The 141,904-nt window shown below is 46.8% G+C and overlaps 3 protein-coding genes and 1 long non-coding RNA gene across 15 annotated transcripts; 1 reads left to right on the plus strand and 3 right to left on the minus strand.

Annotated features, from left to right (window-relative positions):
* Positions 1-16,817: 16,817 nt before the first annotated feature.
* Positions 16,818-44,158, minus strand: LOC105487147 (proteasome 26S subunit, non-ATPase 5). The gene is made up of 10 exons (XM_071078257.1): positions 43,943-44,158; positions 33,940-34,084; positions 32,481-32,594; positions 31,963-32,091; positions 29,661-29,770; positions 26,974-27,116; positions 24,712-24,903; positions 21,592-21,701; positions 21,062-21,202; positions 16,818-18,971 (listed from the first exon to the last, which is right to left on the minus strand). The coding sequence occupies exons 1-10, from the start codon at positions 44,113-44,115 to the stop codon at positions 18,714-18,716; spliced, it is 1,515 nt and encodes a 504-aa protein (XP_070934358.1). The 5' UTR covers positions 44,116-44,158; the 3' UTR covers positions 16,818-18,713.
* Positions 44,159-44,244: 86 nt separating this feature from the next.
* LOC105487146 (uncharacterized) lies at positions 44,245-57,929 on the plus strand. 2 transcript variants are annotated; one of them, XR_011612827.1, is made up of 3 exons: positions 44,253-46,884; positions 51,541-51,590; positions 54,826-57,929. It is a non-coding gene; the product is annotated as an uncharacterized lncRNA (long non-coding RNA). The 2 variants fall into 2 exon arrangements; XR_011612826.1 differs by having other exon boundaries at positions 44,245-51,590.
* LOC105487144 (PHD finger protein 19) lies at positions 54,267-82,269 on the minus strand. Of its 9 annotated transcripts, XM_011750458.3 has the most exons (15): positions 81,972-82,263; positions 79,444-79,644; positions 78,869-78,950; positions 75,045-75,140; positions 74,446-74,546; positions 73,784-73,932; positions 71,440-71,535; positions 70,605-70,673; positions 70,285-70,405; positions 68,311-68,378; positions 66,874-67,035; positions 66,204-66,291; positions 65,054-65,139; positions 64,019-64,114; positions 54,267-61,790 (listed from the first exon to the last, which is right to left on the minus strand). In XM_011750458.3, exons 2-15 carry the CDS (start codon positions 79,627-79,629, stop codon positions 61,448-61,450), a joined length of 1,743 nt encoding a protein of 580 aa, XP_011748760.1. In that variant the 5' UTR covers positions 79,630-79,644; positions 81,972-82,263; the 3' UTR covers positions 54,267-61,447. The 9 variants fall into 9 exon arrangements, with proteins under 9 accessions (XP_011748760.1, XP_011748762.1, XP_070934355.1 ...); XM_011750460.3 differs by lacking the exon at positions 70,605-70,673 and having other exon boundaries at positions 81,972-82,265; XM_071078254.1 differs by lacking the exon at positions 81,972-82,263 and having other exon boundaries at positions 79,444-81,293.
* A 28,960-nt stretch (positions 82,270-111,229) lies between these two features.
* On the minus strand, positions 111,230-140,711 carry LOC105487148 (TNF receptor associated factor 1). 3 transcript variants are annotated; one of them, XM_071078259.1, is made up of 9 exons: positions 140,696-140,711; positions 133,390-133,528; positions 132,772-133,137; positions 130,536-130,623; positions 120,731-120,796; positions 119,814-120,224; positions 117,814-117,991; positions 115,698-115,846; positions 111,230-112,470 (listed from the first exon to the last, which is right to left on the minus strand). In XM_071078259.1, the coding sequence occupies exons 3-9, from the start codon at positions 132,909-132,911 to the stop codon at positions 112,252-112,254; spliced, it is 1,251 nt and encodes a 416-aa protein (XP_070934360.1). In that variant the 5' UTR covers positions 132,912-133,137; positions 133,390-133,528; positions 140,696-140,711; the 3' UTR covers positions 111,230-112,251. The 3 variants fall into 3 exon arrangements, with proteins under 3 accessions (XP_070934360.1, XP_011748769.2, XP_070934359.1); XM_011750467.2 differs by lacking the exon at positions 140,696-140,711 and adding an exon at positions 136,411-136,548; XM_071078258.1 differs by lacking the exon at positions 140,696-140,711 and adding an exon at positions 136,027-136,143.
* Between the last annotated feature and the right edge of the window lie 1,193 nt (positions 140,712-141,904).

The following is a 141,904-nucleotide window of genomic DNA, read 5'->3' on the forward strand; positions in this document are numbered from 1 at the left end:
TTTTATAAACTGACAAAAATTATGTATATTTACGTTGTACAACAGGTTTTGATATATGTATATGCTATTGAATGGCTAAATCAAGCTATTTAACATATGCATCACTTGACATATTTTTTTTGTAGTGAGAACACTTAAAATCTACTAGCAATTATCAAATATTCATATATTGTTGTTAACTGTCATGACCATGATGTCATGACAGATCTCTTGAACTTACTCCTCATGTCTGACAAAAATATTGGCTCTCTTGGCCATATCTGCCAAGTTTTCCCAACCCCCAGCCTCTGGTAACCTCCATTTTCTCTCTGTTTCTATGAATTTGAGTTTTTTTACACCCCACATATAAGTGAGCTCATGCCCTTATTTGTCCTTCAATGCCTGGTTTATTTCACTTAACATAATGCACTCCAGGGTCATCCATATTGTTGGAAATGACAGGATTTCTTTCATTTATAAGGCTGAATAGCATTTTATTGTGGATATATACCACATTTTCTTGATTTATTCATGCACTGGTGGACACTTAGATAGGTGCCACTAATCTTGTGAATAATGCTGCATTGAATATGGGGAGTGCAGATATCTCTTTGACATACTGATTTAATATCTTTTGGATATACATCCAGTAGCGGAATTGCTAGATTTTATGGTAGTTCTATTTTTATTTTTGTGAGGCACTTCCATAATGGCTGTATTATTGGTTTACCATAATGGCTCATTGTGGTTTTACTTTGCATTTCCCTGATGATTAGTGGTATTGAGCTTTTTTTTTTTTTTTTTTTTTTTTTTTTTTTCCACATACCTGTTGGCCATTTGTACTTCTTCTTTTGAGAAATATCTATTTAGGGCCTTTGGTCATTTCTTTTTTTTTTTTTTTTTTTTTTTTTTGAGACGGAGTCTCACGCTGTTGCCCAGGCTGGAGTGCAGTGGCGCGATCTCGGCTCACTGCAAGCTCCGCCTCCTGGGTTCACGCCATTCTCCTGCCTCAGCCTCCTGAGTAGCTGGGACTACAGGCGCCCGCCACCGCGCCCGGCTAATTTTTTGTATTTTTAGTAGAGACGGGGTTTCACTGTGGTCTCGATATCCTGACCTTGTGATCCGCCCGCCTCGGCCTCCCAAAGTGCTGGGATTACAGGCTTGAGCCACCGCGCCCGGCCTTGGTCATTTCTAAATCGGGTTATTTGGGCAGGGCACGGTGGCTCATGGCTGTTATCCCAGCACTTTGGGAGGCCAAGGCGGGTGGATCACCTGAGATAGTTCAAGACCAGCCTGGCCAACAGGGTGAAACTCCGTCTCTACTAAACATACAAAAAATTAGCTGGACATGGTGGTACGTGCCTGTAATCCCAGCTACTGTGGAGGTTGACACAGGAGAATCGCTTGAAACCAAGAGGTGGAGGTTGCAGTGAGCTGAGATCATGCCACTGCACTCCAGCCTGGGCAACAGTCTGAGACTCCATCTCAAAAAAAAAATAAATAAATAAAATAAATAAATCAAGTGATTTGTTTTCATGCTATTGTGTTGAGTCCCTTATCTGTTTGTTCCCCAGAACAGATATATGGCTTGCAAATATTTTCTCCCATTCCATAGGTTATCTCTTCACTGATTGCTGCTTTTGATATGCACAAGCTTTATAGTTTGATATAATCTCATTTGTCTATTTTAGCTTTTGTTGCCTTTACTTAAGGGGTCATAGCCAAGAAAATCTTCGCTCAGACCAATGTCATGGAGCTTCCTCCACCTATGTTTTCTTCTAGTAGTTGTACAGGTCTTACATTTAAGGTCTTATATTTAAGTCTTTAATCCATTGTGAGTTGATTTTTGTATATAGTGTGAGATGAGGGTATACTTTTATTATTCTGCAAGTAGATATCCAGTTTTCCCAGAACCACTCATTGTAAAGACTGTCTTTTTCCCAGTGAGTGTTCTTGGCATCTTTATCAAAAATCAATTGACTATCAATGCATGAATTTGTTTCTGGGCTCTCTGTTATGTTCCATTGGCCTATGTGTCTATTTTTATAGTGTACAAGCTGTTTAAATTACTGTAGTTTTGTAACAGATGATCAAATCCAGTAGTATGATGCCTTCAGCTTTGCTATTTTTGCTCAAGAGTGTTTTGGCTTTTCAAAGTCTTTTGTATTTTCATATGAATCTTAGGATTGTTTTTTCTATTTCTGTGGAAAGTATCATTGGAGGTTTACTAGGATTTGAATTGAATCTGTATATGGTTTCAGGTAGCAGGGACATTTTAACATTAGTCCTTCCAATCCATGAACGTGGCATATCTTTTCTCTAATTTGTGTCATCTTCAATTTCTTTCATCAACGTTTAATAGTTTTTATTACACAGATTTTTTTACCTCCTTGTTTAAATTTACTCCTAAGTATTTTGGGATTTTTTCTGATGCTATTATAAAAAGGATAGTTTTCTTCTTTTCTTTTTCAGATAGTACATTGTTAGTATATGAAAATGCTACTGATTTTCATAAGTTGATTTTTTTCCCTGCAACTTTACTGAATTTGGTTATCAGTTCTAACAATTTTTGGTTTTTTTTTTTGTTTGTTTTGTTTTTTTTGAGATGGAGTCTCGCTGTGTTGCCCAGGCTGGAGTGCAGTGGCACAATCTCGGCTCACTGCAACCTCCGCCTCCCAGATTCAAGCAATTCTCCTGTTTCAGCCTCCCGAGTAGCTGGGGCTACAGGCACCAGCCACCATGCCTGGCTAATTTTTGTATTTTTAGTAGAGACGGGGTTTCACCACATTGATCAGGCTGATCTCAAACTCCTGACCTCAGGTGATCCACCCACCTCGGCCTCCCAAAGTGCTGGGATTCCAGGCGTAAGCCACCATGCCCAGTGCAGTTCTAACAGTTTTTGATGGAGTCTTTAGGGTTTTCTCTTATAAGGTCATATTGTCAGTAAACAGTGACAGTTTCACTTCTTCCTTTCCTATTTGGAAACATATATTTTTAAAATTTTTATATTTTATATATATACATATATTTGAGACAGGATCTCGCTCTTTGCCCAGGCTGGAGCACAATGGCATGAACACAGCTCACCGCATCCTTGACCTCCCAAGCTCAATAGATCCTCTTGCCTCAGCCCCCCGAGTAGCTGAGAATACAGGTGTGCACCAACTCACCCAGACAACTTTTGTATTTTTTATAGAGATGAGAGCTTGCCATGTTGCCCAGGCTGGTCTCAAACTCCTGGCCTCAAGTGATCCTCCTGCCTCAGCCTCCCAAAGTGTTGGGATTACAGGTGTGAGCTACCACACCTGGCCTATTTGGATAATTTTATTTCTTTTTCTTTTTTTTGAGATGGAGTCTCACTCTGTCACCCAGGCTGGAGTGTAGTGGCATGATCTCAGCTCACCGCAGTCTCCGCCTCCCGGGTTCAAGGGATTCTCCTACCTCAGCCTCCTGAGTAGTTGGGATTACAGGCACCCAGCACCACCCCCGGCTGATTTTTGTATTTTTAGTAGAGACAAGATTTCCCTATGTTGGCCAGGCTGGTCTCGAACTCCTGCCCTCAGGTGATCCACCTGCCTTGGCCTCCCAAAGTGCTGGGATTACAGGCATTGGCCACCGCACCCAGCCAATTTTATTTCTTTTTCTTGTCTATTTGCTCAGGCTAGGACTTCCAATACTATATTGAACAGAAGTGGTGAGAGTGGGCATCCTTGTCTTGTTCCTGATTTTAGAGGAGAAGCTTTTAACTTTCTTTTCTGTTGAGAATGATGTTAGCTATGTGTTTGTCATGTGTGGCCTTTATTGTGTGGAGGTACATTCTTTCAATACTTTAATTTTGAAAGTTTTTATCAGGAAAAAATGTTGAATTTTACCATATGCCTTTTTTGCATCTATTGAGATGCTCATATAATTTTTCCCCTTCATTCCGTTAATGTAGTGCATCATCTTTCTAGATTTGTGTGTGTTGAGCTATCCTTGCATCCCTGGGATAAATCCCACTTGATTATGATGAATAATCCCTTTCATGTGCTGTTAAATTTACTTTGCTAGTATTTTATTGAGGATTTTTGTACCTATGTTTATCAGGGATATTGGCTGGGATCTTGTTTATTTGTGGCTTGTAATTTTCTTTTCATGTAGTCTCTTTGTCTGGCTTTGCTATCAGGGTAATGCTGACCTCACAAAATGAGTTTGAAAGTATTCCCTCTTCTGTTTTCGGGGGAGAGTTTGAGAAGGATTGGTATTAGTTCTTCTTTAAATGTTTGGTAGATGACTTCAGCAGTGAAACCATCCGATTCCGGGCTTTTCGTTGATGGGAGATTTTTTATTGCTGATTCAATCTCTTTACTCTGTGCTGGTTGGTTCAGATTTTCCATTTCCTCATGATTTAGGATTGATAAGTTGTATGTGTCCAGGAATGTATACATTTCTTCTAGGTTATCCGTGTTGTTGTTGTATAATTGTTCATAGTTGTCTCTTAAGATTCTTTTTTTTTTTTTTTTTATTGAGATGGGGTCTCGCTCTTTCGTCCAGGCTGGTGCAATCTTGGCTCACGGCAACCTCCGCCTCCCAGGTTCAAGTGATTCTCCTGCTTCAGCCTCTCTAGTGATGTGGGAATCAGGAGGACCAGACAGACCTTGGGGTATATACAGGAGGGTCTTTATTGAGTGCACTCAGACCCAGCAGACTTAACATCCAAAAACTAGGCCTAGAACAAAGACAGCACTTAACTTTTATATACACTTCAAAAAGAGGGTGGGCTAGCTTGAAGCAGGCTTACAGTGGCGTGAAAGCAAGGATACAGAGGCACAACAAAGACAGTTAATCAAATTGTGACAGGTTCATAACTCAGGATTACACATGACTGTTGCTGTGCAGCCCAGATGTCTGTTATCTAGGTTTTCACTAGTGCCTAGCACGGGCTTATCCATAACCTTCACTATGGTGCCCAGGTGGCTATATCTCAGGCCTGCTCAGACGGTTTATGGCCTTCACTACACTGCTTAGATAAAACAGAATACTGGAAGTTACTAGTTACAGAGAACAGGAATCATAAACTCATACCATAAGAGACAGGAAAATTTCTTTTTCTCGTTATGTTGAGGGAGTGCTGGGAGAGTCTTCAGGGCACGTTAGATAGTATTATCAAGACTTTTCCTGGGTCTGGGCTGTGCCTGTTGCTGCCTCTGGGACAAGTCAGCCTAATACAGGGAAGCTTCTCTCTCTTTTTTTTAAATTTTATTTTTCTTTATTTCTTTAATTTCCCACCTCACTAGTAGCTGGGATTACAGGTGCACATCATCACGCCTGGCTAATTTTTTGTATTTTTAACAGAGACAGGGTTTCACCATGTTGGCCAGGCTAGTTTTGAACTGCTGACCTCAAGTGATCGCCCGCCTCAGCCTCCCAGAGTGCTGGGATTACAGGCGTGAGCCACTGCGCACAACCGATCCTTTGTACTTTTGTGTTATCAGTTGCAATATCTCCTCTTCCATTTCTGATTTTGCTTGAGTCTTATCATATTTTTTTCTTATTTAGTCTACCTAAGGGTTTATCAACTTTATCTTTTGAAAAAACCAACTCTTAGTTTAATTAATCTTTTGTGTCATTTTTCTGGTGTCTATTTTATTTTTATCTGCCCTGATCTTTGTTATTTCCTTCCTTCTGCTAACTTTGTTTCTTCTTCTTCTTCCTCTTCTTCTTCTTCTTCTGCTTCTGCTGCTTCTGCTTCTTCTTCTTCTTCTTCTTCTTCTTCTTCTTCTTCTTCTTCTTCTTCTTCTTCTTCTTCTTCTTCTTCCTCCTCCTCCTCCTCCTCCTCCTCCTCCTCCTCCTCCTCCTCCTCCTCCTCTTCTTCTTCTTCTTCTTCTTCTTCTTCTTCTTCTCCTCCTCCTCCTCCTCCTCCTCCTCCTCCTCCTTCTCCTCCTCCGCCTCCTTCTCCTTCCCCTCTTCCTCCTCCTCCTTTTTCTTCCTCTTCTTTTTTTCTTTTTAGACAGAGTTTCCCTATTGTTGCCCAGGCTAGTGTGCAATGGCACAATCTTGGCTCACTGCAACCTCCACCTCCAAGGTTCAAGCAATTCTCTTGCCGCAGCCTCCCAAGTAGCTGAGATTACAGGTGTGTGTCACCAAGCCCAGCTAATTTTTATATTTTTAGTAGAGACGGGATTTTGCCGTGTTGATCAGGGTGGATAGTCTTGAACTCCTGATCTTAGGTGATCCACCCACCTCGGCCTCCCAAAGTGCTGGTATTACAAGTGTGAACCACCATGCCCGGCTACTTTGTTCTTCTTTTGTAGTTTCCTTGAGGTGTAATATTAGGTTGTTAATTTGTGATATTTCTTTCCTTTTGATGTAGGCATTTAGTACCATGAACTTCCCTTTTAGAACTGCTTTTGGTGTATCTTACAAGTCTTCATTTATCACAAGATATTTTAAAATTTCCCTTTTAGTTTATTTGACCCAATATTTGTTCAGGAGCATATTATTTTATTTCCACATATTTATTCATTTGCCTTGATTCCTCCTGTTACTGATGTCTAGTTTCATACCAATATGGTCACAAAAGATACTTAAATGATTCCAATCTTCTTAAATTTTTAAAGACTTTTCTATGGGCTAACATATGATGTATCCTGGATAATGAGATGTGTGTGCTTGAGAAGAATGTGTACTCTATTGCTTTTGGATATAATGTTCTGTATGTGTCTGTTAGATCCATTTTGTCTAAAGTGTAGCTCAAGTCCAGTGTTTTCTTATTGATTTTCTGTTTGAATGATCTGTCCATTGTTAAAAGTGATATACTGAATCCCTACTATTATTGTGTTGTAGTCTCTCTATTATAGGCTTTGCTGTGTAATTACCCTGAGGCTTACATAAAACACCTTATTACAGGCTATTTTAAGTTGACAACAACTTAATTTTAATTTTAATGTCATGCTCAAACTGTATGCTTTTATTCCCCCTCCTCTCATGTTATATGCTTTTGATGCCACACTTCCTACCTTTTTATAATTTGTATCCCTTAACCAGTTATTGTAGCTTTAGTTGTTTTTAATAGGTTTGCATTTAATCTTTATACTACATACTTTAATCTTTGTACTTTATACCAGATATATAATTCATTGCCCATTGCCATTGCAGAAATAGAGAATTTGGATTTGACAATGTGCGTACTTTTTCCAGTGACTTTTATATTTTCATATGTTTTTATGTTACTGCTTAGCATTCTCTTCCTTCAGCTTGAAGGAAGCATTTTTTGTAAGGCAGGCCTAGTGGTGATAGACTCTCTCAATTTTTGTTTAAGTCTTTACCACCCTATCATTTTTGAAAGACAAGATTATTTGGTATAGTATTCTGGTTGGCAAGATTTTTTTTGTTTTAGGATTTTTAATATACCATTCCATTCCTTTCTGGACTGCAAGGTTTCTGAAGATAAATCTGCTGATAGTCTTATATATGTTCTATTGTATGTGACAATTTGCTTTTTCCTTGATGCTTTCAGCACTTTCACTTTGTCTTTAACTTTTGACAATTTGATTATGATGTGTCTTGGTGTGGGTCTTTTGGATTCATCATTTGCTGTACTTTGGGCTTCTTGGATCTGGCTTTTAATTTCCTTTCCTAAACTTGGAAAGTTTTCTGTCATTGTTTCTTTGAATATATTCTCTATGTTTTTCTTTCTCTCCCTCTCCTTCTCTGGCACACCAATAATGCATAAGTTTTTCAAATTGATGTTGTTCCATAACTCTATTAAATGATCTATACTCTTCTTTATTTTTTCTTTTTGCTCCCAGATTGAATGACTTCCAGTGACGTGTCTTCAAGTTCTTCCATCCTTTCTTCTGCTCGATCTGGTCTGCTGTTGAACCCCTCTATTGAATTTTTCAGTTTAGTTATAGTATTCTTCAGATTTATAATTTGTTTGGTACTTTTTTTTTTTTTTTGAGATGGAGTCTCGCTCTGTTGCCCAGGCTGGAGTGCAATGGCACAATCTCTGCTCACCGCAAGCTCTGCCTCCCCTTTACATGCCATTCTCCTGCCTCAGCCTCCCAAGTAGCTGGGTCTACAGGTGCCCACCACCATGCCTGGCTAATTTTTTGCATTTTTAGTAGAGATGGGGTTTCATTGGGTTAGCCAGGATGGTCTCGATCTCTTGACCTCGTGATCTGCCCACCTTGGCCTCCCAAAGTGCTGGGATTACAGGTGTGAGCCACTGCACCCAGCACTGTTTGGTACTTTTTAATACTTTGTCTCTTTTTGTTGAAATTCTCAGTTTGTTCTTATATTGATCTCTTGACTTCGGTGAGCATCTTTATTACCATTATTATTATTATTATTATTATTATTATTTTTGAGACAGAGTCCACTCTCTTGCCCAGGCTGGAGTGCAGTGGTGTGATCTTGGCTCACTACAGCCTCCACCTCCCAGTTTCAATGATTCTTGTGCCTCGGCCTCCCAAATAGCTGGGACTACAGGTACGTGCCACCACACCTGGCTATTTAAAAAAATTTTTTTTTTATTTTTAGTAGAGATGGGGTTTCACCATGTTGGCCAGGCTGGTCTCAAACTCCTAACCTCTAGTCATCCACTCACCTCAGGTTCCCAAAGTGCTGGGATTACAGGCATGAGCCACTACTCACAGCCTATCACCATTATTTTGAATTGCTATTGGGTCAAACAATATCTCCCATTTGCTTGGGTTAGTTTCTGTAGAATTATCTTGCTTTTCTATTTGTAATGTATTTTCCTGTTTCTTCATTTCCCTTGACTCTCTGTGTTGGTTTCTGTGCATTAGATAAGACAAATAACTCTTCCAGTCTTGTGAGGCTGGCCTTATAGAGGAGAAGAATCTCACCTATCTGTTCAGCCACCCGCCTTGGCCTCCCAAAGTGCTGGGATTACAGGTGTAAGCCACTGTGCCCTGCCTACAGTATAAGTTCTTTCATGTTTTTGAAAGAAACTGGAACAAAATATTTTATCATATTTTTTATATTCATAGGATTTTTCTCAAGTGTGAATCCTTTCATGTTTTTTTAAGGTACTTGATATATCTGAATGCTTTCCTTATTCCTTACAATGAACAGGTTTTCTATGCAGTTTGAGTTATTTCGTGTATCTGACAGTAACTGGAAAGGCCACATTTTTTATGCTTACAGGATCTTTCTCCATTTTGAATCTGTTCACATGTTTGAAAGGAACTGGGATAATTGAATGCTTTCCTACATTCCTTTCCTTCACTGGATGACTTTTTTGTTGTTGTTGTTGTTATTTTTTTGTTTTGAGACAGAGTCTTGCTGTGTCACCCAGGATAGAGTGCAGTGGCACACTACAGCCTTGAGCTCTTGGGCTCAAAAAGTCCTGCCTCTGTCTCTCGATTAGCTGGAACAACAGGTGTGTACCACCATGCCTGGCTGATTTTTCGTTATTTTTTGTACAGATGAGATCTCACTACATTGCCCAGGCTGGTCTCAAACTCCTGGACTTAAGCGATCCTACTGCCTCGGCCTCCCCAAGTGCTGGGATTAGAGGTATGAGCCACTGTACCTGGCATCTATTGCATTTTTCATTGCATTCATTGTATTTTTTCAATTCCAGAATCTTTTTATCCAACTAAATATATTTATTACAAGTGCATTGAGACTATACAGAATCATGGTTAAGAACACAGACTCTGTAGTTGGACTGCTTAGATTCAAAGCCCAGCTCTGCCCAGCCGTATAACCTTGGGCAGTTTTCTTAACTTCTCTGTGCAGTCATTGCCTCAACTGTGAAATGGGATAAAAATATCTAGCTCATAGGGTTCTTAAGGGAGTTCAATGAGTTAAAATATGTTCAGCAGTTAGAACTCATAGTAAGTACCATATATATTTTTGCCATTATTTTCATGTGGATACTTATCTATCATACACAAAAGGTAATTTTCCCCTATTTTTAACTGACATATAATAATTATACATATTTGTGGGATAAAGAATGGTATTTTGATGCATGTATACAATGCATAATGAACAAATGAGATTTGTTTGCATACCTATCACCTCAAAAATTTGTCATTTCTTTGTGTTGGGAACGTTCAAAATTCTCTCTTCTAGATTTTGAACATACACAGTAAATTATTGTCAGTCATATTCACCCTAGAGTGCTGTAGAACACTATAACTTATTCCTCCTATCTAGTTGTAATTTTGTGTCTGTTAACCAACCTCTCTATATTCTTGCTTCTCAGCCTTTAATAACCATAATTCTTTTACAATTCAATTTTTTTTTTTTTTTTTTTTGAGACAGAGTCTTGCTCTGTCGCCCAGGCTGGAATGCAGTGGCATGATCTCGACTCACTGCAACCTCCGCCTCCTGGGTTCAAGCAATTCTTCTGCCCTAAGCCTCCTGAGTAGGTGGGATTACAGGCACCTGCCATCGTGCCTGGCTAATTTTTGTATTTTTATAGAGACGGGGTTTCACCATGTTGCCCAGGCTGGTCTTGAACTCCTGACCTCAGCTGATCCACCTGCCTTGGCCTCCCAAAGTTCTTGGATTACAGGCATGAGCCACTGCACCCAGCTTATAATTCTTATATTTCTATAAGCTCAATTTTGTGCTCCTTCCCACAAATGAATGAGAACATGTGGTTTTTATCTTTCTGTGCCTGAGTTACTTCACTTACCATAATGTCCTCCAGGCTTATCCATGTTGCTGAAAATGACAATGATTTTTATCCTTTTTATGGCTGAATAGTATTTCACTGTGTATATATATCACATTTTCCTTTTCCATTTATCTGTTAATGGACATTTAGGTTTATTCCATATGTTAGCTATTGTGAACAGTGCTGCAGTGTACATGAGGATACTGGTATCCTTTTGATACACTGATTTCTTTTCTTTGGATAAATACCCAACAGCGGGATTGCTGGATCATATGGTAGTTCTGTTTTTAGCTTTTTTCAGAACCTTTCAAACTGTTTTCCATAATGGCTGTACTAATTTCCTTCCTGTGATAGTGCATTCCCTTTTTTTCTGCATCCTTGCTAGCATTTATTATTTTGTGTTTTCGTAATAATACCCATTATAACTGGGGTGAGATGATAGTTCATTGTGGCTTTACTTTGCATTTCCTGGACACTTATTGCAGTTCCCAAATTTCTGGTTTTTAAAAAATAATTTCAGTCTCTGTTAAATTTCTTATTTTGATCACTTCCCCCCTATTTAATGAATTGTTTATCTACATCTTCTTGCAGTTTGCTGAGCTTTCTTAAAAGAAATATTTTGAATTCTTTGTCAGGTAGTTTGTTACCTTTGTTTCTTTGGGATCAGCTACTGGGAGATGATTGTGTTCTTTGGTTGACATATGTCTCCTTGTTTTGTCATGTTTCTTGTTGCTTTTATGGTAATGTCTGCACATGAGATGAAACAGTCACCTCCTCCAGAATTTATAGGCAAGTTTCACTATGGAAAGACCGTCCCCTATGTAGAGGTGGCAAGGGCACTTGCTGAGTGGGGTGCAGTGAGTGATGCCAATCCTCAACTATGCCAATCTTATTAGCAATCCTTCCTATATTCTCTGTATTTTTCGTTTCATTGCATTGCTGATGTTTTGTTGTTGTTTTTTTTTTTTTGAGACAGGGTCTCCCTCTGTCACCCAGGCTGGAGTGCAGTGCATGATCGTGGCTCACTGTAGCTTCAACCTCCAGGGCTCAAGCAATCCTCCTGCCTCAGCCTTCTAAGTAGCTGGGACCATAGGTGTGTGTCACCATGCCAGGCTAATTAACTTTTTTTTTTTTTTTTTGAGACAGAGTCTCACTGTGTCATCCAGGCTGGAGTGCAGTGGTGCAATCTCGGTTCACTGCAAGCTCCATCTCCTGGGTTCACGCCATTCTCCTGCCTCAGCCTCCTGAGTAGCTGGGACTACAGGTGCCCACCACCACACCCGGCTAATTTGTTGTATTTTTTTTTTTAGTAGAGACGGGGTTTCACCATGTTAGCCAGGATGCTCTTGATCTCCTGACCTCGTGATCCACCTGCCTCGGCCTCCCAAAGCACTGGGATTACAGGCGTAGTTTTTTTTTTTTAACTACAGGGTCTTGCTATGTTGCCCAGGTTGGTTTGCTGTAGATTCTTTAATGAACCTTGAGATCTTTCTGGGTTAGTTTGGTTTGTAAATAGCTGTCTATATTTGTTTGTTTTTGTGTTTTGTTTTTTGTAGAAGGCTGAAGGTTGGTAATTCCTATCCTGCTATCTTGGTGATATCCCCTCTCAGGCTCTTTCAAGATATTCTCTTCATGATCTCTCTCTCTTTTTTTTTTTCCTTAGGGCTAGAGAATATGTTTATATGCTTCCACGTTAGGTTCAGATGCCCATGTCACACATGGATGAGGGGGTGTCTCTGATGTTTCAATTTATTTTCAAGCATTTGATTCTAGCACCTTTTCACAAGCCTGTAGAGCACAAACAGGCTTTCCCTATATGTCATTATATTTCGATAATGCTTTATTAAAGGATAAATGAATATGCAGCTTTATTGGGAAATGTTTACAAATATCAGAAAGGACTAATCAAGCATCCTATATAAAACTTTCCAAACCTCTGGGGACGCCTGCGGAGGAAGATAAAGTATACTATACCCAGAAATCTGTAGTACATTCAAGTATCTGATACCTGCTTGGGGATAATCTAATTATTCTACACACATAGACCAAGGTTGGTCATTCTGTCAGAGGATGCTCTCAGGAGGGGCTGAGCAACTTACGGGCAGCAGGCTCTCACTAGTGTATATTCCAACTGAACCTTCAGCTCCAGAACTTGTTCTACATGGGGCCTAGACCTCCTAACATCTGGGTGTCCATGAACATATGGTCACTCTTCCTCCTTTTGTGTCCACCTGGAAGCCATCTACATCCCCAGCTCCAATCTGCCTCGCATGGCTGTGCTTCTTCAATGAATTTGGTGATACACATGCTGCCTGGGGGCTTCCTCTTCAGAAGATTGGTGACTCCTAGCTGGGCCATGGAAGGGACACCACCACTGTCCTCGCTGGGAGCCATCTCTTCTGTTCTCTGAAGTTCAGGGAGGTTGAAGACTAGCAGAACTTGAATGAAAGACACCCTGATAATACAGCTCCTATTTGCTTTTCCCACCTGCCTCCATGAAGAATCAGTCATATATTTCTCTATCCTCTGCCCCTGCCTCCCAGCTCCTCACATCTGTTACCGTCAGATGCCCTTGGTACCTGGTTATGATATAGGTGGGCAGTGGCATCCTAGCCCTCAGCACTCGTGGCACCTACACTACACTGGAGTGACCAGGCAGCAGGATCCCACCCTTCGACCAGAGAAAAAGGCTCCCAACATCCTCCGACTCTGCCAGCCACGGCAAGGCTCTAAAATCCACAGGTGCATCCCAAAGGTCCAAACCACCTTCTGTGCCTAACTTTTTGCCCCGGTGAAGTAGATTCAAGTATTTGATACCTGTTTGAGGATAACCTAATCATTCTACATACATATACCTAGGTTGGTCAGTCTGCCAGGGATACTCCCTGTAGACTTTCTTCCATCAGATTCATATGACAGGGACTGACCAAGGGAAGAAAGGGCCTTATACACAGAGTACATTGTGGAAAAAAAGCATGTGTGTGTGTGTGTGTGATGTTTACATATCTACAACCAAAAAAAATGTAACCAAGTCTTATTTTGGTTTATAATTAGTGGACTGGTGTTTTTTTTGTTTTTTTTTTTTGATACGGAGTCTCGCTCTGTCGCCCAGGCTGGAGTGCAGTGGCCGGATCTCAGCTCACTGCAAGGTCTGGCTCCCGGGTTCACGCCATTCTCCTGCCTCAGCCTCCCAAGTAGCTGGGATTACAGGCGCCCGCCACCTCACCCGGCTAATTTTTTTTGTATTTTTAGTAGAGACAGGGTTTCACCGTGTTAGCCAAGATGGTCTCGATCTCCTGACCTCGTGATCCGCCCGTCTCGGCCTCCCAAAGTGCTGGGATTACAGGCTTGAGCCACCGCGCCCGGCCCTAATTAGTGGACTTTTAAAAATCATTCCATGGTACTGTCATGACTCAGTGATGGTGGCGAATGCTCAGAATTAAAAGGAAAACCTTAAATAGGGGAATTTTTGTAATAAAATGTTATTCTTGGCCGAGTGTGGTAGCTCACTCCTGTAATCCCAGCACTTTGGGAGGCTGAGGCAGGCATATCACCTGAGGTTGGGCGTTTGAGACCAGCCTGGCCAACATGGTGAAACCCCGTCTCTACTAAAAATACAAAAATTAGCCGGGCATGGTGGTGCACGTCTATAATCCCAGTCACGAGGCTGAGACACAAAAATAGGTTGAACCCTGGAGGCAGAGGTTGCAGTGAGCCAAGATCGTACCACTGGACCCCAACCTGGGTGACAGAGCAACACTCTCTCTCAAAAAAAAAAAAAAAAAAAGTTTCTTGTCTGCAAGCAAGAAACATTTTAGTAATCTGGGTGGTAGAACTGCAAGTAACTTAAAACTATTAGCCCCCTAGTTTATATTAGCTTAAAACTTCACTAGTGTAAAGAGCTGGATGTCTAACTTTTGTCAAGTTCTACTTAGGCAGTATTTCACAGATGGGGTGCAACAAATTCACATTTCATGTCATGAAATATACCCTATATTCGTTTCCTAGGGATACTATAATAAAGTATCACAAACTGGGTGACTTAAAACAGCAGAACTTATTCTCTCATGTTTTTGAGGCTAGAAGGCTGAAATCAAGGTGTCAGTGCCCTGTTCTCTCTGAAGCCAGTTGGGGAGAATCCTTGTTTCTCGTAGCTTCTGCTGGTTGCCAGCAATCCTTGACGTTCTGTGGCTTGCAAACGTGTCATTTCAACCTCTACCTTCACCTTTACGTGGACTGCTGTGTGTAACTTCACACCATCTTCCCTCTGTGTGTCTGTGTCCAAATTTCCCTCTTATAAGGACACTAGTCATTGGATTAGGGCCCGCCCTAATGTCATCATCTTAACTTGATTACATCAGCAAAGATGCCCCACCACCTCTCCATTTATTTATTTATTTATTTATTTATTTATTTAGAGACAGAGTCTCGCTCTGTCGCCCAGGCTGGAGTACAGTGGCATGATCTTGGATCACTGCAACCTCCACCTCCCGGGTTCAAGCGATTCTCCTGCCTCAGCCTCCTGAATATCTGGGACTACAGGCATGTGCCACCATGCCCAGCTAATTTTTCTATGTTTAGTAGAGACGGGGTTTCACCATATTGGCCAGGCTGGTCTTGAACTTTCTGTCCTCAGGTGATATACCCACCTCGGCCTCCCAAAGTGCTGGGATTACAGGCATGAGCCACTGTGCCTGGCTTCCTCCCCATTGAGAAATATGATCATGTTCACAGGTTCTGGGGGTACCTGAACTTGAACACGTATTTTTGGGGAACACTATTCAACCCACAACACACACTTTCTGATTTCTCTTGTGTAATGATTAGATCAGTAGTTCCCATCTTGGGGCTCTTGAGATTTTAAGTTTAAGTCCCTGCCATGACCCTTATTAGACCAGATTTTTTGATATGTTACTAAGTCATCCTGAGCCTCTTTATGTACACTCAATCTTTGTGTGGTTGATGGTCTACATATGGCAAGTGTCTGTCAATAGATTTGGTCCATAGTAAATGTTGACTAAGAGGAACAGGCAGTATTCAGGAACATATGTTCTGTATTAAACAGCCTAGGTTGAAATGTTGACTCCTCTTATTTGCTGTGTGATCTCACCCAAGTTCCTGAATTTTGCTGTGCCTTGGTTTTGTTATGTAACTCCTGGAAGTGTGAGGATGGCCACATGAGTTAATACATGAAAACGTCTTAGCAAATGCTTGGGACACATTAAAAACTCAGTAACTGTTAGCTACTATTACCTTCAAATATAACCAGGTGACAAAAGAGGAGTACCATTAACCCTCAGAAAATCAGATTAATATTCTAGCTTTGTGACCTGTACAAAGTACTTAATTTCCCAGTTTTAGTGCCTTTGTCTGTGAAATACTTAACTTTTATGGCTATGATGATAAAGTGAGAAAATGCATGCCAAGTGCCTAACATAAAATCAATGCTAAGAAATGGTAGGTATTATTAGTAATAAAGAATTTTGCAAAAATTTCCCTTTAAATCCTAGGCGTTAGTCATATTGAATTACTTGTAGTTTCTCAAACATGTTCTCATTTTCATGTGTACCTGCTGTCTTGCTTTGCGACTCCACTGTGTTCTTCACTTGACTGGCTCCTACTAGTTCTTCAAGATGCAGGTGTTTCCTTCCCTGGAAAACATATTAAGTCTGGGGACATGTTTTGTGTTTTCCTCTATTATTGTACTTCTTATACTCTTTCTATTGACCTATTTTCTTCCACTATAAGACACTTTCTTCTTGTGTGATTTTCAGATAAGCTACTGAAAGTCTTGGTTTCCTCATCTGTGAAACAGGGTTGTAAAAGTTAAATGGGATGCCCTTGGCACTTAGGCCAATGTCTAGCACTTTCCCCAGTGCCAATAACATAATTGGCAGTCAACAGGTGTTTACTTATGAAATTAAAATGATTTACGTATTTTATTCAATCTAAAAAAAATCAGAATGTGTAGGCCATACATAGGAGGGCATCCCCCCAAACTCTGATGTTAAGTGAATAAAATCAATGTCATAAAGCAGAATGGTGGTTGCCAGAGGTTGTAGAAAAGAGGGAATAGACAGTTATTGTTTAATGAATACAGTTTCAATTGTATAAGATGAAAATAATTCTGAAGATGGATGGTGGTGATGGTTATACAACATTATGAACATATATAATATACTGAACTGTACACTTAAAATAGTTATGACAAATTTTATTGTATATACTGTACCACATTGAAAAAAAAAATCAACATCATGAATGAAATTAAAACAAAGGTCATTTTAAGAGAATATTTCTCAGGCCAGGAAAGACCTGGCTGTAGCCTAATTAGTAGTGATATTAACAGTAGGGGACTGGTCAGCATGGAAACACACACAAAAAAGAGAGTCACGTTGCCAGGGGAGATGATCAATCTGGGGACTAGATAATTCCAGTCACTTTGAAATAATTTTGTTACAAAGCAGGGGTGGTTTATCAACTTCACCATGGCCTAAAAGAAATACGCTCGTGCATAAACCTCGGAACAGGTGATATGGTGTGCAGAGTGCTTTGGCTTTGCTGTTCAGAGAGAACAACACTGGAAAACAGGTGGGTGTAGGTGTTGTCAATGAAAAGAAAGATTATCCTTTGTAAATTAATGAGATGGTATCCTGATTTATGCAAATGTCCCTTCTGTTCTGGCTCTGTGTATTAGGAGTAAGTTTCCTTTTCTCTGATCAACTCAAGATTGACTTTATAGGTATGAAAAATCCAAAGCAAAACCCTCAACAATCATGACCTACCAATAAATGAAATGACAGTTTAGGAATCCTTCTGGTTAGCATGTTATCACTTTTCCTCCCCCAAAACCACAACAGGGTAAAATTCATCGGTAAGCAGCAAAAAAAAATACATAAACACTATAAACATTTTTTAGAGACTTTAAGTCATTTTTTCAAAGGAATAATAGTAACAAAGAGCTCATAAAAAGGATTCTGAGTATAGGGAATATAATTTTAATATTCCATACTACTTATTTTTCAAAGAATATATTCAAGACTTTGAAAGTGGAATCAGAAACGGAAAAAGGACCAAAAAGAAAAAAGAGATAGTGCCAAAAAGAAAAAAGAGACAGTGAAGAGAATCCAGAAATAATTTGGTGGCAGGTTTTTGTTTTATTTACTTATTTTTGAGACAGAGTCTTGCTGTGTTGCCCAGGCTGGTGTGCAGTGGCAAGATCTCACTCACTGCAACCTCTGCCTCCCAGGCTCAAGTGATTCTCATGCCTCAGCCTCCTGAGTAGCTGAGATTATACGTGTGTGCCATCATGCCTGGCTAATTTTTATATTTTTAGTAGAGACGGGGTTTTGCCATATTGGCCAGGCTGGTCTTGAACTCCTAGGCTCAAGTGATTTGCCCACCTTGGCAAAAAAGTGCTGGGATTACAGGCGTGTGCCACTGCGTCCAGCCCTGAAGGAGGCTTTTAAATAAGATTGTATGGGCCGGGCGTGGTGGCTCACGCCTGTAATCCCAGCACTTTGGGAGGCCAAGACAGGCGGATCACGAGGTCAGGAGATGGAGACCATCCTGGCTAACACGGTGAAACCCCGTCTCTACTAAAAATACAAAAAATTAGCCCGGTGCGGTGGCAGGCGCCTGTAGTCCTAGCTATACGGAAGGCTGAGGCACGAGAATGGCGTGAACCCGGGAGGCGGAGCTTGCAGTGAGCCGAGATTGCGCCACTGCACTCCAGCCTGGGCGACACAGTGAGACTCCATCTCAAAAAAAAAAAAAAAAAAAAAGATTGTATGTCGATGAAAATTTCGAGGGAAGAAAAAAACTTCCATCTTGTTGCAAAGATTAAGGCAGTGAAAGGAATCTGAAAAACACTGGATTATAACCAAGCTTGCCTGCTCTTAATGCATTCCAAACTCCTAGTTCCACTTTGCATTTCAATGTAGACACATAACAATGTTGGTGACAAAGTAATACCGGACAATCCATGATAATTCTTGGGGGAAGGAAGTCTCTTTTGTGAAATATAGATGGAGTCAAATGCCTTAGGAGAAGTTTTGGTCAAAGCGTGGTCCTCTACATGAGACTCCAGAAGAAATCATTCGGCTCCTTCTACTGCTGTCGTGGAAACAGGTTTCACATAGTATGGACCTTCACTCAGGTAAGTTCTGAGCCTCAAATAATTTGGGTTCCCAAAGATTTCTGCAATTGTCTTGGAATTGGCAAGTGCTTTCACTAGTTCATATTTGGCATCCTTTGAAGCTTTGTCATGCTCCACAGACCGGTCCACCACATATTCTACAAAACCTGGACTGTTAAACATAAGTTTCTGAGCCCAGGGTTGGTTTGCAATGGCCTGAAATGGAAGGCAGAAAGAATACAATTCCCCTGAGTCAAAGTTAAGTTTGTTAGTGGGATGACACAATATTTACAAAGAAATCTGGCAACATGAACTTTAAAAACGTTACCTTTTGTCTAAGTAAATTCCTTCCTGAGAATCTAACTTAATAATCTTAAATACAAAAAATCTTTGTATACAAAAATGTTCATAATAGTGTGAAAGTTACAATATAAATATCTAATAATGGGAGAATGGTTAAGTAAATTATGGTATATAGTAATAAAAAATAAACATTAACAGTGTTTGCAAAGAATAGGAAATGACATAGGTAAACCTTTTTAAAAATTCTACTTCTAAGTCTTTTTCAAATTTTAAGATTAAGTTTTTCAAAACCTATTACATTTTAATGAAAAAGAAGTAACAATCAAGTTTATGGTCTAGTTTTTTCCTCTCAAAATGCATTCCACAGACAAGTAGCATCACCATCACCTGCGAGCTTGTTAGACATTCAGGATTCCGGGCTCTGCCCCACAACTCCTGAATTAGAACCTACATTTTAATAGGATTCCTAAGACGAATGTTTGAGAAACTTTGGCCTGTCTCACAACCAAGCATGAAGGTAGGCAGAAATAAAAATAGTTATCCCAACCAGAAAATAGAAAATTATTTCTACAATGGAACCAACTAAGCACAGGATAAGGCAGAAGAGCAAAACCAAAATAAACCAATAATGAAAATACTAAGCAGGAGCCAAAATGGCCATCTCATACAAGGACTATTTACAAGGGTGAAGCAGTCTTAAAAAAATGTTTCTGGTCAGGTGCGGTGGCTCACGCCTGTAATCCCAGCACTTTGGGAGGCTGAGGCGGGCGGATCATGAGGTCAGGAGATCAAGACCATCCTGGCTAACACAGTGAAACCCTGTCTCTACTAAAAATACAAAAAGAAATTAGCCGGGCGTAGTGGCGGGTGCCTGTAGTCCCAGCTGCTCGGGAGGCTGAGGCAGAAGAATGGCGTGAACCCGGGAGGTGGAGCTTGCAGTGAGCCAAGATCGTGCCACTATACTCCAGCCTGGGAGACACAGCGAGAGACTCCATCTCAGGAAAAAAAAAAAAATGTTTCTGAAGATTATAGGTATACCTGTATCCTTCAAGACCCAGATCCTGTATCGCATCCTCAGGAAGCCTTCCCTCTTTTGTCCCTGCCATTCTCCTTATTCCCTCCCAGTCTAGGCCATGTATGCTGCCTGAGATCCCATTATTGATAAGATTACTAAAGTGATTACTACCTTTCTATGCTGTGGCTACAAAGATAAATCAGATATGCTTCCTGCTGTCAACCAACTCTACTTAATAGGTGAGACAGGTCAATAAATAAACATTTGCAAAATAATATAACAAATAGAACACAAAGGTATAATCCTTACCACAGCTGTAGTAATGTAAGTAACTGTACAATTATATTTACTGCCTCGCTCCTTCAATAGGCAGGAAACTACATGAAAGGAAGGTCTTTATATATTTTCTTCACTGTTGTATGCCCTTCACTGAGCAAAAACGGAAACTCAACAAATGTTTGCTGAATAAATAAATGCAACATATGAGAGCCAACATTGTTTAACTCAACCTTGTCAATCTGGGCAAAGTGTGCTGAAGACATACCGGAGTTAGTCCCTGACGAATGAGCAAGAGGTTAAGAAGCAAAGTTAAGGAAGAGTGTTAGATACAGAGACCCCAGCAAAGGTTCAGAGACACAAACAGTTTGGTACCACTGGAGCATTAGGTGCCAGAAGTCTTATTTTCTGCAGGGGAAATAAGGATTAGGAAGACCAGGGTTAGGTCAATAGAGGATGGCAGATAAAAAGTCTGGAATTAACTGTGTTATCCCATAGCATCCTGTTCAAACCTTAAACAGCACCTAGTATCTTTTACTGAAACAATATGTTTACACATCTATCTCCCTCCTTAGTCTCTAAGGTAACAGAAGGTAGAAACTATACCATGCACTTGTGAATCCCCAGAGATGGCACAGGCTCTGGCTCACTGTAAGTACTCAAGTGTTGAACTGGCAGGCTCCCAGAAGGACCTATGGAAGTGAATACCTACCGTAAACACTTTTAAGGCAGCACAGTGTAGTTCAGGGAAGGGTTGACTACTAATGCCACGGAAGAGCTCCAGTGGATCCCGAGATAAAGCAGAAAACCAGGATTCTGTCATCCTCAGAAGGTCATCAGTCTGCTGCTCAGGCTACAGGAAAGAAAAGGAAAATCTCATCACAAAGTTAACTGATCTGGAGAAAAGCACTTATTTGGAAGTTAGACACCTGAGTACTAATGGCACTCTGTCATTAATTTGTTGTGTGATATTGGCTAAGTTTGGAGGACTCTTTCTCAAATCCAGCCCAGACCTTTCCCAGTTTTCTCTGAATGTGGTTGATAAAGCAATCTCTAGAGTCCGTTCAGTTCTAACACTCTATGATTCCATTTTAAATTAAAAATGTCACTAGTCATATGAGGGTTATCTCCTTGTATTGAGAAAAATGGCATTTACTTCATCACATTTATCGTGTTGATTCATACAGATTTATTTTCCCAAACATATCCCACTGTCCTTCATTAATTTCCCAATCTACTTACTGGTAAGTACAGAAGAGATGAAATTGCATCCAAACATCTAATTTTTAGCTCCACTGGGGCATTCTTTGATTGATGTCCTATTCTCATAAGCAAGCGTTCAAAGCGAGTTCCTTTGAAGGGTAACAGTGAGATTCTTCTTTATTATGGTAAAATATACACAACATAAAATTTACCATTTTAATCATTTTTAGTGTATAGTTCAGTGCTATTAAGTACATTCACATTGTTGTGCAACCATCATAACCATCCTAGAACTTTTTCGTCAACCCAAACTGAAACTCTGTATCCATTAAACAATAATTTCCTTTCTTCTCTACCCTCATCCCCTGCCAACCCCTATTCTACCTCCTGTGAACTGGACTCTTTTAGGTATCTCATCTAAGTGGAATTGTACAATATCTGTCCTTATGTGTCTGACTTACTTCACTTAGCATAATGTTATCAATGGTGCAGATTCCTCCATGCTGTAGCATGTGCCAGAATCTCATTCTTTTTAAAGGCTGAGTAATATTCCATTGGATGTATATACCACATTTTGTTTATTGATTCATCTATCAATGTTCATTGGGTTGCTTGCACCTTTTTTTGGTTGTTGTGAATCAAATGCTGCTACGAACATGAGTGTACAAACATTTGTTTGAGTCTCTGCTTTTATTTTTTTTGGTATATATCTGAAAGTGGAGCTGTTGGATGAAGGAAATGTAAAATGCACAAAGGTTACAATTTCTCCACATCCTAACACTTACTATTTTATGGTTTTTTTTTTTTTTAAAGTAATAGCCATCCTAATGGATCTGAAGTGAAAAATGAGATTTTTTTTAAAGTATGCTCTCATACACTATGACCTCTACCAACCTAAACCAATACAAAAATAAGCATGTAGTCAGAGAACCAGTGACAGGCCTAGAACACACAATTACACACAACACAGCATATATAAGGCAGAGTTATAAAACTGGAATCAAAGGACCTGGATTTGAGTAGCAGCTGCCCTAATTTGTATGACCTTAGAAATTTTCTTAACTCCTCTAAGTTTCATCTACCTTATCTGGAAAATGAAAATGACAATAGTATGTTCTTTACAGGATTGTAAAAAGATTGTCATAGGTAAAAGCACTTAGAAAACTACATACAACAAAAATATCAGCCGTGATACACAACAGTGTATTTTCTTTTTCTATTCTCTAATTTTTAGTTTTTTGAGATGGAGTCTCGCTGTGTCGCCCAGGCTGGAGTGCAATGGCGCGATCTCGGCTCACTGCCCAGGTTCAAGCGATTCTCCTGCCTCAACCTCCTCAGTAGCTGGGATTACAGGTGCCTGCCACCACACCCAGCTAATTTTTGTATTTTTAGTAGAGACTGTTGGCCAGGCTGGTCTCGAACTCTTGACCTCAGGCGATCCACCCGCCTTGGCCTCCCAAAGTGTTGGGATTACAGGCATGAGCCACCTCGCCCGGCCTCTTTTTAAATTTTTTTTGAGATGGAGTCTTACTCTGTCACCTAGGCTGCAGTGCAATGGAGTGATCAAGGCTCACTGCAGCCTTCATCTCCTGGGCTCAAATGATTCTTCCACCTCAGTCTCCCGAGTGGCTGGGACTATAGGCATGTGCCACCACACCTGGCCAATTTTTTTGTTGTTGTTGCCAAGGCTAGTCTTGAATTCCTGGGCTCAAGCAATCCTCCCCTCTTGGCCTCCCAAAGTGCTGGGATTACAGGTGAGATAATTTTCAACATATGTGTCTCAAGAATTTTAGTAATTGGGCTGCATATTATTTTGTGTGTATAATTTGTTGTGCTGTTGATTCTCATGGATGTTCCATAAAAGTATCTTTTTTTTTTTTTTTTTTTTCTTTTTACAGAGTCTCGCACTGTCACCCAGGCTGGAGTGCAGTGGTATGATCTTGGCTCACTGCAACCTTTGCCTTCTGGGTTCAAGCCATTCTCCTGCCTCAGCCTCCCGAGTAGCTGGGACTGCAGGCATGCGCCACCATGCTCAGCTGATTTTTGTATTTTTAGTAGAGATGGGGTTTCACCATGTTGGCCAGGCTGGTCTCGAACTGCTGACCTTAAGTGATCCACCTGCTCTGGCCTCCCAAAATGCTGGGATTACAGGCATGAGCCACCTTGCCTGGCCTCTTTTTTTTTTTTTTTTTTTGAGATAGAATCTCACTCTGTCACCCAGGCTGGAGTGTAGTGGCATGATCTCAGCTCACTGCAACCTCCATCTGCCAGGTTCAAGCAATTCTCCTGCCTCAGCCTCTCAAGTAGCTGGGACTACAGTTGCACAGTACCATGCCTGACTAATTTTTGTATTCTTGAGTAGAGACAGGATTTTGCCATGTTGCCCAGCCTGGTCTTGAACTCCTGAGCTCAGGCAATCCACCCACCTTGGCCTCCCAAAGTGCTGGATTACAGGCATGAGCTACTGTATCTCGTAACACGCCAAAAGTATCTCTTAACATGAAATCATATAACAAACTTTTATTTTCCTTTCTTGACATTACAAAAAAACCCAAAATTTTGTAAATACTCCCAACAACCCTGAGAAGTAGTTGTTATGCCATTTTTATAAATGAAGAAAATGAGGCCTAGAAAAGCAAAGTGAGTAAATGAAGTTCAAAAAGCAAAGTCAGGGCTGGACACAATAGTGTGGACCTGCAGACCCAGCCAATCAAGAGGATGAGGCAGGAGGATTGCTTGAGCCTGGGAGTTTGAAGCCAGCCTGTATAACAGAGAGACACTCCCAATCTGAAAGAAAGAAAAGAAAGAAAGAAATAGAAAACCCAAGGACATGAATTCAGGCCTTTTTGATTCTAGCCCATCATCTGTACTATGAAATCTAGTCAAAGAAGACACAGAGGGGAAACAGGAAACAATGTTTGGTTGAAATAGATTGGTAGAAACCTAAACAGTGAAAAGTCAAAAAAAAAAAAAAAAAAAAAAAAAAGGTTTTCCATAGTAATTATTAGACTTTCAGATATGAGTCCAAGGTTATGGTTAACAAGACTGCCACCCATAAAATAGTTTCTACAATTTAGTTAACCCACCAGCAAATGAACTTACACATTGAACCCCTGTCAAAAATTAAGATATCCCTGAACAGGGCCAAGTCATACCAACCTGTTTTCTGTAAAACCTGTTTTCCTTCAACATTGGATCCCAAGATTCCAACTGTGTCTACAGCTACACCAGTCATAGTGGGGTCCTGACTTTCTGTCATTTCAAAGACTTTTTCCACAAAGATAGGATAACGCTCACAGATCTGTTGAGGACTATCCATGACAGCCAGGTTTCCAAAAAACTTCACGAATCCTAAAGAGATTTACAAGAATATATTTTAATAGGGGAACAAGACAGCATGAATTGTGGGCCCTATAACTTCACAGGAATAGAAATGAACTGCAGGCCAGAAAGCGTAGAAAGGTTACAGTAGTGTGTTGCTTGGAGATCAGAGAGACCATTAGGAGATTCTGAAGGACCTGTGATGTGTGATCCTGAGAGAGGGTGTCAATGGAGCTGGGACCAGCTATTGAAGTACTGGCATATGCAAGAGGGAGAACAAAGAAAAAGGACCAGTGGATACAAATTATAGGAAGGCAAGTTTAGACTCATTACCAGGAAGAAATTTTTAAGTGGATATGTTCATTAATAAATGAAATAGGTAGCTAGGTAGCTAGGCTACCTAAGGAAGGCATACATCTCCAATTTCTAGAAGTGTTCAAGAAAGACTAATTAACCAAAACCCAGAATAGAATGGCAAGAGTAGATCCTACAATAAAGATTCCCACTCAGAGACTTGATTAGTCTGTGAAACATACTGTAAATGTCATTACTAGTATTTTTATTTTTTTGTTGATATTCAAAAGAAAAATTTCCTTATGTTCTAAATAGCACTGATGTTTCCTGAAAATCAAAGTCAACAGTACATAGCTCCCAGAGCAACAGATTCCACCTCAGTAAGAGGCTACAGGTATCTTTTTAATAAAATTAACTTTTAACTGACAAATTAAAAAATCATATATCTTTATTGTGAACAATGTATTCTGAAATACGCGTATTTTTAATTTTTTTTCTGCTTTCGTGAAAAATGTCATTAAATTTAAGAATTTTGGTGGGGAATGCACTGAATCTATATGGTGCTTTGGCAGCACCAACATTTTAATAATATTAATTCTTCCAATCCATGAACATAGGATACCTTTCCATTTATTTGTGTCTTCTTCAATTTCCTTCATCAGTTTTTATAGTTCTCACCGTATAGATCTTTCACCTCCTTAAATTTATTCATAAATAGTTAATTTTTTTGAATGCTATTGTAAATGGGAATGTATCTTTTATTACTTTTTCAGAGTTCACTGTTAGTGTATAGAAATGCTACTGATTTTTATGCACCGATTTTGTATCCTGCAGTTTTACTGAATTTATTTATTCATTCTAACAGTTTTTTGGTGGAATCTTTATTCTATATATTAATATAACACTACATCATTTACAAATAGGGACATTTTCACTTCTTTCTTTCTGATTTGGATGCCTTTTGTTTTTTTTTTATCTTGCCTAATTGCTCTGGCTATAACTTCTTGTAATTTGTTGAATAGAAGTGGTAATTGTGGACATCCTTGTCTTGTTCCTTCTTTTTTTTTTTTTTTGAGATGGAGTCTCACTCTGTCGCCCAGGCTGGAATGCAGTAGAGCGATCTTGGCTCACTGCAATCTCTACCTCCAATGTTCAAGGGATTCTCCTGCCTCAGCCTCCTGAGTAGCTGGGACTACAGGCGTGTGCCACCATGCCCAGCTAATTTTTTTGTATTTTTAGTAGAGACGGGGTTTCACTGTGTTAGCCAGGATGGTCTCGATCTCCTGACCTTGTGATCCACCTGCCTTGGCCTCCCAGAGTGCTGGGATTACAGGCGTGAGCCACCACGCCCGGCCTTGTTCCTGATCTTAGAGGAACGCTTTCAACTTTTCACTGAGTATGTTAGCTGTGGGTTTGTCATACTTGGCCTTTATTGTGTTGAGATAGATTTCTTCTATACTTAATTTGTTAAGAGTTTTTATTATAAAATAAAGCTAAAATTTGTCAAACGCTTTTCCCCGCATTACTTGGTTTCCATCTTTATTCTGTCAATGTAGTATATCTTATTTATTGATTTGTGTATGCTGAACCCTCCCTGCATCCCTAGGATAAATCCCACTTGATCAGGGTGGATGATCTTTTTAATGTGCTGTTGAATTTGAATTTGGTAGCTCTAGATATCTTCTAAACGAAATCAGCTCTAAGGGAAACAATCCCTGTCCACTCCCAACCCCAACCCTCTGCCGTCAGAGATAACTCAGAAATAAAACATGCACCATCATTTCCATAGGCATCAGTGTTTCTTACCTGGCAAATAGAAGCTAGAGAAAGGGTCTGAATCTGCCCCAACGATTATATTAGAAATTTGGTCAATTACTCCTTCTTGAGCAAGATACTGTCGTCCATGATGAGTATATGCCAGTGATGTCACCATTTCTATACAGGTGGCTCTAAAATGTCAGAAGGACAAAAACAAGATTTTTGCACAGGATTTGCATAGTTTATAGATTGCTCTCATATAGGTTATCTTATTTAATTCTTCCCATCATATTTGAAAGGTCAATAATCTTGGCTCCTCTTTTCTTTTTTTTTTTTTTTTTTTGGCGGAGTCTCGCTCTGTGGCCCAGGCTGGAGTGCAGTGGCCGGATCTCAGCTCACTGCAAGCTCTGCCTCCCGGGTTCACGCCATTCTCCTGCCTCAGCCTCCCGAGTAGCTGGGACTACAGGCGCCCGCTACCTCGCCCGGCTAGATTTTTGTATTTTTTAGTAGAGACGGGGTTTCACTGTGTTAGCCAGGATGGTCTTGATCTCCTGACCTCGTGATCCGCCCGTCTCGGCCTCCCAAAGTGCTGGGATTACAGGCTTGAGCCACCGCGCCTGGCCTTAATCTTGGCTCCTCTTTTCACATGAGGCCCTAAGGCCTAGAAAGTTGCAGTGACTTATCTGTAATCACATTGTTATTACAGACAGAGTTTAGATTTAAATCTAGACCTTCTGATTTGAAGTCCACTATTGTTTCCACTATAACCTAGCTGCTTCCTAAAATATTTTTTTAAATTTTGTTTTATTTTGAAGTATCAAACATACACAAAAGTAATGAGAATACAATAAGCCCCCATATACCCATAACCTGATTTTATGGTTATGAGGATTTTGCTTTACTTATTTCATCTCTTTTCCCTACTTTTTGCTGAACTATTTTAAAGCAAATCCTAGTCACCGTGCCATTTACCCCTGCGTACTTTAGTATGCATCTCTGCAAAACACGTATGTTTCCTCACACAATTATAATGCCACTGCCACATATTATGAAATTAACAATAATTCTTTGGTATCATCTCATATCCAACCCTGATCAAAGAAAATAACTAAAAAATTTATTTTTACAGTTGGTAATTGATCCTAAAGTGTTTTGACTGACCATTTATAGGGTTTTTTCCTATGTCACAAAATTTGATACAATGCTAAAAAATAATTAACAAAATTAATTGTCTCATTAGGTTGAGACACTCAAATGCACTGAAGCAATGTAACTAGTGACTGATTTACTATATGGGTTTAATAAATTCAGCCATGTTTAAAGAACACAGGACAATCAGAAAATCATTTAAGATAAGAAAAATAAAAACCTATATACACAAAAATAACTATAATGCTATCACAACAGCAAAATACTTGAAGCAAATCAACTGTTCAACAGTGAGGAGGTATTAATAAGCTGTGGAATATCAACAAAGGAACATTTGGCAGATATTAAAGGGGATTTAGGGAATAGGGGGAATAAAGGGTGGAAGAGACTGGAATTAACATTTCTTTGAGAACCTCTGTCAGCCATCGTACTGCTTTCTAAGGTCAATTAGCTTAATTCTTACAATATCTTTTTATTTATTTATTTTTTTGAGATGGAGTTTTGCTCTTGTTGCCCAGGCTGGAGTGCAATGGCCCGATCTTGGCTCACTGCAACCTCCACCTCCCGGGTTTAAGCAATTCTCTTGTCTCAGCCTTCCCGGTAGCTGGGATTACGGGCCCCTGCCACCACGCCCGGCTAATTTTTTGTATTTTTTTTAGTAGAGACGGGGTTTCACCATATTGGCCAGGCTGGTCCTGAACTCCTGACCTCAGGTAATCCACCCGCCTCAGCTTCCCAAAGATTACAGGGATCCCTTCCCTGGGATTACAGGCGTAAGCCACTGTGCCCGGCACAATATCTTTTTCAGTTACTGTTCTGAGAGATGAGGAAACTGGGATGTAGAAAGCTTATAATAACCTGTCCAAGGCCAAACAGCTAATAAATAGTAGAGAGGTATGCAAGCCAAGTCTTCCTCATTTTGAAAAGCCCATATTCTTTTTTCTTTTGAGACAGAGTCTTGCTCTGTTGCCCAGGCTGGAGTATAGTGGTACAACCTCTACCTCCCAGGTTCAAGCAATTCTCCTGCCTCAGCCTCCCGAGTAGCTGGGACTACAGATGCATGCCACCATGCCCGGTTAATTTTTGTGTTTTTAGTAGGGACAGGGTTTCACAATGTTGGCCAGGCTGGTCTTGAACTCCTGATCTCGTGATTCGCCCGCCTCGGCCTCCCAACATGCTGGGATTATAGGCATAAGCCACCACACCCGGCCTAGCCCGTATTTTTTCTATCATGCTATACTGTTGCTATTTAACAATGCCAAAATAAATGCATATGACAAACTATTAGTAATTCAAAATGGCAGTTACCATGTGATTGCAACTGTTTAAGAGCACACAGGACTAGGGACAGGGAACACAGTCACTTGAAAGTAGCTGAATTGTCATGTGGGGCTTTGCCAAGTTCCAGTATGTTGTCATGATGTAACTTGAGCAATTTTCTAAAGGTCCCTCCTTCAGGACACACATCAGTCATGAGATTGTGACCTGGGCAAAGTCTCTAATAGAGAAAATCACAGACGTCCCAGGGTTGTTTCCCAGCCCTTCAAAAGAGGACATTTCACTTTAAGAACTCTCAGTCAACACACCTGACCAACACATCCTCACCAGTCAGCTCTCTCAGGAGCTGGGTTACCAATCCACTTGTGGTACAGTAGTTTAAAGATTCTGGTGACACAGAAGAAATCTCTACAATTAGCTGAAATAAAAAAAAAAAAACAGAAAAAGAAAAAGGTCAAAACAGCCCTACGCCTGATAGATCTCATTTTAAGTTAAACATAGGACTAGGTACTTTCTATAAATGAGTTTTTAAAAATCTATTATTTGTCTCTTTAAGTAGAAAAACTTCAGTGAACACATAAGAAATTACTTTGGCACAGATTATTATTATTTTTGAAACAGAGTCTTGCTCTGTCACCTAGGCTGGAGTATAGTGACGTGATCTCAGCTCACTGCAACCTCTGCCTCCCGGGTTCAAGCGATTCTCGTGCCTCAGCCTCCCGAGTAGCTGGGATTACAGGCACATACCACCACACCTGGCTAATTTTTTTGTATTTTTAGTAGCGATGGGGTTTTGCCATGTTGGCCAGGCTGGTCTTGAACTCCTGGCCTCAAGTGATCTGCCCACCGTGGCCTCCTAAAGTGCTGAGATTATAGGCATGAGCCACCATGCCTAGCCACCTTGGCACAGAAATGTTCCATTATATCTGGAACATTTATATACTTTCCTGCCCAAGCAATCATCAATCAAGGTACAAAAGCCTCAATCAGCCACAACAAACGGATTATAAAACCATTCACTCATTCAGGCATTCTGTCAGTCAGTCAGTCACTCAGTCAGTCAATCATTCACTTACTCGTTCAGCAAGTATTTGCTGAGGTCTTACTGAGAGGTATAGGAAGATACTTAAGGGTTTTAAGCAGAGAAATGACACAATCAGATTTGGACTTTTTTCTTTTGAGACAGAGTCTCGCTCTATCGCCCAGGCTGGAGTGCAGTGGCGCGATCTAGATTTGGACTTTTAAAAGACCATTCTGACTGCATGTGAAGATAGACTAGGGATGATAAAAACGGATAAGTGGAGACCAGTTTGGATGCAAATATAGTAGCCCAGGTGAGTGACACCAGTAAGTTAGTCTAGGGTGGTAGAAGCTGTACTAATGAAGAAAAATGCATGGGTTTAAATAAAATCGACACAATGTGATGACCGAATGGATATGTGGCAGGGAAAAACAGGCCTCAGAATGAGCCAAGGTCTAATACCCAACTAAGCAAACTGTGAGACAGGGCCAATTTGTTGCTCTTGTTTTTTATTAGGGGGATAGGGTGGATAAGGAAGATCAGGAATTTGATTTCAGCATGAGTGTGAGGGACCTAGAATATACCCAAGGGGCCAAGAATGAGTAAGCAGTTAAGCATGAAGGTTTGAGCTCAGAAGAAAGGTCTCAGTTGTAAGTTTACATCTGAGAGTCATCATCACAGATGGGAAGTGAAATCATATGATGAGTAAAACTGCCTAGGAATGAGTATAGAGTACAGTGAAAGCAGGGCTTGGAACTCTGTTTTCACGAACTCCAACAATTAAAAATTCAATGGAGGATAATGAGCCAGGAGGCTGAGAAGAAACTGAGAGGCAGAAGGAAAAGCAGCATAATATGGTAGGACATGCAAAGAAAGTGTTCTGAAGAGGGAATTAAGACTGCAGAGGATTCCATTTCAAATATGCACCCTATTAATAGTGTGTGGCCTTGGATCAATTGCTCCATCAATATGAGGTTAATGATAACAATATACAAAGTTTACTGCAAGAATTAAAGATAATATATGTCAGTATTTTAGCATAGGGCTTAGTACAAAACTGGTACAAATAAAGGCCATTTCTTCTTATTACTACTACAAATTTTTTCAAGTCTGGTTTCATTATCTTCTGTATCATAGTAATTATACTGCACTATAAATATATATATATTTAGAAAGGGTCTTGCTCTCTTGCCCAGGCTGGAGTGCAGTGGTGCAACCACGGCTCACTGCTGCTTCAACTTTCTGGGCTCAGTTGATCCTCCCATTTCAACCTCCTGAGTAGCTGGGACAACGTGCACATACCACCATGCACAACTAATTTTTAAAATCTTTGTAGAGATGGGGTCTCGCTATGTTGCCCAGGCTGGTCTGAAACTCCTGGCCTCAAGGGGTCCTCCTGCCCTTGCCTCCCATAGAGCTGGGCTGTATATGCCTGTCTCATATACTAGGCTGGGAATGCATCCTTATATTCCCAGCACCTACTGTAAAGCCAAACACAGATTATATACTCAGTGAGCCATCTTGCTTTCCAGCATAAGCCAAACTGCATTCTGCTTTGTAAGCATGAGAAAGTATGCTTTTTATCTTACCTCATACACCCTGTATCGAACAATGTCATTTGTTTTCATTACACTTTTCAAATCATCCAGCAGATTGCTTTCAAATAAAGCCTCCAGTCCAGCTTGGGTTAGTGATATTCTTGACAGGGATTTGATGGCCTTATAAAGAAAGAAAATATCTCTTATGTCCCCAAAATACAGAATATTATTATCTACTTCATAAGACTGATGTGAAAATAGCGCACGGAATGCACCTTGCCCAATGAGCATTCACTATGTTTCAGCTATTATTTATAATTGGAAAAGACACAAGGTGTCCCCCATAGAATTATGATGGATACTGTAGATATTTATATCCTAGAAAATAAAAGGGATTTACTAGTATTTACTTGACAACCATTTATTTTATACAATTCATATGAGGTTGTAAATTCCATTACACAAATCATCCATTCTAAACCTTCACCTCTCAATTCAGAAGGCCTTTCTTTATCTTTTGGGACACCAATGTCTCTGCACATTTAAGTCAATGATTCTAATAGACTCACCGCTTTTGCTACAGATAGATTCTCTCCACCGATGCAATAAACAATTTGTTTTAGTAATTCAGCATTATTTAGAATCTCAGTAACAGCATCAGAATTTTCAACAATTCTTCCAATCTGAAAGAAAAACAATCAGAAACACTCTTCTAAAGTAGGGCAACATACAGTAAACACACAATGGTCCAATTTCCTTACTGCACAGTTATTTTAGGAGTTAGTGATCACAGCTATATATCAAGTCATTAAAAAATCAAAATGACCTAAATTCATTCAGTCAAACACACATATGGCATAGTCACATCTGTTAAAGGAAAGAAAAGAAAGCGGGTAAAGAGATAAGATAGCTCAGTGAGTGAAAACAATACAAACCCAGCTCTATTTTTAGCTACACTGACCTTGCACAAATTTTAGCCCCGTTTCTTATCCGTAAAATGGGAACACAGTATTTAATTCCAGGATAGTTACGAAGATTAAATGAGACCGAATAGGCAAAGCACCTGCTACAGTGTCCGGCATATAAATGGCCAGTGAATCTGATATCTTCTCCCCTTCCCCAAACTTTTTTTCTTTTTTTTTTTTTTTGAGATGGAGTCTCGCTTTGTTGCCCAGGCTGGAGAGCAGTGGCACGATTTCGGCTCACTACAACCTCTGCCTCCTGGGTTCAAATGATTCTCCCACCTCAGCTTCCCGAGTAGCTGGGATTATAGGCACCTGTCATCATGCCCGGCTAATTTCTGTATTTGTGTAGAGACAGGGTTTCACCATGTTGGCCAGGCTGGTCTTGAATTCCTGACCTCAGGTGATCTGCCCGCCTTGGCCTCCCAAAGTGCTGGGATTACAGGGCTTTTTTTTTTTGCTGAATAAACACAGAAAAGGAAAAACAGTAGTTCAGTATCTATTGGGTAACTGTTTAGCTCCTAACATTTCGACAAGATAATCCTTAGCAGCAGCTCTTCACTCAAATAGTAGGATGCTTTGGTTACCAGGATAATAAGAGTTACTGTCTTAATTGTTGGTTTAGTGACCTTTACTATAGCATTTGATTCATCCAGTGTAACAGAATCTAAAATGGCAGAGAGCTATTTGAACACATAGGAATCTTTTTCTTTACACTAGGAGCTCCTTGAAGGAAAGTAACTGGTTTTGTTAATCTTGGTAACTCTAACAGCATATGGCACCATGCCTGGCATATAAAAGGAACTCAGTCAGTATCTGATTAATGAATGATTTAGATGGTACTTAATGGAACTTCTTTCATTTGCTTGTATCTGCCAGGTTATAGTTAGCTATGCACATTGGAATAGACCACACATTTTCCAGGAGGAGAGAGGGAGCAGGGCAGAGGGAGAGAAGGGAAGAGGGAAGGAGAGAGAGATACTATGCTTTCTTCCATCTTTCTGTCCCAGTACAGAACCTGGTCCAGAGCAGGTGGTCAATGTCGGTTCCTAGTAAAATTTCATACCTGGGAAAGGGTGAGGATTTTTACAGAATCATCAGGGTGAATTAGTCCCCTCTGCAGGTCAACCCTGAGGTTCCGGGCCACGTGAACTGGTTCCATAGCTTGCAGCAGTCTCTCCAGAATGGATACACACAAAGCAGTCTTTTCCCTGAGGAGACATCATAAATCTTATTAGTTCATATCCTGCCCAGGTAGGAAGTAACAACCTAATAATAGCTGAAGCTTGGGTCAGCATCTCCTCCACACAGACTTCTTTTTGAAACAGCAGATTTCACTCACCTATTAAACATTTGCAACAACCTATTATGCGTATTGCCTGTGCTGGGGCTACAAAGAAGAATAAGATATATACTCTAGTCTTTTTTTTTTTGAGATGGAGTCTTGCTCTGTTGCCCAGGCTGGAGTGCAATGGCCTGATCTCGGCTCACTGCAACCTCTGCCTCCCAGGTTCAAGCGATTCTCCTGCCTGAGCCTCCCGAGTAGCTGGGATTACAGGGGCCCGCCACCACGCCTGGCTAATTTTTGTATGTTTAGAGATGGAGTTTCAGCATGTTGGCCAGGCTGGTCTCGAACTCCTGACCTCAGGTGATCCACCCGCCTCGGCCTCCCAAAATGCTCGGATTACAGGCTTGAGCCACTGCCCCTGGCCTTTTTTTTTTTTTTTTTTTTTTTGTGAGACAGAGTCTCGCTCTATTGCCCAGGCTGGAGTGCAGTGGCGCAATCCACTCACTGCAATCTCCACCTCCCGGGTTCAAACGATTCTCCTGCCTCAGCCTCCCCAGTAGCTGGTGCATGCCACCACACCCAGCTAACTTTTCATATTTTTAGTAGAGACGGAGTTTCACTGTGTTAGCCATGATGGTCTCGATCTCCTGACCTTGTGATTCGCCCACCTCAGCCTCCCAAAGTGCTGGGATTACAGGCATGAGACACTGTGCCTGGCCTGATATATTCTCTAGTCTTAAGGAGCTCAATCCAATGAAAGATATAGAAAAAAAGGCAACTGTAATCCAGATAAATGCTATAGGCTAAGACTAGAAACTATAGGAGCTTAAAAAAGAACAGAGGGTACAAGGAAGGCTTCCCAGAAGGGTAACATCTGAACTAAATTTTAAGAAGTAGGAGTTATCCAGAAGAAAGGTGTTCTAGGTAGAGGGAGTAGCAGCACATAAAAAGGCAGAGAGGATAGTGTTACACTTTGAAGGAACAAGTAGCTTGGTATGACTGGGGTCAGAATGGGAGAGAGGTGGTGAGAACGTAAAAGGGCGAGGTGAAGGACAAGCACTGAAACTGAAAAGATGCACAGAAGCCAGATTCTAACAGGTATTTTATGTCATGCTTGGAATTTAGACTTTTTCCAGAAAATCACTGGCAAGCCATAAGTGGTTTTAAACAAAGAGGTAAAATGACAAGATCTGATTTATAGAAATCACTCTGCACCAGTGTCAGGGGAAAAATTTTCAATTACAAGGCAGTAAATGGTAAGAGGTGATGAAGGAGTAAACTAGGGGAGCAGCAGTAAGGATAGAGAGAAGGAGGAAGAACTATCTACCACCTGATGACTACCAGTGGTAGATACAGAAGATGTTTTCAGAACAGTTTTCTTGTCTCTTAATAGACACTACAAATAAATGGGCTAATATATTGTTAGTAGTAGTATACAATTCAACTGGTACAACTTTTCGGGTAGGTAACTACATGATACAAATGAAAAGCCTTAAAAATGAATATACTCTTTTAATTCAGGGATTCCACTTTGCATAACTGAATCTAAAATAGTATTAATAATGTTTTTACACCCAAGATAATAGAAAACATGCTATTTTCACAAAACTTGCACACAAATGTTCACAGCAGTGGAAACAATCCAAATGTCCACCAAGTGATGAATGGATAAATATGTGTTATGTGCATATAATGGAATATTATTCAGCCATAAAAAGCAATGAAGTAATGACACATATTACAACATGAATAAACCTTTAAAATATTATGCTAAGTGAAATAAGCCAGACACAAAAGGCTTCCTTTTGAGAATGATTCTATTTATATGAAATGTCCAGAATAGACAAAATCCATATAGAAAGTAGATTCTGCTAGGCGCGGTGGCTCATGCCTGTAATCCCAGTACTTTGGGAGGCCACAGCAGGTGGGTCACCTGAGGTCAGGAGTTCAAGACCAGCCTGGCCAACATGGTAAAACTCCATCTCAACTAAAAATACAAAAAAAATTAGCTGGGCATGGTAGTGGGTGCCTGTAATCCCACCTACTTTAGGAGGCTGAGGCAGGAGAATCGCTTGAACCCAGGAGGCAGCAGTGGCAGTGAGTCGAGATAGTGCCATCGCACTCCAGCCTAGGCGACAAGAACAAAATACTGTCTCAAAAAAAAAAAAAAGTAGATTCAGGGATTCCACTGGTTGCCAGAGGCTGGAGGAAAGGGGAAAAGGAGGAATGGGGATATTTATAAGCATGGCTTTTCCTTTATTAAAAAAAAGTGATTACAGGTAAAATTTACCATTTTAACCATTCTTAAATGCACAGTTCTGTAGGAATAAGTACATTTACTTTGTTGTCTAGCCATCACCATCGTCCATCTCCAGAATGTTTTAATCTTCCCAACCAGAAACTCTGCATCCATTGAACACTCCCTATTCTCCCCCTCTCCAAGCTCCCGGCAACCACCATTCCACTTTCTGTCTCTCTAGATTTGACTACTCTAGATATGTAAGTAAAAGCATACAACATTTGTCCTTTTGTGTCTGGTTTATTTCATTTAGTACAACATCTTCAAAGTTCATCTGTCAGAACTTCCTTTCTTTTTAAGGCAATATGTACAGTATCCCATCATATTTATATACCCCATTTTGTTTATCCATTCATCCCTTCATCACCACACCCAGCTCAATTTGTTCTTGTATAGATCATGCGTTTGGTGTCATATTAAAGAAGTCTGTTTAACTCAAAGTCATGGTGTGCAAACCAACACTTTGGTTGCACACATGTGTTGCGTTGCTTCTGTGCCTTTTAAAATTTTAGCCAATCTAATAGTGTGCAGTAGAATCTCACTGTAATTTTAATTTGTATCTCCCTAATGTTGAATATCTTTTTGCGTGCATATTTACCGTCTGTACTTTTTTTTTTTTTTTTTGAGACGGCGTCTCGCTCTGTCACCCAGGCTGGAGTGCAATGGCATGATCTCGGCTCACTGCAGTCTCCACCTCCTGCATTCAAGTGATTCTCCTGCCTTAGCCTCCCGAGTAGCTAGGATTACAGGTGTCTGCCATCAAGCCCAGCTAATTTTTGTATTTTTAGTAGAGACAGGGTTTCGCCAGGTTGGCCAGGCTGGTCTCGAACTCCTGACCTCAGGTGATCCACCTGCCTCGGCCTCCCAAAGTGCTGGGATTACAGGTGTGAGCCACTGCGCCTGGCCCCATCTATACTTCTTGTTCAAATCTTTTGCCCATGTTTTAATTGGGTTATTTCTTGCTATTTAGTTTTGAAACCTCCTTACATATTCTGAATACAAGTCCTTTATCAGATATATTCTTCACAAAGATTTTTCTCCATTTGTGCATTTGTGACTTTTCTTTTCTTTTTTTTTTTTGGGGGGGGGACGGAGTCTAGCTCTGTCGCCCAGGCTGGAGTGCAGTGGCGCGATCTCGGCTCACTGCAAACTCCGCCTCCCAGGTTCACGCCATTCTCCTGCCTCAGCCTCCCGAGTAGCTGGGACTACAGGCGCCCGCCACCGTGCCTGGCTAATTTTTTGTATTTTTAGTAGAGACGGGGTTTCACTGTGGTCTCGATCTCCTGACCTCGTGATCCACCCGCCTCAGCCTCCCGAAGTGCTGGGATTACAGGCGTGATCCACCGTGCCTGGCCACTTTTCATTTTCTTAACTGTATGTAAACTTCAAAGAATCTATTTTTTTTTTTTTTTTTTGTGACTGAGTCTCATTCTGTTGCCCAGGCTGGAGTGCAGTGGTGTGACCTCAGCTCACTGCAACCTCCGCCTGCTGGGTTCAAGTGATTCTCCTGCCTCAGCCTCCCGAGTAGCTGGGACTACAGGTGCCTGCCACTATGCCCAGCTAATTTTTTGTATTTTTAGTAGAGACTATGTTTCACTGTGTTAGCCAGGATGGTCTCTATCTCCTGACCTTGTGATCTGCCCGCCTTGGCCTTCCAAAGTGCTGGGATTACAGGCATGAGCCACCGTGCCCGACCAATTTTGTATTTTTAGTACAGACAGGGTTTCACCATGTTGGTCAGGCTGGTCTCGAACTCCTGACCTCGTGATCTGCCCACTTCAGCCTCCCAAAGTGCTGGGATTACAGGTGTGAACCACCACCCAGCCTGAAGAAGAATGTTTTATTTTGATTAATTCTACTTTGTATCACTTTGTTCTTTTTTTTAGACAGGCTCTGTCACCCAGGCTGGAGTGTAGTGGAGCAATCACAGGTCACTGTAGTCTCCACCTCAGCCTCCTGAATAGCTGGGACCACAGGCATGAGCCACCACCCCCAGCTCAATTTGTTCTTGTATAGATCATGCGTTTGGTGTCATATTAAAGAAGTCTGTTTAACTCAAAGTCATACATTTTTTTTTCCTATGTTTTCTTCTAGAAGTTTTATAGTTTTAGGTTTTATATTTAGGTCTATGATCTCTCTCATACACTGCTTGTAGAAATGTAAAATAGTATAACCACTTTGGAAAACAGTTTGCCAGTTGCTTAAAAAGTTAAATATACACCTACCATACCATCTAGCCATTCCACTCCTAGCTATTTACTCAGAGAAAAGAAAGAATATTTTTATGTAAAGACTTGTACATGAATGTTCACAGCACTGTTATTTTTAATATCTCCAAACAGAAAACAATTCAAATCTCTAATGTTCACCAACAGGGGAATGGATAAAAAACAGTAGTACACTCATACAATGGACTATCACTCAACAATAAAAAGGAATGAACTATTTATTCATGTCACATAGATAAATCTCAAAATAACTATGCTATGTGAAGGAAACCAAACAAAAGAATACATAATGTATGACTCCATTTATATGATCCTTTCCCCCTATGTCTGGCTAAAGTAAGGGGCAAGTTCATCTATAGTGAGAGAAAGTAGATCAGTGGTTGACTGGTTGAAACAGGGAGAGATTAGCAAGGAGTGTGAGGGAGCCTCTGGGAGTAAAAGATACATTCGCTATCTTTATTGTGGCGATGGTTTCATGGGTATATACATATGTCAAAACTTGCCAACCTGTACATTTTATTAAGTGGAGTTCATTGTATATAAATTATACCTTTGAAAAGCTGTTAAAAAAAAACAGTGGTATGTTAAACTACACAGTGCAGAAATTTCAGGTCCTATGTGACCCTTGCCAACGAGCCAAAGAGTTAATGCTTAAAATTAGTCTTGTTTGATTTTCATGTTCTAAAGCAGTAATCTTAGGACTTAAACTTCTCCAAAAAAACCTATCAAGATTCTAAATTACACACAAGATCAGATTGTGAACCAATACACGGCAACCTATGTGGCTTAGCCAGGATAACAGCAATGTATCTGAAGACTGCCAGATACTATCCAGAGAATTATTCCCACAATTTGCAGTTGGTATCTACTCTGTATCCAGTTCTGAATTACTGTCTTTAAATTTCCATTAAAATTGTTCCCTAAAGCACTGCTCCTTCATTCAGCAAACTATCTTCCCCATGGATCTGAATCCTCAAATTCTCCCTCACTTCAGTTCCTACTGCACCTCTGCTGTCAACCTGCTGTATGACCTTTGGAAGTCTCTTCATCTCTAATAGGAAAAGGTTGGACAAGGTGGCTACTCTAAACTCTATGAGTCTCATCTTTAATTGGGCGTGTACTGCATTATGTGCTGGACCCTAAGAGGGATGCAGAGATGAACAAAATGCAGTCACTGCCTTCAAAGAATTTACAAACTAGAAATAGACACACAGAGAACTATAACATAGGTAATAGCATCAATTATCATTAACAGAAATAACAATAATGTCCTTTAGCAGATCTGAAGAGCAGTCATTTGCAACTGGAATAATTGAAAAAATATTTTGGAGGGGATGGCTCTTTAGTGGGCCTAAAAGGATGGACAGAATATGGACAGACAGCAAAGTATTTCAGTTAGAAGGGCTGGTATGAGTAAAGTTAAGAAAATGCAAGTCAGGCTTAAGGAAAAATAAGGGTGCCACATGGTAGCTGGAACAGATGAAAAAAAGTGGAGTGGAGGAAAAAGGTGAGGCTGGAAAAGTAGGATGGAAATATACTGTAAAGGGCCCAAATGGCATTCTAAAAGCTCACTATAGAAAATGGGAAACTGTGGGGAAAAGAAAGATCAGACTGTTACTGTGTCTATATAGAAAGAAGTAGACATAAGAGACTCCATTTTGTTCTGTATTTGAGATGCTGTTAATCTGTGACCCTACCCCCAACCTTGTCCTTGCAAGAGACATGTGCTGTGGTGACTCAAGGTTTAAAGGATTCTGGGCTGTACAGGGTGTGCTTTGTTAAACAAGTGCCTGAAGGCAGTATGCTGGTGAAAACTCATCACTATTCTCTTAATCTCAAGTACCCAGGGACCCGTACGGACCTCCGCCTGGGAAAGCTAGGTATTGTCCAAGGTTTCTCCCCATGTGATAGTCTGAAATATGGCCTCGTGGGAAGGGAAAGACCTAATTGTCCCCCAGCCTGACACCCATGAAGGGTCTGTGCTGAGAAGGACTAGTATAAGAGGAAAGAAGGCCTCTTGGCAGTTGAGATAGAGAAAAGCATCTGTCTCCTGCCCGTCCCTAGGCAATGGAACATCTCGGTGTAAAACTGAATTGTATGTTCTGTTTACTGAGAAAGGAGAAAACTGCCTTAGGGTGAAAGGTGGGACTTGCTAGCGCAATGCTGCTCTTTATGCACTAAAAAGGTTTATGGAGATGTTTACATATGCATATAAAGGCACAGCACTTTTCCTTAAACTTATGTCACAGAGATCTTTATTCATGTCTTACTGCAGACCTTCTCCCTATGATGATCCTATTATGCTGCCATTTACCTTTTTCTAAGATGGTAAAGATAATGATCAATAAATACTGAGGAACTCAGAGACCCGTGCAGGTGTGGGTCCTCTGTATGCTGAACGCCGGTCCCCTGGGCCCACTTTTTCTTTCTCTATACTTTGTCTCTGTGTCTCATTTCTTTTCTCAAGTTTCTCGTTCCACCTAATGAGAAACGCCCACCCACAGGTGTGGAGGGGCAGGCCACCCCTTCAGGAAACCATGGAAAGGATTAGCACCAACTGACTTGAGATGTATGCTCACTGGGGTTACAGGGTGGGAAGGACTTGCTAGAACAGGAATTTCAGAGTAATGAGAGGTCAGACTAACACTACAGACCTACCAAGAGGGAAAAAACGAGGGCTTGACTTAAAGAGGAGACAAATAAGAGATATTTCATAGGCCGGCCCAAATAATGTTAACCGATAGACTTCATGAATGGAGAACACTTACAGAAAAGGAAGGAATCTTAGAAGGTCAGAGTGAAGAAAGTGCTCTGAAATCATCCAGTGTTGATTCAGTGGTTCACAATCTTTTCAAGTCACTTTAAAGTCTTTGGATCACAAACATTTCAAAACTCTTTTAAATGATCAAAGCATCAAATACAAAGTGGGTATTTTTTTTTCCTTTTTTTCCCCCAGATCCAGGTAAGAAAGAATTATAAAATTTTTAAAAATCTTATCTTATATATATATTTTTAAAGACAGAGTCTTGGCTGGGTGCCGTGGCTCATGCCTGTAATCCCAGCACTTTGGGAGGCCGAGGCAGACGGATCACTTGAGGTCAGGAGTTCGACACCAGCCTGGTCAACATGGTGAAACTGCATCTCTACTAAAAACACAAAAATTAGCTGGGTGTGGTGGTGGTGGCACGTGCTTCAGACTTTGTCTAAAAAACAAAAAAAAAAAAAGACAGGGCTTCACTCTGTCACCCAGGCTGGAGTGCAGTAGCACAATCTTGGCTCACTGCAACCTCCGCCTCCTGAGCTTCAAGGGATGCTCCCGCCTCAGCCCTCAAGTAGCTGGGACTACAGGCACGCACACCCAGTTAACTCTGTTTTGTTTTGTAGAGATGGGTTTCACCATGTTGCTCAGGCTGGTCTTGAACTCCTGGGCTCAAGTGATCCACCCGCCTCAGCCTCCCAAAGTGTTAGGATTACACAAGTGAGCCACTGCTCCTGGTCTACAAAGTGTTTTTATTTTTTATTATTTTTTTGAGACAGAGTCCCATTCTGTCACCAGGCTGGATGCAGCGGCGTGATCTCGGCTCACTGCAACCTCTGCCTCCCCGGTTCAAGTGATTCTCCTGCCTCAGCCTCCCGACTAGCTGGGATTAGCCATGCCTGGCTAATTTTTGTATTTTTAGTAGAGATGGGGTTTCACTATGTTGGCCAGATTGGTCTCGAACTCCTGACCTTGTGATCCACCCACCTCGGCCTCCCAAAGTGCTGGGATTACAGGCATGAGTCACAGCGCCCAGCCTATTTTTGTATTTTTAGTAGAGACGGGGTTTCACCATGTTGGCCAGGATGGTCTCCATCTCTTGACCTGGTGATCCGTCCGCCTCAGCCTCCCAAAGTGTTGGGATTACAGGCGTGAGCCACCGCGCCCAGCCTACAAAGTGTTTTAAATCAAACACTATGGATGTGAAAAAAATAAAAAGTAAAAGTTGTCCTACTTTTTTCAGACCCACTTCCCTAATAATAGTTTCTGGTGTGCCTTCGCAGATATTTGCAATGTTATACAAGTTATACAAGCCTGTGGGGGTTGGGAGGATTGTAATCCTTTTTAAAAATTACAGGTTAAAATTATAGATTCATAAACTCTGCAATTTTCTTTTTCATTCAACAACACAGAAATCGTTCCATGTCCACATACATATATACATCTACTTCAACGTCTTAAATAACTGCATAGTGTTACAGAGTAGTAGCGCAGAATTTGGAATCCCCTGTTAACGGATATTTAGATTGTTTCTAGTCTTTTGGTGTCACACACGATATGTTACAAATATTCTTGCATATAATACTGTAGGGTCCTCCAGTCGCCCCCTTTCTTTCTGTGTGCTGATGGAAAATCAGAGTGCCTTGATTGCTCTCTGACCTAGCCAGCAGCAGGTTTCCCTAGCAGGCTTGACCATAAACCTGGGGCCTTGAACATTCCCAGGCCTGATAAAGGTACCTAGGTTGTTGCCCAAAACACTGGAAGAAACTGGCCTCAATCCCGAGCCAAATTCCTTTAAACTCTCAACTAAACTCCAAACCCAGGAACACCTCTTTTCTCCCGGTGTCCGTCTTGATAATTTCTGCAGCCCTCCGTAGGTTCCCCCTAAACCCTTTTGGACTGATCGCCTTGGCATTCAGTGCTTCTTTCTCTGGCATCCCAACCAGCCACATCTCGGGAAGGTTTGAAGCACTCCCTTGTGGGAACTCCCTTGCCGCTGTTTTTGGGGCGATTCCAGCCTCGGGTTCGAAAGAACAAAATAACTGCACATTTTGTGCGCGTATACTTGCATTAAATTTTTGTAACAAGAATAACTGGATGAAAAGGCATGTGAATTTAAAATGGTGATGGTTCTTGCCACATTGCCAGGACAGGATCCTTTTAGAAGGGGTAACAAATCAAGAACCTGTACAAAGAGATGTGGAATGCTCCTTGTAAGTGGACAGCTTTGCTTTTCTCCTTTAATTTCTATAGTGCCTCACTGCTCAGAGGCAGCGAGGCCAGGCGACGGGAGAAAACACCCTGGGGCACTCTCAGAGGCTGAACCTGAATCCCGTCTCCTGCCCTCTGAACCTGTGATCCTTCCCTCTTTGCAAATTTCGGCTACTTTCCACCTCCCCTGTGACTGGGAAAAGCGCTGTTCTTGCCCTCAACCACTCTCGTGTCCATATTTAGGGGTGCCCCTCTCCTCGGCTCAAGGTCCCGGGGTCCTCTCACCTATGGTTCTCATTAAGCAGGGAGAAGAGCGGGCCGAGGCGCAGCTCCGCCGCTTGCTCGCGAAGCTCGTTGAGCGGCACTGCCTGCAGCACTGAGTGAAGAGCGCGTAGCTCCTCCAGCGGCGCTTCCAGCCTCGCTACCTCCCTCAGCAACGCCAAGGCCTGGGCCGCCATCTTGCCCCTCCCCACGCAGGGGTTGGCCCAGCGGCCCGGTTCCCGGGGCGCTTCCCTGAACGTCGCGAGATCTGCTGATCACAGCCTCCTTGTCCCTGAGATTGCTATGGGGCTGCCAAGCCTCGCGAGAAGTGTCCGTTAGGGCCTTGTCAACTGTAGCCAGTGGCTGCGGCTCCCTCTGTCTGGCGTCATCTAGGGCGCTGCTCAGGAGATTGCGGAGGCCAGTTTGCCAGTTGGCTTACGTGTTTATCGCGTAGGGCAAGACTTGCCAAATTCCCAGCCAGCGGAGCGGCGAGGATGGGGAGTTACGGGAAGTTAAAGAGCTTCGTGGGCGGCCTCGCGGCTCCAAAACCAGGCTCTAGGCGGCGGCGACCGCAGCCGTTAGGGAGGCCACCGCGGCTACGACCGCAGGTGAGGCCGCCCCAGGCGGAGCGGAGGCCTGGAGGGGAATCTTGATCCTGGGCCAGACACCTGTCAAGAGGAGGCGGAGCGTCGTGCCTCCAGGAAGACTGGATGAGTATTCTCCAGGAGCCGGACAAAGGCGTGAGTAATAGGGACGTGCGCCGCCTTGTTGGTGTTGATCAGTCCACCAAGGAGAAGCAGCTGTGGGCGCGGTGGCCGTGCCTGTAATCCCAGCGCTTTGGGAGGCCGCGGCGGGAGGATCGCTTGAGCCCAGGAGTTCGAAACCAGCCTGGGCAACATAGTGAGAACCCAGTCTTTATCAAAAAGAAAAAAAAAAAAGAAGAAGAAGAAAATTAGTGCGGTGTGGTAGCACGCACCTGTAGTCTCAGCTACTCGGGAGGCTGAAGCGGGAGGCTCACCTAAGCCTGGGAGGTCGAGGCTGCAGTGAGCTGTGATTATGCCACTGCACTCCAGCCTGGGTGACAGCAAGACCCTGCTTCCCCAACACCTTGGCGCCCTCCCCCCACCCCAAAACCAAAAAAAAACCAGTGTGGAGAGTTGGTCGCCCATCTGCTCCAAGCTGCTGTGTATTCCCGGTAATGTAAACATCGTGAAGGTGAAGATCCAGTTAACCTTTTAGGTGGAGGGCCAGATGGTAGAGGGCGACATCTGACCGGGAAGGCCATCTGCAACCAGGCCTAATATATCCACAGGGAACCAGTAGGAAACATCTGGGGAGGACAACCCAAATAAGTATCATGGGAGCAAGGGGTGGTTTGAGAACTTTAAAAATCGCTGCTGTTTTGCAATGTACCAGGTTGATGGGGAGGAAGGACCCTTAAATGCTGAGTGGGCACCGAGTATTCCAAGCAACTGGAGAGAGGCTATGTGCCTCAACAGGTCTTCAACACCAAGGAGACGACCCATCTTTTCTGTGCGTGCCTTCCTACTTTTGGGGCAAAAGACAAAACTCTGGAAAGCTTCGAGGAGGCTAAGGACAGGATTTCCCTCATTTTTTTTGTGGCAGTGCCTCAGGTGACAAAATGATAAAACCACTGCTGCTTTACAAAGACTCTAATCCCCCACTTGTCTTTCAGAAAGAGATAAACGCCTTCCTGTTTTCTTGTGAACACACCCAGAATCACCATTGCCACTTTATGGATTGGTTTTGTTATTTTTTTTATCCATCAAGTCCGAAGTCATTTAACAGAAAAAAAAATCCGGAAATCAGAATGTTGCTAATTGTGGACGGAGGTCCCAAGCACCCAGATTCATTATTCTTTGTTCATTCTAATGTTGATTGTGTTTCTCCCTCAGGAAGGCCCTAGCTTTCTTCAGCCCTTGGGTTAGGGTATAATCGAAGCATTTGGGAGGTATTACACCAAACATATGTTTGACCACTTTGCTGACTGTATTTAAAAAAACCCTCGCCTTACTCTGAAAGAAACATGGCAACAGTACAATATTGCTGATTCTTTGGTAGTGATAAAAAAGGTGATGGGTGATATAAAATCAGCCACTCTTAAGCTTGCTGGAAACTGTGGGAGGATGTGTGAATGATGATGCATTTTCCCTAGAGCTAATGAAGAAGTTAAAAAAACTTAGTGTCTGCAAAACAGGTGGGTTTAAGATTCATTGATATCAGGGAAAGTGAAATTAGTGAGCTACTCAAGTTTCAATCTTTAGTCACAACTGAGAGTCTATGTCCATAGGAAGAAGTCTTTGCAGACAGAGGAAATTGAATGCTGTCTGATGCCAGACCTCAGGCCTCACTGATGCTGCAATTGATATGGATCCTTTCCTGGATTAAAGCTTGGCTTTTAAAAAAGATTTCAATAAATTGCTTATACCTATAAAGAGATGCAGAAGAACCTTCAAAATAAAGCAAAGGACTTGGAAAGAGAAAGAAGACATGAAGAAGAGGATGTCATCTAGGTGAAGGTGATGGATACAGAATCTGAGTCTGAGGGGAAATCTGACTCTGAATCAGGATCCGATAAGGAGCAGGACAAGATGGAGGATAAGAAGCTGCCAGAAGAAAAGCCTGGACCCTCTGGCATGGCACTCAGAGTCTTGATATGTCTGAAGAAACTGTCCAAGCCATTAATGTGAAGTTGAACCTTTGGAATGTAACTTTCGAAGTGAATCTGGAGAGAGTAGAGGTACCTGAGTTGAAGGATGAAGAGATTCCAGAGACCATCCTTCCCTTGTTACGCTAACATCATTTTCATAATTACCATCATCCTTTTCATCACCAGCCACACATCCCTATCATTTTAGTCATGTAACAAACATTGCGCTTAAACTCTGCAGGGTCCTGAGCTAAACTTGGGGACATCGGCTTAGGAAATCATCTCAGGATCTGAGGTAAATGGTCATTAACAGTTCCATTCTTATTAATGTAATAGCTCTAAAAGATCATGGTCTTGATTTTAGTGACTTAAAATATAAAGGTTTCCTTAGGACCACTCAGCCTCATTTTCTCTAACCATATTCTATAGATAGTAAGTTCTTCAATCACAAATGGAGGTTTTCAGAGTTTACATTGGTAGTTGACAAGAGACTACTTGCTCTTGAATGACATGGCCTTACGTTTTATAAGCGGTATCTTTTTTTTTTTTTTGAAATTGAGTCTTGCTCTGTTGCCCAGGTTGGAGTGCAATGGAGCAATCTCAGCTCATTGCAACCTCCACCTCCCAGGTTCAAGTGATTCTCCTGCCTCAGCCTCTTGAATAGCTGGGATTACAGGCGTGTGCGCCGGCTAATTTTTGTCTTTTTAATAGAGATGGAATTTCACCATGTTGGCCGGGCTGGTCTCGAGCTCCTGACCTCAGATGATCTGCCTGCCTCGGCCTCCCAAAGTGTTGGGATTACAGGTGTGAGCCACTGCACCCAGCCACATTTTATAAGCACTCTTAACGTTAATCTTCTCTGTTAATCTTCACTTCAGACCTATGAAGGAGATATTAGACCTTCCTTTATGAGAAAAATCCCCTGAAAGCACACAGAAATTAAGTAACTCGCTTGAGTCTGCACAACTAACAATATAAATGACAGGAGTAGGCCTACAACTGATTAACTGTTGGATTTTGTCAGACACTTTGCTAAGAAGTATATTAGGCCTTTAAGAATTTCTAAGGCCAGGCGCGGTGGCTCAAGCCTGTAATCCCAGCACTTTGGGAGGCCGAGACGGGCGGATCACTAGGTCAGGAGATCGAGACCATCCTGGCTAACATGGTGAAACCCTGTCTCTACTAAAAAATACAAAAAACTAGCTGGGCGAGGTGGCAGGCGCCTGTAGTCCCAGCTACTCAGGAGGCTGAGGCAGGAGAATGGCATAAACCCGGGAGGCAGAGCTTGCAGTGAGCTGAGATCCGGCCACTGCACTCCAGCCTGGGTGACAGAGCGAGACTCCGTCTCAAAAAAAAAAAAAAGAAAAAAAAATTTCTAATCCCAGGGAACGAAACAGATAGGTGAACAGGTAATTACAATAAATGCAGAGACTGTCAGCTGGCAATCTGCAAGTCAGATTTGATTAACAGATGTGTTTTGTTTGGTCAGCCTAGTTGAAAACAATTTTGAATTGGTTTCCAGCATTTTGCCCTCTCTATTTTAAGATACTATTTACATAAAATTTGCCAACTTAAAGTGTGCTGTTTGTTGAATTTTTAAAACACTTGTGTTACTCCTGCCACAACTAAGACATAATTCTCTTAAACAGTTTACTTACACTTTTCTGCTCTGTATCCCTACCCCCAGAATTGTCATTTTTAAAATGAGGATACTTCACATTAAAAAGCTGGATTAAAAATTTGGAAATTCTGATAACAGTGGAGTCCATATTCAGAAGGGCAACAGCCATTAGCTTGTTGCTTTTCTTATTTGTTACTGCTCTCCATAGTTTATGCTACCACAAAAGTGTGTGCAGGCCGGGCACGGTGGCTCACACCTGTAATCCCAGCACTTTGTGAGGCCGAGGTGGGCAGATCACAAGGTCGGGAGTTGGAGACCAGCCTGGCCAATATGGTGAAATCCCATCTACTAAAAACAAAAATTAGCCAGGCGTGGTGGCATGTGCCTGTAGTCCTAGCTACTTGGGAGGCTGAGGCAGGAGAATCGCTTGAACCCAGTAGGCGGAGGTTGCAGTGAGCTGAGATCGCGCCACTGCACTCCAGCCTGGGCGACAGAGCGAGAGTCTGCCTCAAAAAAAAAAAGTGTGTGCAAAGTGCCTTATGGGCAGAGAACTATGGGAGTATCTTTTGGATGGCCTGGAAAGAGTTCATTAAGGACAGAAGTAGGGATTAAGAGTGTTCTAAGCCAAGGAGAATTAGAAGGGAGATTCTGGGAGGAAGGGGCCAGAGAGGCAGCCATGTGCGTGCTTCTCTTGTTTGTTGGTGGGTTGGACCTCTTTAAAGTGGAAGAATTTTGTGTACGTGTGTGTGTATGCTGTGGATTCTGAAGGTTTTGTGTTCTTAACAAAAGTTTACGTCTTTGGGGACGTCCCAAAATTTTGATTTTTTAAAAATTGTTTGAATGGAAAGTGAAAATAGTGTATTTTTGCAAGGGTTGTAGGTCTGGTATGGTGCTTGCATTGTTTCAAGGGTGAAGGGTGTCCAGTGGAAATTCCTCCCTCTCTTTGCTGCTGCCTCCACTGTCTCTCTCCTGGTGTCCTGGCAAGCCTGGCAGACCAGGCCAGGGAGGAACAAGGAGGCAGTGGTGGGAGAGAGGTTAGTTTAGGCCCTCAGTGCCTGCCCACTAGGACCTCTGCCCATGGCTGCCATTCACTGCCATGGTGCAGCTAAATTACCTGTGATGCTCTGGACAGGCTGGGCTCATGATGCCCTCTGCCAAACTGCCTGCGGCCCTCTGTCCTCATGTGCCTCCTGGTGAGTGCCCCGTGCCAGCAGACTGTGAACTTCTTCATCCCTAAACCCCCAGCTTCAGGACTGAGGGGAAGGGAAGGAAAGGAGAAGGCAGACAGATTTCTCTTTAATGCTCCTGGGGATCTGTGCTGGAGGCAGCTAGGTAAGGGCAGTGAATTGTTTGGTCCTTGGAGGCACCACTTGGTGTCCTGCAGATTGTGGGATGTTTTTCTAATTTTACCAGGAAACTGTCACTCCCAGCTACTTGGGGAGGAGTGACTGGGCTGTGTCATTGCTAGATGGAGGAGGGGAAGGGGTGTCTGCTGGTGAATCCTTGTCTAGGCATCACGTAAGAGGTTATTTTCTTCTGTCTATTGTAGTTACCATCTCATTTTTCTGTAATTGTCTGGGGGGCTTTGTTTTCTCATCTTGGAAATATCTTGAAGTGTTAAGGTTGGAAGTGACTACAGAGTAACTCCAGAGGTGGTGAAGGGGGCAGAAAGAACCGTAGGGGAGGGTCAGAAGCACAGGGTTCCAGCTCAGCTTTGCTGCTCACCTTTTGGGTGATTTCTTCCCTTCTTTGGCCTTTATTTCGTCACCTGCAAAAACTGGCACAAACCAGTGGACCTTAACTTTTTTGGGATTGTAGGTCTCCCTGAGTAGTTTTGTGAAAGTATATGCTGTCTATCCCTGAACTCCAGCCTCAATCTAGTCAATAACCCCCTGAGGATGGGGGCCCAGGTCTCTGAATTTTTAAATACTTGTATAGATGAGTCACATTTAGCCAGTCTGGAGACCAGTGTTGGGAAATTGAGTAGAATTTCATCCTACTATTTCCTTTATATGCCCATCCTTTCTCGTGATGTATTCTTTTGCCACAGTCCTGTGACACAGGAAGGGCCAGTGACCTTGGTCATCTTAGATTTGCCCTTGTTGATATTCTCAGGGTAAATGTCTTTCCTTTCCCCTGATGGCGTTCTTATACTGTCTTCTGATCATCATTGCTGACTTTGTTTTCAGCATCTAAAAGTTTCCATAACTGTAAGGCTTACTTCTTCCCTGCAGTCTTCTGTGTTTTTTAGTTATTCATTCATCGGCACTCGTCTTGGAAAGTCAGTGATCAAAATAGCACCAGTGTGTAGGGATGAGCATTGGAAGAGCTTCAGCAGAGAAGACATAGGAGTTTCTGCAGTGCTGTCCTGGGGTGGTTCTTGATGAGGCCAGCCGGGGAATAATCTAGGGGCAGATGTTGGCACACTATAAGAAACAGCATCTTGTGAAAACCTTTAAGTTAGATGGACTTCATCAAGAGATGATGAACCTCCCACCTCCAGGAGTGTTCAGGCAAATGTGAGATGCATGCATTGGACCAGATGACATGTGAGGCCTTGGTCAACTCTAGACTTGTTTATATAGGCTTGGAAAGATTTTAAAGTTTTCTCCTCAGTAGGTCACTTAGGTGGGCCAGGTTTGACAGTTCACTGAGCTCCTCTTAGGAGCATCATAATTTGGTTTTGTTCCCTTCTCCAGGTACTTTTGGGAGGGAAAAATAGAAGCCACTAACATCCTGTTAGTGAGTGAGGATGTGAGCATAGGGGGGTCAGTTTTTTTTTTTTTTTTCTTTTTTGAGACGGAGTTCCGCTCTTGTTGCCCAGGCTGGAGTGCAGTGGCACAATCTCGGCTGACTGCAACCTCTACCTCCCGGGTTCAGGTGATTCTCCTGCCTTAGCCTCCCAAGTAGCTGGGATTACAGGCATGCACCACCACACCCAGCTAATTTTGTATTTTTAGTAGAAATGGGGTTTCTCCATGTTGGTCAGGCTGGTTTCGAACTCCCGACCTCAGGTGATCCGCCCACCTTGGCCTCCCAAAGTCCTGGGATTACAGGTGTGAGCCACCAAGCCTGGCCCATAGGAGGTCTTGATAGGGGAGTGAGTGAGACCATGGCCTTTTTCCAGGTTCCAATTAAAAGTTAGCAGAGATAACTGATTGAGGTGTTTCCCCACATAAGATGCCCTGGGTTCATTTGTAAGCTAGTGACAGGGCCTGGTGACCCCGGAGGAAAGCTGTCTCCTAAATGACCAGATGAATGAGCAGTGGCAGCACTGGGGATCAGGCCCTAAAGCAGCAGTTTTTAGTTTTTGTTTGTTTTCATCTATAGTTAATGAAGACAAAGACTTCCAGGGTCTTCATGCTGTCCATCTGCATCAGGTAAGGTTGGCATGTCTTCTCACTCCTTTACCATAGGACCAGCCAAGGTACTAAGGGAATGACCTTGAAAAGCTGGAGACCTGGATCCCAGCCAGCCACCTTCTATGTGACTTTGGGCAAGTCCCTATCCCTCTCTGACCCTCAGATTCTCCATCTGTATAATGGGGGGCTAGAATAAGATAGTTTAAACCAGTGGCCTTCAAAATGTTGGTCTCAGAACCCCTTTACACTTTTAAAAATTGAGACCCAAAAGAACTTTATGGGTTATATAAAAGTTTACTGTTTTAGAAACTAAAACAGAATATAAAAATATTTTTATTTCATTTAAAATGATAAAACCATTACATATTAACATAAATAATGCATTTTTAAGGAAAGTAAGATTTCCTAAAGACAAAAAAATTTAGAAGAATGACATTTTACATTTTAGCAGATTCTGGCTTAATAAGACAGCTGGATCTCCTCTGAAACATCTTTAAATTCTGGGACACTTTAAGCTCATGGTGATAAAGTCAGGTCTTTCAAAATTTAGTTTTGTTTGAAAACATCAATTTTATCATTGGCCATACATGATGTAAATTGTCTTTATTTGAGTGGTGGGCTCAATTTATTCATATTTGAGGAAGTGCCTACCTAATACTCAAGCCTGAAGTAACTATAATTTGTAGAAATGACAAATTATGGTTACTCGGACTTGAAAGTAAAATTGGTGTTCCACCAAAAAAAAAAAAGTTTAACTTGTACTAAAACAATCAGACACGCAGTGAACTTAGGCATGTAGTAGAAATGCTTTATGTGTACTTCCTACCAGTGTTTTGTCACACAGAATATTGAAAAGGCATGTACGCAAGGATTGAAATTTAATTAAAGTAGTAATTTTGCCTACTTCATCAGAGATGCTAAGTGAAATTGACTTTTTAAAGTCCAACTGTGTGGCAGTGAAGAATATAATGACAATGAGTACAGGTTAGTGTCACTGTCTCAACTCATGCTGAAGTGCCAGCAGTTTTACCTTTTTTTTTTTTTTTGAGACGGAGTCTCGCTCTGTTGCCTAGGCTGGAATGCTGCAGCATGATCTCAGCTCACTACAGCCTCTGTCTCCCAAGTTAAAGCGATTCTCCTGCCTCAGCCTCCCAAGTAGCTGGGATTATAGGTGCCTGCCACCATGCCCAGCTAATTATTATTATTATTTTTGTCTTTTAAAGACAGAGTTTTGCTACGTTGGTCAGGCTGGTCTTCAACTCCTGGGCTCAAGTGATCCACCTGCCACGGCCTCCTAAAGTGCTGGGATTATAGGCATGAACCACCACACCTGGCCTGTTTTTTTTTTTTTTAAACCATTAGTGCAAATGTCAACATAGTAAAAGAACAAATAACAAAATAATATTATGAAAGTAGTTTTGGCCCCAAGGACCCCCTAGAGTCCTGGAGATCCCCAGGCGTCAGTGGACCTTCACTTTGAGAACCTCTAGTATAAACCTTTATCATTCTGTCATTCAAAGTGGAATTTTTGGAATTGGCATCACCTGGGAGCTTTCAAGAACTGTAGAATCTCCTGCTCACCCCAGACCTACTGAATCAAATTATAGTTTAACAAGACCCCCAGGTGATTTCTCTGCACATTAAAGCTTGAGAAGCACTGGTCTAAACCAGTGTTTCTCATAACTGCCTGCTATGTATTAGCATCATTTGGACACATTTTTCAAACTACCAATTTAGGCCCCACCTCACAGATTTCAACTTAATTTGGCCAGGGCGGGGATCAAGTATAGTGGTATTAAAAAGCACCTTTCTTTTTAGATGACTCTAATGTGGTCACCTGAATCTTCTCAGGTTGACTCTAACATAGGGCTAGAGATGCAAACCACCTATATGGATGATGAAACCTTTTCTTTACTTCTTAGGGAACTAGGATTCTGTGAATACACGGTTACATCTGGGTCTCAAACTAGCTATAGAGGGGGCCCTCATGATACCACCTCAGCAGAGGTGAGAGAGTAAGGAACCATTGGTAGAGCCAGTACTGTGAAGAAATTAAAATTTTAACTGGTGAGGGACAGCTTCAGGGTTAAGAGAGTTGGACCTCCTACCTTGAAACCTGGCTCCCCACCTGCCACTTGTTCCATAGTGCTTGGAAAATATGAATACTTTCTGTGCCTCAGTTGCCCCTTCTGTAAAATGGGGATTATACAAATGGGTTGTTATGCATATGGAAATTAATATGTGAAATCCATATATGAAATGCTTTATCAGTCTCCGCTCTTATTACTAATGTGTTAAAAATGTCTTTGAATTCTGTATGTCCGCTTATAAAAACACGTAAGTTAACAAAATTCATTATCTTCAGGCACCCAACTTACAGAATGTTTAAGCATACATGTGAAGCAACATGTGAATGTATACATGTGCTGTGATTTATTAAGCATGTTATGGGAAGTTTAAAATACCTCATTCAGCAGAAAGGAGGCAGAGGATTATAATCCTCATTCGACAGATGGGACACTCTGGTCCAAGTCCTCATGTTTCTTCAGCCTAGAAAGTGAAGAGAACTTGCACTGTGTGACAATGGCCAGGTGAAAGAAACAGGAGAGGAGGAGATTCCTCTAGACCTGGATTGTCAGGGAAGATCCCTTGGAAAAGGTCAATGGTTGAATTGGACCTTGAGGGACAGAGAGGTGTTTTTTTTGTTTTTTTTTGTTTGTTTGTTTGTTTTGTTTTTGAAGCAAGAATAGGCTTTTGATTGATCAGCAGGAGCAGGTGGAATCTAGGTGGGCAAGAGAGATATTGGTGGGGGGATTGTTTTGGGAAGTGATGTGCATAGGATAATAATAAAAAGAGTAGCTAGCATTTAATGAATGCATACAGTGCCAGCTGGTGTACTGGGTAAGTGCTTTGTATACTTTGTGTTAATTAATCCTCAGCAGTCCAGTCATGTAGGGCTTTTTTTTTTTTAAGGAGCATTTGAAGAAAACTAAGTGACTTGTCCATAGTCAGACAGCTAGTAGGGGCAAACTTAGAATTTGAACCCATGTCTGTAAGACTGTAAAGCTATCTGGCCTAACTGGCCACTTGTTGACAGATGGGAAACATAGGCTGGAGAGTGACAGGCCGTGGACCTGGACAGGTGGGGTGAGGCAGGTTGCAGAGAGCCTCCCATGAGGCTGGCCAGTTGGGTTTTATCACATGAGTTGATTCTAATCATAGTCACTCACAGGGCTTTGCTTTCTCTCCAAAGGCTATACATACTTTTGAAATCCCAGAGGTCTTCAGTCTCCCTGTGGGTCAAGGAGATGTGCAGTATTTAAAGTGGATTGAGGACGGCATGGAAGAGGATTGAGTGGGGAAAGCTTTTTGTGCATTCTGCTGGCTACCTCCAGCGGCTGCCTCCAGCCTTCATCAACTGCACTCTGGGGAAGAGGAGGACACCTTCTACCTCCCAGCATCTCTGGATTCCATGTTCCCGTCGGCACGGAGGAGCTAAAAATGGCCTGTGGAGGCTGAAGGTCTGAGGCTCCTAAAGCTGGAAGAAAAGGCTGGGCCAGTCAGGCCAAGTAAGAACATAGTGTAACTTGTCTCTGAGTGCTTCATGGTTAACGGGGATAAGGGGGCACGAGGGCCCCAGGATGGTTACATGTAGTGACTGAAGGGAAGACGCAGTGAGGGTGAGACTTGTCATCTTGAGTCAGTAGGCCTACCTCAAGTGCCTAGGATGTAATTGCTTTGCTGCTTCTCATGGGGAGGAGTGGTCCTAGTGACCTTGTTCACCTGGAAGAGTGTGGGATGAATGTCTCCTCCTACGGGGACTGGCAAGTGCTTTAACAAAAGGATAAATTGCTAATGGTGGCATTTCATGGATCAGCAGGATTATTTCTCCTTGCTAAAGAGGCTTTTGTTGGTCCTGAATTCTGAGGAGGTGGGACTACGAATGGACTCCATGAACCTGTGTATGACTCAGGGAATATTAGGACTTTGGCACAGCCTCATGGGTTGGGAGTAAGTCTTGGCTCTTCCCTAGCCTGAATGACAGGTATCAGATAATTCTGGTGTTTTGTCAGTGAAGATGTAGATTCTGAGCGCACAAAACTAACCTTTTCACTTGAACACAGAAATAGCCCCAGGAATCGGACAGACCTGTGTCTTTAGGTTTGTTTCATTGAGCCCCAGGGGTTGACAGTAGTACCTTGGGGACTGCCTGCCTGGGGATTTTTTTAAAAGCGTTCTTTGTTAAAGGTTTGTAAACCACCCCTCTGAGCCAGTTTTCATTTTATACATTACTGCAGGAAACTGAACTGCATGGAGGTCCAGAAAGTGGGTAGTGCAGGGTGTAGTGCTGATAACTACTGTACTTCTTGGATCTTCGTGCTCCCAAATACCAAATGGAAGACAATCTCTGAGAGTCCTTTGCAAAGATCTTGTAGGGACTTTAGGCTGGGGCCTTTGGAAAGTTCCTGAGGATTCCAATGGAGATTTTGAGGGATTATCTTAGAACAACAAAGAGAATGATAATGGTGATGTCCTTGCTTTTTACAACAGATCATGTTGTGCTATATATGGAAACCTGTGTAAAGTAAACCCTATCTAAAATGCGCTGGGGACCCAAGGTGGACTGCCTGTATTGCTTCCAGGATAAAGTCCAATTTCTAGCTCTGGTTTTTATAACCTTGCTTCAGCTCACCTTTTCCATCATTATCCCCTGCATCTCCTCTCCCACGCTGGGAAATGGATGGCTCCACTATACTGTGTGATGTTACTGCTATGTTCATGCCGTCCCCTCTGCCTGGAATGCCCTTCTGCATGAATGCCTGTGAAATGTTGCTGCTCCTTTGTATGGCCTGGCTTCCATGGTTGGCAGGAATCTCTTCTTTTGTGGTATTCCTGCCATCTTTGTGCATCACAGTCAGCTTCGTATTCCTAGATTGTAAGCTGCTTGAGGATAGGGGCATGTCTTGCACCTGTTTGGCAAATTGATGTTTAAAGTATTTAAATAACTAAAGCTCTCTCTACAGTACATAGTCACTTTTGATTTATGGAATTGGCAAAATTAAACTTTTTTCCTTGAATATTCTTAAAGTGAGACTAATTCCAAAGGAGATTTTTCTGTCTGTGGCCTTCATTGGGTGGTTTGCTGTTACCAGAAAGCTCTTAGTGGCCTTCCTCTTCCCTGGTGTCAAGGTTGACTGTAATAGGAAATGGGAGGGGAGAGGGCCATTTCTGCCAGGCATTGTCATAGGTTCTTAACATTATATAATCCTTATAATGCAATGTTTTCCTCACTTTACAGATGAAACCTGAGACCAGAGAACATGTAACATGTAAAGTACGTGGCAGAATTAGGATGTGAACCCAACTCTGATTCTAAACCTAATGCTCTTACTCTTTCATTCAGAGGTTCAGTCAGTTCTTTGTAGGCCATAGATCCAGAGAAGCTGCTGTAGCCAACAATAAAGTTGTTAGTTTTTAAAACATCTATATGGTGTTGGTCTGGCACTTAAAATGTATTGTTTGCTGGGCTCGGTGGCTCACACCTGTAATCCCAGCACTTTGGGAGGCCAAGATGGGTGGATCACGAGGTCAAAAGATCGAGACCATCCTGACCAACATGGTGAAACCCCGTCTCTACTAAAAATTAGCTGGGTGTGGTGGCACATGCCTCTAGTCCCAGCTACTCGGGAGTCTGAGGCAGGCGAATCACTTGAACCCAGGAGGCAGAGGTTGCAGTGAGCCGAGATCTTGCTACTGCACTCCAGCCTGGCAACAGAGCGACACTTCGTCTAAAAAAAAAATAAATGTGTTGTTTACTACTCACCACAGATCTGCAGGAGTTCACTGATCTCTAGGGTCTGCCTTAATGCCAGCTTACGTGGTTTGGTCACTATTACAAACCGTCATCCCAGAATGATGATGCAGAGGCTAGGGCTAGGACCCAGACCAGTGTTTCCACATGGGAATTCCCTCCCAGTATTTCTTCGGAAATGTATGTTTTTTGAATCCATAAACCCTAGAAAAATCAGTTGAGGAAATGAGAAGTATTGTAATTATTCTGTGAATACTAACACTTACCATTATAGAGACATTACTAGTTTGAAAGAATCCAACTTCATCAAATACTAACATACTGAATTGAAGGCTGTAAGAACTGAGACAGGAGTATAGCAGAGAGAAATAGTCACCATCTAATTAGCCCTACTTTTGGTTGCTGTGATGTCATTATGTCTGTATGTCTGGCCATATCAGCTGCTAATGGTGAGTTCTTGCAAATAAAATGATTTGATAAACAACCTAGCATACTTTATACAAATCTTATGGTGTTCTGAGAAATAAACTGTGGAAGCAAAATAAGTTAACAGTCTGGACACGATTGATTCTATATTCTGTTTACCTTGCTTTAGGATATTCAAATGTTATATTTATTTGAATGCTATCCAATATATGTTGCCTGGTGTCTTCCTGTCTTTTAAATATTCTCTGTACGCTACAGTTCTTTGTAAGTAAAAATAGGCTTAATTTGTCTACTTAGTAAACAGAGTGTTTCCAGATACCTATGATAATGAAGAAAAGAGTATAAAGAATGAAGTATTTTAAGAATAACTTATGATTTGGGGGATTTCTGAGAATTCTACTTCCTTGTCCCTAAATTCCAAAGGTAAATGTTAGTTGTGAATTTGGAAATACTAGACTACAGAGAAGCAGGCACTCTCTAGCCTGGGAGGCCCACTGATCGTAGGAGGGTCCATACAGCTGCTTCTTGTAGACCTTGCACTAGAACCCAGGTCTTTTGACACCTGGTGCCACTTTTCATTCCATTCCATTAATTATAGCCCAGAGAATAACCACCGCCCCCCCAACTCCCATTGTGGTTTTATTCTGAGGACAGATAAAAGATTGAAGCTGATGGAGTGGTAGAAAGAAGTGGGAGCCATAGTGAATGAAGACGTTTAAGGGCAGATGTTACCACCACTAAGCCCTTCACTCGGGATTACAGGCTACACTTTACCCCTCAAACTGTAGAATTCAGTGGAATCCATGGCCTTTACCTCTCTATAGATGACCTTTTTCCTACCCCTTCACATCTCCTGTTTTTTTCCTCTCCAAACTGCCCTAGATTTAGAGGTTTATTTTGAAGTAATAATCACACGCAGCGAAGTCTCTCCCAACACCTGGGGAGCAGATGTGCTGGGATTATCACTGGCATTTGAAGGGTGAGAAAACTGAAGGAAAGGAATCTGACTAAAGTGGCACAGGTTAGAACTAGCAGAGTCAGGTCTAGAACTCATTTCATATTTCTATAATTGTGTGATGATGTACTGATAAAGTTCTTTGGTGCCTGGACCTAAGTATTATAGTAGGGTCAATTTCTAAGTTCATTTTCCATCTTTTACCTCTCAGTGGCCCTCAACTAATGTTTTTTGCCCCCACAGGTTGGGTACTCGCAAAAGATTCCATATTCTCTCTGGCAGTAGGGGTGAGAATGTTGCTGGCAGTGGTAAGAGTGGCAAGGTGGCCAGAGGACAGGGTCCTGCCATTCCTTCTCAGCCTCCAGTAAACCAAGAGCAAAAGCCAGAGCCAATTCCTTCTGATACTCAGCAGCTAATTCATTACAGGGAAGACAGGTGATTGTTCAAAGGGAGCTTTTAAATCATAAAACAGACACATCAATTATAACTTTAACAAATGTTATTAAAAGCAGCAATTAAAAACCATGAATCTTTTTGAAGGTGCAGAGGGTTATAAGGTCAGTTGGCAGTAATGCAGCTATTATCTGGTATGAATGAAATGCTGGGGTGGGCAGTCAGGGTGACCTCATTAGGCCTTGTGCTATCTTCCCAGGTGGTGAAGACACCCCTTCCCTGCTTTTCCCTCTCCAAGCCCAGAGCCTCCCCAGAGCCCAGGTAGGGAAGGTCCAGGTGTACTATAACAGGATTGCTCGTCCCAGGCTATCTCAGAAGTCTGGAAAGCAGGTGGTTGCTGGGCTCTCTGAAGCCAGGCAGGAAGCTACAAATTGAATCCCAGGTCCCACAGCACCCCTGGGCTAGGGGCTGGCTTCTCAGCTCCCCTTCCACCTGGCCCCAGTTGGCCCCTGTGGCAGCAGCTGTGGGGCTGAGAAGGGGGAAGAACTGGGCCCAATGCCAGCTTATCTATGCCTGGGCTGTGCCAGGGAAGCAGAGGAAAGTGGGTGGGCGGTGCACAGGAGGTGAGGTCCCCTTTAAAAGGCACTGTGGGAGCTGAGGTCTAAGAAGGGGGACATCTAAACTATCTCAGGGACCCCCTGAACGCTCACAGGTAGAGAGGCGTCAGGCCTAGTAATGGAAAAACAGCTCCTGCAGGCCTGCTGCCCCACCAGTGCCTCTTGCTCTACCACCACCTTCGCCTTCCTGCTGGTGGCCTGCAAAACCAGCCAAGCTGGAGGCCACAGCAGCAGTTGGCAAGGCTGGTCCCCATCTGGTGCCCACCCTCCACGTCAAGGCACTTTTGTCCACTTTCCAATCAAGTGAGTCAGTTTCTAATATCTCTGGAAGCAGCAAAACATGAGGGGTCCTCTTCCCCCTCCCAATTTTGGTTTCCCTCCAGATGAGGCAGAATTTGAATGTTGTTCCAAAAATTCTCTTTCAAACCCCCACTGGCAAGGGCTTCCCTTTGAGGGAACTGAATGATGCGGGCCCTTTAAAAATTTCAACCTATCCCAAAAAGTGATTGTCCATTTCAGGGCAGGGCAAGGGATATGAAAGAGGGTGAGTCCCCTGTGCTTCCCTATGGAACCAAAGCTGGTTGATGGGCTGAAAGAAGGGGCGGGAGCTGAGCTTTCACATTTAGTTGCAGCACTTGGGCCCTGGAAGTGGGCCAAGAGAAAGCCAAGGGAGGAGCCATGAGGCCCAGAGGGACTGTGTGGCTCTGTGTGTGAGTACACTTGGGCATGTGGTGGTGTGGCCGTGTGGGGCTGTCCGCGTGCCTGGAGCTGAAAGTACAACACATGTGGATGGAAACTTGTGGGAGTGGGTGTATATTGTCTGCTGTGTGGTGTCTGGTGGGTCTGGGGGTGGGAGGCACCAGAAACAGGTTTAGCATGACATGGTTTCCCTCCTACCACCACTGCCCAGCCCCGTCCCCCAGGTCTGGAAGGATGCCTCCATTCCAGCAAGGCCAGGCCCAGCTCTATGGAGACTGAGGGAGTGTGGCCAAAGCTGACACTGGCAGCCTTCACTCTCAGCCTGGACCCTGGTGCTGGTGCCTTCTGAGGCAGACCCAGCCCTTCACTCTTCAGATCCTCGCAGGCTTTCACAGGGGCTTTCTCCCACCCTACCACCTCTCTCCAAGGGCAGTGGGGAGTGGCAGGAAAGTGGAAGAGAACAGCGCTGAGCGGCATCCTCTTACCCATCTTCTCCCACGCTCTCTCAAAGGTGCCTGTTATGTAGTCCCTGGGAGGACTGGCTGCCCCACGGGTCAGGTGTAAAGGGTATCCAGTGGAGGGACAGCTGTGCACACACAGGATGTGCAAACACACCCAAAAAGGGGCGAGAGAGGTCAAGGCACACAACTGGGGACAAAGACCTGGGCCTCAGGAGGAAGGGTCCCAGAGCAGGGGACTCAAGGTCAGAGGAACAGATAAACAGAGTTTGAGGGGTTGTGGAGTGTGTAGAGACACAGGCACAGGGGTAACGAGCCCGAGGAGGCCCTGGAACAGAGATGGTACAGCAGAGAGACGGAGGCCTTGGCCTGGCAGGCAGGCAGGGCCTTCTGCCAGGCACTTGCAGCTCTGTCCTGCTTCCTTCTCCCACCCCAGCCTGGAGAAAGCTGGGGAGCCTATGGCTTCTGCTGCTCCTCCTTTGGTTTTCAGGACCCCTGGCACCCCTGGGGGCTAGTCAGTAAGGGGTGGTCCCTTCCCACTCCACCAGGTACTGAACCTTGCCCTCAGGTGTGACCCTCCGAGCCAACACCTGGTACTTCTCCCCACAGGCCAATCGCCCAGCTGCACCAAAGTAGTTGGTGATAGATGACTTGAGGTGGGACAGGGATGAGTCATCTTCACTGATGCTCTCAAATGTGTGGCTGTCAATGCCTTCGTCTGGCCGCTCAGGGACCGAAGCCCCCTCTGCACTGCTGTCCGAGGGGCAGCGTCCATCCAGCTCAGCTGCCCACCGCTTTGCCCGCAGGGGCATGTATGCCTTGGCTGCCAGCTTCCTCTTTCTGCTGCCCACTGTCCATCTGTATCAGGAGTGAGAGAGGAAGATGTGAGAATGAGATAGAACCATCAGGGTAGATTCCTCTCCCTGAGCCCTCCCCTCAGTACCAGGAAAGTGGAAGAGAACAGCGCTGAGCGGCATCCTCTTATCCATCTTCTCCCAGGCTCTCTCAAAGGTGCCTGTCATGTAGTCCCTGAGATAATCTATTCCCAAGGCATAGATTATCTCACCAGATCCTCACAAGAGCCCTGCGAGGAGGGAAACTGAGGGTCCAGAGGAGAAAACCAGGTAGGGAGTGGCAGAGCCAGGATTCAAACCTATGAACGTCCAACTCCAAAGCATATGCTCTTACAGCCAGGATCCCAGCACTGCAAAAGCGCAACAGCACCATTCTCTGAGCCTCCTGAGGCCATGCAGTGCAGGGGCCCTGCTTATCCTGCCTTGCCGCTCGCCAGACTCGTGGAACTAGACAGGTCACATAAGGCTGGGGGTTAGGGACTGAAGGACCCTATATCCCAGACCCTGGATGGAGAGGTTGACAGACACATACACATACACACACACACACACAGAGGTGTTAGAGAAATAGACACACAGACACACAGGGCAAGGCACAGATTCAGATGCTTAGAGACAGAAACCGAGACCTGAAGTGCTGGTGAAACCAAAGAAACAGGAAGAAACAGGCCAGGCATGGTGGCACACACCTGTAGTCCCAGCTACTTGGGAGGCTGAGGCATGAGAATCACTTGAGCCTGGCAGGCGGAGGTTGCAGTGAGCTGAGATCATGCCACTGCACTCTAGTCTGGGCAACAGACCGAGACTGTCTCAAACCAACCAACCAACAAACAGGAAGAAAGAAAAATACAGAGGCAACAGCAGAGGACACCTAGACAGATGTCAAGAGACACAGACTCCAAGACAGATCTCTACAGGTACTATACCATTGTACTTTTTTTTTTTTTTTTTTTTTTTTTTGAGACAGAGTCTCGCTGTGTGGCCCAGGCTGGAGTGCAGTGGCCCGATCTCGGCTCACTGCAAGCTCCACCTCCCGGGTTCACGCCATTCTCCCGCCTCAGCCTCCGAGTAGCTGGGACTACAGGCGCCCGCCACCACGCCCGGCTAGGTTTTTTTTTTGTATTTTTAGTAGAGACGGGGTTTCACCGTGTTAGCCAGGATGGTCTCGATCTCCTGACCTCGTGATCCACCCACCTCGGCCTCCCAAAGTGCTGGGATTACAGGCTTGAGCCACCGCGCCCGGCCTTTTTTTTTTTTTTTTTTTTTTGAGATGGAGTCCCACTCTGTCACCCAAGTTGGAGCACAGTGGCATGATCTCAGCTCACTGCAACCTCCACTTCCCCAGTTCAAGCGATTCTCTTGCCCCAGCCTCCTGAGTAGCTGGGATCACAGGCACGCGCCACCATGTCTGGCTAATTTTTTTTGTATTTGTAGCACAGGCGAGGTTTCATCATGTTGGCCAGGCTGCTCTCAAACTACCAACCTCAGGTATCTGCCCACCTCGGTCTCCCAAAGTGCTGGGATGACAGGCATGAGCCACAGTGCCTGGCCAGGCATTATACTTTTAATTCTACTTTTGCAAGGGTCTCAAATATCTTAAAATACAGTGCAGCCTGAGTGCAGAGGAAATCCCTGTGCTCGACCACTCCCCATACTGCTGAGGACCAGCTGTTGCCAGACCAGCTGTATTGGAGATAGGCCCTCAGGGATTTCTGTCCCCACTCCTAAATCTTCCACCCTGCAGGATGCCATCTTCAGTCTTCCCCTCTGTCAGGCTTCTAAATAAATGGCTCTTTCCCTTAGAGACTCCAGAAGACAGGCACCATATTCAGACAGTCAAGAATCAAGGTCAGGGAACCGTGTAGTCCAAGAGGCAGAGACATGCAAGCTCATGGCATGCAGAGGCCAAAAGTGAAAGAACCTCTGGTCCAACAACCCCAGAACTGGAATCGTCCAGTGGGAGGTGTTGTACAACCTTCTGCAGCAGGTGAAGCATTCCAAAGGGATGGAACCACAGGAGCCTGAATGCCTGTACTTAGATCCCATCTAAAGCCCCGTGACTCAGAACCAGAGAGTCCGAGAGCCAGACTCACAATTGCAAAAGGCCAGGTACTGCCCGCCAGAGACTGAGACACATAGAATGACCCACACATTACAGAAGTGGGAAGTGGAGGGGCTGGGAGGAATGATGGTCCTGGCAAAATGTGAACGCCAGACCTCGAGGAAGCTCACCTGGAGTCATAGGAGAGGCTGGTGGAGGCAGAGCCCGAGGTGCTGGCAGCGTCGGTGGAGTCGACATCTGAGAAGAAGGTCTGGCCTGAGCTGGCACTGAGAGGGGCAAGATGGTGAGCCTGCTGGTGGCCCGGCCAGCAAGGTCCTGCCAGCCTGGCCCACAGGGTCCCCTAACATGCATCCTTCCTCCCAGTGGAGGCCCATCTTCCCACAGCTGAGCTTCCCACCACCACACCTGTCTGTTCCCTACCCAGCCACCCTTTAACCCTTCAAAGTCCAAGAAGTCAAGGAAACCTCCCAGAGCACCCTTCCCTGGCGGTGACATAAGCACTGGTGCCAGTAACTCGAGCGTGATCCGAGGCACCTGTGCAGCACTTCACAGGTCAAGAGTGCTTTCATTGGCATTATCTTGTTTGAGGAAAATAGCTGAGGAGGTTCAGAGAAGTTAAGGAATTTAGGTAAAGCAACATAGCTAGTACTGATAAACAGGGTCTGGAGCTCAGGTCTGACTCTAAAGCCCTCCTGTGTCCTCAGGAAAATACTAAATGACCTTTAATAATCTGGGAAATAAAATGATGGAAGATGTAGTTCCTCCCTTGGGCGTACTTAAGTACGGGGTGCTGTGGAATACAAAGGAGGGCATCCAGCTCAGCCTGGGGAGGGTTAGTGAAGCCTTCCTGGAAGAAGCAGGGTCCTGAGTTTTCAGATGGGCTAGGGCAAGGCAAAGGCTATTTCAGGCAGAGGGAGCAACATGAGCAAAGATGAGCAGGCATCAAACAGCATGGTGAATGTGGATAACCATGGGGCGAGGCGGGGAGAAGCAGGAGGGGAGGGCTGGAGAAGAGGGGAGGGCTGGAGAAGTGGGGAGGGCTGTGGTGCTCTGGGAACAGGGATGTTATGCTGAAAGCTCTACTGCAAAAAGCCCCTTCAGGCAGACTCGCGCAGCAGGGATCCTTTTCACTGGGGGCTTGGCTTTCTGCTTGCTTCCCTCCCTGTCTCCAGAGCAGACTTCTCCGCTAGGTCCCTCACTGATACCTTTTTAAACTTTGAATTTCATCCAGCGTGAAGTCAAATATGCTAGCCAGGTGGTGGTTGGTGCTCCAGGCTGAGGTGAAGTCACTCTGTGGACACAGGAAGGAGAGAGGGAGGGTCAGATAGTGAGTATCAAATCCGCCTCCCACACAGGCTGCCTCCTATCCAGCCAGGGCCGCTGAGGGCTGGGCCCTTCCTAGGGTAAGACCATCACTTTTATTCTAAGTGCTGACCAGGGAGCCAAGTCATCCCAGTTCTAGCCCTGCCTTTGTCTCTAGCTGACTGTATGACCTTCACCTCTCTGGACCTCAGTTACTTCGACTGCAAAATGGGGACAATAACCCCTGCCTTGCTTCACTCTTAAGAGATGTCAGGGCCAGGCGTGGTGGCTCACGCCTGTAATCCCAGCACTTTGGGAGGCCGAGGTGGGCGGCTCACGAGGTCAGGAGATCGAGACCATGCTGGCTAACACGGTGAAACCCTGTCTCTACTAAAAATACAAAAAATTAGCCAGGTGTGGTGGCGGGCGCCTGTAGTCCCAGCTACTCAGGAGGCTGAGGCAGGAGAGTGGAGTGAACCCCAGAGGCGGAGCTTGCAGTGAGCCGAGATGGCGCCACTGCACTCCAGCCTGGGTGACAGAGCGAGACTCCGCTTCAAAAAGAAAAAAAAAAAAAAAAAAAAAGATGTCAGGAAGTGCAGTAAAATTAAATACTGCTTCTAAACCGCAAAGTGCTGGGACATGAGGCATTGCTAGGATTACTGCCCACAGGGAGGGGGCTTCAGGGAGGAGGTGGGGTTACTGAAGGAGGAAAGAAAGTGCTCTGGAATCCTGGTTCCAGGCTGGGCTCTGCCACTTTGATGTGTGGTCTCAGGAAAGTCACTGCCCCACCCTTCCCTCAGTATCCCTACCTGGACAGTGGGGACAAGAATATTACCTGCCGTTGTACCCCAACTTTGGGTTCCTGGGAGAACTTGGGGGGAGATAAAGCAGGGGTCTTGGAGTGCCTGGCTTAGCTGTAATAGGGACTGGCTTCTCCTTTAAGGGACATGAGAGAGTTCTCTGGGCCTGGGGGACTTAGTTTTCGGCACAGGAAGCCCTAACATGTGCTGACCCTGTGTATGAAAATGGAGAGTAAGAAAACAAGGAACTAACACTGGGAATAGCATCTTCCAGCAAAAACTTTGATCTTTTTCTTCTATAAACTCGCCTTTTCTGCTGCTGGAATTCGTGAGGCAACAAACTGTGGAGACAGAAGAGGGAGAAGGTGGCCCCGTCAGAGCCTGAGGGCCCTAGGATGGCCCAGAGGGAGGCGCCGCAGGGGCGGGGGTCACAGCAGTTGGGGATACAGGCTCTGAACACAGCTGCACCTTCACAGGGAAGCCTGGGGAGGAGGGAGAATCCTTGGGGGCAGTAGGGATGGGAGGGTGTGGAGAGGGTATAGTGGGCAGAAAAAGAAAAGGTGCCTCCCCAGGCACGTGCATCCAGTTGCCCGGCCCCCCAGTGCCAGGATGAGGGGGCTCAGATGAGCCAGGAGAGCGAGGGACCCCTCACACACACTGCCTTCCCCTTCACCTCCTTGCCCAAGTCCTAATCCAGCAAGGCTGGGTCTTCAGATCTGGCTTTTCCTCCCTGCGAGGCAATGAGGGGGCTGTGGTGGTGAAAGGAGTTGGGGATCTGGGATCTGGGATCCTGCTCAGCCACTACCTAGCCCTCTCAGGGTCCTACAGCTGGGACTGGCTGGGTGCAGGTCCTCCTTGCTTGCTTGGAAGCAGAGAAACCGAGTTTGGCGGCAGCCCTGGCCCCTGGGTCCCCGAGCACTGACCCAGGCTTGCTCTTTCCTCTCTTACGCAGCTCAGAGGAGGCGCTGTTCTCATTTGGCAGCAGTCCCTTGTCAGGCAGCAGCTTCCCTGGCGGGTTCGGTGGGACGCGGATGCGCAGGCGGAAGATGCACTTCTTCTTCTTGATCTCCTTGCCGCAGAGGAACCTGGGGGGTGGGCAGCGGGAGGAGGAAGCTCTGGAGTCCATCAGTTCATCCTCCTGGGGAGTGGGGTCAAGCATGACACAAGCCTCTCTGCCTCCCTGGACCCAGAGCTAAATTCCGGATGCCTCTGGAGATGCTGATTTCCTCAAAGCCCATGGGATGCGGGGTTCCACGTAGAAGATGAGAACACAGCTGGTGCCTCCTCCCTGTGCTTCTCCTGCACAAGTATGGTTCTTGCTGCTCTTCTCCCTTTTGTTTGCCTCAACCAGCCCCAAGGCCACCTCCTGCAGGAAGGCCTCCTCCAGCTCACAGTGGAACTCCTGTGGTCAAGATACTGGAACCTACTTCATTCTTTTCTCTGGTTTCCCCAGGAGATTGAAAGCAACACTGGGTGGGCTGCCCTGAGGCTGAAGAAGTGAACCAGACACAGCCCTACCCTCTTTAGTACAAGAGGCCCCCTGCCATCCCAATGGACAGTCCTCCATTAGAAGGGCAGGGGGCCTCTTGTACTGAAGAGTAGGGCTTTGTCTGGGCTCTAAACCATGAGAATGTGGAAGAGAGTAGGTAATTCTGCCTAGAGGTGTCTGGAAGAGTTTCAGGGATGAGGACCTTGTTTTATTCCCCACTATGACCTTAGCACCCAGACAGGCCCGACATAGAACAGCAAATCAATGAATACTTGTTGATGGAACAAATGAGTAAAAAAGACTGAAGCACATCCTAGGCAAAGGGCAGAGCATGAGTAAAAGCACCAGGTGGGAAACCAAGGGCTCAGGATGGCTGGCACCCAGAATACAGAAAGCAAAGGGACAGTGGCAGAGGACACAGGCACAGCCTGGTCTTAAAAGGCCTTGAGTGCCAGGTTCAGGAGCCTGGGCATGCCTCTGTGGTGTGGTGAGGGACGTGACCAGCTGTGTGTACTGAGAACTCTGGATGGGAAGGCAGGGGCTGAGGGATGGGTCAGGAGGCTGTAGCCCACCTCAGATGATGCACCCATCCCTCAGTGCCTGGCCCATAAGGCCTAGATGTCTAGAGCAGGAGGGGTGCGGCCCCCCTACAGAGCTGAGCCCAGTACCAAAATGTAGCAGGCTGCTGGGGTGGTTGGAGTGGCTGTGCAAAGGAGGTGGGGTGCTCCCTAGATCTTGGAGAATGGAAATGATTCAGAGAGAAGAGGAGGAGGACCCAGGCAGGGAGCACAGCCTGAGCAAAGGCTATGAGGTAGGAAGAAATCTCACCTGTAGATGGCCCCACCACGCTCCCTCCCCACCCTGCACGCACCGGCTTTTGTAACTGTTCAGAGCGTTGAGGAGATGCGGTCCTCGATCTGTCACAGGGGTGCTGGTGAGCTGTGGGAGAACAGGCCAACAGAACATCAGACCCAGGCACATGGCGCGTGGGGAGGCCCCAGCCCCTACTCCCTCCCTTCCATCTCCTGATGCTTCTGAGTCCTCCAGGTGAGGACCACTGACTCACTCCAGGATCTCAGATAAGCCTTTTCACCTTTCCAAGTTCATTCCCATCTGTAAATGGACAGAATACCTCCTGACCTAACTGTATTGGGAGCTTTAAAAAGTCCATACCCTTGACCCAGTAATGATACTCCATGGAATCTATCATGGAATCTATGTATCTGCAGATACAACATGAAATGGGAACAAAACTTCACATACAAAACGGTGGCATTGTTTCTAATGGTGGACGAATGGGAAAGAAACTGCCCAACAGGAAGGAAACAAGTAAGCTATGGTAGAAACCAATGCAGCCATTAAATTAGCTGGGCATGGTGGCGGGCGCCTATAATCCCAGCTACTCAGGAGGCTAAGGCAGGAGAATTGCTTGAACCCAGGAGGTGGAGCTTGCGGTGAGCCAAGATAGCGCCACTTCACTCCAGCCTGGGCAAAAGAGCGAAACTCCATTAAAAAAAAAAAAAAAAAAAAAAAAGTTTAATGAAGATTCTAATAATATGGAAAAGAATAATGTATACTAAAAATAAGATTATTTAAAATTGCATATACTGTATCATTTAAACCATGAAACAGAAAAAATATTCATAGAAGAGAGTCAGAAAGGAAATGTACCTATGCATTAGTTCTAGTGATTTCTGGGTGGTGTGATACGGATTTTTAAAAAAGTATACTTCCTTATACTTTTTGGTACTTTAAAGATTTTTCATCAGGAATATGTACAATTAAAAAAAAAATCAGGACCGGGCACGTGGCTCACGCCTGTAATCCCAGCACTTTGGGAGGCTGAGGTGGGCAGATCATGAGGTCAGGAGATCGAGACCATCATGGCTAACATGGTGAAACCTCGTTTCTACTAAAACTACAAAAAATTAGCCGGGGATGGTGGTGACACCTGTAGTCCCAGCTACTTGGAAGACTGAGGTCGGAGAATGGTGTGAACCCAGGAGGTGGAGCTTGCAGTGAGCTGACATCAAGCCACTGCACTCCAGCCTGGGTGACAGAGTGAGACTCCATCTCAAAAAAAAAAAAAAAAAAAAAAAATCAGAAAAAAAGTTACTAAAAACCAACTCTGTGTGTATCTTTTAAGGTTTTATAGTATCTATTTTTTTAAAAAAATTATCAAACACTGTAAATGAAGATGTTATTACATAAAATGTTTTACAAAGCATAAAGGTTATTCTTTTAAAATTCCTTTTCATCGAAGAAGGATTTGGGGCAGTCTATAGAGAAGATGCCTCACTCTGTACGTGATGGAGGGGATTCTAAGGATGTCATTAGGGAAAAGAAGACACAGCACCCCCATGGGAGTGATTAGGGATCACTGGCTCCAGCTATGGCTCAGCCCCAAAGCTCTGCTGACCACAGGCAAGTCACTCTCCAGCTCTGACTCTGAAAGTCTCCGTTTGTTACTTCACTCCATGGATCTGAGGCTCCCAGGCCCCTGGTGACCCACTATTCCGCATAGGATCAGCAGTGGGCAGACCCACTCCATGTTGCATTCTAGCCAGGAAATCTGGAGTGGGTCAAATACTCAGCAGAGAGTTGTGTTCCAGCCAGACTTGATCTAGGGCCTCAGCTCCCCACCACTGAGCTGGGGAAGCCCCAACCTGCCCACTGCCAAAATCTGGGATTGGGAAGGCCCTTAAAGGACACAGGCTCAGAGGCCTGGACTCAGGGATGCAGCAACTCAAGGGTGAGAGTTGAGACCTCCATCCTAGTCCTGCACTGCGTGGCCCTGGGTAAACCTCTTTGTCTCCTGCCACTGACATCCCACAACCCCACATACCTTGCCAAGCTGCAGGAGTTCCCAGTGGTGGTTGACAAAGGCCAGAATCTCCTCAAAGTCAAAGTACTTCTTCTTGCTCTGTACCCCCAGATTATAGAGGGCCAGGTGAACCACATCCACCCTGGGCAAGGGGGCAAGGAGGTGGGACCAGGTAAGGTGGCAGCCTGCTCAGCCAGCATCACAGCTTTCTGGGTCCAGGCTGAGAGACAGGGGCAGAGCTGGGACCCAGTAGCTGGAAACGGAATCGTTCCAGGAGGGAGGAGGGAGGGGAGAAGCTGGAAGGAGCAGCGGTCGGTTTGGACTAAGCCCCACCCTCTCACCATCGCAGGGGCAGCCTCTCGATGTACTCTGGGCCCTGGTTACACACGGAACAGAAGAACAGGTAAAACCTGTGGGTGGGCAGAGAGGGGGGCCTATGGTGGGAGGGGCTCGGACACCCCCCCAGTCCAGCCCCCTGATCTCCTCACTTGCCACCTGCCTTCCCATAATCTTCTCACTCCCAGGGCTGCTGGCCACTGGGGGGCAAGGACAGAGTAGGACAGGGACTAAGAGATACCCCATATTCCTTCTAGCCCCTGCCCTCAATCCCCTCCCCAATTCTTGCCCTGAAGCGTGGCTGAGTTCAGAGAGAGTGAGCTGAGCTAGGGCTGCCATGGTCACCCTCTTCCCCTCAGAGACAGACACACACGCAATCACAAATGACATGAGACACCAACCAAAAGATGCATAACATCAGGTTTGACATCCATAATGACTCCATTAGCTTAGCTCCATCAGCTAGAAGCCATGTTAAGTCGTCCATTTCCCCAGCGGCTTCCGTAACAACCCTGGGCAGGGCTGGCGCACAGACTGTATCACCCCTTCTTCCCCAGACACTTAAGAGACTGGGGCGTAGGGAAGGCAGGCATTTATCTAAGGTACGCCACAAATCAATGGCAACTAGGGATGTGGCCCAGAATACTTCTTTATTGCCTCCTGGCCCTGCATAGCTGGGAGATCCCCTACCTTGAGCTGCCTCCATTAAACAGGTAGGCATACATTGTCACAGACCCCCTCTTGTCTGGAGCCTGGCAGTCACCCTGCAGGAGTTGTTGCTGCCATCCCTGCCCCCTCCCTACCACGCCCAAAGCCCAGTTAGACCAAATTAGCACCTACCGGTCTCCAAACATCATGGGCTCATTGAGGCACTGGGTGCAGGCCTCGTGGAACCACTGTCTGCACCGGTAACATTGCAGCATCCGCAGGTACCATCTGGAGAGACAGAGGAGCCAAGGTCAGCCAGAACCACACCCCCAGTCAGGTATGAGCTTTGGCAACCTTTCCCAACTTAAATTTGCCCTCTACTGGCAGAAAGGGAAGATAATTCATAGTTACTGAGCACTTAGGCTGTGCCAAGGGAGGACTTGGGAGTTGGACATATACTCTCATTTGACCTCACAACCTGGTAAAAGATGGGACACTGTCTCCATATTACACATGAGTCACAGGTGAAATGGCTTGCTCTAGCTCACTCAGAAGGCAAGTGGAGGATGATGACTCAAATTCTAGTCTCCCTAACTTCAAAGGCTGTGCTCTCCTTGCCATGCCACAATGAAGCCACCATTTCTGGACTTGCTGCTTCCTAAACACTGCTGACAGGGAAACGTTTGCCTTTGGAGAATAATGGTTTCTGTCAGCTGCCCGGGGGCGAGACTACATCTGGCTTTTCTCACCTGCAACTGTATCTGCTCTATCATGGTCATCCAATAACTATTCATGGAATATGAAGACCAAAATACTCAATGCTTCATTGACACCTTGTCAGGTGAGCTCCAGGTTAAAATGCAGATTCCTTGGTCCACTGCAGACCTATTCAATCTTTGGAGAAGCCTCTGGGATGCATTTTTAATCAGCATCCTGTGCAACCCTGCCCATAGGTGTTGAGAAGCACTTCGTTAATGCAAGAAAGGTTTCCATAAGCATTTCTCCATCTGACAATACTTGGGGAAGTTCATAGGCCTGAAGTTAAGGTTAAGCCCATTTGAGAGATGAAGTAGTTCAAGCATTGCCCAAGTTACCCCGCTGGAGCTTGGGGCTGAGATTCAGGACTTCAGAGGGTCCTGACGGCTGAACTTCCTGAGGCCAGAGACGCTACCTCTTACATCTATGGTTCCTTCCACAATGCCAAGTGCACTCAGCCCAAGGGAGCAAGCTCAGCTGCTATGGCTACATAGGGACCCAGGTCGGCAAGGAAGCATCAAAGACTCTTGCCGCAGAGCCAGCACAAGAATTCCCTCCACAGTGGCCCCGACATAACATGCCCCGCCCCCCGTCCCCTACCGCTGCCTGACTGCACATCTCCAGGGAAACCAATCTTTCCTATTTTTGGAGACAGGGTCGTCTTGCTTTGTCACCCAGACTGGAGTACAGTGGCATGATCATGGCTCACTGCAGCCTCCATCTCTCAGGCTCAAGTGATCCTCCCACTTCAGCCTCCTGAGAAGTTGGGACTACAGACATGTGCCACTGCGCCAGGCAGGAAAAGGATCTTAACATCTTACCAGCAGCCGGTTCCACTGACTCTGACAGTGAAAAGGTTATCTTGACTTTCATGCATTAGTACCACCACTACCACCAGTAACAGCTCACATTTTTTCCAGTGTTTACCAAGTGCCAGACACTATGTGAACCTCTATGTGAATTATGTAATTCACGCTCTGCTCATAATCACCACATGATGGGGAAACTATTCAGAGAGCTGAGGCTCAGGGGTTGTACAGCTGGTAAGGAGCAGGGCCAGGAGGTGGACGTCCAGGGAGGATTCGCACTGTGTCCGACCCAGGCTCTTAACCACACTTCAATACTTCCTCGTTTCCTACAGAGCTCCAAGGAAACACCCCCGCCCTCTAGCCCTGCTCCACAGTGCTAAATGCCACGCGGAGCCCCGCCCTCGGTTCTCCCCTTCAGGTCCCGCCCCCTCGGGCCCCACCCCGAGGCCTCCCCTTCGGGAGCCGCCCCTTGAGGCCTCGCCTCCTCAGGTCCTGTCCCCGAGGCCTTACTATTCCCTCCTCCCCACCCCGCCCCTCCACAGGCTGCTTCTCAACCAGCCCCAACTCCCTGGCATCCTGCTTGGGCTGTCGTAACCCGCCAGGTCCGCCTCCCGAGACCTCGCCCCAAGGTCTAACCTTCCGGGCCCGCCCCTCGAGGCCCCGCCCCCAGGTCTAACCTGCGGAGTTCACTTCCCGAGGTCCCGCCCTCAGGGCCAATCTTCCGGGCCCACCCCTCGAGGCCCCGCCTCCGTAGCGGCTGACACCCCAGTCCCGCCCCCTGGGCCCCACACCCCCGGCTGACACTCCAGGCCCGCCCCTCGAGGCCCTGCCCCCACAGCACAGCACGCTGGACCCGCCCTCAAGGTCCCCGCCTTGGCTGACACTCCAGGCTCGCTCCCTATGGGCGGTCCCCGCCGCCGATTCTCGCAGACCTGCCCTGCCGCCCGGGGGTCCCCGACCCCCTGCCTTACTCTCCGGGCCCGCCGCAGTAGCAATAGCATTGCTGCTGGTTGGTGCGGTGGGGCGAGTCCCACTCGAGCTCTTCGGGCTGGTAGGACAGCACCATCTTCACCGCCTGCAGCGTCCTGGCGATGGCGCCCTTCTTCAGCGCGCCGCCTTTCTGGGGGGAGACGAGGGCCCCAGTCAACCACCAGGTCCGGGTGGACCACGCGAGTCAGCACAAGGCTGTCTATCGAGGGAAGTGCTGCCAGGGTTTGGGGGACCCGCAGATATTCCAATGTAGTCAGAAAAGCAAGAAGCTTTTTCTCATTAATTCCAAACCCATCCCCTCTATCCCAGAAGGAACTCCGTTGATAACAGAATTAAGAGTAATAAGCGCAATAAAGGCAACAATTACCAACATGTATTTACATGGATTTTCTTTTTTAATAGTAAAGTATCATTTATTGGTCCTGTTATTCCCGACACCAAACCCATCTCCACTTTACAGTTGAGGAAACTGAGGCTCAGGGAGTCTACAAATCCTGGCCAAGGACAGTGGCAGAGGCGCTATCTGTCTCCTAAGCCCAGGTATGGCCCTTCTGCTTGGAGCTCAGGCTCTGTGATTGGAGTCTCTGGGCTGCCCAATGGAGGAGGCAGGAGAGGCAGGGACTGGGGAGGATGAAAGGCTCACCCGCACAGCCAGTGCGAAGATGCAGCGTCGGCAGAACCAAGGTGTGAGCAGGGGCTGGTCAGCACTGCCCGCTATGGGGATGTGGCACTGCTGGTGGTAACCTACGGCAGAGGAGGGGGCAGTGAGCGCCCACAGGGACGCCGTGGCCCAAGGCCAGTTGGCCCAAAGGAGGCAGGACTGGGAAGGCTGAGGGAAGTCCTAGGAGCTCTGCCTGCCAGCTGCCGGGAGCCTGGCTGCTGATGCCCACCAAGGTGGCCAAGTCAGTGCCCAGGCTGGGAATTAAATGACAGCATTGGCCAGTTGGGGTGGGGAGGGGGGGCACAGGAAGGTCTGACTTCAGTGCCTGAGCCCCATCTTTCCCACCCATCCTCGCCGTTTAGCAGGGCCCCAAATTACATACACCATCATACCCTCCCAGCTTTCCCCAGGATCTCCTCCCGAGCCCTCACTCACAGCAACTGGCCCCCTTTCACCCTGGAGTGCCAAGAGAAACAGGAAGCCAGCAGAGGCCCCAACAGGCTAGAGCAGTACCCATCAGGGGCCAGTGCGTGGAGACCCATAGGTTGGGGCCTTCTCAGGGCCCTGCTCTCTCCACTCACCCAGGCCACACTTCCCGCAGATGAGGATCTCATTCAGCGGCCCTGATGTCTTCCCCAGGCAGATGTTGCACTTGGGCTCCTCTCCTGGAACGCCGGCTGAAAGAGAGGCCCTCGAGGGTCAGATCCAGCTCACAGGAATTAGAAGTTTTATACTCACTCTCCAGATGCCCAGCCTCTACTGTCTGCTAGGCCTAGCACTAGGCCCCACATGCCGCCTCACTGAATCTCCCCAACCACTCTGAGATGCCTATCATCATTACCATTCTAAAGATGGGGAAATTGAGGCTTTGAGAGGTTAAGTCCCTTGCTTAGCTAGTAAGGAGAGGGTGGGATTAAACCCATGGCTATTTGACATCTAACCCTTTATTCTTTTGACCACATCATGCTGCCTCTCCCGCCTTATTTAACTTGTTTTGTTAAATTGTCGTTAAATAATTTTTTAAAACTTTATTATGGGATAATATAGCTTTTTTGTTTGTTTTGTTCAGATGGAGTCTCACTCTGTAACCCAGGCTGGAGTGCAGTGGCATGATCTTGTCTCACTGCAACTTCCGCCTCCCTGGTTCAAGCAATTCTCCTGCCTCAGCCTCCTGAGTAGCTGGGATTGCAGGTGCATGCCACCACGCCTAGCTACTTTTTATATTTTTAGTAGAGATGGGGTTTCACCATGTTGGCCAGGATGGTCTCGAACCCCTGACCTCAAGTGATCCGCCTGCCTTGGCCTCTCAAAGTTCTGGGATTACACACGTGAGCCACTGTGCCTGGCCTAGAAGTTATAATGAAACTCCATCTTCTCATCACTTATGAACTCATGGCCAATCTCGTTTCTACTATATTCCCACCCACTTCTCCTTCCTGTAATTATTTTAAATTGAGTCCCAGATACCCAATAGATTTTCCATAAATATTTCAGTATGTATTTCTGAAAGATCAAGACTCTTTTTAAAAAACATAATTACAACACCTTTACTGCACGTAAAAGTTAACATAATTGCTTAATATCATTAACAAATTCAGTTAATTTCTCATTTCCAATTGTCTCTTAAGTACAAATGCCTTAATACTTTTAAGTCTGTTCTTCTGAATCAAGGTCCCCAAGTAAAGTCCATACATGGTGACTGGCTGATGTTTTTAAAATTACTTTTAATCTACAGGTCCCCTCTCCATCTCTTCCTTTGCATTTTATTTTGGTTGAAGAATAAATATGTTTTTATGTGTGAAAGGTTTGTACCTATACATTAAACACATTTTGATATGTGTTTCTGTCTTCTTTCTCCAGCACGCTGAAAGTTTTGTAAGGGTAGAAATGGTATCTCTTCAGCCGGGCACAGTGGCTCACGCCTGTAATCCCAGCAGTTTGGGAGGCCGGGGTGGGCGGATCACAAGGTCATGAGTTCAAGATCAGCCTGCCCAATATGGTGACACCCCGTATCTACTAAAAATACAAAAATTAGCCAGGCATGGTGGTGTGTGGCTGTAGTCCCAGCTACTCGGGAGGCTGAGGCAGAAGAATCGCTTGAACCCGGGAGGCTGAGGTTGCAGTAAGCCAAGATCGCGTCACTGCACTCCAGCCTGGGTGACAGAGCGAGACTCCATCTCAAAAAAAAAAAAAAAAAAGAGGCTGGGCACAGTGGCTCACGCCTGTAATCTCAGCACTTTGGGAGGCCGAGGTGGACAGATCACAAGGCCAGGAGATTGAGACCATCCTGGCTAATATGGTGAAACCCCGTCTCTACTAAAAATACAAAAATTAGCCGGCTGTGGTAGCAGGCGCCTGTAGTCCCAGCTACTCGGGAGGCTGAGGCAGGAGAATGGCGTGAACCCGGGAGGCAGAGCTTGCAGTGAGCCAAGATCACACCACTGCGCTCCAGCCTGAGTAACAAAAAAAAAAAAAGAAAGAAAGAAAGAAAAAAAAAGAAATGGTACCTCTTCATCTCTGTATCCCCAGGACCTTATAGAGTGTGGCATGTAACAGGTGTTCCAAGACATGTTTGTTGAATATATGGCCAAGCAAGAACCTTGCCTCTTATTCCTGAACATGCTCCCAGGAAGGTGGTGTCCACAGTGCGTCTCAGTAAGTCCTCACTGGCTTAATGAAGCAATGGATCAATAACTACAGTGGTGTTCAACCTTATGCTCTAATCTCGGGAGATACCGGAGGGTCACCATTCTGCCCAGAAGGGGCAGTTCTGGCTAGGAGACAAGCCATTCTTCAGCCGATCACTGTGGGTACCCCCAAGGAGCCTGATATGTGGTGGGCCTCCACAGGAGGTCAGCTAAGGTGCATGGTCTTCTCCATCTGGCTCCTTATGCTTTCAATAAGGGGGTAAACCAGGAGAGGAGATCCTCATTGCTTTGGATATTTATATAATACATTTCAGGGGTTGGAGAGGAATCGGTCTGCACTGGCCACAATTTCTTGGAGAAGGGGGCAATTTGAAAGCTTTACTAACTGGCTGGGTTCTGCAGCCTCTACTTGGCAGGCTTCTTGGAATCATCTCTTACGGTAACAAATTCTTTTTTTTTTTTTTTTTTTTTTGAGACGAAGTCTCGCTCTGTCGCCCAGGCTGGAGTACAGTGGTGCAATCTCAGCTCACTGCAACCTCTGCCTCCTGGGTTCAAGCAATTCTTCTGCCTCAGTCTCCTGGGTAGCTGTATTTTTAGTAGAGACGGGGTTTTACCGTGTTGATCAGGCTGGCCTCAAACTCTTGACCTCAGGCAATTCACCCACCTTGGCCTCCCAAAGTGCTGGGATTACAGGCATGAGCCGCTGTGCCCAGCTGGTAACAAATTCTTGAGTAACAGCTTCTCTAAAACCAATAGCACTGAGCTAAGCATTTTACATGGATTAGCTCACTTAAGCCTCCCAACCACCCTATGAAGCCAGTATTTCACTTCATCTTTCACATGAGGAAACTAAGACTCAGAGAGGTCATATTACTTGCTCTGCAAATGCAGCTAGTAAGTGGCAAAGCTGGTCCAAGGTCTACCTGACCCTAAAACCTGCTTCTTCCCCCTCTAGGGGCCATGTCTCTTCTCCTGTTAGAGTATAAATGGCAAACATGTTTCTCCTCTCATGCCAACTCTGATTGACAGGTTTTGGGGCTCCATGTTGAAAGCACATGTGTTGTCAATGGCTACTGATGTCTGTTGTGTGTATAGGAAGGGAGAATGGTGGCAAAGGTGGCCCTGACTTGCCATCTCTGTAAGGGAGAGATGTCAGCTTTCTGAAGGCAGGGATGGTACCCAACCCAGATTCCTTTCAGCCCTGAAAGCTGGTCTAGCTCCATCCAGGCATGTCCATCTTCACCCTGCCTGACTTATCTCTGCTTTATTGTTTTTTCTCCCATTCCTCCAGACTCCTTGCCCCGTGGAGAGGGCTGCTTCCACTAGTTTTATTCATATGTTAAATCGGGGATGCTGTGCTTGCATCTAGAGCTGACAATTCTGATTACCTGGACACGCCCCCTTTTCTAGCCCAGATTGACCCAGAGCTTTGAGCAGTTGGAGCTATAGTGTAGTCAGGAAGCAAACACAGGCCTGAGGCCCAGTCTGGCCCTCCCAACACCTCCCTGAGCTACCTTCCCCACCTGCCCAGCCTCCCTCCTGGGGTATGAATCCTCAAGGGGATGACTGATGTCCTAAGTACCTTCCCAAGTCAATATACAACCAGATTAGATCATCATCACAGGGGGGCTTGGGGTTCATGGACAAGGGCAGATGCCAGGAGTAAGAGATGGAAGGAGAGAAGGAAGAAACGAAGGCAGCAGAGGAGAGAAGACCTGGCGAGGGTGGGGGCTACCTGAAATGTTAGGAAAACTCACCATGCTGTATGTCCTTCCATAGGACCCAGTATTTGGAATTATCTTCGAAAGTCACGAGGCAGCTTTGCTTAGAGCTGCTGACCTGGGGCACAGATAGGAAGGAGCAAGTGAGAAAGGGTTGGGGAAAGCCAACCTGGAACATAGTCTTCCTCCCTCATTTTTGTCTCCATATGCTCCAGAAAGCAGGGCTAGAAGGGGAAGGAGGATGGCAGTTCCTGGACAGGGTGTACTCCTTGTCATTGGAGTTGCACAGCCAGGGACCCATGGATGAAAACTTGGTCAGAATGTTGAGGACAGAAGCACAAGTCAGATGCTCCTCTGTGATCCTCTCGAACCTGACTTTTTTGCTTTGTAGGCTCTCAGAGCACTTTTCTAAAGAACTGGTTGGATGATGTTGACCCTAAGGATGGTGCCTGCAAGACCAGGCTCTGGCTCCTCCTACCACCAGCTTTGGGCATGGGGGACAAGAAGGGAATTCCCTGGCAATCCCCCTGCCCCCTGGTCTGACAGCCAGGCTGGAACATGAGCAGAGAGATGCTGAGCCTGAGAACAGGGGCCAGAGAGGACGAGTTTACCCTCTTGATCTTCCCGAGGTAGTACAGGCCATCTGTCCACCGGCACAGCACATACTGGCCCTCCGTCAGCTTGGACATCAAGTCTCTGAAGTTGTTCTTGACCTTCGCCAGGGCTCCCTTGTTGGGGAGGTGGCTGGTGGCACCATAGGAGTCCCGAGTCCCTGGATCCAGAGCTCGATTCTCCATCAGTTTCCCCTGACACTGGGAGAGGCAGAACAGGGTTTTTACTTCTTGCTTCCCTGCTTCAGAAATCCCATTAGGGGAAGGAAGGAAACCACCATTTCTGTGTACTGTGCTATAAGCCAGACTTATTTATTATCTCACTAATGCCTCGTGGCCATCCTATGAGGGAGATATTACTATTCACGTCTTACAGATAGGCAAACAGGTGTGTCAAGGAGAAGAGGCTGATGGGCCAAAGGCAGAACCATGGCCCATACCACACTGTCTTTTAAAAAGAATGGATCTCTCAACCCACACAGAACAAAGTCCCCTACCCAGCGGGCCTGAACCACTCCCTGTTTCAGGAGGCTGAGGTTTTATTCCTTAAGCAAACACACTCCATGTGCTCTGGATGGATGATCTTCTCCAGGGGAGCGGCTGGGTTTTATTTTTACCCCCAACCCCTGCAACCATCCCTACCCTGTCCAGAGAAAACTCACCTAGAAAGGAAAACTGGGTGGCTTGTAACTAGTGTAGCCTGGGTCATCTGTCTTTTGTAATCCCCCCTTCTGTTCTAAATTATGAGCTGATTTAATGGAAACCAATTCTGGGACATTTAAACCCACTTATGCTTTCACCCAGATACACATTTGCTGTAGTGAAGTCATCCATCCCCATGCCAGCCTCTCCACCCCTGTCTCTCACCATCCTAGTCAACGTGCAGTTCACCCATTGATTTCTCTCTCCCTGCTAGTGGCACTGCCTCCATGCATCTCAAACTCCTCTAAGCAATGAGTTGCGACAGCAGGCCATTTTAAGTGCCATGATTTCTGGTTTTCCAGCTCTAGCTTCCATCCTCCTGCCCTGGTCTGAGTTCAGGCCTCATCTTTTGCTTGGGCCATTCATTCATTCATTCATCACTCAGTAACAGTTTCCTGGGCCTTGTGCTCACCTCCACTAGGCATCTGGGGTAGAGAACGATACTACCTGCACCCAGTGCTAAACAGGTCGCTCCTGAATTCCTGCTTCTCCACCAGACTCATCCGCAGGGCCACCAATGTCCTTCCAGAAACCTTCTGGGGCTCCCCACTGCCTTCACTGGTGCTCAAAGCCGTCCCTAACGCCCCCTCCTTCCCTGCTGGGCTCACCTGGTTCCATGCCCCTCCACACACTCTCCACTACAGCCACACATAGCCTTGCTCTTTCCCCGAGGGCCTACTCGGGTCTCCTCCTTGTGGCCATGGCGCTGGGCACCTGGTGTTATGACTATCTGTTCACAGGGAGAGAGTCCAGTGCCTGTTTCTGCGTGGTGCCTGTGTGTACTCCTGTGCGACTGGGCATGATGATGTCTACGGCATTGTGCCAGGGAGTGTGTGAAGCTAAGTACGAGTTTACGTGCGGGGCCCCGGGGTGAGCCGGGCACTGCAGTGGTCTCGGCTCCCCAGATGGTGGCGTGGCCACGACCCTCTCCACCCCCACTCCCATCTCCTTTCTCTCCAGCGCAGAGCGCATAGGCTCCCGCGCAGGGGATGCGGTCTGAACCCCTGTCCTCTCCATGCCACCTGGCTCGCTCGGCGCTGCGAGGTCCCAGCCAGCCCGGCCTGCGGCCAGGCCGGGGCCGCTGCAGGTTCACAAACTGACACTTCCTCCCCCGCTGCGCCTCTGGGAGCCGGCCGGGTCGCCGCACCCGCCTCCACCCTGGCCGGGCGGGGGCCCCCGGGTGGCGCCCCCCCAGCCCCCGCCTCCGTCCTCCCGGAGCGGGCCCCCGCGGGCTGTGATTGGTTGATTCAAACCCATTTGCAAAGAAATGCCTGTTTGCAGGTTCCCGTCTGCGTCCAGTTCAAATCCGCGGCACCGGGAGCGCGGGGCCGGGCGGGGGCAGGAAGCGAGGATGATTCATGCGCCGGGGCCTCTCCCAGGGCGGCCGTTGGCTTTTTAAAAAGGGTGATCAGGAGGGGGTAAAAAGCTTGCAGAAGCACCCCCTTCGGGTTCAGCGATCCTCTCCTCAGTCGCTCGGACGCCAAGCCTCCCCCATCCCAACCCTGCCGCAGCCTGACTTCGGACGTGAGCGAAATGCCAAACGCTCGTCCGTCCTTCCCCCACCCCGACAGGAAAATTAAAGATCGGGGGCAAGGAAGAACGACCTGTCACCCACGCCCCCCGGGGCTCAGGAACCCGGGTGGGGCCCCTTTGCCCCGCAGGTACCCTGCACGCCCCGTCCCCACCCCCGAGCGCCCCGCTCCATAGGAGTCTCACCCCCCGGAGGCGTTCGGGCCGCCAAAGTTCAGGGAGATTTCGAAAAGAGAGGGATGAGGGCCGGGAGAGGAGAGTGTGGCGGGGAGTCCGCCCAACAGCGCAGAACTCACCGCGAGGCTGCGTGTCCGCCGGTCCCACTTGGAGTCTGGCCACCAGGCGCATCGGTGGCGGAGGCGGCTGCGCTCGGCCCGCGGCTGCCCGGCCGAGTGTCCGCCAGTGGGGCCGGGGTCGGGGTCTCGGCGGGGGCGGGGCGGGGCGGGGGCGCCGCGGGGAGGAGGGGGAGGCGGCGGAGGGAGGGGCCGGGGCGCTCAGGAAGGGGCCCCCCGGGCGCGGGGCGCCATCTTTTTCGCGTTTTCCCGCGAATTATTGACGTCCCGCTTATGTAATTAGCGGGGGCCGCGCCGGCCTCGCCATTGGAGCCCGCGGCCGCCGGGCCCCGCAGCGCCGCCTGCCCCCGCCCACCCCGCGGGCGCGCATCCTCCGCGGCCACTATCCCGGACCTGGGCCCCCAGCCGAGAAGCGGCCACACCGCGGCGCACACGGAGACGCCAGGCAGTGCGCATGGCGCACACTGCCGCTCGCACACTTGTTGAGGAAACACAGCTCTGCGCGCAGGCACCGGCGGACCCTGGCACAGACACACAGCAGGGCGGCGCGGACCCTTGGCGCAGACAGGCAGACACAGACCCAGGACGGCCAAACGGGGCACACAACAGCTTGCACTCACAGCACAGGCGTTCGGCACAGAGACACAGCCCAAGCGTAATGTAGATACACAACACACAGTGCACAGCGCACAGACACAGGTCAGAACACACCGCAGCATGTACAGGACACACACCACAAAGAGAAGTACTGTACACACCAGCCATAGGCATAGATACACAAGGAGGAACACACTGTACACAACAGAGACACAACAGAACATGCATATAAGGTAGACGGACATAACACATAAAGCCACAACGCAAGAACAACACAGGCGGGCAAGAGACGCAAGTTTTCCTGAAAAGGGGGCATTCAGATAGGTTGTGGAAATAGGTTGGTGGGTGTGCCAGGTGGAGGCAATTTAGTGGGCCAACAATGCAATTTTTAAAATATGGGTTAAGAATATCAAAAGGCAATTCACAAAAGAGGAAACCTACATGGCCGAAAAATAGCCCCAAACAACAAACTGCATAGACAGTGCACAGAAATACATGGTACAATCGCAAATATATGCCACACGCATAACACGTCATGTAAATAAAGGGCACACAATGAAAGATAACATGCACAAAGTCATAGGAATGGCAGATGGAGGCAGTGGGCAGAGCTCCAATCACAGGGTCCCTGCCCTGGGGAGAAAAGGCAGACATGGTCTCACCCAGACTCACTCTTGGGGGAAGGGGGGAAAAACGCTTACCAATAACCCCACCCCCATCCTTGTCCTCAGTCCACCGCGCCCACTTCTGTGGCTACCATCCCACTCTGCAGACACCCCCACCAGACAGGGATGTGTCCTTTCATGGGTGTGGCCTGTGGCCAGCACCTTCCCCTAGAGCCTTCCCTATTCACTGTCAGTTGCTCAGTCTGGGCCCTCTGCCTCCTGGCCTTGGAGCATGATCTGTGCTGCCCCCCACCTCACCTTCTCAGCAGAGATCCAGGAATCCTCTCACCTCCTTCCTCATTTCCTTCCGCTCCTTGATCCTCCTGCTCTCACCTGCCTCACTGCCCCGTTCTGGATCCTGGGCCTCAGCAGAAACTAGCACTGCTGAGCACCTGCCTGAACCTGGAAGGAAAGCTTGGGAGCAGCCTCATGGCACAAAATCTCCCAATCCCGGAGAGCACATTTTCAAGTCCCAAAGGAGCCCTAGGATTGTGCTACTTAACCATGTTCTGCTCAGAGAACGTGTGTCCAACGCGGGTAGGGTTGATGATGGGAGCAGAACACTCCCACTAGCTTCTAAGCTGGCTGGGTCTGCCTTCAGGATGCTGGGGGACAGAGATGACAGAGGGAAGTGCTCACCTCTGAGGCTATAGGCCAGCTGCACCCACTACTGGCCATGGGAGCCTAAGTGTGTCACTTCAACTCTTTTTTTTTTTTTTAAACAATTCTTGCTCCTGAGACTTTAACTCTTAAGCCTCCGTGTCCTCACCTAAATAGAGTTCTTGGGAAGGTTAGAGTTAATATATGCAAAGCCCCTGGTGGCTGGTGGGTGTGCAGTAAGTGATCATTGTATTAATACTTTCTTAAGAAATTCTGTATTCAGAATCTTGATGGCCCCACTGTGTGGGACTAGAGCACGGGGATGGGAGACACACAGGTGGATGGGAGACAAGGGACTGGCAATCTCGTGAAGGAGGTGGTGTTGATGCATAAATAAATAAGGGGATTGTGCTGTGAGCTGCACATGGAATTGAATTGTCCTGGCTTCAAGTCCAGCTCTGCCTCTGAGACAGGACGGGGTCTTGGGTTAGCTAGACCCTCCTACACCATGTTTCTTTGTTTAAAAGAGGGTAATAATACTATCCATCTCGTGGGGCTGTCGCATAAATGCTCAAATAGGACAATGAAGGAGCAGGTGCTTTTGTAAACTAAAAAGTTTGATACCAAAATAAGAAGTTAAAACACTACCGAACAGGAAATTATAAATGCCACGAGAAAGGTACAGTGTCACCAGTGATTGTTTAGAGGCAACTCTAACTTTGAATTGAGGAAAGAGAATAAGTTTCCCAGAAAAAGTAGCATTCAGTTAGGTTGTGGAAACAGGGAGGTGGGTGTGCCAGGTGGAGGGAGTTTAATGGGCTCATCAACGATCCAATTTTGAAAATACAGCTTAAGGATATCAACAGGCAACTCACAAAAGAGGAAACCTAAATGGCTAAAATAACCTAAAATGTGAAAAGATGTTCAACCCCATTGGCCACGTGAGAGATGCAAATGAAGAGAACTGTGATACACCATTACACATCCACCAGATGGGCACGGTAGTCGAGTCTGTCAATACAGGGGAGTGGGGGGTGAGGATGTCGCACGGTGGGAACCCTCAAATGCCTATGGAGATATGAACTGGCAAAACGATTTTGGAGAACAGTTTGGCAACATGTAAGAAAGTGGAAGATACTCACAGCTACAATTCAATGACTCCACTCCAGTCATTCAGCACATAATTGTGAAAATTTAGAAATTAATGAATTATCCATGAACAGCAGTCCAGATAGGCTGGGCAAGGTAGCTCATGCCTGTAATCCCAGCACTTTGGGAGGCCAAGGCGGGTGGATCACTTGAGGTCAGGAGTTCGAGACCAGTCTGACCGATATGGCGAAACCCCATCTCTACTAAAAATACAAAAATTAGCTGGGAGTGGTGGTGTGTGCCTGTAGTCCCAGCTACTTGGGAGGCTGAGACAGGAGAATTGTTTGAACCTGGGAGGCAGAGGTTGCAATGGGCGAAATCGTGCCACTGCACTCCAGCCTGGGTGACTGAGTGAGACTCTGTCTCAACAAACAAACAAACAAACAGCAGACCAGATAGATTAATTGTGATCTTGCCATACAATGGAATAATATACTGGGAGTAAAAATGAACTAAGTCTGTAACCTCAACATAGTTACACTCTAGGAAAAAAAACTAACATCAAGATGTGGCATAGGTACGGTGTGACACAAATGATACAAAATGTTTCTTAATGCATTCAGCTGGGCCCCGTGGCTCAAGCCTGTATTCCAGAGCTTTGGGAGGCTATGGTGGGAAGATCGCTTGAGCTCAGGAGTTCAAGACCAGCCTGGACAACATGGCGAAACCCCCATCTCTACTAAAAATACAAAAGTTAGCTGGGCATGATGGCATGCACCTGTAGTCTCAGCTACTCGGGAGGCTGAGGTGGGATGATTGATTGAGCCCAGGAGTTTGAGGCTGTGGTAAGCCATGATTATACCACTGCACTCCAACCTGGGTGACAGGGAGGGACTTTCTCAAAAACAAACAAACAACAACAACAACAAAAACCCAAAGAAATACAAAATAAGCTACATAGATATTTTGGGGCTACAGACAGGTAGTAAAAGTATTGAAACATACATGGGAAATGAAAGACCCCAGATTTAGAATAGGGTAACGTTTAGGAAGGGAGGGACAGGAATGAGATCAGAAGGAAGAACACAGGGGGTTTAATTCTATCTGTATGTTTTATTTCTTAGAAAAGATATTAAAATCTGAGGCAAACATGACCAAGTGTCAAGATGTAACAGAGCTGGGTGGTTGATCTATAGTTCTTTCTGATCCCTCTCCTTCTCAAGTCTAAAACTTTTCCATGTTTGAGATATTTGGTGATTTTAAAGATGGAAGGGGCAGGAAGCTATGAGGAGATTGCAGGAGAGGAGATTTTGGTGATAGCATTGCTTGTTAGGTGTGCAGGGTGGTTACAGTGCACAGTGTCCCCTCATGCATGGGACTGATCACCCTTCTTATTTGTTTGTTTATTTATTTATTTGAGACGAAGTCTTGCTTTGTCAGCCAGGCCGGGTGCAGTGGCACGATCTCAGCTCACTACAACCTCTGCCTCCTGGGTTCAAGCAATTCTCCTGCCTCAGCCTCCGGAGTAGCTGGGATTCCAGGTGCATGCTACCATACCTGGCTAATTTTTGTATTTTTAGTAGAAGATGGGGTTTCACCATGTTGGCCAGGCTGGTCTTGAACACCTGATTTCATGATCCACCCGCCTTGGCCTGCCAAAGTGTTGGGATTACAGGTGTGAGCCACTGCCCTTGGCCCACCCTTCTCTTTTAAAGCTTGTCACAGCTTGGTGAGCCAGGTGTGGCAGGCATCAGGTCCATTTTGCAGGGGATGAAATGGAGGTTTGGAAAGGCGTAGTGATATACTCAGCGTCACACACAATAGAGAGTCAGGGCTTGTCCCCTCTGCTTAGCAGTGTCTCAGCACCTGTCTGTCCAAGGAGACCACCAAAGGGCCAGAGAGCCCTGAGAGAAGGTGCCCCACCTCCCAGTAACCTATGCTCTTCCTTCTGCTGTGCTATTCTATGTTTTCTTTCAATTTAGGACAATTTGGAAAATGTCAAAACGCATGAGGAAGAAAATAAAAGTAACTTGTGATTTTCACTGTTACTTTTAAAATCAGATTTATCAAAGTATGCTTCATACATGACAGATTCACTTATTTTAAATGTACCGTCATTATTTTGAGAGAACATCATTTTCTTTCAGAAATACTTATTTGAATACCAAACAAGTTAGCCTATATGAAAGTGCTCCACAGCTGGGCACAGTGGCTCATGCCTATAATCCCAGCACTTTGAGAGGCTGAGGCAGGAGAATCTCCTGAGCCCGGGAGGCATAGGTTGCAGTGAGCCAATATTGTGCCATTGCACTCCAGTCTGGGTGACAAGAGCGAAACTCCATCTCAAAAAAAAAAAAAAGGGGGGCTCTACACAGAAAAGGCTTTTCACAAATATGACTAATTATTATTACATAATTTTTGAAAATAATTATTATGCAGGTGACAGGTTAGACGAGCCCATGTTTTATGGCCTGAATTTGGGGGTTGGTTTATCATGTCCTCAGCATGGAGGTACAGTTTGCAGATTATAGTAGGAAGCATGGTTATTAACACCAGTTTAAAAAAAAATGTTTGCCAGGGTCAGGCTGTGACCTGTTGGCGTGGCTGTGGCCTTGGTTAGCTGCCAAGCTATAAACACCTTTACCTGTGGCTTTTGTGGGGAAATGAGAGAAGTCTGCCTGCCTTCTCTGTGAACCCAGGGGGTGTAGAAAAGAAAATGGAGCCTTCACCAGACACTGGAGATCCTATTTCCCTGCCTTGCCAGCTTGCTATGGAACCAAGGATCCCTTCCCTAGTTTAAATTTTAGTCTCCCCATCTGTTAAAGATAAAGTGGTGGTTTGTTCACCCTTTCAACATAGTGCATGTGTGTAAGGAATCATGCTGTAGGCAGGTACCATGCTAGGAATGACAGGTGTGGCATGAAGATGAATAAGATGCAGCCTTTGACCTCAGGAAGCTCCCGGTCCAGCCGGCCGTGGTGGCTCATACCTGAAATCCCAGCACTTTGGGAGGCTGAGGCAGGTGGATTGCCTGAGCTCCAGAGTTTGAGACCAGCCGGGGCAACATGGTGAAACCCCATCTCTACCAAAAATACAAAAAATTAGCTGGGCATGATGGCATGCACCTGTGGTCCTAGCTACTTGGGAGGCTGAGGTAGGAGGATTGCTTGAGCCTGGAGGCAGAGGTTACAGTGATCTGAGATCGCACCACTGCACTCCAGCAGCCTGGGTGACAGAACAAGACCCTGTCTCAAAAAAGACAAAAAAAAAAAAAAAGAAGCTCCTAGTCCAGACCTAGGAGGTGGGACTAGGGGGACAGACAGATTGATAGATAATTGTGGGAGGGTGTCGAGAAAAGGTGAGATCAGCTCTCTGCAAACCACAATGACCTCTAAGGTGTCTCTGATGGCAAAATTATTCGATTCTATGAAGTCAGCCTGAGCTTTGTTTCTCCCTCACTGGGTAACCTAGGATAGGTCACTTCTCTAATCAGGGCTTCAGATTGACTCACTGATCAATGTATGAAGTCTAGAACAAATGAGTTGCTCCCAGTCATTCTTCATAAAGGATGTTATATAAAGATTTGACCCACCAAAAGCTGCACTGACTATTTGAGAGATATTTTGTCTTCTTGTTTTTATCAATTAGGTCTACATACTACATTCAATTAGAGATTTTTGATTGATATGATTAAAACAGTGTGATCATAAAAGACTGACTTAGATAGATAGATAGATATAGTTATTAGAATTCTTACCAAAAGTAAGGACACTGGGTAATTAGTCAATCTATGTCATTTTATAGCAGATACTTCCAGAGAAGATTAAAGCTATCTTTAAAGTTTTCCTCACATTAAAATACAGAGGAGCCATTTTATTAATGAACTCCAGTATTTACAAGGCATCTTTTCTGGGATCAAGCAATCCATGAGTTAATCCACGTGAGGTGGCTGAGCTCCTGGCCCCAAGCTGGGTGTGTAGGAGAAAGAGAAAATGTATGAGAGCTGTTGCCCGGGAGCCAAGGCTCTTGCTGGGCATTTCATGAAGGACAAGATATAACCAACTGCCCAGGATATAGCCAGAGGAGAGCAAATAAGAAGAGAGTGGATACAACAGCATCATTTGTATGATTCAACTAGTATTGATGGAACTAAGGTTTGAACCCAGTTGATATAGTGTATTCAAAAGCTAATACCAGACTGGGCATGGTGGCTCACACCTGTAATCCCAGCACTTTGGGAGGCCGAGGTGGGCAGATCACGTGAGGCCAGGAGTTTGAGACCAGTCTGGCCAACATGGTGAAACCCCATCTTTACCAAAAAATACAAAAAAAAAAAAAAATTAGCTGGATGTGGTGGTGCATGCCTATGATCCCAGCTACTCCGGAGGCTGAGGCATGAGAATCACTTCAACCCTGGAGGCAGAAGTTGCAGTGAGCTCAGATAGCGCCACTGCGCTCTGGTCTAGGAGTGAGACTCTGTCTAAAATATACATAATAAAAAATATAAAAAGCCAATACCAGCCGCTCCTGTAAATCCCAACTACTTGGGAGGATGAGGCAGTAGGATCACTTGAAGCCAGGAGTTCAAGACCAGCCTGGGCAACATAGCAAGACCACATCTCTACAAATAAAAATAAATTAGCTGGGGTGGTGACATGCACCTGCAGTGCTAGTTACTCAGGAGGCTGAAGTAGGAGGATTGCTTGAGCCCAGAAGTTCGAGGATGCAGTGAGCTATGATTACATAACTGCACTCTAGTCTGAGCAACAGAGTGAGACCCTGTGTCTTAATGGAGGGGATCTTCCAAGTTAAGTTGCCCAACTTCTCATTTTCAGATGGGGAAACTGGTATCTAGAAAGCAGGCAAGGTCGGGCGCAGTGGTTCATGCCTGTAATCCCAGCACTTTAGGAGGCTGAGGTGGGCGGATCACGAGGTCAAAAGTTTGAGACCAGCCTGGCCAACATGGTGAAACCCCAACTCTACTAAAAATACAAAAATTGGCCGGGCGCGGTGGCTCAAGCCTGTAATCCCAGCACTTTGGGAGGCCGAGATGGGCGGATCACGATGTCAGGAGATCGAGAGACGATCCCGGCTAACACGGTGAAACCCCGTCTCTACTAGAAAATACAAAAAAATAGCCGGGCGAGGTGGCGGGCGCCTGTAGTCCCAGCTACTCGGGAGGCTGAGGCAGGAGAATGGCGTAAACCCGGGAGGCGGAGCTTGCAGTGAGCTGAGATCCGGCCACTGCACTCCAGCCTGGGTGACAGAGCAAGACTCGGTCTCAAAAAAAAAAAAAAAAAAAAATTACCCGGGCGTGGTGGTGTGCGCCTGTAATCCCAGCTACTGGGGAGGCTGAGGCAGGAGAATGGCTTGAACCCAGGAGGTGGAGGTTGCAGTGAGCCGAGATCGTACCACTGCACTCCAGCCTGGGCGACAGAACAAGACTCTGTCTCAAAAAAAAAAAAAAAAAGCAAGCAAGAGAGGTCTGGCCAAACTCATGTAGGAAAGACTCGTTCAAGGTCAACTAGTAAATCAGCACATGAGCAATAAGTGGGTCCAGGCCTCTGCCCCTCCCCTGCCCGAAGAGGTATGCCATGCCACTTTTATCAGGTCCTCAGCAGTCCTCTTGATTTTTTTTATTGCCAAAATTTATTTTAAAATCCTTCTGTTTGAGTGTTCTGTGACATGTGACCTTCTTATGAATTTCAGAGGTAATCCCTGCCTGGGTGGAGGAATGCCTAAGTGACCTTCAGGACCTCTTTCAGCTTGGAGAAGTGGAGATTCTGTTGCCAGAATTCCATGGTTCTTTAAAGTTAATCTTCACTCTTTTACAGCTCTCAGAAGGAACTCTCAGGTCTGGCCTTTCTCTGTTGTCTGTTCTCCTCCCTGATCTTCGGGCTTAAGTTGGGGCAATAGTTCCAAGAGGTTTAGCTGGGACCATTCAGATCTGTGTCTTATAGCTGCTTCTTCCAAGATTACATTCAAAATCCCAGATGCCTCCCCCCGCAGAGGAGAGGAAACATCTGGGCTGGAGCTGCACAGAGGGAGCCCAGCTGTGTGGGACATCCCTTGGGATAGGAGCCTGATGAGCTGAGAGCTCTTCATTCCAGATGTGGTTCTGACTATCAGGGTCTGGGTCTCACCCGTGAGGCTTTAGCAGGCCCCAGGTATGTGTGTGCAGGGAATCTGAGCAGTCAGCAGGCAGGAAAGAGGCTCTGGGGAGTTATATGTGGCTGGTGGGGTGGCAAGCAGACTTTGTATGGACATCAAACCAAAATAGAGAGATGCGAAAGCAGCTAGACAGAAAGTGGGTGGAGGGAAGCATTGCAAGGAACAGAGCTCTGCAGCAAGGAGTTTGGTCTGTGCAGGTCACAGGGAAAGCAAAGAAGAACATAGGCTCAAATCATGAGTCATTTATTCATCCTTCACAGCTAACCACAGCATTCAGCCATGCACTCCTGGTGTGACTATGGAGTTCCCTTCCACAGCCAGCTGACCCAATGTCAGCTGAGTTTCCCACTCCAACGGCTGGTTCATCCAGCCTGTAGTCACCGCCCTCTGGCAGAGGCACCACTCTGGGCTGACCCCTCTGTGATGGTCAATTTTATATGCCCACATGACTAAGCTATCATACCTAGTTCTTTAATCCAAGATCAATCTAGGTGTCACTGTCAAGGGATCTTAGAGATGTTGTTAACATTTATCATCAGTTGACTTTAAGAAAAATACCCTCGAGACCAACCTGGCCAACATGGTGAAACCCCATCTCTACTAAAAATACAAAAAATTAGCTGGGTGTGGTGGCGCACACCCATACAGCTACCCGGGAGGCTGAGGCAGGAGAATTGCTTGAACCTGAGAGATGGAGGTTGCAGTGAGGCAAGATTACCCCACTGCACTCCAGCCTGGGTGACAGAGTGAGACTCTGTCTCAAAAAAAAAAAAAAAAAAAAAGAAAAGAAAGAAAGAAAAAAAAGAAAAAGAAAATTACCCTCACCCTCGATAGAGTGGGTAATCCACAGCCAATCAGTGGAGGGCCTTAAGAGTAAAAACCGAGGTTTCTGGCTGGGTGCAGTGGCTCACACCTATAATCCCAGCACTTTGGGAGGCCGAGGCGGGCGGATCACCTGAGGTCAGGAGTTCAAGACCAGCCTGGCCAACATGGTGAAATCCTGTCTCTACTAAAAATGCAAAATTAGCCAGGCGTGGTGGTGCGTGCCTGTAATCCCAGCTACTTGGGAGGCTGAGGCAGGAGAATCGCTTGAACCTGGGAGGCGGAGGTTGCAGTGAGCCGAGATCACGCCATTGCACTCCAGCCTGGGCAACAGAGTGAAACTCCGTCTCAAAACAAAAACAAAAACTGAAGTTTCCTGGAGAAAAAATTATGTCTCAAGACTCTAGCATTAATTCCTGCTGAGTCGCCAGCCTGCTGGCCTGCCCTATAGATTTTGGACTTGCCAGCTCCCACAATCATGCAAATTAATTTCTTAAATACATCTGTTTATGAACAAACATATATATATACACACACACACAGAGATGGTCCCTGAATGATGACAGCTTGCCTTATGATATTTTGGCTTTACGACAGTGCAAAAGCTATACGCATTCAGTAGAAATCATACTATGATATTTGGTAGGTTAGGTATATTAAATTCATTTTCCACTTACGATATTGGAGAAGCCCCATTGTAAGTGGACAAGCATCTGTATACATACCCAGTGTATCTCCCATTGGTTCTGCTTCTCCAGAGTCTGACCGATCTACCTTCCTTCACAGTCCCTGAGAACAGAGCTTGTCCCCTGAGCACCTAATGACACGTGTGTAGGTCTTTTGACTCCTTGTCCTCTTGCAAGTCCCCACATGTCTGTCGCCCAGGCTGGAGTGCAGTGGTGCGATCTCGGCTCACCGCAACCTCCGCCTCCCTGGTTCAAGCAATTCTTCTCTTGCCTCAGCCTCCCAAGTAGCTGGGATTACAGGCATGAGCCACCACGCCTGGCTGATTTTTGTATTTTTTTTTTTTTAGTAGAGAGGGCGTTTCACCATGTTGGTCAGGCTGGTCTCGAACTCCTGACCTCAAATGATCTGCCCACCTCGGCCTCCCAAAGTGCTGGGATTACAGGCATGAGCCACTGCGCCCAGCCCAGCCTCCTTCTTCACACTCATCACCCTTAAAAGGCTAGCAGCTCCCAGATGGGAATGGAATTGCAGGGAGAACAAGCTTGGTGGCAGTTCGAAGAGCTGAGAGGTGTGGAACCCAGCAGTGAGCCGTCAGCTTATGTCTGCTTTTTAGGATGCAGGCAGCAGCCTGGACAGCTGGGTCTATCTGCTGTGATAATTCTTAGGCCTTGGCAAGAGAGGCTATGCCAACCTTTTCATGGCACCCAAAAACGGTTTTCCTGGGAAGAAACTCCTTGGTCAGTGTCCACAGCACCAGGGGAGATGGCTATTTCCTGCCTTCTCTGTAAACAGGATGGAGACCTAGGACCTTGTATCAGTTGGAATTCTTGATTATGAGCAACCAGGGCCAACTCTGTCCATCCAAAGCAAAAGGGGAACTTCCTGGAGGGTAGTAAAGGTACACAGAATGAACAAGAGGCTGGAGAACAGGCTTGGACAAAGGGCAGGACCAAGAGAGGAATTCTGGCCAAAGGAAGACTGCAGGCACAGTCTGATCCAGGGTTCTCTACAGAGGGTGAGTGATCGCCAAGGGTCCCCTCACCACTCACTCAACCCAAGAATGAGTATCTGATTGGCTAGTGTTGCATTTTTCCATGTGCCTGTCCACTAGCCAGGCAGGATAAGATGCCGTGGAAGGATTTAGCTCCACTAGGATTTCACAGTGATCGTGGCCATGGGAGGTGGGTGCTAGTTTTATCCTTCCTCAAAATGGGGAGCTCCTCCAAAAATGAACCAGAATTTTAAGGTGGGGGTGAATTCTGGACAGATCATAAGTGACAGCGAAACCTCTTGGAGCTATTACCCAACTTTGGCCAATAACAGATGAGGCCAGGCACGGTGGCACACGCCTGTAATCCCAGCACTTTAGGAGGCCGAGGAGGGCGGATCACAAGGTCAGGAGTTTAAGACCAGCCTGGCCAATATGGTGAAACCCCGTCTCTACTAAAAATACAAAAATTAGCTGGGCGTGGTGGCGGGCGCCTGTAGTACCAGCTACTCGGGAAGCTGAGGCAGAAGAATCACTTGAACCTGGGAGGCAGAGGTTGCAGTGAGCCGAGATCGTGCCATCGCACTCTAGCCTGGGTGACAGAGCAAGACTCCATCTCAAAAAAAAAAAAAAAAGGACCAAGGTAGCCTGGGCGCAGTGACTCGTGCCTGTAATTCCAGCATAGGAATTGGGAGGCTGAGGTAGGAAGATCCTTTGAGCCTGGGAGTTCAAGGCCAGCTTGGGTTACATGACAAAACCCTGTCTCTATGAAAAATTTAAAAATTAGCCTGGTGTGGTGGCAGGCACCTGTAGTCCCAGCTACTCAGGAGGCTGAGTTGGGAGGATCAATTGAGCCTGGGAGGTTGAGGCTGCCTTCGGCGAGCCATGATTGTGTCACTGCACTCTGGCCTGGGTGAGAGAGCAAGACCCTGTCTTGAAAAAAAGAGAAAGACAGAGAGGAAGAAAGAAAAGAAAGAAGGAAAGGAAGAAAGAAAGAAGAAAGGAAAGAAGAAAGAAAGAAAAAGAAAGAGAGAGAGAAAGAAAAAGAAAGAGAAAGAAAGAAGAAAGAAAGAAAGAAAAAAAAAGAAAGAAGAAAGAAAGAAAAAAGAAAGAAAGAAAGAGAAAGAAAGAAAGAGGAAGGAAAGAAAGAGTGGATAGGCTCTAGGATCTGGACTGGACTTGCACTTAGAATCTGGACTTGGATAACCTAAGGTCAGGTTCTGCCATGTATTAAGCAATGTGGATAATAATGGCACCCACAGCTCACAAAATTGCATATGTAAACACTTTGTAAACTATAAAGTATTTTGAGCCCTGGAGGGCAGTGGGGATGGGACCATCAGGCCTCAGGCAGCTTCTCATCTCAGTGCCCAGCTCAAGACCTGGCACCCAGTAAATGTCCCGTAAGTGTTTGCTGAGTGAATGGATAAACAAGTAATTATCATCATCCTTCTAACTTGACCATCAGCTTTGCAGAAGAAAAACAGGCAGATGCTGTTGGACCCTGATTCAGCTTTTGTGAGCTGAGGCCTCACAAATGAGCCTGCTTTTTTTTTTTTTTTTTTTTTTTTTTTCTTCTCCTGTTAGCGCTTTTGACGTTTTCATTTTAATATGTGAAACCTGGCTACTTGTCTCAGGGAGAGTTTATGGAAAAAAAGCTTCCAGCTGGCTTTGGGCAGCCCATAAAAATGTACTGAAATGTCTAACTTTGACCAGTTAGAAATTAGGATCTGTTGGGGGATGGAGACTGGTGACGCCACTCGCCCTGGTGAGGCCACTGAATTTCAGTAATTAGCTCTCTGGGCAGGAGGACGCGCTCCTAATTCCTTCCTGGTTCCGAGTTAAAGGATGAGGCCCTGAATCTGTTAAAGAGAAACCACAGCTTTCAGATAACACACACATCTTTAACACACGCAATCTTTGATTCAAATAGTTTCAAAGGGCATGGGGGAGGGAAGGGTTTTTGCGAGCTTTAACTGAAGCAGCTCATCAGAACGTCAGCTCTCCAAATCCTATCCCTCCCTCAGCTCAAGTCTGACCTCCTCCAGGAAGCCCTCCTTGGTAACCCCAGCCCATCACAGGTTTGTTCATCCACATGACTCCTTGCTTTAAAACTCTCCAGAGGGTCTGCCTAGCTTCATGGTCAAGTTCAATCTCCTTAGTTTGGCATACAAGGCCCTTTGTGATGTGACACCTTCTCACCTGTGTAGCCTCTTCTTCTACTCCCCACCCACACCCTTTGACCCGGGTGTGACAAACAACCTCCACCCTTCTGCCTGGAATTTGGGCCTCAGAGCCTTGGACTGTGTCTTTGCCTTGATGGGGATTTTCCTTCCTCTTCTTCACGTGGTTGGATGGTCCTTATTCCCAGAACTCACCCCAGGCCTCTCCTGCAGGGGTGGGGAGAGATTGAGCCCCGGGGGCTGGGTTAGGTATCCCTGCTTATGCCCCAGATTGCCCAGGTTTCTGCTCATCACACTTCCGGTAAGGATCTATTTACTCACCTGCCTCTCCCCTCCTCTCCCCTTCCTTCTCCTCTCCTTCCCTCCCCTGCCCTCCCTGAGGAACTTGGTCCAGCTACAGCCGATATCTAGAGAAGGTATTGACCTAGAGAGCCCTGCTCAATCTTAAGCCCTCCCACCTGAAGTACTTTGGGATCACCCCAGGAAGTTTAGCATGCTGATGCCTGTGTTCTCATCTTCAGAGATTCTGGTTTGATTGGCCTGGATGTGGCCTAGGCATGGGGTGAGGAGTGTGGGTTGAAAAGCTGGTTCTAAGGTGTAGCCCAGTTGGAGCGCCACCATAATTTACAGCACGTGACCAAGACCCACCCAGCCACTTAGAGGAGCTGCACTCCAGGCACTTCGGGGAGTATAACCTTGAACTCAGAACCCCACCATATTTGCCATATTTGTTGTGTTGGAAGAAAACTATTCATCTGTTTTTCTGAGTCAGCAGCACTGAGCAGCTGTACAGTCCCCCACAGGCCCCACCCAGTCTTCCGTGCTTGTTAGGAGAAACAGAAGCATCACAGTCACCAGTTAGAAGGATGCCTGGCAGAGCCGCATCCCAAATTCAAGGAGCCAGACGGGGGACCCTGTGCTATAAACAAATCTCCTGGTGATCCTCCTGCACACAAATGTGCCAGGGCTCAAAACATCCTAAAACAGGCTGCAAACTCCCGACGCCTTGCAGACCCAGGTAGGAAAGTTCAAAGCAAAGAAGGGCCTTCGGGGACCATCGGGGGACTGGAAAATGACTGGCTCTAGCAAATTCTTGTCCTTTGGGAATGTGGGCCCCATGTTGTCAAGTCCCTCTTTTTTAAAAAAGAGAATGCCAAAAATCTGAATTTTTAAAAAGGTGAAACTTGTTTAAAGTTGACAACTAATTCAAGCCATTTAAGTACAAAGCTCAGGCCAAACAAAACTTACCTGGGACCTGAATTTAGCATTTATTACCAATGTTTGCAGCAAACCCCACACGTGGATGAAGCTAAAGGGTGGTGTGCTTGCCTGGCCTTGTCGAGGCTCTCTCTTTTCTGAGCTGTTTTTCTGCTATGGGACTTGGGCCAGCACGGAGTGGTGTGGGGATGGGGGGGTGTTCGGGGGCGGTACGGGAAACAGCCCCTAAGACTTGTGCCGTACGTGCAATTGGGAGGCTGTTTGGGGACATTGTTCCTTACGTTTAACAGTGTTCTCTTCATGCCAGCTCTCTAAAAAAAATACCTCTCGGGTCTCAGGCCTAATAGACTTTTGATTTGCCTCAGCAATGGTGTGCCAGTGTCTTATGGGCACTGAATTGTGTGGGATCAAGTTTCAGCTGCTGGAAAGGTCAGAGGACAATCTGCGGCCTGTCCCCATGGCATATAGGACCTCAAGGTCCACACTTGTATACCTGTCATTCCTGAGTTCTTCTGACCTTTCCAACTTCTGGTTTTCATTTGATGCTTGTCACATGACCACTCCTGTAAAATTTCATTCTTGTATATCAAATAAAGAAGTTAAGTGCTTTCTGAAATAAGGCATGCTATAAATAAATAAGCCCATAAAAATAGTAAGTGCTCAAAAAAGCGTTATTGAATACATGACTACTTGAATGATTCATTTTGTGGTTGCACACAGGGCCTTGCACAGAGCAGGTGTTCAGGAAATGAGGGCAGGATGGTAGAGTGGAAAGCAGCGGTTTAGAGATGGAGAGACAATAGCCCTGCCATTTCCTAGCGACTGGGACTTTAGCCAAGCTGTTTAACTTCTCTTAGCCTCAGTTTCCTCATCTGTACAATGGGGACAATCTCAGTGCCACCTTCTCAACGTTGCTGGGAGGATTGGGTAAGATGATGTAATGTGCCTGGCATGTAACAGGCACTTAATAAGTGGCAGCTGTGATTATTTCAACACCAGAAATACCCTCATCTATGAATGTCATTGTTAAATGACTTAGTAAATGCAGTAATGTGTGCAACATAAGTGAGGACACTCTCCCTTTGCTCAAGTCAGCTAGAGTGTAACAGAGAAGCCACATGGACTCATTGGGTCAATAAAATGGGAGGCCTTCCAGAAGCTTTTGATTCCCTCAGAGCTCCTTGTCCCAGGTCTCTGCTCCCCTCCACACCAGGGCCCCTCTGATTACAGCAGTGATGGCAGATAGCTCCCTGTCCGAGTGTGACCGCCCCATCACTCCCCTCTCAGCATGCTCATGTGCTGAAGACGCTGTCCTGCCCGCCCCCATCATCCAACTCTCTAGCCCTAGCCCTGCACATTCCCTTTCTGGAAGCCTCTGGCAGTTTTCTGCAAGCTTCCCAGTCCCTTCCCCAGCCCTGACTGATCCCTCTCCTGGTCACCACTTAAGTGAGCAAATTTGTCTTTGAACTGTTCCATGACCTTTTGCTTGACAGGTGCACACATGCTTTAGAAAGTGCATGTCACGCGGTGCACAGGAGGGGCACTCAGAGATGACTGAAGGTAGTGTCTGGGGCTCACTCCTCTGAGGGTTGGACACCAGGCAGAAAGTCAGGAATGCGACTCTCTAATATTGTTACAGGGGAGAAAATACATCATATAGATCCCTGCGATGGAAGGTGGTCTATGATGAGTTGTAGGTTTCCCTGAGGGCCTAAAATTTATTCACAAGAGGCACTATTGCGTAGAGCAGTGGTTCTCAAAGTGTAGCTCCAGACCTGGAGCATCAGCCTAGACTGGGAGCGTCTTATAAATGCAACATCTCCAGCCTCACTCCAGAACTACTGACTCAAACGATGTGGGGCCCACCCAGCGCTCCCAGTTTTCACAAGCCCAGGGGTGATCCCATGCAAGGCCGGTTTTTGGACCACTGGAGTGGTGGATTCATTCTAAATCCGTCACCTCATCTGTCAACAGGGACGACGCTCATCATGGCAGTGGCTTCTGGAAGGGCCACGAGATGAACGTGGGAAGCCTGCCTGGCACGTGGCTGGTGCTGAGCCACCATCCCCGGCGACCGATCACCCACTACCTTTGGAGGGTCAGCTACCGCCTGGCGCTGTTCTGTGTCAGTCATGGAACCCAAGATAAGAGCTCCAGCAAAAAGGAGAAACAGGATGAAGATCAGGGAAAGCTGATTTGAAACTTAGGCTGGGGCCCTGAATGCCAACCTTAGGACCTCTCTTTGCCTCTGTCACGTTTCCATTACTTTTCTGTAATACAACAAAGCAACGGAATCCTTGGGATTCCGGTCATCCCGGGGGCACCTCCCGGGGCAAGCGCTTCTTCCACGATGCCCCCAACCTGCCTCTTCTGCTTTGGCCGCGCTCCCGCGAAGGCCGCGGCGGGAGGCCCCTGATAGGGCGCGCAGGCCCAGGCTGCCAAGAGAAGGCCGGGCGCGGGCCAGGAGCCGGCGCCTGCGAGCCAGGGCAGCCCCGCGCGTTTGGAATGCGAGCGCCGCTCAATGCGTTCCATATGGCGGCGGCGCGGGCCCACCCGGCCACCCGCGGCTCCCCAGCCGGGCGCCTGCCCCACAGGTTCTTGTGGGTCTCCCCGACCCGCCTGGGCGCTGGGATGGGGACCACGGATTACCATGACTACCACAGTGCCGGGCACGTAGGAGGCATCCTGAGGCTTTGATGAATGAATGCTAAATACACGATTACGGTAGAAGGCGTAAGAGAGCAGGCCCCTTAAATAACCCAGCACACAGTCCCCCAGCCTCGGCTCCACCAAACATTGCTGGGAGCCTGCCATGGGTGAGGACCTTCTTTTCTATCTGTGTAATCCCAGTGCCAGGTCCCCGACTGGTCAGGGACTTTGTTCTCCAGCTTTGCTCAAGATGACAGTTGGGCTCAGAGCTGGTGACGTGACTTGCCCAAGGTCACACAGGTAGCAAGGAGCAAGTCGGGATTTGAATCCAGGTTAAAGGACTCCACCTCCAGTACTCTCTTTCTACCCTAACTCCAGAGGGAGGGGACCCTGCTGAAACCTTAATCTACTCTGGCCTCCCTGGAAGCTTTTCTCACTGGAATCCCAGAGTTAAAGGACAGAACTGTCCCCTTAATCCTGGGTGCGGTGGCTGATGCCAGTAATCCTGCCACTTAGGGATGGAGAGGTGGGAGGATGGCTTGAGCCTGAGTTCGAGACCAGCCTGTGCAACATAGCAAGACCCTGTCTCAAAAAAATACAAAAATATGCCAGGGTGACAAAGAGAAACTCTGTCTCAAAAGAAAAAAATAAGATAAAATAAGAAAACAAAAAACAAAAACAAAAACCCCAAAACAAAGCATAGAACCGCCACAGTAAGCTCTACTCTGCCTCTCCCAGGGTTTTGAGCTTCAAATTTAAGGACAAGTGATTGCCTTAAAGAGAAGTCTGCGACTTTCATGTTGCATTTATCTAATTAGCTATAATGACTCTTTTTTTTTTTTTTTTTTTTGAGTCAAGGTCTCACTCTGTCACCAAGGCCGGAGTGCAGTGATGCTATCTTGGCTCACTGCAGCCTCAACCTCCTGGGCTCAAGTGATTCTCCTGCCTCAGCCTCTCGAGTAGCTGGGACTACAGGCATGCACCACAATGTCCAGCTAATTTTTTTGTATTTTTAGTACAGAGGGGGTTTCACCATGTTGGCCAGGCTGGTCTTGAACTCCTGACCTCAAGTGATCTGCCTGCCTTGGCCTCCCAAAGTGCTGGGATTACAGATGTGAGCCACTGTGCCCGGCCAAATTATACACTTTAAGTGAGTAAATTGTATGGTGTGTGAATTGTATCTTTAAAAGGCTGTTACCAAGAAACTCCAAGCTCTGCTGCTCCTCACTAGCCATGTGACCTTGAAGAGTGACCTCACTTCTCTGAGCCTCAGTTTCTTTACCTGTAAAATGGGCAGGATAAGAGTAGCTGCCTCAGGAGGTTGTTGTGAGGTTTTAAGGAATTATGTAACTAGTTAGCATGGTACTTGATACACAATAAACCCTTGATAAATAATAACACTAGCTAGTGTTTACTGAGGGTTCACTCATACCTGGTACTCCGCTTAGCTCTTAGGTCCATGATCTCATTTAATCCTCTAACCACTCTCATGCCAATTGTGTACTGGAGGAAACCAAAGCTTAGACAGATGAGGCAGGGATTAGAACCCTGAAGTTTGGGTTCTGAACCATGAGACAGTCTTGGTTTTTGTGTAGTTTTGCTTTTATGTTTGTATGGCTCTTTTAAATTATTGTAACCCGCTTCATTTGAACCTGTTGGGCTGCACACCCTGTAACGAAGTTTCATTTACCTATCTACCTCCCTCTAAATCGATTCTTTCCCTTTCTCTTGTGTAGAATACTTTATAAGGTATCAAACACCCCCAGTGAAAGGCTGCACGAGACCTGGCATCTGCCCAGAGTGTAGTGGGCAGGGCCCACAGCCCACCCCTGTGAAGTGTTAGGCCTTTGGGAAGAAGGCCCAGGCTAGATGACTTGCTTCCAAGCCCCAGCGCTGCCATCTCCTAGCTTGTAGAGACCTCCTCGCCTTGGTCTCTTCATCTGCAAATACGCGGATTACGATCATATGCACTTGCCAGGGATGTTGGGAGCTTTTGCTCACAGGCTCTCAGAGGCCCCAGAGCCTCACAATCGACTTCTCCTGAGACCCCCATTGGCAGGGAGATGGCAGTCCTGGGGCTGGCCCACGCCCAGGAAGCTCCCCAGCCAGCTGTGCTGAGGCGGCAAGTGCTAAAAATAACAGTCACGTCTTGCAGGGACATAGGCTGGCCCAGAGGCAGATGGGAGTTGGGGAGGAAGGGGTGGGGATGCTTACGCACCACCAGGACTCTCCACCTGCAGTGTGCCGATATGTGGGTGTGTATGGGGGATGATTCCTTTACCTAGTGCAAGGCCCCTAACTACAAAGGAGCTTGGTTTCAGGTCACATGGAGTGGACTGTTCCCTGCAGCCAAGGCAATGAAAAAGTCCTCTAGTGCTGTCCAGTGGAAATATTGCATGACCTGCATATGTAATTTTAAATTTTCTAGTAGCCATATTAGAAGAAAACAAGAAGCAGATGAAATGAATTTTAATATACTTTAATCTATCAAAACCTTTTTATCATTTCAAGATGTCATCAATATAAAAATATGAATGAAATATTAAATTCTCAGCCAGGCACGGTGGCTCATGCCTGTAATCCCAGCACTTTGGGAGGTCGAGGAGGGCAGATCACTCGAGGTCAGGATTTCGAGAGCAGCCTGGCCAACCTGGTGAAACCCTGTCTCTGCAAAAATACAAAAAATGAGCCGGGCGTGGTGGCAGGCCCCTGTAGTCCCAGCTACTCAGGAGGCTGAGGCAGGAAGGCAGAGATTGCAGTGAGCTGAGGTCGCACCACTGCACTCCAGCCTGAGCCACAGAGCGAGACTCCATCTCAAAAAAAAAAAAAAAAGGAATATTAAATTCTCTTTTTGATACTAAGTCTTTGAAATCTGGTGTATATTTCAGACAGAGCATCTCAATTTGGATCAGCCACATTTCAAGTGTTGCGTGAGTTTCCTGTGGCAGCTGTTACACATGATCACAACTTAGTGGCTTAAAACAGCACAGATGTATGATTTGGTACTTCTGGAGGCCAGAAGTCTGCAAAGAGTCTGATACCTAAAACCAAGGGGCTGGCAGGGCTCTGGAGGGGAATTCATCCCTTGGTTTTTGGTTTGGTTTTTTTTTTGGTTTTTTTTTTTTTTTTGAGACTGGAGTCTCCCTCTGTCACCCATGCTGGAGTGCAGTGGTACGATCTAGGCTCACTGCAACCTCCATCTCCTGGGTTCAAGCGATTCTCCTGCCTCAGTCTCCCGAATAGCTGGCGCGCACCACCATGCCCGGCTAATTTTTGTATTTTGTATTTTTAGTACAGATGCGGTTTCACCATGTTTGCTAGGCTGGTCTTCCTCACCTCAAGTGATCCGCCTGCCTCAGCCTCCCAAAGTGCTGGGATTACAGGCATGAGTCACCGTGCCCATCCCATCCCTTGTCTTTTCCAGCCCAAATTCCATGGCTCATGGCCCCTTCCTCCATCTCATCATTGCAATCTCTGCTTCTTTTGTCATTCTCTCTTCTCTGCCCCAGACCTTCCTGACTCCCTCTTTAAATGACACTTGTGATTACACCGGGCTCATCTAGCTAAACCAGGGTAAACGTGTCATCTCAAAATCCTTAATTCAATCACATCTGCAAAGTCCCAGGAAAAGTAGCATGTGCGGGTTCTGGGGTCAGGACGCAAACGTCTTTGGAGGGCTGTTATTCAGCCTACCCCTCCTGCTGACTGTGGGCCGAGCAGGGCTGTCCTGTGGAGCTGCAAGGAGACCCATGGGCCAGAGGAGTGGGTACCAGCATTAGTGTTGAGTTTCTGAAACACCTGACTGCAAGTCAAACAGGGATTAGGTTGTGCATAGTAACAACCTAACATGCTATTTACGCAGGTTCCACACCAGTGGGAGGAAAAGGGGTGTATGATCTTCTTCTGGGCGCTGGAGACGTAGGATTTTGTAGAAACAGCCTTGGAGGTGCACGGTGCCCAAGTGAACATTCACTCATTATGGCCTCCTGAGTGTCAGGCTCTGTGCTGTGTCTCGTGGCAAGGGGTGAAGAGGCTATGGTTCCCGCCATCTCACAGTCCAAGTGTCATTTTCTTGGCAGGGTGATGGAGGCCTAATGAGGGGAAGGGACTCACTTCAGGTCAGATAGTGATTCAGAGGCAGAGCCAGGTCTAATGGGAAGAGGGTGTTAGGGCCTTGATTTATGGCTGCCTTCCTTGGGCTGCAGGCCAAAGGTTAAGATGATGGTAATGGTAGCAGTAGGAATATTAGGTACCATTTATAAAGCTCACACTACGTGGTTTCTGCTGAGTTTTTGTCATGTGTTGGCTTGCTTCATCCTCACAACACTTCTAGGAGGTAAGAGTTTATCATCGTCATTTTACAGATGGGGAAACTGAGGCACAGAGAAGTTAAATAACTTGCCCAAAGTTACACAGCTGCTAAGAGACACAGCCAAGACTGGGACTAGACTGTTGGATTCCAACTCATGTGCTCCTGACTAAATGCAGGTATGAGGCTGGAGGACATGGTCTTAAACGACCGGCATGTACTGACCCAGGAGATGCAGCTCATGGGGTGTGGGGAAGCAACTCGTGGCCCTGGGAAGGCAGGCGGGGCCAGCTTCTAGCCCCCCATGAAGCAGGGACCAGGGCTGAGAAAAGATGTTCTTAAGACTCCCAGGGAAAAAGGGCCTCCCTCAGGCCCTTCGTGCCCAGATTCTGACATGGCCAGTGTGGAAAGAAATCACTTGTTTTAATAATATTGATACCAACAAGTTACAGGGTGCAGTGGGAAGGGCTGGGAGCTGTGGTCAGAAGACCCAGTTTCTAGGCTGGGTGCGGTGGCTCATGCCTATAATCCCGGCACTTTGGGAGGCCGAGGTGGGCAGATCGCCTAAGGTCAGGAGTTCGAGACAAGCCCGACCAATATGGTGAAACCCTGTCTCTACTAGAAATATAAAAATTAGCCAGGCATGGTGGCACATACCTGTAGTCCCAGCTACTCAGGAGGCTGAGGTAGGAGAGTTGCTTGAAGCCAGGAGGTGGAGGTTGCAATGAACTGAGATCACGCCACTGCACTCCAGCCTGGGCAACGGAACAAGACTCTGTCTCAAACAAAACAAAACAAAACAAAACAAAAAAATACTCAAAAAACAAAAATGACCCACGTTCTAGGTGGGCTCTGCTTCTTGGCAGCTCGGTGCCCAAACAAGTTACTTTTCTCCTTGAGCTCCTCCTTTTCATCCACACACAGAGAATGGAGTCCTTGTTGCTGGAAGGAGGGATCCAACTGCCCCATAGGGCACTGGGAGGGTGGGGGCAGTAGGTAGGGTGGGATGGCTCAGCCAACCTCCTCCCCTCAGAGAGAAGTCCCAGGCCACCACAGTCAAGTCATCCACCCACCAGTGACCTTGCCTGGCGGCTACTTTGACCTCCCTGCTTGGTCGACTGAGACAGTTATGACAACCTTAGCACTGTACACCCAGGTTTTCCAAGGAGGAGAATGCCTTAAGATGGGTGGGGGTCAAGAAAAGGACTAAAAAAGAAGAAAGCCATGGCCCAGATGATTGGAACATCTGGTTCTCTAAATGGTCCCCTAAACCCAGTCTGTGCCACATGAATGTGCTTTATTTAAACAAACACACAGGTCCCAGATGCCAAGGCGGCAAATGAGACCCAGTTCCTGGCAAGGGTCACCAGCTCAGCTGCAGCTCCCCTGACTTCATCCTACCCCTTCCCAGAGGCCCATGTCAGTCCCACCCAAGTGGCCCCCCAGTGTGGAGCACTCCAGGCAGAGGACGTCTCCCCTGGAGAGGGGTCTTGGAGAAGAATGACTGGCAGCTGGTGCAGAAGGCACACTACGTCTTGTGTGACTCCTTCCTGCCAACACACAGCAAGAACTTAGCACAGAAACTACGTGGTATAAGCTTTAAAAATAATGCCTGATACTACTACTGCTACCATTGTTGTTAGCCACCGGACAGCACACCACCGTGGAGCAAGCTCCTGGCTGTGGAGGCTGTGTGACCTTGAGAAAACTGCCTAGACTCTCTGAGATTGTTTGTTTGTTTGTTCTGAGATGAAGTCTCGCTGTGTCTCCTAGGCTGGAGTGCAATGGCACAATCTCAGCTCACAGCAATCTCCGCCTCCTGAGTTCAAGTGATTCTCCTGCCTTAGCCTCCCAAGTAGCTGGGACTACAGGTACCCGCCACCACACCCAACTAATTTTTGTATTTTTAGTAGAGATGGGGTTTCACCATGTTGGCCAGGCTGGTCTTGAACTCCTGACTTCAGGTGATCCTACGCCTTGGCCTCCCAAAGTGCTGGGATTACAGGCATGAGATACCGCCCTGAGATTGTTTTTTCATCTATAAAGTCAGGAAAATGATACTTTCCTCTGAGGTCCATTATCGGTATTAAGTGTGATACTTGCAAGAAAAGCATATGCTCAACAAATGAGTGCTATCATCATTTTATCATGGCTATTTAAACACATTAATGTGCAGTCTGTTCATAACTAAAACTGGACCTCACAGCTGATAGCTGTTTTTTTTACTTTTTCCACAATATTATGCTGCTTCTAGTCATGAATCAAATCACTGGACTTAAGGGTTTGAACTTGGCATAAACTGATCTTGATTCAAGTCCTGGCTCCTGGTGCTTGTGTGACCTTGGGTGAGTGATTTTTTACCCCTTGAAGCCTGGGTGTTCTCTGCTATAAAACAGAGTTGATAATAATCACACCTTCCTGATGGGTTTTTAATGAAAGTTTCATGGAGCAACGTAGGTAGAGCCTGCAGTGCTGTGTCTGGCACTAGGTAAGCACTCCATGATTGTTTAAGATTCTCTTATTCTGGCCAGGCTCGGTGGCTCATGCCTGTAATCCCAGCACTTTGGGAGGCCAAGGCAGGTGGATTACCTGAGGTCGGGAGTTTGAGACCAGCCTGGCCAACATGGTGAAACCCCGTCTCTACTAAAACTACAAAACATTAGCCCGGTGTGGTGGCAGGCGCCTGTAATCCCAGATACTTGGGAGTCTGAGGCAGGAGAATCACTTGAACCCATGAGGCGGAGGTTGCAGTGAGCCAAGATTGCACCACTACACTCCAGCCTGGGTGACACAACAAGATTCAGTCTCAAAAAAAAAAAAAAAAAAAAAAAGACAAAAAGATTCTGTTATTCTTACACTGCCACCCCAACAATGGACAAAGCAAGTGGCTTCTGCAATTAGCATCCTTACGACAATACGGTGAGGTTAGAATTTTCATTCTCATGGCAGAAGTAGAAGCTGAGACTTACTGAGCCTCTGCTCCCGAACTCAGCAGAGGAAAGTGGATGCTGTTTGTCTCGCTGGGGCTAAGCTGCTTTGAATGCAGAGGCTGTGTTATTCTCCCCAGCCCAGGCTGTAAGCACAGTGTCCTGCCCACAAGCTTCTACATCCATCAGCTCCTCTGGTCCCACAAGGCAAATCCCCTCCTCACTTCCCCCAGGGTGAGCCCCAGCATGACACTGGTGCAGGACACTGCCCTTCCGTGCCTCAGTTTCTCCATCTAAAAACAGTTGTGATAATTTCTGCCCTGGCGTTGGTATCAAAAGACCCAAGTGTGAATGCTGAGTTGGAATGGCCCTGAGCAACTGACTTCATTTTCTTTTTTTTGAGACAGAGTCTTGCTCTGTCACCCAGGCTGAAGTGCAGTAGCGCGAGCTCGGCTCTCTGCAACCTCCACCTCCCAGGTTCAAGTGATTCTCCTACCTCAGCCCCCTGAGTAGCTGGGATTACAGACATGTGCCACCATGCCCGGTTACATTTTGTATTTTTGGTAGAGACAGGGTTTCGCCATGTTGGCCAGGCTGGTCTTGAACTCCTGACCTCAGGTTATCTGCCCGCCTCAGCTTCCCGAAGTGCTGGGATTACAGACGTGAGCCATCACCGTGCCCGGCCTTGACTTCATTTTCTTAGTTTCTGTGTCTTTGCCTGGAAGAAGGGCTAATGGTAGAATGTGATAACAGGATGTTAAGTGAAAAGGGAGAGCCCCAAACAGTAATCAACATGATTCTAATTACATTTTAAAAAGTCGATCTATATGTATGTGTTTGTATCTACTTTCTCAAAAATACAAAGAAAATCAACCAAAATGTTCCCAGTAGTACTCTCTGGACACTGGGCTCATGGGTGATTTTTGCCTTTCTTCTGTATATGACTTTTGTACTTTCCCAGTTTTTCTTTTCTTTTCCTTTTTTTTTGACAGGGTCTTGCTCTGTCACCCAGGCTGAAGTGCAATGATGTGATCACAGCTCACTGCAGCCTCCAACTCCTGGGCTCAAGGGATCCTCCTATCTCAGCCTCTTGAGTAGCTGGGAGTACAGGCATATGCCACCATTCCTAGCCAATTTTAAGTTTTTTTTGTAGAGACAGGATCTTGGTATGTTGCCCAGGCTGGTCTTAAATTCCTGGCCTCAAGCAGTCCTCCCGCCTTGGCTTCCCAAGTGCTGGGATCAGAGGCATGAGCCACTGTGCTCGGCCTAGTTTTTCTATAATGAGTATGTGTCTCTTACAATCAGGAATTAGTAATTGAAGTCACAAATAATAGTTGTCCTTACTGCCCAGGGTTGCCTGAGGATTGCCTGTGGACACCCGTGAGGTGGCCTCTGTGAGCAAGCTTGTGTGGCACTGACTGTGCTTGCCCTGCCCTCCCGGGGTGCTGCCAGCCTGGCATCTGTAGGTCCTACAGGGCTTGCCCTTTGGCTGGGGGCAGAGTGACCAACTGCCTCTATGAAGATATGATCTCATCGAAGCTGAAGATTTCACCCAGAAGGGAGAGGAAGGAAAGAAACTGGAAGCAAATACCTGAGTTTTCTTTTCTTTTTTTTTTTTTTTTTTGAGACGGAGGCTCGCTGTCTCTCCCAGGCTGGAGTGCAGTGGTGCGACCTCAGCTCACTGCAACCTCTGCCTTCCGGGTTCAAGCAATTCTCCTGCCTCAGCCTCCCGAGTAGCTGAAACTACAGGCATGGCCACCAAGCCCAGCTAAGTTTTTTGTATTTTTAGTAGAAATGGGGTTTCACTATGTTGGCCAGGCTGGTCTCGAATTCCTGACCTCAAGTGATCCACCCGCCTCGGCCTCCCGAAGTGCTGGGATTACAGGCGTGAGCCACCACGCCTGGCCACAGATACCTGATTTCTAATGCCAGTCCCATCCCTGCCCCCTTGGGCCAAGCACTTGACTTTTCTGGCCTTAGTTTCCTAATCTATAAAAGAGGATTAAAGGTTGCTTGCCACACCGTTGAGGGAAGGGGTTGCATGTAGCCGCTCGGAGCCTTGGCTCATTTGGATTAGGAGTCAAAGAAACCAAATGAGGAGTGCGCCTGGCGTATGGTCAGACCCAGGGAGCCAGCAGCACCTGGTATTCTGAGCTCCCTTCAGAGGCTGTTCCCTGCTGAGGATCAGATGTTCCTTCCATCCAGCAGGAAGCAGGGGAAGGTGCTGATGCCCCAGTCAAGTCTGATTGGCTGTTGGGGGCGAAAAGTGTGACTGGAGCACTGACAAGGTAGGTGGAAGCAATAAGCTGTAACACCCCCTCTGGCTTGGAAAGTTTTGCTTCATCAACTACAGCTGGAACGTCCTGGGGCAAGGCAGAAGGGGCAGAATAGGGAGGTCTTCTACTGAGGGGCTGTCATCGATGTCCTGAGACATTTGTGGAGCTTCTGGTGTACACAGCGCAGACAGAGGTTCCCCTGAGAAGCTGACTGTCTAAAAGTGACACAAACCCTCTTCCCTGGTGCCTGTCCCCGAAACGCCCATCAGAAACCCGAATGGCATCCTGTTGCCAACTGAAGCAGTCCTCACCCTGCACATTAGAACCCCCTGCGGAGACTTCATCCTGATGCTCAGGCCTTACCACTTACCGGGGTGAGATTCTGTCACTGGTGTTTTAAAAAAATCTCCCCGGCACCTTTGGGAACTGCTGTGGGTGGGGGACCTACTGAATCCACCCAATGAAACGGTGGCTTTGCCTGCATCTTGTCTCCCCGACCCTTGAATCACCTATAAAAGATGCGATGTCACGTCTTTGATACACTTAACATAGAGCTTTGTTGGAAGAGAAATCATTCAAGCATTCAGCATGTTAAATTATCGTTTCATCCTGCTTTCAATAGGCCCAGGGGTTACCAGGAGGTGCTTTCCTGGGGAGGGGGAGGCGCACTGCTGCATCTGATGCTGTCTACACTCCAGTTCATCTGACCCTTCTGCCTCCCTCCTCCATCCTGCCACACAGACCCTGCCCTCAGCCAAGACTGCTTCCCATTTTCAAGCTGGTACGCTTCCCTTTTCCCCATCCTCTGCATTTCAAAATATTCTCAGGCTGAATTTAAATGCCACTTCTTCCCTGAAGCCTTCCCTCCTTTACCCACTGGGATTCTGTGCTTTCTCTAATCTTCTCTTACTCTGTCATAATGATCTTATGTGCTCATTTCCTCCACTGAACTAAGAGTTTCTTGAGGCCAGAGTGCACATCTTGCCTTTCTCCCTTCAATGTCGAACACAGTTAACAGATCTAGGTGTCAATGAAGCTTTGCTGAAAGAATGGCTGCATCTCATGCTCTTTGAAGAGGGTATGTATCTCTTGCCATCAGAAATAGACAATCAAAAGTGTACAGTAACAACTGTTTCTCATGGGGGCTTGTTCTACAAATCCCCCTTGACCCAACACTTGGTGAGTAGGGATCCAGAGGTTATTGCTAGGACATCAGCTTCAGGGCCTAGACCCATCGCTCGCTAGGCCAGACCTTCATGTGTGACATCCAGCTGCCAGCGGGAAGAAGTCAGTCTCCACTGCCTCCACAGTCTCTGCTGCCACACTGTCACAGCTGGGAACAAGAAAAAGCAGCCCCAGAATGTTTGCTGCCATTGTGCATGGACGACGTCATTGCACATAAAAGCACTTAGTGCTCCATTATTGCGACTGGGCCTCCTGAAAACCCCTAGAGCTGGACAGGGCAAGGGAGGGGCTTCCCCTGATCTTCTCCTGAAGGGCTAAGCATGACAGGATGCCAGGCTTAGAGCCCGGCTGGGCTGGGTTTCTGACCCATTGAGTCTGCTGTGCCATGATGCTCCCTCACCTCCTTTGATCCTCCTGTATGCTGGGCTGGAGAGAATAGGAAGGGCTACTGACCCATTTTATAGAAGCAACCCTAATGGTTTGAGGAGTGAAGTCTAGCACAGGCTCAGCAGATGGAGGAAGAGTAAGCTGTCAGGAAGGCAGTAGGGGAGTGGTAGGATCCTGACTTGTCTCAGGGTCTTTGGAAAGTTGAGTGTGGCCTCTAAGGTGAGAAGACAGGTGTGGGCCACCACCAGGCAGGCAGCATTGCCCAGGCTTCTCCCTCCAGTCTGTCCTGTGCGGCATCTCCTTTGAGGGTCAGAGAAACCAGGACGGGAGGCAAGCTGGGGTTGGTCTCATTATAGAAAAGAGAAGACTGGGGCTAAGAGGGGATGTTCCTGCCAGCACGCCAGCCTCTGATGCCACCTGCAAAACTGGTGGCACCACCTCAAACCCTTTTCAAACCTGGCTCAGTACAAACAACTCCCAAACCATACACTTTAGGAAAACTTCAAAAGAGATTCTAAGAATTATTTCTTTGGTGTTATACATTGCTCAGTGGCTTGGAGGTCCTGATCAGTGTGCTGAGAGATTCTGGAAAGCACCAAAAGTGGGGCCTCCAGGCAGGAAGAGGAAAGTTTATGCCTCCCAGGTGCTGCTGGCTGCACCTGGGAGCTCACAGTGACCGGGTTTCACCTTCATGAAGTGAAGTGGCATTTAGCTGATGGAGGCACGACATGGGGGTTGGGTGTGCTCCTGCGTGTTGGGGAAGCTGAGCTGCCAGGTCCAGGGTGGCAGGTGCCCTGAGGGCCAGGTCAGTCCAGCAGGGGTTACTGAAGGTGAGTGAGGAGCCAGGAGGGCAGGAAACTCCTGAATGTTTCCAGAAACCCTGTAGCTCTAGGACTTGCCTGGGCCAGGAGGCCTAGAATTAGAGACTTTCTGGGCTGGAAGGAACCTTAAAAGTCTTCAAATGCAACCCCCAATTTGAAGTCTCAGTAGAGCCCTCTGGGTTTGCTTGCTCACCTCCAGTGATGGGGAACTCAGTCCAGGCCTGGACAGACTGCATTCACACTGGCACCCCATCCCTTCCACCCGGTCCTGTTTCTGACCCTGGACAGAAAGAGGGCAGGCCTGTGTCCAGGTCTCTCTGGTGGCCCTGCAGAGATCTTCCCAGCTCGAGAGCTTCTTTGCTTGGGTCCTACGGTTCCAGACCTGGTTCCATTTTCTTCCCATCTTGGTGACAGTCCACCTCAACATTCAGGGCCAGAGTGGCTCCCTGGCCTCCCGGTGTTGCATTGTCCGTGCAGAGGGGAGCAGCTCTGCCTGTTTCCTTCTGGACCCTTTACCTTTGTGGGCCCAGCCCACGTCCTGCCATCCTAACCGGATGGCCAGCCCAAAGTCGACCCCTCAGTCTTGCTCGGATTGTGCCAACCTTCGCCCATCTTTGTGCCCTGGGGTCTTGGGTGCCAAGGGCAGGGCATCACAGTCCTCTGGCCAGCTCCCGTCTGAGTTGGAGCTCCCTCAGGAGCCCTGCCCACCCTAAGTGCTGGTCTCCACAATGCACTTGAGGAACATCGTGTCGTCCTTCACATAGGCGTGCTTGGGTGACTGCAGTTTGTTGAGGGGGAAGAAGAGTGGGCAGCCACTGGCCACATTGGTTTCACTCTGGGGCCTCTGGAAGGACGCCGAGCTTAGGTCAGGCCGGAAGGCGTCAATGGCGTGCTCACGGTTGTTCTGGTCCAGCAGCATGAAGGTGACCTGCAGGGTAAGGGACAGGTGGGAGATCAGGCCCTACATTAGCAGCACAGCTTGGAGGCCCAGGCTTGTGCTCAGAGCTGTGCTCCACACCTACTGCCTGTGCAGCCCCTCGGACCCTTGGCTCATTTGCATTAGGAGTCAGAGAAGCCAGGCAAGGAGCGCACCTGGCGTATAGCCAGACCCAGGGAGCCGGCAGCACCTGGTATTCTGAGTGCACTTCAGAGGCCCTGATCCCTGCACTTCAGAGGCCCTGATCCCTGCTGAGGATCAGATGTTCCTTCCATCAAGCAGGAAGCAGGGGAAGGTTCTGATGCCCCAGTCAAGTCTGATTGGCTGTTAGGGGCGAAAGGTGTGACTGAAGCACTGACAAGGTGGGTGGAGACAATAACCTGTAAGTACGCCTCTGGCTTGGAAAGTTTTGCTTCATCAACTACAGCTGGAACCTCCTGGGGCAAGGCAGAAGGGGCAGAACAGGGAGGTCTTCTACTGAGGGGCTGTCATCGATGTCCTGAGACATTTGTGGAGCTTCTGGTGTACACAGCGCAGACAGAGGTTCCCCTGAGAAGCTGACTGTCTAAAAGTGACACAAACCCTCTTCCCTGGCACGTGCCCCTGAAATGCCCATCAGGAAGTTGAATGGCTTCCCGTTGCCAACTGAAGCAGTCCTCACCCTGCACATTAAAACCCCCTGCGGAGACTTCATCCTGATGCTCAGGCCTTATCACTTATGGGGGTGAGATTCTGTCACTGGTGTTTTTAAAATTTCCCCAGCACCTTTGGGAACTGCTGGGGGTGGGAGACCTACTGACTCACACCCAGACCAAAGCGGCACACCCGCCCTGCCCCACCTGTTTCCCCATACCTGAGGTCTCTATTCTTGACACCCTCCACTCATGCAATGCTGCTCTTTACCCACAGGAAATGCCTATCCCCCAAATCTGTCTATAGGAATTGTGGGGTTTTGTTTGTTTGTTTGAGACAGAGTTTCGCTCTTGTTGCCCAGGCTGGAGTGCAATGGCACAATCTCGGCTCATGGCAACCTCTGCCTCCTGGGTTCAAGTGATTCTCCTGCCTCAGCCTCCCAAGTAACTGGGATTACAGGCATGTACCACCATGTCCAGCTAATTTTTTGTATTTAGTAGAGACGGAGTTTCACCATGTTGGTCAGGCTGGTCTTGAACTCCTGACCTCAGGTGATCTACCCACCTCGGCCTCCCAAAGTGCCAGGATTACAGGCGTGCGCCACTGTACCCGGTGAAGGATTTTTAATGGATTGTATTTTTTAGAGCAGTTTTAGGTTCACAGCAAAATTGAGCAGAAAATACAAAATTCCCATATACCTCCTGCCCCCACCCAATGCACAACCTCGCTGACTATCAACATCCCCCGCAGAGTGGTAGTTTTGTAACAGTTGATGAACCTGCATTGACACATCATCATCACCCAGAGTCCACGGTTTACATTGGCGTTTACTCTTGGTATTTCACCTTCTATGGGTTTTGACAAATGCATAAGGACATGTATCCATCATAACAGTATCAAACAGAATAGTTTCACTGCTCCCAAAATCCCCTGTGCTCTATTCATCTCTCCCGGCCCCTACTCTTGGACAACCACTGATCTTACTGTCTCCATAGCTTTTGTTTTTGTTTTTGTTTTTGAGACTGAGTCCCACTCTGTCCCCCAGGTTGGAGTGCAGTGGCGCAATCTCGGCTCACTGCAACCTCCACCTCCTGAGTTCAAGTGATTCTCATGCCTCAGCCTCCAGAGTAGATGGGATTACAGGCACACAGCCCAATGCCCAGCTAATAATTTTTGTACTTTTTGTAGAGACAGGGTTTTGTTATATTCCCCAGGCTGGTCTCAAACTCCTGGGCTCAAGCACTCCACCTGCCTCGGCCTCCCAAAGTGCTGATATTATAGGCGAGAGCCACCGCGCCTGGCCTGTCTTCATAGCTTTGCCTTTTCCAGAATGTCATATAGTCAGAAGCATTCAGAACACAGTCTTTTCACCTTGACTTCTTTTTCTTAGTAATACGTGTTTAAGGTTCCTCCCTATATTTTCATGGCTTGATAGCTCTCTTCTTTTTAGGACCAAATAATATTCCACTGTCTGGATGCACCACAGTTTATTTATCCATCCACCTACTGAAGGACATCTTGGTTGCTTCCAAGTTTTGGCAATTATAACTAAAGTTGCTATAAACATCCTTGGGTGGTTTTTGTGTGAACATAGTTTTCAGCTCCTCTAAGTAAACTCCTTTGAGTCCAAGGAGAGCAACTGGCTATATCGTTTGGCATGAGTATCTTTGGTTTTGTAAGATACTGCCAAACTGTCTTTCCAAGTGGCTGTACCATTTTGCATTCCCACCAGAAGTGAGTGAGAGTTCCTGTTGCTCCACATCCTCGTCAGCACTTGGTACTGTCAGTGTTCCAGATTTTGGCCATTCTAGTATGTATTAATATGTAGTGGTACCTGCCTCCTTCCTTTTTCCTGAAAATTCTGCTAGTTCAGGCGAGCCTCATGGCACCTCCTCCCAGAAGTTTTCCTTATTTACCCCACGATGTGAAGGGGGAAGAAGAGTGGGCAGCCACTGGCCATTCATTCTGTCCCTCCCTCCCTTTTTGCCTCCCTTCCTTTCTTCCTTCCCTTCCTCCATTTCTTTCTTTCTCTCTCTCTCTTTCTCTCTCTCTCTCTCTCTCTCTCTCTCTCTCTCCCCTCTTTCTTTGAGGCAAGGTCTCACTCTGTCACCCAAGCTAGAGTGCAGTGGCAAGGTTATGGCACACTGCAGCCTCAACCTCCCAAGCTCAAGCAATCCTCCCACCTAAGCCTCCCAAGTAGCTAGGACTACAGGCATGTGCCACTATGCCCAGCTAATGGTTTTTATTTTTAGCAGAGATGAAGTCTTGCTATGTCTCCTGAGCTCAAGCAATCCTCCCACCTCAGTCTCTCAAAGTGCTGGGATTACAGATGTGGGGCACTGCACCTGGCCATGAATTTCATTTCTACATAACCTTTGGGAAGATTCCAGACATTTTAGCTCCTGGACTCATGGAGCTGGAGGGAGCCCTAGTTACTAGATCTGATTGTTTTAGAAAAAGGGAAACTGATAACACAGTGAGGGTGGGGGACTTGCCAGGTCACATGGCCAATTCATTGCCAAATCAGGACTAGGACTCAGGCTTCCATGTTCCCCACCTTGCCCCCATCACCTCCACGCCCATACCTTGTTCCGGAAAGGCCATGGCAGCAACGCGTCATACTCCCCTCTCATGATCACGATGAAAAGCGACAGGTGGGTCCTCTTTCCAGTGCCATCTCCATTCAGGTACAGCCGCAGGCATAACTTGTAGCCATACTTGGCAGTGTAGAAGGCTGAAATGCAGAAGCCACAGGCAGCTGGGAAGTGCTGGACTTTGCAGATGTGGGACTGGGTTCCAGCGGTCAGGCATGCCCAAGGTCAGTGGCTCAAAACCATGAAAGATGGGATTAGAGCCCAGCATTCTTCTCGAGTAGGGTGTCAGAGAGGAATGGGCTCTTGGGGGTCATCTAGCTAAGTGTTTGTCAGCTGGCCATCCAAGTCATACACTGCCAGGCCCCACCCTCAGAGTTTCTCACTCGGTAACCCTGGGGTGAGAACTGAGAGAGGGCACTTCCAGCAAGTTTGCAGGGGGTGCCAATGCCACTGGTCCTAGGACCACACTCTGAGAACCACTGATCTGACCAACCTATGTTTTACAGTCTGGAAACCAAGCTGAGAAAAAGACAGTGGCTGGTTACCATCTCACAGTGTGTTGGGGACCCAGCAAGAATGAGGGGCCAGGCTTCCTGCCTCCCAGCACCGGTTTCTTTCTGCTGCCCTATGCCAACTGGTTGGGGTCCCCTGGAGGCTGAGGGTACATGGGGTGACTCACAGTTCTGCCCTATGCCAACTGGCTGGGGTCCCCTGGAGGCTAGGGGCACATGAGGTTACTCGCAGTTCTGCCAGCCATTCTCAGGTGGCAAAACCCTTTGAGGGCTGAATCATCCCTGGTGAAGATGCACAGAAACCCCCTGGGCAGCTAAAGGGGCCATCCCAGGAGAGCATGTCCTCTGGCAGAGCGCCCTTCTGGGAGAGGTTGATTGGGGACATGAATTGGGGGCAGGAAGGAAGGGGGTGGAGGAGGCACAGGCTGGCAGTCTGACTCATCTCTGCCCATTACGTTTTGGTAGAACAGGAAGCTCGAGGTACTGCTTGCTTTTTCCCTCTTTAAAAAGAATCGAGGGAAAAAGGTCTACAAGTAGGGCTCAAGACCGCCCCATGAAGAGAGCTGTCCCAACACAGCAGGATGAGTGCTGCTCCTGCAGGAAAGGGGTCCCAGCCCTGCTCTAGGAGTGTGACACACTCCGCTGCCTCATTAAAAAAAATTTTTTTGAGAGGGTCTTGCTTTGTTGCCCAGACCAGAGTGCAGTGGCACCATCATAGCTCACTGCAGACTCAAACTTCTTAAGCCATCCTCCTACCTCAGCCTCTCAAGTAGCTAGGACCACAGGTGCAGGCCACCATGCCTGGCTAATTAAAACATTTTTTTGTGGAGATGGAATCTTGTTATGTTGCCCAGGCTGGTCTTGAACTCCTGGCCTCAAATGATCCTCTTGCCTCAGCCTCCCAAAGTGTTAGGATTATAGACATGAGCCACTGCACCCAGTCTGCTGCCTCATTTTTTGCCCAAATATATGCATTGTTATATTAACAGATATCATTTAGTTAAGAGAAACACTTGCCAAGTAATTACTTTATGCAAGACACTGTGCCAAGCCCAGGGGCCCCAGAAATGAGTAAGAAATGAGTAAGCCACTCATTCACATGCTAACTGCAATCGTACACAAGTGCATGTGTCTTACTCAGTTCTCTAATCTTATTTCAGACTGTTGGCTCTCTGAGGCCAGGGGTCCCATGGTGTTCACTGGTGAAAATCATCATTCACATCCATCTCGTCTGCACACACTGTGGCCCACAGCACACCTTCCTTCACATCCCAAACCCATGAAGTGGGTAACAGTTTTGATTCCTATTTGCAGAATGGGACTGACATTCAGGGAGGAGAAAGGGCCTGAATGTCAGTCAGCCTGGGCCACTGCTGTGTGTGGCTGCGAGCCACAGGGCAGAGCATGGTTCGCCCACCAACCTCAAGGTCCCAGCACCCAGCATGGTTCTCGGCCGTGGTGAGTGGCCTGAATGGGCACTGGCCTAAACTGGACACAGCGTGGCTGTCACAGAGCTGGCTGTTTTCACTGCTTGCTTCCTGGGTCCTGTGGGGCCTGTTTCCCAAGAAGGTCTCTGTGCCTCTGGGAGGTGTTACCTGGGGAGAAGAGGCTGACGGTCCTGCCACAGGCCGACTCATGGCACCGCCTGGTGACGTTGGTGATCTTCCACAGGAAGGTGCCATCAAAGGAGGCCTCCTCCATGAGGCGCAAGCTCTGCTCCAGCTTGCTCAGGGCCTGGTCTTTCTGGGCCAGGGTCTGCTGCAGCTCCACCACCTGTAGGGAAGACTGTTCAGCCAGGAACACCAGAACCTGGCTTGGGGATGGGATGGGAAGGGCGGGATGTGAAGATTGATCTGCCCCAAAGGTGCTTTCCTGACCACGCCTCACTCAGGCGTGCGTCTACATCTGAACGTGCTGCCCTCTGCCTGGCCTTCCTTTTCCTCATCCACCAGGAATCCAGCTCATATGGCCCCTCATCTGGGAAGCCTTTAACCACTGTCCTAGCTCAGTTGCTCTGTTTCAATATGTTCTTACAGAGCCCTTACAATGATTTTATGAGACATACTTTTCTGCCTTACCTACCAGATGGTCTCCTCCACTGAAAGCTGGGCCCATGCTCATTTTGTCTTCGTGCCCGTGCCTTGCATAGTGCCTGGTATGTAAAAGTAGAGCTGGGAAGTTTGTGGGTGAAATGAAGATACAATTGTGGCTTTCAGGGAGGCTGCCTTTTAACTGGAGCAAGAGTTACATAAATAAAGGCTAAAGCCTCAGCCACTCCAACTCAGCGCCTGGCCCTTCTAATAGCTTTCCCCAATGAAGTGGAAAGAATACAAATTTATTCTTGGGTGTACTCAGGTAGGGAAGCCATGAATGGAAGTGAGCATCCTTAGAGAAAATTTAATCGCTAACTTTACTGATGGGGAAGGTCCTGAGAGGGAAAGTGACTTGCTCAGACCCATAGGGCAGGTGGATCTGAGCACCTGCTGTCATGGTAACTGTGAATGGTGAGGCAGATAATTAATGGTAATGGTGAAGCAGGAACTAAAACCCAGGCCTAACTCAGTATGAGCAATGATGTAACGTTACTGCAAAAGAAGCAACATTAGAATGGTGATTGGCTACATTAAGAAAAGTATAGGCCAGGCGCAGTGGCTCATGCCTGTAATCCTAGCACTTTGGGAGACCGAGGAGGGTGGATCACGAGGTCAGGAGTTTGAGACCAGCCTGACCAACATGGTGAAACCCCATCTCTACTAAAAATACAAAATATTTAGCTGGGTGTGGTGGCAAGAGCCTATAATCCCAGCTACTCAGGAAGCTGAGGCAGGAGAATTGCTTGAATCTGGGAGTGGAGGTTGCAGTGAGCCAAGATCGTGCCACTGCACTCCAGCCTGGGCGACAGAGCGATGCTCTGTCTCAAAAAAAAAAAAAAAAAAAAGAAAAAGAAAAAAAGAAAGAAAGAAAGAAAGAAAAGAAAAGTATAAGCTCTAGAATAAGGGAGGAGAAGACAGCCCTGTTGGACCAAGAACTGTGGCTAAGTGGATTATCTGGAGTCAGCCTGGGACCACACTCCAAGCATATAGAATTCTTTGGAGACTGAGCCAGATCATAGGAGGGCAATGTGAAGCAGCACGCTCTGAGGAAAAGGTGAAGGTGCCGGGGCTTTTAGCCTGAAAAGGGAAGCACTCAGGTAGGACAGAATCCGACTCTCCATCCCTGAAAGGCTGTCATGGGGACTAGAAGGTGGATTTGTCTTGTGGGCTCTGAGGGCCAGGGCCAAGAACAATGCAGGGAACAGAGAGGCTGATTTAGCTTAGTATAAGGAAGAGTGGAATATGTCCTGCACTGGAATGAGCTGCTCAGGGAGGTGGTGTCTTATCACAAAGGAACCGAAGCACTGGATGGGAGGCTGTGACCTTGACTACAGCTTCCAACTCAGCGCTCTTCTTGGAAGGGTGTGGGATAAAGGGCAGATATGTTTTGAGGGAGTGACTGCTCTAAGCAGGATGAATGATTAGTAGGAAGCCTGTCTGCTGCTCTGGAGACAGGATGGGGCTCAGCCAGGCTTGAAGGCAAACTTGCCTCCCACACTCACCCTCTGCTCCAAGCTCAGGATGCGCTCACGGTCCAGCTGGCTCTGGTGGATGGAGGTGGCCAGGGCCAGGTGGGAGGCCTCCACCTCCTTGTTGAGGACAGCAACAATGTTCTCAAACACACGCAGCTTCCCTTCCAGCTCAGCCAGAAGCTTCTCCTTCATGAAGTGCTGCAGGGCCAGCTCCTCCTGGCTCTCGGAGCAGGGTGCCCGGTAGCAATCGACCTCCAGGTCCCCCGCCACTTCCACGGCTGCCTGCAGCTGCAGGTCTGACAGGTTCTGCTCCAGGGCCATGGGCCCAGACTCCAGGCCAGAGCCCAGCCGGGTCTTCCACTGTTTCATGAATCCCAACAGCAGGTTTAGGTGGGAGGTCTGGGAGGTGACCTCATGCTCTTGCACGGACTGTGGGCTTCCCTGACAAGAGAGTGGGGCTGATTAGTGAAAACAGAGGTGGAGTGAGGACAGGGGAGCAGTGGAGTGCCCTGCTATCAAAGGTCACCAAGGAAAGTCAGATTCATTCACCCAGTGAAGAGGAGTGGATTTCTGTACAGTGGGAGGGATTCAGAGGAAGACCCTGGCATCAGACATGCCCACGATGAGCCACATGCATTGTAGCTTCTAATTCTGCTCTGCCCTGCCCTGGAGCGCAAGGATGATTCAGGACCATGGAGAGGGGCGGTGGAGGTGGGGGTCGTTTTAGTGATGTTCTGCGGATGCTTAGGTGAGACATTAAGAAGAACCTCCCTGAGTACTATGATGACTTAATAGTAGGCTCTGATGCTTGGGAAAGTCATTAGTACAAGAGACATCCAAATGAGTGGACTGATGTTATGGTAAAATTCTGGAGGGGCTGCAGTGGGAAGACCTGGAGGTCTGGAACTGCAGTGGACAGATCTCCTTTCTCACACTCAAATACTTACCTTGAAGGAGCAGCCGACACCTGCAAAGGGGCACCCAACTCCAGCCTCGGCCACCTCGGGATGAGCCTGGAAATAATAATCACATCACTGAATGTTATAGCAATCCCTGTGGCTACCCTGGGGGCTCTCTTCAATGCACCAGGATCCACCAGTGTAGGAGATGGCTTGGGCCACATGACTTTGCACATGCTGTTCCCTTTGGCTATCTCCTTTCCACCCTTCAAGCTTCTGCCCTTCCATGACCTTCCTTCAAAACAGGATCTAGGCTCCTACTGTGATCCTGGGCAGCACTGCTATTTCTCCTGTCAGGGCACAGTCCACACAGCTCCATAATCATCACTCATTCTCTGGTTGCCCCAACTGGTCGGGGCGGCTCTGTAAGGGTCATGGCTGTGTTCCCAGTGCTGAGGGCAGTGCCTGGCACAGCTGAGACACTCAGAACACACTGACTGCATGAGTAAATGCGTCCCTCCTCCTGAAGTCCATGGGGAATCTTGTGGTCACAATTCCCATCTGCATCCCTCCTCGGCCATCTATCCTAGACTAAGGTGTGTCCATTCAGCAGAACTTTCCCTTTCAGATAATGTCCAGCCCGAGGGAAGGGACACAGGAGGGTCTCAGTGCTATTACAATAGCAATTTGACCCCACTGTTAACCTATTTAGGTCTGAAGCGTTTACCAAATGCTTTCAAGGCTGTAATTCTTCCTAGGGCTCCTCACAGCACGGTGGGGAAGAGAAGGTGGGTTTTTATTCCTATTTTACTGATGAAAAAACTGAGGCTCACAGAGGGGAAGGGATTTGCCCAAGGAGGCCAAGCTGGGAGGCCGCACAGCCCCAGGGCCCCTCCCACACACATCACTGCCTCTTAACAGGAGTCAGCCCAGGAGAGATGGGAGAAAAGTTTTTCCAAAACATATACAGCCATGCAACAGGAATATGTTCTGAGAAATGTGCCATCATTGTGTGTACATCATAGGATGTATTTACACAAACCTGGATGGTATACCCTGCTACACACCAAAACTCAGTGACGGCCTATTGCCCCTAGGCTACAAACCTGTACAGCACGTGACTATACTGAATACTGTAGGCAACTGCTAACACTGTAAGTACATGTGTATCTAAATATATCTAAACATAGAAAAGGTACAGTAAGAATACAGTACTATACTCTTCTGGGACCATCGTTGTATATGTGGTCCGGTGTAGAGTGTTATATGGCACATGACTGTATCTTCATAAAGGCTTGTATCCAGAATATATAGAGAACTCTTACAATCTAATAAGAGACAAATGACCTAATAAAAAATGGGCAAGGCCAGGCTCAGTGGCTCCACACCTATAATCCCAACACTTTGGGAGGCTGATCCCAACACTTAGGGAGGCTGAGGCAAGAGGATTGCTTGAGGCCAGGAGTTCAAGACAGCCTGGGCAACATAGTGAGACCTCATCTCTACTTAAAAAAATTTTTAAATTAGCCAGGCTTGGTGGCGTACACCTACAGTCCCAGCTACTTGGGAGGCTAAGGTGGGAGGATCGCTGGAGCCCAGGGGTTCAAGGCTGCACTGAGCTATGATCACATCACTGTACTCCAGCCTGGGTAGCAGAGAAAGACCTTGTCTCTCTTAAAAAAAAAAAAAAAAGCAAAACAATGAACAGATACAAAAGCAAAACAACGAACAGATACAATCTATGAAAGTATCTTATAAAGTTAAATCATACTTATAAAATAATTTACTTATAAACCATACTTATAAAGTTACCGTACAATGCACACACTTCACTCCTAGGAATTTACCTAAGAGAAAGTAAAACATGTGTCTGCACAAAGGTGTGTATGTGAATGTTCATGGCAGCTTTGTTCAAAACAACCCAAATGTGTCATCAACTGGTGAGCAGATAAACAAATTGGTCTATATATACTATAGAACAACCAAATGGCATTAAATACCAGCATAAACAATAACATGGATGAACCTCAAAAACACTGTGCCAAGTGAAAGAAGTCAAACACCAAAGACTACATACTACCTCTTTCCATTCTTACGAGTTTCTAGCAAAGGCAAAACTAGAGTGACAGTAAGTAGATCAGTGGTTGCCTGGAGCTGTGGGTGGGGAAGGGATTGACTATGCAGGGACACAAAGCAGCTTTATCCCGTGCAGAAACGTTTGCCACTTGACTGTAGTGGTGGTCATGTGATTATTTATATTCCTCAAACTGTATACTTCAAATGAGTGAGTTTTATTGCATATAAATAATATCTTGAGTCTATAAGCTCTTTGTTTATTTATTTATTTATTGAGAGAATAATCTCATGGAACCACGTGAAAGGGGATTTGGATGAAAGCAGGAGAGGACAGAGGTGTTTCGGACTGAGTAAATACAAAAAGCCGCACTGTTATTATTCTTTAAAAGTAACATAAGCAGAGAGCTGTGGGCTTAATGAGTACAGTTGGTTTGGGACACAGACAGAACACAGCCCAGCAAAGGCCACCGTACCCCCGCCCCCACCCCCCCCAACTGCCCAGGGCTTCAGGGACAAGTTGTTCCCAACAAATAATAGAAAACAGATGTTTTATGGAAGGCAGGCAGAGGGCGGCCTTGGCAGGGAGACTGTGTTGGCTTCAGGAAGTCTGTGGTGATGAAACCTCCCTGAACGTGTAGCTTTTGACATGCGAGAACAGTGGAGGAAGATGCTACGTGTGGACCTGGCTCCTGGGTGAACACACTTTGGGGAGCCTCTCAGGTCCCACCATTCCCTACAGGTCCATGATTCCAATCCTCTGTGGTTCTAAGGGTCAAAGCTTGGTGGGAGAGTCATAAAAGGGATAAGAACGTGAAAATGATCAAGCTACGAGTGAAATTCCAGACATCACCCTGCAGGTGGAGGGGATGTGTCTTTCAGCAGCGGAGCCGTCCTGGTGTTGTGCGAACAGCAAATGCCCGTTTCAGGAAGTGAAACGCTATTCAGATGTAGGGACATCCTTCTGTGATGTGTGCCCAGAGGTGGCCTGTGATGAGCCTTGAATGGTTGCTGCAGAAAGGGGCAGGGGTGACTTGAGAGGGTTTCGGAGGCTTCTCCGTCATCATTATTCATTCCTTAGAGTGCACGCAAGTTCAGGGTGTGGCCTCAGGAGCCAGCCTTTTGGGGTTCAGAGCTTGTTTCTGTCACTTCACATACTAGCTTTGTGGCCCTGGGATAGTTATTAACTCCTCTGTCCTGCAGTTTCCTCATCTGCAAAATGAGGATAATAATAATATCCCCCTTACAGGGTTATTGTGAGGATTAAATGAGATAATACATGTAAGCACTGGTATTAGTTACCTATTACTGCTGTAACAAAACATCACAAACTTAATGGCTTAAAACAACACAGCTTTATTATCGTACAGTTCTGGAGGCCAAGGGTCCTAACATGGAAACGTCAGCAGGACTGTGTTGCTCCTGGAGGCCCAAGGGGAAGATGGCTTCCTCCCTTCCCCAGCTTCTCAGGGCTTCCTGCACTCCTCGGCTTCTGGTCCCTTCCTCCATCTTCAAAGCCAGCAGTGGAGCATCTCCCCTTCTCTCTGACTCTCCTCTCCCTCTTCTGAGGACGGTTGGGCCACCTGGATAAGCCAGGGTCACCTCCCCATCTCAGAATCCTTCATTTAATCATGTCTGCAGAGTCTGTTTTGCCATTGTTATGGGCTCAACACCCCCCACCCAAATCATATGTTGAAGTCCTAACCCCCAGTATCTCAGAATATGGAGACAGGGCCTCTAAAGAACTAATTAAATTAAAATGAGGTCATTGGGGGCGGGCCCTAATGCAATGTGACTGGCATCCTTTTAAGAAGGGGAAATTTGGAGAAGGACCACATGAAGACATAGGGAGGGGACAGCCATGTCAAGGCAGGGAGAGAGGCCTTGGAGGAAACCACTCGCCAATACCGTGCCTCGAACTTCTGATCTGCAGAACTGTGAGGAAATACATTTCTGTTGTTTACACCACCCAGTCTGTGCACTTTGTTATGGCAGCCCTGGCAAATGCATAGAGCTATGTGAGGTCACATACTCACAGGTCCCGGGGATTCACATGGGGACATCTTTGGAGGACATTATTCTGCCTAACACAGTGTTCAATAAATATGAGCCATTATTAGTAATAATAATTATTAGTATTGAAATTATTAAATACTACTACTGAATACTTGTTGAATACTACTACTATTAATAACTCTAAGAATACTAATAGTAGTAATACTAATACTATTACTACTAATTACTACTAATACTATTACTATTACAAATACTATTATTAGCATTACTACTAATTAGTATTCTTATTCCTATGGATTAAGCACACTGCCCCTGGGACATCCCCAGTCCCAGTTCTCCAGCGGCTGTCATACACATGTATCTCATTTAATCCTCACATCATAAACTCTTAACAACAAATTCTCTAAAATTCCATTTTCCCACTGGATTTCCTCAAGGCAGTGAGGAATATCCCTAAATGAACAGGACCAAAACATGTTTGAATGTTGTCCCATAGGATCCCTGTGACAATCCTCTGAGGCAGGTGGGGCTGGATTAGTGTCACCTTAATACCGGCAGAAACAGAGGGAATGGCTTAAGGTCACGCTGAGCTTGTGAGTGGAGGAGGCGGGTGTGCCTGTGTGTTCTCCCCCATAGTTGTGAGCCTCTGCAAGGGCTCACTGCTCTCCTGGCACTCATGTAGACACTGTCCCATCAGATCCTCACAGCCATGATGGGGAGGCTGGGGCTTTGAGGTTCTGCTTCCCTCGGGTAGGTGGAGAAGCTGAAGCCCAGGGGTGATCAGTGACTTGTAGGAGGCAACGGGGCAGGCGAGGGCAGCCCAGGAGCCTGGAGTCCATGTGCAGGTTCTGTCCTCCCCACCATAGTGTCCTTGCCTGGGGTGGCCTCATTCGAAGGCCAGGGACCGAGGAGACAGGAGAGGGAATCAGGAATCAGACTGCGTTGCAGGAGAAGAACAAAGGCTGTGTCCCGGGCCAAACCCGTCTGGTGTCACAAGTGGCCCCTGTGTGAGTGGCCTCACTGCTTGCAAATTGCTAAAAATAAAGTGTGTAGTGGAATTTCCTCCGAGGAGGAGACAGAAACAGAGAAAACCAGATGCCCAGCCCTGAGGGAACACTCGTTCTTCTGTCTGGGTCTGAGGAGTCTCTGTGTGTGTGGTTTCCGGTCACCCCAGCTACCCAGGCCCTTTGTGGTGGGGTCACAGTGGGCCCTAGCGGGAGGCCCCATTCTGAGACCTGGGGCCTCTGGGAATTTGACTGTTAAGAGGGTGCCGGGAGCGTGAGTGCCACCTCTGCAGCACCTGCACAGAACAAAGAGGATCTGAGCAGGCCAGGCACTGCCTACCCCCACACTGGGCTGAGGTCAGGGATGGCCGGAGGGGCTGCTTTGGCCCAGGTCTCAGCTGGTGCTGAGGGGGTACTCTACATGGGGAGCTTGGTCAGCCTGCCACTCTCAGCCCGTTCCTGCCCTCCTCTGGAACTGGGCCAGTTTAGTCTCTGTCAGCCTCCGCTCAGCTCAACTGCCGCCTCCTCCAGGAAGCCCTGCCTGATTCTCCTGGTTGAAAGTAGTCTTGCCCATCCCTGTTTTTTCCATAGCACTTGGTGGACTCCTGCACTAAAGCGTTCTCCAGCGGCTGTCATACACATGTATCTCATTTAATCCTCACATCATAAACTCTTAACAACAAATTCTCTAAAATTCCATTTTCCCACTGGATTTCCTCAAGGCAGTGAGGAATATCCCTAAATGAACAGGACCAAAACATGTTTGAATGTTGTCCCATAGGATCCCTGTGACAATCCTCTGAGACAGCCTGACTGTGTTGTTTAAGCAGGTATGAAACATTTAGGGGAGGATTCCTTGTGTGGAGGCAGCATAGAGAAGATGCCACCACCTCAGGAGCCATGGGTTAGAGCCTGGCTTTGCCTCTCACTTGCTGTGTGACTTTGGTCCAGGCACACCTCCTCATGGAGCCTCAAAATATTACCTATTGGTAAAATAGGGCTATCACCACCACCCACCACACAGAATGTCACAGGATCGGGGCGATTACGGATGAACACTGTCAAACTCAGAAGTGTAAGGTTTGGGGGTTTATTCCCAGGTATCACACTCCAAGGAACACAGATAAACAGAAGCACATTTACCCCAAATGCACAGAGACTGGTGAAAGACTGCTCAGTGTCTTTCCACGGAGGCAGGACTGACTCCGGGGACAGGGGGCTGAGTTGCCTTTTGTGACCTCAAGGGAGACAGACTTCAGCTCAGTACAAAGGAAGAGGAGAATGTTGCCTCCATCAGAGCGCCCCAGGGTGGGTGTGGTTGTTTCATGGAGTAATGAGCTCTCTGCCATTGGAAGGACATGGAGCTATGTAGCAGGAATCCAGTACAGAACAGAAATTGGACTAGACAGCTTAAACTTCTGTCATTTTCTGACTCTAGAAAAATTAAGGCTTTACTGTGAGCTACTGGCATCAGATGTCAGCTTGCCTTTGACCTTCTTGAATGGGCCTCAGGGGGAAGAGAGTGGGAGAAACTATCCCATTGCTGATCCTCAGCAGACAGGACTGAAGGTTTTTATCTTCCAGTCCCCCTGGACGTCCCCTCCTTCACTGTCACTTCTACAGGAAGATCATGTGAGGCAACTATCAAGTCTCTAACTAGGTCAACATTAATCCTTTAATATCCGCTTCTTATATCAGGTAATCAGTCCATGGCTCTGGGCACTTCTTCAGGAGATAATCATCTAATGAAGTCAGAGGCTGAGGATAAACTGATAAGCAGATGGTATGGGAAGTGTTTGCAAGGAGGGCTGGTCCTCAGCCCTCTACCCTGCCTCCATTTCCCAGGTTGCCCTACATGTGCAGGCAAACTTAGGAATTACCACACATGCAAAGTGTTGACTTTTCATCAGCCATTTTCCTTTGTTCAAAAGTCCCCCAAAGTTCCCACTGGGGCAAAAGTCAGAGGAGTCCCTGGTCCTTCCCCTATGTGACTTTGTGTAGGTGATCAGACCATGACTACCGCCCCTCCCCACCCCAGCTTTTCACCAGGAGTCCATGACTCCATGAGGTGGGGAAGCCAGCAGGGAGGGGAGGGGGCTGCTGCCTCTCAGAGGTCTGCCTGCGTTAAGGAAGCCTTCTTTGCTCGCAAATACAGGCAGCTTCCTCTCCCATCCTATAGCCTGTTAAGGTGCCTATAATTCTACCATGAATTATAGTCCCTTCATTTGGCTCAAGGCAGCAAGTTTCAAACTGTGCTCTGCAGGGCCCTAGGAGTCCCCAGAACCTCTTAGGGGCTGGGATAAGAGAAAGAAATGGGGCAATTAACAGGCCAGGGCTCCAGGCTCCCCCTCCATCAGAACGTTTCTACTTTCATCTGATTGAAAAAGATGAAAATAAGCCATTGGATTAGGAGATATTAAAACATCTATGTGATCTAAGATTTACACAATAGATGTATGTTAATTTTGTTAAGAGGAAAAAATAAAACAAGCTAAAAACAACAGTCCTAGAGCACTCAAGCAGGTAACGTCCTTTTGCAAGTGAGGCACAGTGGCCCACAGAGAGCTGAGGGTCTGCTTGTGTCTCACAGCCAATCCCCCAGGAGCCAAACAGGGAGGCTCAGGGAGTTACTCCACGGAGCAGTGTATCATATTAACTCTTACCACGTTGCAGAGTGTAAAGTTCCAAGAACATGCATTTGATCCTTACTCTTACTCCCTGAGGGCCTGCCGATGGAGAGGCTGCTGAGAAGCAGATGGGAGAGTGCTCAAAACCAGCTCTGGGTGGGAGAGGAAATTCCCCTGAACTCTCTGAATGAGAAGGACCAGCTCAGAGAAAGGAGAAGGAGGTGTGGACACTCGCCTGCCTCTGGTCCAACGGTAGGGGGATAGCTGCCCTGCTGGCACTGCTATCATGGTCTCCTGGAAAGGCCTTGCAGAGCCGGCTTAACATCCTCATTTTACAGATGCAGACACAGGGCCTGGGAATTGCTGCCAGCCGAGCAGAGAATTATGCAGAACTACCCCTGGACATCAGGCTCCTGATCCCTGGGCAACAGTTTGCTGCAAGAAGAGGGCTTTGGCTGAAAGGAGCCAGGCACCTCACAGTGGAGGTAGAGAGGGTGGCTGAGCAACGAGACTCCTCTGCGGGTCTCAGGGCCCCATGTGTAAACAAGAGGATTTGATTTGGAGCAGTGACTCCTGCCTGTTTGGATTCGTGGACCAATATGAGAAAGAGAAAGTGTGTGTGTGTGTGTGTGTGTGTGTGTGTGTGTGTGTGTGTGTGTGTGTGTGTGTGTGTTTAATTGAGACATTAACAAAGAGATTGCCATCTTTTCAATTTTTCTTAGTAAAGGCTTTACCAAAAACTATCATCTATTATTACATCCTCTCATTTATATAAAGACATGCATAGGACTAAAGACATGCATAGGACAGACACAATCTCAGAGTAAAGGTTGGTTTTAGAAATGGAAAGAATTCAGTTTACATAAACTCATTTATAGAATTGCCTTATTTTTATCATTTTGTCATGAGCTAGTGGGAATGGATCAGTTCTGGATAGCACGTGGGAACCTCTGAGCAGGACATGTAACCTGTGAGGGTCCTTCCAGCTTGGGAGGGCCAGGGTTCTAAACCGCAGCTCCTGAAAACGTCTCTCTGGCCTATCACACTTCCAAATGTGTCTCTTATTCCTAGCAGCACAGTTTGGCAGAGCCGAAGAGGTGAGCTGATAACGGTCTCTCCCTGCCTAAGGGCAAACAGAGGCAGACAGAACCATCTAGTTGAGGAGTTTGCTAACGTTTTTATAAAGGGTTGGATAGTAAATATTTGGGGCTATGAAGTCTTTGTTGCAAGTACTCAATTTTGTATAACTTTCATGTGTCTCAAAATATCTTTTTTTGTTGTTTTTGAGACAGAGTCTCATTCTGCTACCCAGGCTGGAGTGTAGTGGCACAATCATGGTTCACTGCAGCCTTGACTTCCCTGGGCTCAGGTGATTCTCCTACCTCAGCCTCCAGACTAACTGGGACTACCAGCACGTGCCACCATGCCAGGCTAATGTTTATATTTTTTGTAAAGACGGGGTTTCACCATGTTGCCCAAGCTAGTATCAAACTCCTGGGCTCAAGCTCTTTGCCCACCTTGGACTCCCAAAGTATTAGAATTACAGGCATGTAATTGTATGTAATTCAAATTCTAACACTTCAGCATTACAGGCACGTTTGTCATTTACCAAAGGGTTTATATTTGTTATTATAAGAACTTTTTTGATTATTATTGATTGGGCCTCATAACAATTCTGTGACGCAGAAAACATCTTCACAGACAAGCAAGCTGTGGCTGGAGAACATCAGCAGTGCCCCGGGCCACACAGTGGGACACTGGCCTCACAGCCTCAAGAATTACAGGTCATTACACATGGCCTATCATTCTTCTGATCTTTTCAACCATTTGAAAATATAAAAACCACTCTTGGCTCGTTGCTCAGGAGGTGGGCCAGATGTGGCCCATGAACCATAGTTTGTGGACCCCTGGTCTGGACTGTTCTCACCCTAAGTCTATTGCCAGGTGGCTTCAGGCAAGACACTTCACCACTGTGAACATCAGTCTCCTCACTCCTTATAAAGTAAATTCAGTCTGGACTCGGGACTAGCTGGGAGGTGCCTGCCAGGGGCAGAGTGCGCAGCTGTCTACTTGGCCTCAACCTGGAAAAATCAAGACAACGGACAAATGCTTTTCCGTGATATACCAACGTACCCTCTCCAGAGTTCGAAGACGGCTTCCTGGGCTTACAGACTGGAGGTCTTCCCCTCTGCATTTGGGGCAGATCTGATCCTCGCTGTTCCTGGGGAAACATGGACAAAGCCTTGGAGAGAGGCACCACAGTTCCCTGCACCATCCACTCTCCTGACAGCTCCAGAAGCCTCAAGTGTCAGCAGGTTGGGGATCGTGTATGTCCACAATCCCAGAGCCACAGTTCCTAAATCGCAAAAGTGCCGAGCATCCCACGTTTTTTTGGTAATTTGCAGTGAGCTTCCTGGGCTGCCAAACCTGCCCTGACTGCACTGACCAGAAGCTATTACAGCCCTTACTTACTCCACTTAGTGTGAATATATACATATTTCATTGCAGAAACATTAACATGCTTGATTACAGGGCACTGCCCCATTCCCTGCCAGAATTGTATAATGCCCTGATTTGCTTTTCTAAAAAAATTCTTAATTACAAAACACATCTGATCTCAGGGGTTTAGGCAAGAGATTGCTGACATGTGACTACACTTGCTCTTCTCATTTGGTCCTCCATTTGGTTTTGGTCTCATATGTTTAGTAATTACAGAGGATCATGGCCTATTAGAACAAGAAGGGGCCTCAGAGAATATCTGGCCTGGAGGTTCTTAATCAGGAGTGGGTGTCAGATTCTAATGGGTAACACCTGGGTACCCACGGATTTTTGTTTTGTTTTGTTTTTTGGGGGGTTTTTATTTTTTGGAGACAGGGTCTTACTCTGTCGCCCAGGCTGGAGTGCAGTGGCATGATCTCGGCTCACTGCAACCTCTGCCTCCCAGGTTCAAGTGATTCTCATGCCTTAGCCTCCTGAGTAGCTGGGATTACCGGGATTACAGGTGTGTACCACCATGCCCAGCTAATTTTTGTATTTTTAGTAGAGACGAGGTTTCACCTTGTTGGCCAGGCTGGTCTCAAACTCCTGACCTCAAGTGATCCTCCTGCCTCGGCCTGCCAAAGTGCTGGGATTACAGGCATGAGCCACTGCACCTGGCCAGCACCTGCGTTTTCACAAAGCTCCTGGTGTCTCTGACCTGCTACTGAGATAGCCCATTTTACGAAAGAGGGAATGAGGCCCCAGAGGGCATGTGGATTAGTCAAGCTAGAGTGAGTCATGAGCACAGCTGAGTAGAAGCTCTTCAGGACTTAGGCCTCAGGCCTCAGCCCTCCAAATTCCAATCAGCTCCCTCCTCTGCCAGGTTTTGGAAGGAGGGAGAGAAGAAACCAGGAGACCCACCACCAGAGCCTGAGCTGAACCCTGACAATCAGCTTGATGGTAAAACCAGACAACCTCTGCTCCTCCACCCTCTGGTTGGCCTTTCCACGGTCACAGCCTCTCCTCGCTATTCTCACAGCCTCCTCCTTTGTCATCATGTTTGAACTTCTCACTTGCCTGATTCAGCTTTCCCACCTTCTTAAGCTGTAAAACCCCAAACAAAAGGTCATCACATGAGGCAGTTTAAGGGCATATTTGCCAGGAAACTGACCAAAGCTGACCTAACCTATTAGGCCTCAATGTCCTCATTTGTAAAATAGGATCATAATAGTATCCACCCCTCTAAGCTGTGCTGAGGACCTGAGGGCAGAGCATTTGGCACACAGTAGGCACATAATTGCTTAAAGAGGAATGTTGATGATAGTACTGATGTCATGCCTTTCTGGGTTAATACTTTAAATATCATTAAATACATAAATATATATCGATCTCTTTGTCCCCTCCAAAAGGGTTCCCAGCAAACAGTCTGAGGTGATGAGCAATGCTATGGAAGGAGAGATATTCGTCTAACAGTTTGTCATTCACCAAGGGGTTTATATTTGTTACTATAAGAACTTTTGTGATTATTATGCATTGGGCTTCATTAATAATTCTGCTATGCAGAAAACAGCTTTACAGACAAGCAAGCTGCAGCTTAGGGACATTAGCAGTGCCCCAGGCGACACAGTGAAACAGTGGCCTCACAGCCTCGAGGCTCTCCTCGGTGTGATCGCTTTCCCCTGTGGGAGCTGACGCCTTTCTGTGGCTTCCTCTCCTTCCACCATAGCCAGAGGGGCAGTGTCAGGGAGTGTGAGAAAAGGGTGTGGACACTGAGGCCCAGACAGGAAAAGTCACCTGCTCAAAGTCACAGGCTCCTCTGCCCCTCACCTCCCATCAGGGGTCCCCCCTGGCACCCACTTTCTGCCCACCCTCCGCTCCTCCATCACCTCACCTCAGGTTCTCAGAGAGACAGCCTGTGCAGCAGAGAGCCCTAGGCTCCTTTGGGTCCCGGCAGACGGTGGGAGGGCACCCAAAGGGAAACTCATTCTCATCAGGGGCCGGGCGTGGGCTGCTGCCTGAGCTGGATGCCATCTCAGGGTCCCAGGCTGGCCAGAGGGCCTGTCTAAGTTGCTTCAGGACAGGGGACCAGCCCTGTGGAGTCCTGGCCTGGGCCTCACTCTCTGGTGAGTAGGAGCTCTGATGACTTTATCTTCTTCTCTCTGGCTTGTGTGGTTCAACGTCACAGCTGAGTCACAGCAGGGATGGAGCAGGAATTACCCTTTGTGGTGATAAAAATCCCCTGGATGGTGACTGAAGGCTTTAGGAGTGTCCAGTCATTTTTTTTTTTTTTTTTTGAGAGTGAGAAAAAGCAAGAGAGCAAGTCAGAGAAAATGACCCGTGTCACAGACTCTCAGAAAGCACAGTGAGAGTTCCCCTGGCTGAGAATCGCAGGCTGCCGCTGGCTTCCCCCACCTCCCTGGGCACATCGGAGGAGAAGGCCATAGCTGGCCCCTGGTCTGTGTTCCCTGGCACCTCTGAGCAGCCTGGAATTCTCAGTGGGGGTGCTCACCTTCCTGGTGGAAATCCCCAGGGTGTTGAAGGCAAGTCCAAAATTTCAAGTTCTAGGCACTTTTGCTCTGCTCTGTGTGGAGTGTCTGGATGATCTCAAAGAGAAGTCGCTTCCTCACAGTGGGTTCTGATGACCCCATCTGTAAAAAAGAAGTCGCAACAGGTGGCTTCTAGGCTGTAAGATTCTGGGACCCTATCTTGCCTGGGACTGAGGCAACCAGAAGGAGCAGGAAAGCCCTGATGAAATCCAAGGCCTTAGGACCACAGACTCCTCAGGGCCCTCCCTGCACCACCCCACTCAGGAAGTCATAGGTGGCTACATGCTCCGGTCAGGTGCCACCACTTTGCTGCCTCAAGGAGAACAAAGCATTAAACAACTACAAGATCACGGCAGCTGGTCTCAGCAGCCAAGTGGGACGTAGATCCACGTTTGCAGGAGAAGTACACCTTGGAAACGATGGCTCCTGGCATGTGTACTGTGTGCTGGGCAACAGTTTCCCTCCAAATCCTTACAGCAACCTGCAAGGAATTCTTCTGCAGCTGTACATAGGGTCAGAGAAGCAAGATGCCTGGTCCAAAGGCACACAGCCTCTGGTGGTGGAGCAGGATTCACTCCAGGGCTGTGGGGCCCCAAGCTCTGTGCGTGTGATCTCTGATGGCGATCAGAGTACCCAGCTCTTGTCTCATCTATTAAATGGAGAAGACGATCCCTACATATCTTTCCATCGAGTTCAGCTGCTACAGAGGTTTTGCAAACTTTCACATTGGTTTCAGATCATGGGTTTTGAGGTCAGACAGAGCTGAGTTGAAATCCTGGGTCCACGGCTTACTAACTGCGGGCCCTGGGACAAAGTCCTTAACTTCTCTGAAACTCAGATTCTGCATCTGTAAAATGGGACAATAATACCTATTTCACCCAACTGTTGTGATGACTAAATGAGATCGTGGATCAAAGTGTGGTGTGTAGCCCAAGTGAAGTACTTGAAAGACTTTGACATTTGGCTCAGATGGTGACTACAGGCCTTCCAGCTCCTCAGAGAAAAGGACGAAAGTGGGACATTATGCTTACACTGTGTTTTCACATCTATCTACTGGAGCCTCACAGGTGGGCAGTGCAGGTCATCGGACCTGAGATACATTAAACTGCCCACCTGCCCTGGTGTAACACCGGGGCTGCCACAGGCTGGTGGCAAAGAGGGCACGGCATCTTACAGCCACAGTGTACATCAGGACCTTCACCCCGATAGCAAACGACCTCCAGGCCTGCATCAAGACCATGAGAAGACGCTCCCTTTAACTGTGTACCCCATAGCTGCAAACTTTCCTACAGCCCTACCTGTTCCCTCCTTTCCCTGGGGTTTGAGATAAAACAAACACCCAAGACTTCTCTCCCCATCTGTGGGTCCCTTCTCTCCCCTCTGGCTTCAATACCACCCTCTCTACCTGTTCATTCCCACGGACATCAAAATGTGCCCAAGCTGCTCTAATAAGAAAAGGGAAAAATAACTAGTACTACTTTTGGGTGCTGTGTTATGTAATTTTACAGACATCATCTCATCTAATTGTCACTCTATGAAGCAGGTATGGCCATCATCATCCCCACCTTAGAGATGAGAAAACCGAGGCACAGAGAGGCTAAGTGACTTGCTGAAGGTCTCACAGCTAGTGAGTGGGGACTCCTGAACCCAGAGCCAGTTCTCTATCCACGCATGCCTTCACAACACTCTATTCTCGTCTCCAATTTCTACATCTACCCTCTCCTCACTTAAGAACCCCTCTCCTAGGGGTTCTTAATGGTAGAACCCCTAGAAAAGATTGTCTATACAGGCACTTGGATCTCCAGGGAATCATCTCTCCAAGTGTATATGAATGTCGAGGACGCCAAATGCTCTGGGCCCGTCCCAGTCTCTATCCAACCAGCCCTTCTGCCAGCACCTGACCGGCTCTCAGCCCTTCCTTCCGGATTCCCTTCCTTTCCCCGGCTTCCCGCATCCTCTGGGGGGAATTCCCCCTGCGTCTCTGGTGGCTCCTTATTCGTCTCCTTGACCCCTTTCTCTTCCACACTGGGCCTCCATCGGCTCCATCCACGAGAAGTCTCTCTGCGCCGCGTGTCCCCATCTCCCACTCGTCCTTCGGGGCGCCCCTGCACTAGACCCCACTCCCATGGGAAGTCTTTGTGGGCCCCATGATGAGGCTGGGCGCCCCGCTCTGTGATTCCTCTCGCCTGCCGGCGCCAGCACAGCCCCCGCCGCCCGGCTCTGCAGGCCGGGTTGCCTGTCTGAGCCCCCAGCCCAGTCGGTGATCCCTCCCGAGAGGGCGGGGGAGCGTCGCGTCGCCACCTCAACATATCCAGTTGCGAGCGCAGCGCTGGGAGCCAGGCAGCGCCGGTGCCCGCGGAAGCAGGAATGAGCCGCCGGGGGGCCGGGGCGCCTGCCGCTGGGCTGGGGGCAGTGAGTACGGGGGCCGGCTCTGCAGCCGAGGTTCCATGTCCCCGGCTGCGCCCGGGGAGTCCCCGCTTCAGCGAGGGGGAGCTGGAGCGGGGCGTCCAGGACGAGGAAGGGGGCCGGGGAGCCGCCCTGCTGTCCTGGGGCAGGGGTGCAGAGCAGCCAACCTCGTCGCCGCCTCCGCCACCACCTACCCGCGGCCCGGCCGGGAGCTTCCGGTGGAGTGTGGAGGACACAGCAGCGCGGGCGGAAACCTGGAAGGCAGGGCCGGGGCGGGGGGCTGCTGCTCCGCGGGCCGCCGCGGGCGGGGCGAGCGATCCCCATGCGGGGAAACTGAGTCCGAGGGCTGGGTCTGCGGCGCCACGGGCACTGTGCGCCCAGTTAACTGACACGCGTGCACGCCGCTCCTCCGCGTGCGGGGCTCCTGGCACCTAGTGCAGCACCTGCGCGTATTTAGTGCTCAGTAAAATGCCCCCTGAAAAAACAAACACGAACCGGGAATTGGAGCCCCCACCCTGGTCCCCTGCCTGCCTGAGATCCGAGTAGTGAGGTGAAGAGCAGTAAAACCCAAGTCTTACCATTCTTGGATTTCTCCAGAAGATCCTAGCACAGTGCCAGGCTCTCCCAAGCTTATTGGGTTGAAGCAATCAAGTGATAGTACTTGATAGTACTTGATCAAAGTGATAGTACTAAGTGGTTCCAGGCCCTGTGCTTTCACAAACTGGGTATTTTAAGGAACCGTTTCTGTTTTCGTCTAAGCGCGCGCGCGCGCACACACACACACACACACACACACACACACACACACACACAGAGTCGCTAAATCCTTAAGAATATATTAATCAAAATAGTTACGGAACTTAGTGTTGGGGTAGAATTTTAGATTAAAAGCTACACAACCTTTATTTTTGCGAACTACCAATTTGACAAAGGCTCCTTCTCTGTCAGATGTCTTAACCTTGTAGGACTGATGGTGGAGGGAGGGATGAGACTCTCCACCTTGTTGGTTTGGGTTTAACACCTCAAAAATCTCTTTATGTGTTAGGGTCCTTTTTTTTTTGAGATGGAGTTTCACTCTTGTCACCGAGGCTGGAGTGCAATGGCCCAATCTCGGCTCACTGCAACCTCTGCTTCCCGGGTTCAAGCAATTCTCCTGTCTCAGCCTCTTGAGTAGCTGGGATTACAGGCGCCCGCCACCACGCCCAGCTAATTTTTGTATTTTTAGTACAGAGGAGGGTCTCACCATGTTGGCTAGGCTGGTCTCGAACTCCTGACTTCAGGTGATCCACCCACCTCCGCCTCCCAAAGTGCTAGGATTACAGGCGTGAGCCACCACACCTGGCCTAGGGTCCCTTTTTATGGCCCGACTCTCAACTAGATTGTAAGAGCAGGGAACGATCTTTTACGTGTTTGTTTTTTAACCCGGCATGCCTGTAAGTCTCTCACTTACTGGGGGCAGAGCTGCTGTCCTCCAACTTCCACTAGACAGGCGGAAGCTGTGGGACACAGGGTACTCTAGTCAAAAGGAGACCTCAGGGGTCCACCTGGGAGGGAAATGCTGCTTGTGGACAAGCAGAGGATCTCGGGGCCTCTAAGAGAGAATGTCTGCAAACTATGGGAGGTTGACCAGATGTGGCCTCTGTGGGGCCTTTCGGTTCTGGGGGAAAAGGATTCAAAGAATTAAGTGTCTGAATTAAAAATTGATGGGCCGGGCGTGGTGGCTCACCCCTGTAATCCCAGCACTTTGGGAGGCCGAGGCGGGCGGATCACGAGGTCAGGAGCTCGAGACCAGCCTGGCTAACACGGTGAAACCCGTCTCTACTAAAAATACAAAAAATTAGCCAGGCATGGTGGCAGGCACCTGTAGTCCCAGCTACTCGGGAAGCTGAGGCGGGAGAATGGCGTGAACTCAGGAGGCGGAGCTTGCAGTGAGCCGAGATCACGCCACTGCACTCCAGCCTGGGTGACAGAGCAAGACTCCGTCTCAAAAAAAAAAAAAAAAAAAAAAAATGGATGGACTCTGAGTCAATTAGTCTGATGGTTTTCCCATCATCAGAAAACATTTATTTATCTTTGACCTTGCCTTTTTCTGGGTGTTGTGAAGTTAGAAATAACAATTCTAGTAAAAATTTGGGAAGAAATCTGGGGTTATTTGTTGAAGGGAGTTTCTAAGTCTAGTGATTTTCCATAACTCAACAGATTTCTGGATTTTAAGAAAAGAAACAAAGCACCTCTGAAGTTATTTGAATTCTAGGCACCAAGCAATCCCTGGGGTTTTTCTAGTTGTTTATGGGACTGGTCACTTTGAAGGCACAGTGGGGATTTCAATTTCTGATGGAAGTGCCAGTGACACTCATAGTCAGGGGATGTCGTTCAGGGGAAGAGCTTGGCAGATGGATCCTTTGACAGGGACATGCTCTAAGATGCCAATGAGGAGGAAGACATTGATACTAGCCAGCTCACTGCCTCTCTTTGTCATCTGTAGCTACCCATGTGTCCTGTTCTAAGAGACCGATTTTTCTGTGTGGCAATTCTTTCTTTCATGGACTCTGGAAACAAAGACTCTTCCAAAGGTGGGCACACTGCACAAGGGCCTTTTGAAGAAAAGTTTCTCAAGGATTTGGGGCCTATAAAAGCCATTCTCCTCTGTCCCACCCACCCCTTCCTCTCTGCCCTAAGCCAGTGTAAGTGAAAAGAGCAGGCAGTCTGACCTCACTCTCTTCATGTGCCACATCCTGTTTTCAGATTAATGAGCTCATTTGCTGGAAATTTACCAAGGGAAATAGTTTAATTTTGGAAAGTACCAAAAACTTATCTGTAGTCATTCAGCTTCATTTGGGGGGCTCTTGAAACGGAGGGGCATCACCGGAGGACCTCTGAATGCCCAGGGAGCAGCAAGGCAACAGAAATTGAAAGCCAAGCCCAGTGAGGCTGAACCTGACTCAGAAAGGAAATAAAATCTTTTGGAGGCCACTCATGTCTACCCAGTTGAATTTTTTTTTCTAAAAATAACTTTGAAAAGAGAAATAGTTCATCTGGCCAAGGCCTCATATCTGGTGGTCTGACCATGGAGCCATGACTGAGGAACAAGAACATGAACACAGGGAAGTGGGCAGTGTTTGAGCCTCCACCCTCTACCTTCTTGTGCATGTATTAATATGTTTGGCTTGTTCTAGGAGGCACGGAAAGGCTTTCAGTCTCTAGTTTCGCCCCAATCCCTTAGCAAACCGACCCTTGACATTGAAGTTGCCTGCCTAACCTAGTAGCCCTCTGAGCTTGTGGCTCCTGCAGCCAGGGGGATTCTAGATAATCACAGATTTGCAAGCCATTCTGCATTGGAGATGATGAGATGATGGAACACAAGTGATGTGCACCCTAGACTTTGCCTCTAAGTATCCAACCATGTCCTGGCCTGCACTGTTTCCCAGAGTAGAGATTTATAATCCATTCTAAGCAGAATGAATGGAACACGTCAGTGAATCCAGCTGGCTAAAGGCAGCCATTTGGGCAGGCTCCTGTTTGTCAACAGCCCTTAAAATGTGGAGCCCAGAATGGTTATCACTCCCTCAACCCCAGTGAGCGCTTTGGTGCCTTCTTCTCATTGCCAGCAGCACGCCTTGTCTCTGTCATATGGCTTGTGTTCAGTAAAAACAATTAGTGAACAGCTTTCCTGTTAGCATCATCTTAATCTGCTCTGATAACTTCTGATTCCTGAACCAGGAAATTTAATTAAACAGATGATTACAAGCTGTCAGCAACCTATCAGATTAGAAGACCAAATGGTACTGGGTTCTTCAATCCAAATTCTGTATCTCCCTTTGGTACATTACACAGAACTGATACCAACAACAAAACAAAGAAATAAAACATGATCTTATAAAAATGATAGCATAACACGTGTACTTTTTGCTATGGTCTGATGATTTAAAATGTCCCAAATTTCCCTCTGTTAATCTCCATCTTGGTTCTTATTACATTTATAATAAGTAGCAATTTTTAAAACGTGCCAGTTTACAGGTTTTTTTCTTTCTACCACAGAATTATGAATACATGAAATTGAAGGAATATATGAAAATGTGTATTAGGAATATATGAAATTAGATGAATTAAAACCATGAAAGTAAAGCTGTATCTGATTTCATTGTTGTTCCCCCTGGCATAGCAGGATGCTAGGTACATAGGAGACATCAATAAATATTTATTCAATAAATGGCTAATATGCAAGACACTATTAATACACATTTTTACTTATGGTAATAACAGTTAATGATTATTTCCCCACCATCAGAAAACATTGATTAAGTATCTTCAACCTGGCCTTTTCCTGTGTGTTGTGAAGTTAGAAATAGCATTCTGGCAAAAATTTGGAAAGAAATCTGGGGTTGTTTGTTGAAGGGAGTTTCTATGTCCAGTGATTTTCTCTATCCCAAGAGATTTCCAGATTTTAAGAAAAGAAACAAAGAACCTCTGAAGTTATTTGAATTGTAGGCACCAAGCAGTCCCTGGGGTTTTACTAATTGGTTATGCACTTTGAAGGCGCAATGGGGATTTCAGTTTCTGATGGAAGTGCCAATGACACTCATGGTCAGGTGACGTGGTTCAGGGGAAGACCTTGGCAGATGGACCCTTTGATAGGGATATGCTCTAAGATGCCAATGATGAGGAAGACATTGATACCAGCCAGCCTACTGCCTTTCTTTGCCATCTCTGGCTACCTATGTGTCCTGTTCTAAGAGACTGGTTTTGCTGTGTGACAATTTCTTCTTTCATGGACTCTGGAAACAAAAACACTCCCAAAGGTGGACATTCTGCCCCAAGGCGTTTTTCTGAACTATGGAATTATTACTCTTTCTTCATACTCACCTTTGTGAGGCTTGGGCTCCCTGGCCACTGGCTAGTACAGAACAAGAATAACACGGTGTCTGAACTCTACAGCTGTTAACATCTGGCTGAGGAAGGGTACAGTGTGGAGGTTCCCATCTCACTCTATCTTGAGGACTCAGCCTGAGACAGAAAAATCAAGGAGTAGGGAAAGCTGTTACTCAGAAATCAGAAGATCTGCTCTGATGTTGGAGGACTGTGGGGGGAAGTTCCTCCCATCCTTGCACGTTATTTTTCTTACCTGCAAAGTGGGAGAATGACTTCAGAGGAATCCTTCAGCATGAACCATTTAATTCTTTAAACTTTAATCATTCAAGCCCTGGTGCTGGGGAAGGGGCACATTCTCCCACCTGTTGAGGGGCCATTCTCCCCACCTGTACTTGGGGTGGTACCAGGAACCCCTATAACGGATGTTGGAAGCTTCCACTAGAGGCATGGTCTTTTCGGACTCTAAACATTTTGTGTGTTTTCTTTTAAGGGAAGCTATGTGAAAAACCTCCTCTGATGGATATTTTTCAGAGCTCAAGCCAAGCGAATTCCCAGCACAAGCCAAGGCTTGGGAGCAAGAATATGTAGCAGGAGCAAGAGGCTAAGAACCAGGGTACAGCTCTCACTCTCTCAAATAATGCACAGGCTGGGGGCCAGGAGGGTTGTGAAAGTGGAGTTGATGTTTGCTCATCTCTTCTGACCCTCTAGTCTTACAAAAGGGGAAATGGGGGCCCAGAGAGAGAAAAACTTGCACAGTCAGTCCAAGGTCCAGAAGTCTCTTCCTCCGTGTTCTGGTGCCCTATTATCTTAAGACATCTTAGTGATAACTCGATTCTTTTATTCCTGCATTTGTTTCTCCTTGGATATGTCTCCACAGACTGAGTTTCCTGAGGGCCAAGAAGCAGGGCACAGACATCTCTGTAGGCTCCTTTATGCCTAGCCTGCATCTTATACACAGTGGAGGCCCAGTAATGATATATTAAGAGGGACTTCTTTACCGTCATAAGAGGATTCAGGGATACTAGGAAATATAAACCCTACCTTACACACGTGTGGGTTACCCAGATGTATTTAACAAATACGTGTTTAGCTTCTACCATTAGCCTTTTCACAATTTTTTTTTTTTTTTTTTTTTGAGATAGAGTCTCACTCAGTTGTCCAGGCTGGAGTGCAGTGTTGTGATCATGGCTCACTGCAGCCTCC

The sequence above is a fragment of the Macaca nemestrina genome, chromosome 14 (assembly GCF_043159975.1).
Source record: "Macaca nemestrina isolate mMacNem1 chromosome 14, mMacNem.hap1, whole genome shotgun sequence".
NCBI classification, from domain to species: domain Eukaryota; kingdom Metazoa; phylum Chordata; class Mammalia; order Primates; family Cercopithecidae; genus Macaca; species Macaca nemestrina.

What these genes read in the sequence shown, in the direction of transcription:
- LOC105487144 (XM_011750458.3), bottom strand. Translation starts at nt 79,629, where the DNA reads ATGGAGAATCGAGCTCTGGATCCAGGGACTCGGGACTCCTATGGTGCC. An exon ending in AACTCCTGCAGCTTGGCAAG is followed by an intron (nt 68,379 to 70,284) that starts GTATGTGGGGTT and finishes GTTCTCCCACAG; the next exon opens with CTCACCAGCACCCCTGTGAC. An exon ending in TGGAAGATGCTATTCCCAGT is followed by an intron (nt 65,140 to 66,203) that starts GTTAGTTCCTTG and finishes CTGTGTCCACAG; the next exon opens with AGTGACTTCACCTCAGCCTG.
- LOC105487147 (XM_071078257.1), bottom strand. Translation starts at nt 44,115, where the DNA reads ATGGCGGCCCAGGCCTTGGCGTTGCTGAGGGAGGTAGCGAGGCTGGAA. An exon ending in TTCGATACAGGGTGTATGAG is followed by an intron (nt 29,771 to 31,962) that starts GTAAGATAAAAA and finishes TTTTTATTTCAG; the next exon opens with CTAATTGTAGAGATTTCTTC. An exon ending in GGTGAGGATGTGTTGGTCAG is followed by an intron (nt 27,117 to 29,660) that starts GTGTGTTGACTG and finishes CTGACATTTTAG; the next exon opens with AGCCACCTGTATAGAAATGG.
- LOC105487148 (XM_071078259.1), bottom strand. Translation starts at nt 132,911, where the DNA reads ATGGCATCCAGCTCAGGCAGCAGCCCACGCCCGGCCCCTGATGAGAAT. An exon ending in TGTCTCTCTGAGAACCTGAG is followed by an intron (nt 130,624 to 132,771) that starts GTGAGGTGATGG and finishes ATGTTTCCCCAG; the next exon opens with GAACAGCGAGGATCAGATCT. An exon ending in CGTCAGCCTCTTCTCCCCAG is followed by an intron (nt 115,847 to 117,813) that starts GTAACACCTCCC and finishes TCTGCATTTCAG; the next exon opens with CCTTCTACACTGCCAAGTAT.